This window comes from Mastigoproctus giganteus, chromosome 4 (assembly GCF_048544385.1).
Source record: "Mastigoproctus giganteus isolate SK-2022 chromosome 4, ASM4854438v1, whole genome shotgun sequence".
NCBI classification, from domain to species: domain Eukaryota; kingdom Metazoa; phylum Arthropoda; class Arachnida; order Uropygi; family Thelyphonidae; genus Mastigoproctus; species Mastigoproctus giganteus.
In genome coordinates, this window is record NC_143578.1 from 115,280,195 (window position 1) to 115,424,373 (window position 144,179).

General features: G+C 38.3%; 2 protein-coding genes across 3 annotated transcripts in view; one reads left to right on the top strand and one right to left on the bottom strand.

Moving 5' to 3' along the window:
- The first annotated feature begins 891 nt into the window (after positions 1 to 891).
- On the top strand, positions 892 to 93,631 carry ClpP (Caseinolytic protease proteolytic subunit). Of its 2 annotated transcripts, none has more exons than XM_090371740.1 (6): positions 892 to 1,538; positions 29,746 to 29,931; positions 41,883 to 41,979; positions 42,356 to 42,543; positions 63,773 to 63,878; positions 93,457 to 93,631. In XM_090371740.1, exons 1-6 carry the CDS (start codon positions 1,512 to 1,514, stop codon positions 93,585 to 93,587), a joined length of 735 nt encoding a protein of 244 aa, XP_090227866.1. In that variant the 5' UTR covers positions 892 to 1,511; the 3' UTR covers positions 93,588 to 93,631. The 2 variants fall into 2 exon arrangements, with proteins under 2 accessions (XP_090227866.1, XP_090227867.1); XM_090371741.1 differs by having other exon boundaries at positions 29,830 to 29,931.
- Positions 93,632 to 117,095: 23,464 nt separating this feature from the next.
- Positions 117,096 to 144,179, bottom strand: part of LOC150087008 (calcyphosin-like protein) — a 103,997-nt gene continuing 76,913 nt past the window's right edge. Inside the window, exon 5 of the mRNA XM_090372900.1 lies at positions 117,096 to 119,536. Within this exon, the coding sequence (XP_090229026.1) occupies positions 119,435 to 119,536 (102 nt within the window). The 3' untranslated portion in view covers positions 117,096 to 119,434. The remainder of the gene's footprint in view (positions 119,537 to 144,179) is intronic.

The following is a 144,179-nucleotide window of genomic DNA, read 5'->3' on the forward strand; positions in this document are numbered from 1 at the left end:
GAAATGAAAGTCGTAAAGTTAATTTTTGGCCACCCTGTATGTTCGTTTTTGTTGTCACCTTGTTCTATTATAAGCCGGTTTTGTAAACTAGCGGAATTTTTTTTTTAATTTCCTCTTTATGCAGTCTTACTACGCGGTACTAACTCACCTTTTTTTTCTTTCGTGGCATGTCTAAAATTAACTGGGCCTTTGTTGTTTTATTTAAATTAAAATCACAATATTCATGATTACCTGTTCAGGGGCTCACATCTGGTGAGTATGGTCTTGGCACACACACAAGAGGCCTAAGCTGGATATCATTATTCTTCTCTTTCTTGGTTGATTCCTTTCTTCTTCTCTCTCTCTCTCTCTCTCTCAGGGTAACTTGGGAATTTTTTTTTTTTTTTGGCTGGTGCAGCATAAGCCTCAGATTTCCTTGCACCATATGGCAATAATAATATAGCAAGCACAAAAACACTATACACACATCGCCCGAATTCGAGGGACATAGTGTCAAACAACATTAACTACAAAAATTGCATTTTTGTTTTGAGACAACTTTATATAAATAGCAATGCATATCATGTTTTTATTATTATTATTATTATGAGCCATATGGTGCAAGAAAGCCTGAGGCTTATGCTGCATCGGCCAAAAAAAAAAAAAACAAACAAACTTCCCTATTACCCTGATGTCATAGAAACGTGTTTCTCTAGTAGTTTACAAGTTAGCTTGGCCTACAAGCACATTTCCAGTAAACCAAGAAAATATCAAATGACTGTTTCTTGGTTAAATACAAAAACGTTTACTACAAAATGATATTGTAGTTAACGAACTTAACGTTGTCTGACATGAAATCCTCGAAATGCAAACTGCTATGTATTCGAGCATGTGCTGATGAAGCGATTGCCTGATTGGTCCCTTGAAAGTTATGAAGGGATGCAGTATGTATTCAGATTTAAGGATGCATGCAAGTTTGAATCGCCCTCTGAGATCACGTCATTTGGCGAAAATTAATTTTCACCCCTGCTCTCAGCCTGATGCGACATCATCTAGGGGCGCCATTTCGTCAGCTGGCCAGGAGTGTCGAAATAGCTTGGCACTGATCTCATGTGTCCTGTCAGTGGCGCCCTTCTGATACCGGCGCCCTTGGCATCTGCCCCAATGCCAAGGCGTTACTACGCTACTGTGGAGTGGTACCCAAAATCTAAATTTCTATCGACTGTACTTATTATTATTTATTATGATTTTACTAATTATCGAAAAAAGGCGCATAGCCACGAATTTGCCAAGGGCGAAAAAAACCTAGCTACGCTTCTGAATACAAGTCGGCCTAATAATCACAGTTTTAGTCACAGGTCGCACCTGATTCACTTGGGATTTCGGGACCCTATATTATAAGATTATCACAGAGTAGTAACATGTATGTTACTCGTCTGATGTATCTATGTGTATTTACTCTAATATAATATATCTTACTGCTCTGGGTTACCAGGATTTTTTATTGATTAGAGCAAGTTACTGTTATTCTGATGATGCGGTGTTTCAGTTTTTGTCAGGTAAAAATTCTATTCTTGTTTCATGGTGTCGCGGATACCAGTATATAAAAAGGGCAATTCGCAAATTGTTTGTTTTTTTATTTGTTATTTTTTATGAAATAAATATGTGAAATCAGACATTATCACAACACAACACGAGGTTTATGCACTTCTGTTGCGATTATAATATTGAAACGTTACAGTAGTGTTGATATCCTGGGTTTTATTTTCACGTAACGGCCTCTATGTTTTCTTTGGAACTGTTGAATGGGGCTTTTTACGGGGATGCCAAAGATGCAACGAACTCAGGCACCCGATTGAAACGGGTCCAGATATATATTTGTGGCCCATTAAATGCAAGGGCTCGGTATTCCTAATACTAATTCTTGTGTCACTTGAACTCTAGGACTAGCTATGCAATCAAATAGCCTGTTTCGCGCGCGCGCACACACACACAAAAAGTAAAAAGTAAAAAAGAAAAAATTCCACTCAAAAAAAAAAAGAAAGACCGATTTTACAATATTATTTCATATGTATATATACCGATATAATTAAAATTTAATTATATCAATAAAAATTCCATGATCACATAGTGTTCAATTATTTAATGGCATTAGGATGTCAAAGTACCCTTACCATAAGTAATCACATTACCTTTTGGGGGCTCACATCTAGTAAGTATGAGCTTTGCACACCCAGGGTTCTGAGCTGGATATCATCATTCTTCTCTTTTGTGATGATTCCTTTCTATTTTTGACTCCCTCTCAGGGTAACTCTGGAATTGTTTTTTGCTGGTGCAACATAAGCTTCAGGCTTCCTTGCACCATATGGTTAATAATAATAATAATATATGTGTGTGTGCGTACTAGTAATATATTATTACTTTACTAGAACTGAACTTATTGGTTGAAATTGAAACAATAGCCTCTTAAAAGTAGATATAGTTATATATTTATTTATTCAGTTTAATAGTTGGTTCCTGCCCCTGTACAGCAAAAGCTAGCAGGGCAGTGGGACAGTACATAAATATAATGCAAATAGGTATATACATAAAAATTTTATAACAGATACCTTAGGTAAGCCCATAAGGAAAGCAATACCACCACTTTGCTTATTGGAGGCTTGAAGTGGTGAAACCCATGTTTAGTCTCTAGAGCAAAGTTTCCGGCATCCCCCTCCCCCCATACTTCTCCTTCAACCCATGCCTTTTTAACCCAAGCACGGTACTAAGTACTATAGGTTCTAATACCTCTCGTGTTTGGGGTTCACATAAAAAAAAAAAAAGAAAAAAAAAAGAAAAAAAAAAAAAGGTAAGCCCATAAGGAAATGCAGAATGTTAATAAAAGTTGTTCATTTAAGATGCAACCAGAATTTCACCTCGTAATATTTATTATTACAGCAACCACATATGTAAAACACAATGAAATAATTACTTGAATACAGTTTGCAAAAGATGCCGGAAGTGCTATTGTTTTGCTGATTGCATTCACTCATTTCACCATATTTTATGCTACTTGACAAAGAGTTGTGTGATTTATTCTTTCAATAGCCTCTGAGATGTTCAATATCAGTTTTTCTATGTGAGGGTTACTGTTGTAAACAAGTACTTTGAGACAGGCCCATAGAAAGACATTGGGTGGAGATAGATCAGGCAACTTAGGGGGACCCATAAGCCCTGTCAAATCAATTGGAGACTGCGACAAACAGCCTCACATCTTCCAGTGCATTGTCATTTAGGATCATTTACCTGTGATTATGCTTTCAATCAAACACAGACCCTGTCTCTTCAGACTTTATAACAAGGTAGTAAATTGTGGTTTTGCTTGTCACCTCTACTTTTTGTGATGCTTGATGGAAAGCTTCTTGGCATAATGCATACAGTTTATTATCATAATAATGCTTCCCTACAAAAATTCTTTGGCAAGAGCAGCACCACCTTTTGTGATCAAAATTTGCATTTTTCTCCATGACCAACACACAAATTTTCCACACTCCTAAAAGCTCATTTCCTTAGAGTTATTTCTCACTGATTTAACTCAGTCAGCTCCCTCTACCAACAACCAATAAAATCCTGCATAAACATGTGGAAATGACAATTATGGGTTGCATTTTAAAATGAACACCTTGTATTAGCATATTATATTAAATTCTGTTCATACACAATAATACTGTATGTGTCAGTTTAAGAGCAATAGTGCGTAATATACAATTGTGCTTATATAAAAATTGTGTGTCAAATTATACATAAATCATTTTGTAATTATCTTCACATAATGTCCTCAATGTTTTCTTTGGGACTGTTGAATGGGGCGTTTTACAGGGATGCTAGAGATGCAACGAACTCAGGCACCCGATTGAAACGGGTCCAGACAGGATATTTGTGGCCCAGTAAATGCAAGGGCTCGATATCCCTAATACTAATTCTTGTGAACTGTAGGACTAGCTATGTAATCAAATATTCTCACTGTCTGTGTTACTCAGACAGTGATAATATCCCAGGGTGCAAATGTAATAAATGCAAGTTTATGCAGAAATTTTCTCAGAAATTTTAGTAGTTAATATATCAAATAGATAGTAGTAGTGGCAAATGATGCAAGAAAGCAGTGTATGTAGCATCAGACAAAAAAAAAACAAACACTATACACTTCACCCATCTATGCCCTCCAAGGATTTGTCTAGTTCTTCCTTGAATTAATTGAAACCACCCACTTCCACAACAGCAACAACACACAGATGGAAGACTTGCTTCCTCAACTTGAATTTGAGTCCCCTCATATGTATGTGTGTAGTCTCAGCAAGAAGAAGAATACCAATGAATTGATTAAATTTAGTTTAATCAATTCATTCAATGCCTTAAACACATCAGTCAGATCATTCCTGCAGGTGGACTCCAGATGCCACGATTTTCAGACTTAAAGCCTTTCTAGGTAAGGTCAACCTTTTGTTCCCATCACCAATCTGGTTGCCCTTCTCTGCACAAGTTCCTGCAGATCTACGTCCTTCCAGACCTGTATACAATAATCAAGATGCGCCAAACAATGGCCTTTACAATGGAATAATCACCTCCTTATCCCTGCCAACAAAGTTTCTATATGTCATTGACAAAACCCCATGAGCTAGCCTGGCTGCAATGTTCAGATAATTTCATAACTGACTGCACAATTACCCTCAGGTCTTTTTTGTTTTTGTTACGGTTGATAAGTTACTCTGGGATTACCGCTACCCATATGCAGTAATTTTCATTTATTAATGTTAAACTTCAACTGCCATTCTCAGCCCATCAATCTAATTTTCATAGGTCTTGTTACAGTTCCTCACTTTGATCACTGCCATTAACCACTCTGCCAACTTTTGTATCATCTGCAAGCTTAGACATTTCTATATAAAGAAATATAACCTTTTCAACAATTAAAAATAATTCAGCATTCAAAAATACAGTATAAGATGGGAAATAAATCAGAAATAAGTGAGAATAAATAAATTTTCTAACATTTAAGACAATTAATTTAATAATACATACATATTAAGAAACGGTTTTTATTTTCATACGTACATGATGTGCACAATATTACTTGATTAGACCGGGGTTCGAGCCCGTCACCACCAAATACGGAAGATGTGGGAAGGTCAGGGAATGACCACCGCATATTCCGGAGCAATATGGCTTTAGTTGCTAATGCTCCTAAAAACCAAACAACAACAACAACAAATAGGAATTTTGCTAGCAGGGAAAAGGAGGTGATTGTATATGGCAACGGTCAGGCCACGCCTTAAGTACTGTGTACAGGTCTGGAGGTCTCATTTTAGGAAGGATGTAGATTTACTTGAGCGTGTACAGAGAAGGGCAACAAGATTGGTGAGGGGAATGAAGGGATCCTTCTTACCAAGAGAGGCTTAAGTTCTGCAAATTGCAGTGGCTGGAGACTAGGCACCTGCGCGGTGATCTGATTGAGGTGTATAAGGCCTTGAATGGTTTGAGCACGCTGAATTCTGATGGGATCCTTCCACTTGTTCAGATTACGAACCTAAGGGGGCATAAATTCAAAATAAGGAAAGACAGTTGTAGAATAGATTGTGCGGAAATTTGCCTTTAGCCAGCGGGTGGTTAATTGCTGGAACAAACTTCCATCTGTCGTTGTGGAAGTTGATAGGTTGAATAAATTTAAGGAGGAACTGGACAGGATTTGGAGGGAATGGTGTGATTTTTTTTTTTTTTTTTTTTTTTTTTGTCTCATGCTGCATAAGCTCATACACTTGCTTTCTTGCATCACATGCCACTACTATTACTACTACAATATTACAACACTTAAGAATTATTTTGTAAAATATTTTTCTATCTTGTTTACATAGGATTTTAGTGTACATCGATCATTAAAAAAATGTTCGTATTTGTTTTTACGCTCAAATACGTGTAGGTTCAGGAACATTTTTCTTCACGCTGAAGGCCTCAACGAAGTTTCAAAAGCAGTCAACATTTCATGTTTAGGTTTATTTGTAAAAGAATAAGAGAAGTTTACCTCAATATGATACATAGAACATTTCCATATGATACTCTTCCAGAACTTAAAACCAAAACAATTAAAAAATCGAAAATCTTATATTAGAGTAAGAAATAATTAAAAATCATTTGAACACAATTAAAAATCAATATAATACAATTAAAAATTAAGTAAAAAATTTATTTAACAAAAAAATTGCAAAACGATTTTTTTTACTTTCTGAAGCTGACAATGCTTTTAGCTCTGGTTCATGCTATCAAATGTTTCGTTTTAATAACTTCATTGCTCTCATTTTCTTCCTCTTGTCATCGATATTGTCACTATTTTTTTTAAACTAGTCCGAATTTGAATGAATGAATGTTAATTTCATTAATCCAAATTAATTTGAATTTGAATGTTAATTTTTTTATTTGGATGTTTTTTTTTTTTATTTTTCTGAAATTGTCCCAAATGTCAGTCACTCAGATATTCAGCTACTGTGACTATGTAAATAGAAATAGGGGAAATTGATGGCAAGGAGTGGATGATTCCCTTCTGCAAAACAACAGATGGCGACTTGTTGGGGTATGGACATGTGTTTTTGTAAGGGGTGGCTCCTAGAACATCAGTTCAACTCTGCCTCGTATCTCTGTGAAGAACAGTATCACTACAAATGGGCCAGTTATGTATGCGACGTAGGTTTGTGTATATTATATGTGTGTTCTGTTGTTGTGTCTGGCCTCTTGGCTACCCAGAAGCATCAGGCACTTGAACAGATGATTCTGGGTACTTGTCCACACCACGCAAGGCGCCTCCGTAGCCAGGTGGGAAGGAGCAGCAGTGCGTAGCACACGCTTCTTGATTAGACCGAGGTTCGAGCTCGTCACCACCAAATACGGAGGATGCGGAAAGGTCAGGGAATGACCACCGCATATCCCGGAGCAATATGGCCTTAGTTGCTAATGCTCCTAAAAACCAAACTAACTGTCCATACCACGGGAAGGTGGGCCAGTCCCAATGGAACGTGTACTGTTTGAGTACGAGATTCTGACCCACCTGACATTGCTAGAAGGTGGGCCAGATTCCTCTAGGGAGCCCACTCCAGAGGGGGAAAAAATAAATTTTAATTTTCCCATGGTGCAAAATAAAATAAAATAAAACAATGTGATGCAAAAAAAATTAAATAAAATTAAAAAAAACTTGTTGGGGTAAAGAAAATCCACTCTCCTAAATGCGTAACAGTAGAAGGATGGCCAAAGCCTATTGTCCGAATATGGAATACGCTTTGATCTGCCCACTGCCTATGGATACATAGAAAGTAGTTGACCAGCTCGACTTCTCGGTATGTGGAACATACCGAGAAGTCAAGATAGTTAGATAGGTTTTACAGGTACCACTAAGTTGCAAATGGTAATCTCTTTAGCCTCTTAATTCATGCTTAGCAATAGCACTATAGCCTAATTTGCTTGAAGGCCAGGTAAACAGTGCATACCCAGTTAAGTCTCTCGTAATCCATTCGTTATATGGAAATTTTTATTCGTTCTACAGAAACTATTTTAAATGTAATTACCAAGGGGGGGGGGGAAACGCTATAAAGAAGTCCGTTAAACAGAGGTTCGACTGTACTTATGATTTTACCAATTACTAAAAAAGTTGTGTAGCCATGAATTTGCCAAGGGCACCAAAAACCTAGCTATGCCTCTGAGACAGGTCCTTAACAAATCCATGAAGTGACTGTAGTATTATTGCATTCCTTTCCAGATGGTCTTGCATTACTCCTTTGACCACTGATTATTTTCCCTGGAACAGATGTTAAACTGTAATTACTCATGTCACCTTTTGATCCACCTTTATGAATTGTGGATACATTTGCACATCTCAAGTCATTGGGTCCTCCTCTGAATCCAAGAATGCTCTCATAATTATAGCTAAGGTCATGTTTAACTACTTTGCTGCCTCTCTTAATATGATGGGATAGATCTCATCCACCATACTTGTCTTTTTTACGTTAAGCTTCAACAATTCCCCTTTTGCTTTCCTTTCAGTTATCACAAAGTCATTTAGCTGCCCATTGGAGTTTGCTAAACTTCTGGCAACCCATCCTCTAAAGAATTCCTCATGTGTGAATGTAGATGCAAAATACTTATTCAGTTTGTCAGCAACGTGAGCAGGGTCATCAACGGTTAACCCGTTGGCATCAAGTGGCTCAATGTGATTCAATTCCTTCCTTCCACTGTTAGTATAAGTATAGAATTATTTGCTTCTTTTCTTTGTATTCTTTGCAAGAGAGCCATAATCTGCACTAGCTTGCCTAACATCCTTTGTGACTTTATTGCAGACTAGTTTATATCTATCATAGGCTTATGTAACACCTGCTAATTTATATAGCACCTTTTTACAGCACCTTTAAGTTGTTTGGCAAGAAAAGTTGAGGAACATGTTGCAAGAATTTTTTGTGCTCTTGTACTCATTAATCCAAATTTTACTTTTGACCACAAAAATGAGATTATTATTATTATTAATATTAGCCATATGGTGCAAGGAAGCCTGAGGTTTATGCTGCACCAGCCAAAAAAAAAAAATTCTGAGTTACCCTATGTGTGTGTGTGTGTGAGAGAGAGAGAGAGAGAGAGAGAGAGAGAGAGAGAGAGAAGTAGAAGGAAATCGCCAAGAAAGAGAAGAATGATGATATCCAGCTGAGGACTCTGGGTGTGCCAAGTCCATACTCACCAGATGTGAGCCCCTGGGGTTAATGTTACAAAGGACTACTAAACAGTAATACTAATTGGCAAACTGAGACAAGCAAAACCATACACGTCAGTATGCATGAGCTGGCCTCCCCACATCCTACTGTACATGCCAGAAACACGAAAGTGATACTTGTGAATTGCTCTGTCAGTATTTACCATGCCAAACTAACGAAAGTGCAACATTCGTGAATCTGCATGGTGAGAGGTGTTTTTTTCACAGATAATTGAAAATGCATGTAACATTTTCAACCACTTGGCCTTGAAATATACATAACCATCTTTGGCAGGGTGTAATTGACTAAGAAACAACCAGGATGTAAGGATCCATGGTTATTATTAATATTAGCCATATGGTGCAAGGAAGGCTGAGGCTTATGCTGCACCAGTCAAAAAAAGTTCCCGAGTTACCCTGAGAGAGAGAGAGAGGGAGTAGTAGTAGTAGTGGCATGTGATGCAAGAAAGCAACTGTATGAGCTTATGCAGCATCAGCCAAAAAAAAAATAAATAAAAATAAAAAAATCACACCATTCCCTCCAAATGCCTCTCCAGTTCCTCCTTAAATTTATTTAACCTGTCAACTTCCACAACGACAGATGGAAGTTTGTTCCAGCAATTAACCACCCGCTGGCTAAAGGCAAATTTCCGCACATCTATTCTACATCTGTTTTTTCTTAATTTGAATTTATGCCCCCTTAGGTTCGTAATCTGAACAAGTGGAAGGATCTCATCAGAATTCAGTGTGCTCAACCCATTCAAGGCTTTATATACCTCAATCAGATCACCGTGCAGGTGCCTAGTCTCCAGCCACTGTAATTTGCAGAACTTAAGCCTCTCTTGGTAAGAGGATCCCTTCATTCCCCTCACCAATCTTGTTGCCCTTCTCTGTACACGCTCAAGTAAATCTACATCCTTCCTAAAATGAGGCCTCCAGACCTGTACGCAATACTCAAGGCGTGGCCTCACCATTGCCTTATACAGAGGGACAATCACCTCCTTCTCCCTGCTAGCAAAATTCCTATATATCATTGACAAAACCCCATGACCTGCCCTGGCAGCCTGTCTGCATTACTCAGAAAACTTCATATCTGACTGCACAATTACTCCCAGGTCTTTTTCATTTTCTACCACCTTAAGTGTAGTACCACACAGTTGGTACGTTTCTCTGGGGTTACTTCTACCCATATGCAGTTCTTTGCATTTGTCAAGGTTAAACTTCAGTTGCCACTTAGCCCATCTGCCCGAATTATCTAGATCCTGTTGCAGTAGCACACTGCCATTAGTGTCATTAACAACCCTGCCAACCTTTGTATCATCTGCAAACTTCGACATTAAGCCTGATATACCTTCATCAATATCATTGATAAATATACAAAACAACAGAGGACCTAACACCGAACCCTGTGGGACTCCACTAATAACATTAGTCCACGAAGAGCAGCACCCATTGATTACCACCCTCTGTCTTCTCCCACTTAACCATCCTTTTATCCATTGTAGCAACTCACCCGTAATACCATTCTTCTCCAATTTGTACAGTAGTCTTCCATGCGCAACAGTGTCAAAAACTTTCCTGAAATGCAAATATATGATATAAAAATTATTTTTTGCATCCAGTTCCTTTGTAACCACATCATAATATCCTATCAAATTTGTCAGACAAGACTTTCCCTTAACAAACCCATGCTGTGTCTGAATTATTGCTGCAGTCTTGTCTAGATGATCCTGCAATGCATCTTTAACCAGTGACTCCATTATTTTACCCAGAACAGAAGTTAAACTAACTGGTCTGTAATTACTCGTGTCACCCTTCGATCCCCCCTTTGTGAATTGGGGATATATTTGCACATCTCCAGTACGTGGGGACCTCCCCTGAATCCAAGGATGCTCTCATAATTATGGCTAAGGGTTTGCTTAGTTGCTTTGCCGCCTCCTTTAATATAATAGATCCTATCCACCCCAGGTGCTTTTCTTATGTTTAACTTCAACAGTTTCTTCTCCACTTTGCTTTCAGTTATTACAAAATCATTAAGTATCCTGCTACAATTTGATAACCTTCTGCCATTTTCAAACCTTAATAATTCCTCATGTGTGAATGTAGATGCAAAATACTCATTCAGTTTGTTTGCTATCTGAGCAGGATCTTCAACAGTTGAACCATCGATGTCAAATTGACCAATCAGATTCATCCCCTTCCTTTTAGAGTTATATAAGTAAAGAAATCCTTGCTGTTTTTCTTAGGCATCTTTTGCCAAGGATTTTTCATAATCTGCCTTCGCCTGCCTAACCTCCTTTGTGACCTGATTACAGACTAGCTTATGTCTGCCATAGGCTTCTGAGTCGCTTGATAATTTATATGCATCCCATGCATTTTTCTTCTCTGTTACAAGTCTCATTAGTTCATTAGATAACCATTTAGGCCTAAACCTTGAACAATATTTCTTAATAGGTATGAAACTTTTAGTAGCATCCACGATTAATTCCTCGAATGCTTCCCACTTAGAATTTACTGTTGGTAACATCGTCAGTTGATCCCACTGTACAGAATTTAAAAACTGTACAGTAGGATCAAAAGTCCACGAAGAGTCCACTGTACTCACCTTTACGGAAGCAAAAAACCCTTTCCTTTACCCCTGATGGTAATTAAATCTTTAAGTAAATCCCACTTCAGTAAACTGTGATCACTGCCACCTAGTGGTTCCTTTATCTGCAAATTCTTAATACACGCATGATCACTGCTGATAACCAGATCAAGAGTATTACTTTCTCTGGTTGCCTCTCGAACATGCTGCTGCAGAAAACAATCATCCAATAAATCCACAAAAGTCTGACTAGTGTGTGAGTGACCAACCCACAAGTTCCAGTCAATATCTGGGAAGTTAAAATCCCCCATTATAAGACATTCCGATTAACTAGCCCACTCTATTTCTCTGTACAATTGTTCATTGTACTCATTCGAGTCATTAGGCCTATAACACACTCCTACTCTTATTTTTGCTTTCGCAGTGCTTATGTCACACCAAACTGACTCAACAGTGCACTGTTCATCTATATCAACTGGATGCACTTCTTTTGATTTTATGTTTTTCTTAATTAACAGCATAACACCTCCTCCCTTTCTATCCTGTCTATCCTTTCTGTACACATTGTACTCCCCAAATTCCAGTTCAGCATTCCTTATATCTGTGTGACACCACGTCTCTGCTATCCCAACAATATCCGCCTTTGATGTCTTGACCAACGCTTCAAATTCATCAAATATATTTACTATACTTCTAGCATTGGTATACATGCAAGCATACATTCTCCTAGGTAGAAAGGAATCACCAAGTAAGAGAAGAATGATGATATCCAGCTCAGGACACTGGGTGTGCCAAGTCCATACTCACCAGATGTGTGTCCCTGGGGTGTTATTTTTCAAAGCCAATAGGGATCTGTGAGTAAAAAAGTTTGGGAAACAGTTTGCTATACCATTGCGGTAACAGTTTTAAATTAGTTATATCCTTAGCTAAAAACAAAAAAAAAAAAATGCCTGAGCTACTTATTTATCACAATCGAACCCTTCTATTCCATTGCACTACTAGTTATGTGTTACGATATTCCTGCCAAAACACCGATACAGTAGCAGTATGAATACTAAGTTATAAATTTCAAAATCACTAGCTAAATTTAAAATAAACTAATGAATATGACTGTCTATTAAACTATTTGTCAAACATGGTTTGATATGTAAATTAATCAAAAAGATAGTAAAAATTTATAAGAAACTTATCCATTCCTATGAGCTCAATTCTTCAACCGTTCCTGGTGACTGCACTGGTCAGAGATAGTTCTTAAATTTTCTTCATTGGAACAAAGGAATGTTACCAACTTCAAATTTTAAATGGAAAGCATTCAGGGAAGAAATTATAGAAGCTACTAAGCTTCTATCATTTCTTGTGGTAGAGGAAAAAAAATGCATGGGATGCTTATAAATTTACCGAGGCTTGACTTGATAAATATGAGGTACTGTTATTTATGAGGAAAGTTAGGACTGAATTTGAAAGTATCTGAGATTTTGCCAAGATATAATAGGAGGAAGTTCACGATGAGAGATTTGGTGCTGGAGTGATTGCAGAAGGCTCATGGGGCAATTTCTCAACATTACCAGAGCTCATTAACAGATGGTGCTGTTCTTATCGAGTTGGTATAGACTCGAATGGAAGAGGTATATTATTCATTTTTTTGCTTAGATATCGAGTAGAAGAGGTGTATTCGGGGCCGTGCAAATGTATTTGGGGGCCTGGATGCAAAAGGGGTTAGGGGACTAGTTTATTTATGTTGAGATAGATGGCTCCTTCGATTGGGGGGCCCTTAGATAGGAGGCCCTGGTACAGCACATCCAGTGCACCCCTATTTGCACAGCCCTGGATGTATTATTTTTTATTTATTTATTTATTTTTTTTTTTTTTATGTAAACCCCAAACATGAGAGGTATTAGAACCTATAGTACTTAGTACTGTGCTTGGGTTGGAGGTTGAGAAGATGAAAGAAGATATTTGTTGACTTGGACTTTAACTTCTGTAGACTATAATTTTCAGGAAATACGTATGAAGGAAGGTTGTTCCAGAAAACGGCAGTTGAATGAATAAACGAGGAAGATGAAAAGTTGGTTCTGCGAGTTTGAAGTTGTACAGTAATTGGATGTTGGCTGGTGGTGGCACATGTTCGGATTGTTTTGAAAGAGAGAGCAGGAATTATAGAAGCCAATTCAGAAGAACAGTGTCCATGGAAATATTTGTAGAACAGACACAGTATGTCTATGAGACATGGCGTGGAGAGACTCGGTTAGAGAGGAGTCATTAATTAACCTAACTGCCCTCTTCTGAACAGAATCGAGAAGCCTGAGAGAGGTTTTGGGGGCACCACCCCAGATGTGGGAACAATATTCCATGGTAGGGCAGATTTGCGATTTGTAAAGAGTGAACAGCTGTTTGGAAGAAAAGTAATGCTGAGAGCGAAAGAGAAAACCAAGTTTTTTAGATGCAGAGGAAGCAGTATTTGTAATATGCTTGTGCCAAGAGAGATTAGAAATCATGGTAATCCCCAAAAGAGATATATCATTTTGCCTAGAAATCGGAGTGTCACCAAAGATAAGCATAGGAACAGACGAATCCTTTTTGCGAGATATAAGACAAGACTGAGTTTTAGAAGGATTGAAATCAACTAAGTTGTTTTTGCCCCACTAGAGAATTACCTGGAGATTGGCATTTAAGTAATTGGTAGCAGATTTTTGAGAAGTTGAAGCTGATTGAGCAGGATAAGGTTTCTCAAAATGGAAAGTGGAATGCAATGTGCTATCATCGGCAAAACTATGGATTGGATTTCCAGTCAATGGAAGAAGGTCATTAATATACAAGAGGAAAAGAGTGGGGGAAATAACTGAACCTTGGGGGACACCGGCATTATTGGAGAAGTTAGAAGACAGAGAGCCATCTACCATCACCCTCAGTGAGCGATCAGAGAGAAAACTGGATAACCAATTACAAAAACAGTTGGCAAACCATAAGATGGAAGCTTGTTTAGAAGACCTCTATGCCAAACACTACCGAAAGCCTTTGAGATGTCAAGAGCAACTACTTGTGTTTCACCGAACTTTTCCATTGAATTAGTCCATAAATGGGTAACATAAGACAGAATATCACCAGTGGATCGACACTGACGCAATCCATACTGGCGATTGTGGATCAGATGGAAGGTTTTTAGGTAGTTTAAGAGTTGGCAGTTAATTGATTTTTCCATTACTTTAGAAAAAGTAAAAGTAATTGCAATTTGACGATAAAAAATGGGATGCTAGCAGGTCAGCTTTTTCCTTGGCTGAAGTGACAACAGAACAATCTGGTTTGGACAGAGGTGGGAGCAGAGATCGGCAAAAGTTGCGGCCAATAGTTTTGGCAAGAGACCAGAATGCTCGGCTACCATTAGGGCAAGAAGCAAGTTTTCTAGAAGAGGTGCAAGAATATTTGCTGGTCCTGCTGAGGTTATGTTAAGAGGGTCACAACACTATTAATTTAAGGGAATACGCAGACTAATAATTTAATGATTGCTGTAAGCAGAGGTATTATCAATTTTTGTATTTCTTCTGTTGTGACATGCAGTATCATGAAAAGTGGGAAGGAGAAGGATTACAAAGCCCCTGATGAGGGTCGCGCACATTGGAGTAGCACTTACATCTGATGCAAAAGAGTTTGTAAAAACAGAAATAGGTGCTTATTTACTTGTTTCTACACTAATGCTAGGAGTATAGTAAATAAATTTGATGAGTTTAAAGTATGATTAAATCATGAAATGCTGACATTATAGGTATTACAAAATCATGATGTTAATCTAATATTGAGGATACAGAATTTGAATATGGTGAGTATGATGTGGACAGACATGACAGGAGGTTAGGAAGGAGCAACACTTTTTTTGTGAAACATATAGACCAGTGTTTTTCGAACTGCAGGTTGTGGCCGGCATATGTGCATGTGTGTCTGATATACATCACAACCCAGTAAACACATGTGTGTGTACTAGGTTGTGATATAAAATGTATTTCTTATTGTTGGTAAGTTTTTGAAAATCACTGATCTAGTCTCTGAGATAGTACAATCAGCAGACACAAGTTGCCAGTGTAAAATGGAGTAAGTCTGGTATGACCTAAACTTTGGGAAAACAAAAATGAGAATTGTACTCTGTGACAGGCCAAATAATTGTGATGAGTATAATGATCACCTGTACAGATAAATAGAATCGGCCAGCAAATCTGAATTTCTGATTATGGGAGGTGGGGGATGTTATCAGTCTAGGAAAACTTTTGACATCTGATTAGATTTCAGTAAAACCTTTGATGCTGAGCCATGTGTATAATTATGGTATAAATTGGAACAATGTGCATAAGGGAGGAGTTAATTTTGTGGATAAAGGGATGGTTATGTGATCGCAAAATTTTCGTGTTGAGCCTCTTACAGTTTTTAATACTGTATTTATTATATGATATTGATACGTGTATTTCAAATTTGATTTCCAAGTTGGTTGGCGATTTAAAAAAAAAAAAAAGATGAGTACAGTGATTAATGATAGTAATCAGGATATGTTACTTCAATAGATCTAGATAAACCAAGCAGATCAGCTGTAAAATAGCATTTGAGGTTTAAGAGTGATAAATGCTAGATACTGCATATTGATAGCAGTAATCCTAGAATAATATACCATTTGGGTGGTACCAAACTTAAAATAGTGGAGTATAAAAAGTTTTAGGAATAATAGTACAGTCTGACATAAGATTGTCTCTGCAGTGCATACAAGCTGCTAGAAAATTTGATGGAGTTATTATTATTATTAAATTTAATGGAAAATAATGGAGTCAGGTTGAATAAATTTAAAGGAAAATAATGGAGTCAATAGTCAAAGAGGTAACGCAAAATCATCTCTAAAGTAATGCAGTCATTCTGCTATCACAGCACAGATTTGTTTGTTGGAGAATAAAAAAAGAATGGGGGGAAATAATTGTGCAGTCAGATATGAAGTTCTCTGAGTAGTACATACAGGCTGCCAGGAGAGCTCATGGAGCTTTGTCAGTGATATACAGGAATTTTGCTGGCAAGTGATTATATCTGTAAGGAGGTGATTATATCAGGTTGTATAAGGCAATGGTCAGGCAACATCTTGAGTGCTGCATACAAGTTTCCAAGCCTCATTTTAGCAAAGATGTAGAGCTGCTGGAACGGATATTAGCATTAGCATTAGTAGAGGCATATGATGCAAGAAAGCAAGCTTATATAGCATCAGCCAAAAAAAAAAAAAAAAAAACCCACTTCCACTTCACCTCTCTGTTCGTTCGAAATACCTGTCCAGCTGAGCCTTAAATTTATTTAGGCTATCAACTTCCACAACAAGGGATGGAAGCCGTTCCACCAACCAACTACCCGCTGGCTAAAGGCAAATTTCCACACATCTATCCTACATCTGTCTTTCCTCAATTTGAATTTATGCTCTCAGGTGATTATTCTGAGCAAGAGGAAGAATCCCATCAGCATTGAGCATGCTCAAACCATTCAAGGCTTTATACACCTCTATCAGATCACCTCGCCGGTGCCTAGTCTCCAGACACTGTAATTTGCAAAACTTAAGCCTTTCTTCTTAAGAGCAACCCTTTGTTCCATTCACTAATCTTGTTGCCTTTCACTGTACTCGTTCCAGCAGCTCTACATCCTTCTTGAAATGATACCTCCAGACCATCCAGATCCTGTTGCAGCAGCATAGCGTCAGTAGTGTCCTTAACAACCCTGCCAACCTTTTTATCATCTGCAAACTTGGACATTAAGCCTGATATACCTTCATCAATATCATTGATAAATATACAAAACAACAATGGGCCCAGCACCGAACCATGGGGAACTCCACTAATAACATTTGTCCACGAAGAGCAGTGTCCATTGATTACCACTCTGTCGTCTCTCACTCAACAATCCCTTTATTCAATGTAGCAAATTATCCTTAATGCTATACCTCTCCAATTAGTACAGCAGTCTTCCATGTGCAACAGTATCAAAAGCTTTCCTGAAATTCAAGTATATATCAAAATTATTTTTCGCATTCAGTTCCTTTGTGACCACATTATAGTATCCAATCAGATTGGTCAGACAAGACCTCCATTTAACAAACCCATGCTGTGTCTTAACTATTACTTACTGCAATCTTGTCTAGATGATCCTGTAATGATTCTTTTAACTAGTGATTCCATTATTTTCCTCCCTCGGAACACAAGTTAAACTAACAAGTCTATAGTTACTTGTGTCACCTTTTGAACTCCCTTTGTGAATTGGGGATAAATTTCCACACCTCCAGTCCATGGGGACCTCCTCTGGGTCCAAGGAAGCTCTTATAATTATGACTAAGGGTTTGCTTACTTCCTTTGCTGCCTCCTTTAATAAAATTGTATAGATCTCGTCCACCCCAAGTGCCTTTTTTATATTAACTTCAACAATTTCTCCTCCACTTTGCTTTCAGTTATTACAAAATCACTTAGCTCCCTGTTAGAATTTGATAAACTTCTGACACTCCCCTCATTGAATAACTCCTCATGTGTGAATGTAGATGCAAAATACTCATTCAGTTTATCAGCTACCTGAGCATGATCATCAACAGTCAACCCATCTATGTTAACTGGTTCAATCTGATTTATCCCTTCCCTTGTAGAATTTACATAAGTAAAAAACTCTTTGCTGTTTTTCTTTGCATCCCTTGCCAAAGATTTCTCGTAATGTGCCTTAACCTGCCTAACCTCCTTTGTGACTTTATTACAGACTAGCTTATATCTGCCATTGGCTTTTGTATCACCAGATACTTTATATGCATCACATACATTTTCATTCTCTGCCATAAGCCTCATTAATTCATCTGACATCCATTTAGGCCTAAACCTTGAACAGTATTTCTTAGTTGGAATGAAAAGACTAGAAGCCTCCAAAATTAAGTCCCCGAAGGCGTCTCATTTAGAATTGAAAGTTGGCAACATCATCAGTTGATCCCACCATACAGAATTTAAAAACCAATGTAGCAAATTACCCCTAATGCCATACCTCTCGTAAGCCATACATTTGATAAATTGAATTTATCAAATGTTATCCTGTAGAGAAAGAGAGGTCATAATCCCACTGTATAAGGCAATTGGAAGATTACATTTGGAATACTGTGTTCAAACATTAGCAGTAACAGAGGCATATGATGCAAGAAAGCAAGATGGGCCCAGCACTGAACCATGGGGAACTCCACTAATAACATTTGCTTATAATGAGACCCCACCCCTGTAGTCACCTTTACAAAAGCAAAAGCCCTTCCCTTCAGCCTTGATGGTAGTTTCATCTTTAAGTAATTTTCACATCAGTACATTGTGATCACCGTCAACCCAGTGGTTCCTTTATCTGCAAATTCTTAATGCATGAATAATCACTGCTGATAATCAGATCAAGAGTATTACTCATCTCTGGTTGCCTCTCGAACACGTTGCTGTACAGTCATCCAATAAATCCACAAAAGTCTTGCTAGTGTGCGAGTGACCAATCCACAAGTTCCAGTCAATATCTGGAAAGTTAAAATCTCCCATTATAAGACATTCTGATTTACTGGCCCACTCTGTTTCTCTGCACAATTGCTCATTATTCTCATCAGATTCATTAGGCCTATAACACACACCTACTCTCATTCTTCCTTTCCCTGCACTTATGTCACACCAAACAGACTCAACATTGCATTGTCCACCAACATCAATTCGATGCACTTCCTTAAATTTTATGTGTTTCTTAACTAACAGTATAACCCTTCCTGTCTTGTCTATCCTTTCTGTACACATTGTACTCCCCAAATTCAAATTCTGCACTGCTTATGTCTGTGTAACACAATGTCTCTGATATTCCAAAAATATCTGCCTTTGGTGTCTTGACTAGCACTTCAAGCTCATCGAATTTATTAACTGTACTCCTACCATTGGTGTACATGCAAGTATACATGCACCTGTTTCTACTTTTAGTTACCCTAACACAGCCCATGTATTTACTTGTTCCACTATGACTCCTAGCAGTCCTGGAAATCTCCATTGCCTTGCTTTCCAGGCTGCTGCTCATTCTAACAGAAGCAGTGAAAGAATCACTTTTGCCTCTGCCCGCTGCCACTGTTAACTTTTATTCTGTGTATCACCCGAAGCTAGCAGTTTTCTGATCCGTATAACACTGCCTCAATAGCTTCAGCAAATATTCTTGCACCCTTGTCTAGATGGTTCTGCATAACTTCTTTAATTAGTGATGCCATTACTTTTCCTGAAACAGAAGTTAAGCTAGCAGGTCTGTAATTACTCATCACCATTTGATCCCCCTTTGTGAATTAGAAATAAATTCACACATCTCTAACCATGGGGATCCTCCCATAAATCCAGAGATGTTCTTATAATTATGCATAAGGCTCACTTCCTTTGCTGTCTCCTTTAATATAATGGGATAGATCTCATCCACCCCAGGTACCTGTTTTATGTGTGAGTTGAGTTTCTCTTTCACCTTCCACTTAGTTATTACAAAATCATTTAGCTCCTTATTAGAGTTTGATAGACTTCTGGCATCCACCTCCCTAAAGAATTCCTCATGTTGATAGTTATGCAAAAGTTACATTTAGCCAGAGAGTAATTTCTTGTTGGAACAAACTCCATCTGAATATGTGCACATATTTCTGACAGTCACCTGATCAGTGGCCCCCTTTTTCTTATTTTTTGTGGAAAAGTTTTTTTTTAATATCAGTACTTCATTCTTTCTTAATGGATTGCAGTATGTAAATTTTTTTAAATAAAAAGTGCTTTGTTGTACAAAGCACCTTTTATTTAAAAAATTTACATACTGTAATGGAGAAATCTGTTAAGTTTTTTTTAAACAAAAGGTGTTTTTGAAAATTAATTCTGCCAAAAATTAAAAAAAATTATGTATATAATAGGGTTCCATATTCTTTTGTCCAGATTTGTTTTTTTTTATTGTTTTTTTTTAAAAATGTTTGCATTCAGACTTTTTACAAATTTGCAAAATATCTGGCCTTCTGCTATTTCAGTGATTGATTTACTGCTTAAACTTAAATGTGTCTAAATTGATGAAGTCTCTTCAGTTTATTTATTAATATAAGTTATTATTGTTATAGTGGTGCCCCTAGAATAAGATCTCTATGGTGGTATCACTCTTATGCTTCAGATAACCTGAATTAAATCTGTTTAATGTTACCTCCAGACTGACTTTTTACAAATTTGCAAAATATCTGACCTTTTGCTATTTCAGTGATTGGTTTACTGCTTAAACTTAAATGTGTCAAAATTGATAAAGTCTCTTCAGTTTATTTATTAATATGTTATTATTGTTATAGTGGTGTCCCTAGAATAAGATCTCTATGGTGGCATCACTCTTATGCTTCAGATAACCTGAATTAAATCTGTTTAATGTTTAAATGGAGAAGTTAATATGAATATTGTATAAAAAAATGAATATGTTTAATATTTTAAATTAATTTAATATTTTTTTCTTAGGTGCACAAAGATTTTTAGGCTTTAATTTTGTCAGTTTAGTTTTTACAATGCCCTATGAATTTTCATTTGGGTTGATATCTGGCAATTGAGGTGGCCATTCTAATATTCTGTTCTTTTTTGATTACTACATTCATTAGCATTAGTAGAGGCATACGATGCAAGAAAGCAAGCTTATGCAGCATCAGCCAAAAAAAAAAAAAAAACCCCTACCATTTCACCCCTCTGTTCGTTCCAAATGCCTGTCCAGCTCAGCCTTAAATTTATTTAGGCTATCAGTTTCCACAACAAAAGATGGAAGTCTGTTCCACCAATCAACTACCTGCTGGCTAAAGGCAAATTTCCACACAACTATTCTACAACTTTCTTCAATTTGAATCTGTGCCCTCCATTGATGAGTGTATTCCACATTAACATTGAAAAAATTCAATTCAGTTGCTGAAATATTTATTAGTAGTTTGAAATCAGTGAAGAATGTTTTTGAGGAATGCTTAACTCAACCATTCATTCCTCTGAAAATTAAATCCTTACTTGTAGAAAAATGTGTATGAAATGTGTTATATCAAGGTAATGTTGTGTAAAAAATTGTGATGAGGTTAAATCTCTGTTCAGTGATATTGCTTGGAGTATTTGGATAAGGGGATGAGACCTCTAGAAGAATTTGTTTCACATGGATAATCAACCTAAGTGAAATGCCAACAAGGAAGGATGTAGAAAAGTGTCCAGTATTTGATTGAAAAGAGATTCAGATAAATGATGTTAAATGTTTTGATCAATTAACAAGTTTGAAAAATTTTATAGAAATGGAAAGTAAAAATGAACAATTCAGCCAAATTTTTCGAAAGTGCAAAATGCCCAGATCATTATTTAGAATACTTAAAACTTTCACAATTTTTTTTTTCCCTTTTGCTATAACTGTTAATGCAAATATAGAAAGGGTCTTTTCATTAATGGGCAAAAGACAGAAACAAATTATGTATTGAATACTGTAAGGAAACATTGTTTTTACAGTATAACTGTAAAGAATTTCTTGCTATGATTTCTATACTTACTTACATTCTGACCTTGAAATTCTGTACTGGTTATCAGCAGTGATCATGTATTAAGAATTTGCAGATAAAGGAACCACTAGGTGCAGTGATCACAGTGTACTGATGTGGAATTTCCTTAAAGATATAATTACCATCAGGGGTAAAGGAAAGCGTTTTTGCTTCTAAAGGTGACTACAGTGGTCTCAGACAGTTTTTAAATTCTGTACAATGGTATCAACTGATGATGTTACCAACAGCAAATTCTAAGTGGGAAGCATTCAAGGCATTAATCGTGGAAACTACTAAAAGTTTCATACCTATTAAGAAATATTGTTCAAGTTTTAGGCCTAAATGGTTATCAAATGAACTAATGAGACTCGTGGCAGAGAAGAAAAATGCATGGGATGCATATAAATTATCAGGCGACACAGAAGCCTATGGCAGATATAAGCTAGTCTGTAATCAAATCACAAAGGAGGTTAGGCAGGTGCAGACTGGAGGAGAATGGCAAAGTATGCTAAAAAAAACAGCAAGGATTTCTTTATATATAAACTCTAAAAGGAAGGGGATGAATCCGATTGGTCCACTTGATATCGATGGTTCGACTGTTGATGATCCTGCTCAGATAGCAAACAAACTGAATGAGTATTTTGCCTCTACAGTCACACATGAGGAGTTATTAAGGTTTGAAATTACCACAAGGTTATCAAATTTTAGCAGGGTGCTTAATGATTTTGTAATAACTGAGAGCAAAGTGGAGGAGAAATTGTTGAAGTTAAACATAAGAGAGGCACCTGGGGTGGATGGGATCTATCCAGTTATATTAAAGAAGGCGGCAAAGGAAGTAAGCAAACTCTTAGCCATAATTATGAGAGCATCCTTGGACTCGGGCGGTCCCCACAGACTGGAGATGTGCAAATGTATCCCCAATTCACAAAGGGGGATCGAAGGGTGACACGAGTAATTACAGACCAGTTAGTTTAACTTCTGTTCCGGGTAAAATAATGGAATCACTGGTTAAAGATGCATTGCAGGATCATCTAGACAAGACTGCAGCAATAATTCAGACACAGCATGGGTTTGTTAAGGGAAAGTCTTGTCTGACAAATTTGATTGGATATTATGATGTGGTTACAAAGGAACTGGATGCAAAAAATAATTTTGATATCTTGTACTTGGATTTCAGGAAAGCTTTTGACACTGTTGCGCATGGAAGACTACTGTACAAATTGGAGCAGAATGGTATTAAAGGTAAGTTGCTACAATGGATAAAAGGGTGGTTGAGTGGGAGAAGACAGAGGATGGTAATCAGTGGGTGCTGCTCTTCGTGGACTAATTATTTATGGAGTCCCACATTGGGTCCACTGTTGTTTTGTATATTTATCAAAGATATTGATGAAGGTATATCAGGCTTAGTGTCAAAGTTCGCAGATGATACAAAGGTTGGCAGGGTTGTTAATGACAGTAATGGCAGTGTGCTACTGCAACAGGATTTAGAAAATTTTGGCAGATGGGCTAAGTGGCAACTGAAGTTTAACCTTGACAAATGCAAAGAACTGCATACGGGTAGAAGTAACCCCATAGAAATGTACCAACTGTGTGGTACTACACTTAAGGTGGTAGAAAATGAAAAAGACCTGGGAGTAATTGTGCAGTCAGATATGAAGTTTTCTGAGCAATGCAGACAGGCTGGTAGAGCAGGTCATGGTGTTTTGTCAATGATATATAGGAATTTTGCTAGCAGGGAAAAGGAAGTGATTGTCTCTCTATATAAGGCAATGGACAGGCCATGCCTTCAGTACTGTTTACATGTCTGGAAGCTTCATTTTAGGAAGGATGTAGGGTTGCTAGAACGAGTACAGAGAATGGCAACAAGATTGGTGAGGGGAACAAAGGGGTGCTCTTACGAAGACAGGCTTAAGTTCTGCAAATTGCAGCAGCTGGATACTAGGCATCTGCAAGGTGATCTGTTTGAGGTGTATAATGCCTTGAATGGGTTGAGCACGCTGAATTCTGATGGGATTCTTCCACTTGTTCAGATTACGAACCTAAGGGGGCATAAATTCAAATTAAGAAAAGACAGATGTAGAATAGATGTGCGGAAATTTGTGTTTAGCCAGTGGGTGGATAATTGCTGGAACAAACTTCCATCTGTTATTGTGGAAGTTGATAGGTTAAATAAATTTAAGGAGGAACTGGACAAACATTTAGAGGGAATTGTTTTGTAAATTATTTTATTTTTATTTTATTTATTTTTTATCTGATGCTGCATAAGCTCATACACTTGCTTTCTTGCATCACATGCCACTACTACTACTACCTACAATTTTTAAAACAAATTATGTCATTAGAAAGAACGTTTTATAAATTTAGAACTATTTGAATACAGTGTGTCCCCATATCCACTGATTCAGTATCCGTTGTTCACTTACCTGCAGTTAACCCTGGAAAAAAAAACAAAAAACTTTGCACTTACTACTCACGTGTCCAATGCGATGCTTCCCTTTATTTTTTACAATGTTTTTCGTATGATTTGGTCACCAACATTATAATGGTTCTCTAGAAATTTAACAGCGCACCGTTTTCAATAATTTCAAGTTTTTGCACAACTTTTGTGTTTACCTATCATTTTTGCGATTTCTAAACAAAAAAAAAAAAAAAAAAAATAGTTACTATAAAAAAAAAAAAAAAAAAAATTCCAATATCCCTGACATAAATAATGAAACAAAATTTGTCCTTTTGCGGTGCGATGGAACACAACAATTGACACAACGCACTAAATCAAATAATGGTAGGTATGAAGACAGCGGGGGTTGCAAGATAATAGGTACACTAAACTCCCAATGATGACTTATTATTATTATTATTATTATTATTATTAATGGCCATATGGTACAAGGAAGCCTGAGGCTTATGCTGCACCAGCCAAAAAAAAAAAAATTCCCAAGTTACCCCCTGAGAGAGAGAGAGAGAGAGAGAGAGAGAGAGAGAGAGAGAGAGAGAGAGAGAGAGAGAGAGAGAGAGAGAGAGAGAGAGAGAGAAGTAGAAAGGAATCACCAAGAAAGAGAAGAATGATGATATCCAGCTCAGGACCCTGGGTTTGCCAAGCCCATACTCACTAGATGTGAGCTGGTTCTTGTCGCTTATTTACGACTTACAAAATATTACAATAGCTGTTTATACATATTCTAGTTATTACTTGAATTTTATGATTTCTGGTTTATTTTTTTTTATTTAGAGTTTTGAAGTGTCCGAGTTAATCGGGAATCTGCTGTACTTCATAATTACTGCATTTAATGTTGGTAATGTCTTACTGTGTGTTTAATTTATCTATTAATCCCCAGGGGCTCACATCTGGTGAGTATGGGCTTGGCAAACCCCGAGTCCTGAGCTGGATATCATCATTCTTCTCTTTCTTGTTTCCTTGGTGATTCCCTTTTACTCTCTCTTTCTCTCTGTTTCTCTCTCGCTCTCTCTCTCTCTCTCTCTCTCTCTGAGTAATGCAGGAATTTTTTTTTTTTTTTTTTTTATTTTGGCTGGTGCAGCATAAGCCTCAGGCTTCCTTGCACCATGTGGACAATAATAGTAATTAAACTTTATTATGCCTATGTATGTACAAGAAAATCATGTTATATATGGGGTCAGCAGGTGTTCGCTTATATCTGCTGTTTCAGCCATCCACGGTAGGTCTTGGAACATATCCCCCACCGCAGATACGAGGGTCTTACTGTATACAAAAATATTATGCATTATTATGCATTGCATTTGTAATGTATTATATTAATAATTAATATTTAGTTTATCAGTGCTTCATCATTCTTTGTTGATATATCCGCTTTCTGTCCTTTTTTTTTTTTTTTTATTTTAACCTGATCCTTGGAAATGCCCCCTCTTTTTTAGTGATTTGGATATGGCAACCCTAGTATACAACTATTATTAAAAAATTAAAGAAACATGCTATATATATATATATATATATATATATATATTGATACTACTTTTTTCAGGTTTATTTAAAAATTTTTTTTTCAAATTTGGCTGTTGTGAAGTACACAAAATTTGAAAATTAAACATGTTGATTCCAACAAAGTAGCAAACATTTTGAATGAGTATTGCATTTCTGTTTGCCTCTTTTCTATCTGAAAACAATATTAAATCCTTCAAAAAACTTTCTGAGGTGAGACTGTAGATATTTACACAACTAGTAGGAGGGGAAAAAACTGTTTTTGAAAAAAATGAGTTTAGTGAAGTATAACAAAAAATTTGAATTGAGTATGTAATTAGAGCCCATGGAGTAGACATCTTGAGTTCATATTTTGTGTTCTCATCTGTCTTATGTGCATAGAATTTTATAGATATTTATTTAAGTAGCAGGAAGTAAAAACAAATACACAATTCAACATTTTCGTAAAAGTGTAAGCGCCAAATAGTTACAGAGACGATGGAACGTTATCTGACAGGTTTTTGCACACTTGCTCTACAAAAACTTAAAGACAAATAACTTCAGAAACTGTTGCAGTAAAAGTTTGACAGTATTACATTCTCTTGAATATTACTTCTCTTATTGCTTCTCTCACATGTTGTAAACAGTCATCCAATGAATCCAGAAAAGTTCTACTGTTGTTATTATCGGCAGTAGTAGTAGTAGTTAATGGCAAATGATGCAAAGAAACAAATATCAGCAAAAAAAAAAGGAAGAAACACTGCCCACTTCATCTGCTCATTCTCTCTAAAATATATATGTAATCCTTCTTTAAATTTATTCAAACCACCCATTTCCAGAATACCTGATAGCAGTTTTGATTGTCTGGCTGAATGGTTCTATAAATGGCAGTGTTCCACTGCCATTGAGATGTGATTGAGTTGTTTAAGGCCCTGAATAGATTAAGTAAGCTAAATGTTGATGGCATTCAATCTCTTTCTGAGGCTACATACAGAAGGGGACATAAATTGAAGTTGGAGGATGGTTGAATAGATGCACTTAAGTTTACGTTCAGTCAGCAGGTGGTTTATCGTTGGAACAAACTTCCATATGTTGTTGTGGATGTGGGTGGTTTGAATAAATTTAAGGAAGAACTAGACAGATTCTTAGAGGGTTATGGATATTTGTTTGTTTGTTATTTGGTTTTTAGGAGCATTAGCAACTAAGGCCATATTGCTCCGGGGATATGTTGGTGGTCATTCCCTGACCTTTCCTCATCCTCAGTATTTGGTGGGCACGGGCTCGAACCCCGGTCTAATTAAGAAGCGTGTGCTATGCACTGCTGCTAATGCCCACCTGGCTACAGAAGCGCCGGTTATGGATGGGTGAAGTGTGTAGGTTTTTTTCATAATTTGCCACTAGTAATACTAATATGGTTTTAATGTCTACTTTTGTTGGATCGCTTGCCACATTGGGATTAGCCAAAATGATAAGGCTGATACTGCAGCAAATCAGCAAACCCTACAAATAATTTGGCCTGTCAGCAGGGGAGGACTGGGAACTTTTTTTCTGTCGGGCTCTGGTACAGCCAACCCCTGCATATCAGCTCAACGACCAAATTATTTTCATTATAAATATTTATTGTATGGTCGATATGATGAAGAACAAAATATTTACATTAATAATTTATAAAATTATAATTAACCAAAATAAGTAATTGCACTAAATAAAAAAACTCTAAAATATGTTTTCATAGCTAAATCATGTTTTAACTTTTCTCATAGTATTTTACTTTTCTCATGGAATTTTAATGTGATATATGATAAAAAACACAAAATATGTAAGTATAAATAAATCAAAATACATTTGTGGAGTTAGCTCATACGTTTGCCTGTAAAGTGGCCCTAATGTACATCAGCCTAGCCGGGTGGGTAAAGTGCCTGCCTGGCAACCCAAAGGTCGCGGTTTCAATTCCCGCCTCGGGCTTGGATCAAAGTACTGCAAAAACCTTGGGAGGTGCATTATGGCCACAGAAGCCTATGCGCCAACAACTACCAAAAAAAAAAAAAAAAATCAGCCTGCTGGGCTTAACCCAGTGGACCTTATGGCCAATCAAATCCCATACAGACTACAGCAAATAATAAATAAAATATATTTCCAATGGCAAGGTTTGTGGCATGAGCAGTTACTAAACAAACTGTATCACATTAAGCCTGTGATAGAAACATGAAGTCCAGTCTGTGCTGAAATCGAAAAGAAGTGATCTGATTGAAGTGTATAAGGCCTTGAATGGGTTGAGCATGCTTCTGATGGGATTCTTCCACCTGTTCAGATTACGAACCTAAGGGGGCATAAATTCAAATTGAGGAAAGACAGATGTAGAATAGATGTGCGGAAATTTGCCTTTAGCCAGCTGGTGGTTAATTGCTGGAACAAACTTCCATCTGTTGTTGTGGAAGTTGATAGGTTAAATAAATTTAAGGAGGAACTGGACAAACATTTGGAGGGAATCGTTGTGTAAATTTTTTTTTTTTTTTTTGGCTAATGCTGAATAAGCTCATATGCTTGCTTTCTTGCATCATATGCCACTATTACTACTACTTCCACTGTTTTATTGTCTCCTGCTGGTCTTTAGGGCCAGCAGGAGACAATAGAACAGGAGACATTTGATGTATATACACAACATTACTGATGTGCATGAACTAGAACGGCATTCCGGTGTCCATTCCAAGCCCTGGATGCAAACATATTGTACTCTGCTCAGTCTCTGACTAACAGGTTCCTCCATGATGGGCGCCTCCATAGCCAGGTGGGAAGGAGCAGCAGTGCGTAGCACACGCTTCTTGTTTAAACCGGGGTTTGAGCCCATCACCACCAAATACGGAGGATGCGGAAAGGTCAGGGAATAACCACCGCATATCCCGGAGCAATATCGCCTTAGTTGCTAATGCTGCTTAAAAAAAAAAAACCAAACCAAACCTCCATGATGAGTTTAGTTTAATATGGTATTTTTTAAGGTAATGAATTCTTTCTCACCAGTTTTCATCCAAATCACAAGCATTCTTTTCATATTTATGGATCTTACCTGGGATGACTAGCTTACACCTTGAAAAGTTGCACTCTTCTTGGTGCAACCTTCCCAGTATTAGTGCAGATAATATTTGTTTAATGAGGGTGAATATGAAACAGACTAATGATAAAACTAACTAATTTCATGTTCGCCTCATGAAACAAACTAATTTTTTTGTTGTCGATTTCATAATCACCTAATTTGAATATAACGGACTATGAAAATAATCAGTTTTTCTGATTATGAGTTTTGATTATACCCATTACTAGATAATTCTCCAGAGCATCCACTTGTCATGCAAACATTATCCGAACATAAAAAATGCAAAGTAAAAAATGCAAAGCATTAACCAAAATACAATCATCATAAAGGATAAAAATATGAAATGAAAAAAAAAACTGAAAATAAAGGACCAAATTTTAAAAAAAAATTAATAAATTTATTAAAAAAAAGAAAAAAAAAGAAAAAGAAGAAAAGAAGTCATTATAAAGAATAAAGTTAAAAACATTCCAGTCAAGTTAGGATAGCAGAATGCATCCCTTTCTGTCTATTATTTATTATGGAAAATTCATGTGTTAGTAATAAAATTTCACTGTACATGAAATTGTTTAAAAACACAACTGTTGTGCTAGTTGGGGTTTGCATGTATTCTTATTGTTGTTATTATTATTATTATTATTATTTATTATTTTTTTTTTATCTGTAGATTTTGACACTATAATGATTTTGGACTTTATACTACAATAATTTAATACAGTATATGCAATCTGAAGTTCTAGAGAAACTAATCTTTAATGTTCTCATTTTCCTGACAGTATTCATTATAATCTATAATTCTTTTATATCATAATAAAAGGCACTGTTGTTCTTTGTAATTCAGTTTCTTACACATCCTTTATTTCTTTAGTTGGTTAAAAGAATTCAACTGTTTGGAGGAATTTTAGGACGATGCTCATCTAAATACTTCTCTGTTTCATCTTTTCAACTTCAGCCCCTCATTCCAATAGTTATAGAGCAAACAGGAAGAGGAGAAAGAGCATATGACATTTATTCTCGTCTTCTAAAAGAAAGGATTATTTGTGTCATGGGTCCTGTATGTTTTCTGTATATTTATCCTTTAGTTACCTTTATATAACTAAAATATTTAGTAAAGATATTATCATTTTTCAATAATATATCATTTAAACCAAAACCAGTTATAAATTAATCACATTGATTAGAAACAATAAAAAGGTAATGATTATGGATCTTCCTTATTTTAAAAACACTGCTGTGCAATTTGAATTGTCTAAACTCAAGCACAGATTCACAGTATACAGGGTTATAATAAAAGAATACCTGTAAATGCAGGTACATTTTTATTTTAAAATTAAAATGCTGTAATTTATTAAATAATTAAGCTGCAATAGTGATTGTCACAAAATGTCAAATAAGTCTTTCCTTTTTTTTATTTCAGTAAACTTCCTTAAGGAATAAGTCACAAGTTAGGATTAAATTTGAAAGTGTTTGCAATCCTGCCCAGACACAATAGGAGGGCTTACATGTTGTTATTATTATTATTAGCCATATGGTGCAAGGAAGCCTGAGGCTTATGCTGCACTAGCATAAGCCTCAGGCTTCAGAAAAAAAAAATTTTCTGAATTACCCAGAGAGAGAGAGAGAGAGAGAGAGAGAGAGAGAGAGAGAGAGAGAGAGAGAGAGAGAGAGAGAGGAATCACCAAGAAAAAGAAGGATGATATCCTGCTCAGGACCCTGGGTGTGCCAAGCGTACTCACCAGATGTAAGCCCCTGGGGTTGAATTTGAGAGCTTTGGCAATCAATTGTGTATATATTATGGCTCTGGAAAGTCTGTGCAAGGCTTGGGGGTAGAATTTTTCTCAGCATGGTCTGTGCTTGTTAACAGCAGACTGTTTTTACTGGGATGGGATACTTGAATAGAAGGACGTGCAAGAATATTTATATTGCTATACAGAGTGTTTCAAAAAAATGGTCAATAATTTAAAGGTGAAAAGTACAAAATAAAATAAGCAAAAAAGTCCCAGTGAACATCAGGCCACAAATGAACCGTTTTCGAGATAATGCACATTTTCTGTTAAGATCCGCTACTGACTATGGGAGCACTAGTTTAGCAAAAAGATGCGAATCCTTTGCTAAGGGTGGCTTTATTAAACATAAGATAATACATTTTTAATTTTTGGTTTCAACACCACAGGATTTTATAGATGTTACATGTTACAGGATGTTACAAAAGGTGTTCAAAATCTGTCATTGCATCTGTACGCAGCTTTGTAATCTTCTCTGCATTGAGTTGCGAATCCTCTCAGGCATTCCTGGGTCATTTCTGATTTGCTGAAAGGCTCCTCCAACCGGATGCTGCAATTCCTCAACTGTGTTAATGTCAGAAGTGTACACCAATCTTTTTACATAACCCCAGATACAAAAATCCATAGGATTTAAGTCTGGTGATCTGGGAGGCCATATTACAGGCCCACCTCTACCTATCCATACCATGTAGTTAGATACTGAATCACAACTCGAGAAAAATGTGGCGGTGCACTATCATGCATAAACTGCATGTTCTGGCGTTGTTGAAGTGGAACATTATCATCATCAAGACGGTCTGGAACTGAAGGTACAGCTCTCCTGTTAGCCTGTTTGGCTGAAAGTGTGGTTCTATTAGATGGTCACTGCAGTCCTGCCCAGACATTCAACGAGAAATGTTGCTGATGTCGTGAATTGCATTAGGATTTTCGTCGGACCAAACGTGACAGTTATGAAAATTAAAAATATCATCACGAGTAAACCCAACTTCTTCAGTGAACAAAATGTTGTTTAAAAATTAGGGATTCGGGACACCCAAATTATTGGCCATAGTTTTTGAAACACCCTGTATACTTTCTAGGAACAACTGACAAACTGGTTTAAGTTAAAGTTTATTTAAATAAATAAACAGATATATACATAAAATATTAAAACAGATATAAAATAAAAGCGTTAAAAGCGTAAAATATATAAGTAAAAAACAATAAAATAGAGTAGCTTTTGGGGCTAGGTGTCTCTTCATTAGCAGTCGGTGAATAGTGTACTGAGTATATATATATACATTGGGTAAAATAACAGAACAGATTGGGCATGATCATGAATCACAACTCCAGTACTTGTAATGCAGTATTACACATGCGTAAGGAACGCCAATGCTTATCGCACTGCAATATGGCAGACTCCATAATGGGGTGCATGTGCACTCCCTGTTACGATTCATAGTACTGTTACAACTGATTATGTGCAGTGCTTCAAGACACGAATACTGACAGTAGTCACGTGAATAGTCAACAGTTTCAATGTCTTGTTGGGGATCAAGGTTATGTTGCTCGACACAATAATGTTCAGCAATAGCGGAGCATTCGAAGTTAGCAGTACTGAGTGCCACCTCATGTTTTGAAACACGATCTTTTAACCTCCTGGCAATCTCACCAACATAGCACATAATGCAGTAAATGGAACCGCTCCATAAAAAAGGAGGAATAGGTGTTTTCACTCTGGAAATAATGGAATGCAGTTTCCTATCTGGGAGTTACATGCACTATATATGGTAAGAGTGTAAAATTCTGGTGAGATGCTCCGACGTGCCTGGATAATAAGGGATGTAGGCAATAGAGCTAAACTCTATCGTGAGGAGGATTTGATTGAGTGATAAAATTGTGAGCTTGCAGCTCACACCTATCCAGAACATCAGGGGGATCTCTGTTGTTGTGGGTGCCTCCGTAGCCAGGTGTGCAGGAGCAGCAGTGCGTAGCACATGCTTCTTGATTAGACCGTGGTTCGAGCCCGTGACCACCAATACGGAGGATGCGGAAAGGTCAGGGAATGACCACCACATATCCCCGGAGCAATATGGCCTTAGTTGCTAATGCTCCTAAAAACCAAATAACAAACAAACAAACTGTTGTTGTGAAAGTGGGTAGCTTGATTAAATTTAAGGGAGAACTAGGCAAATTATTGGACAGGTGACGTGGAAAATATTTTTATTTTATTTTATTTATTTATTTTTTTGGGCTACGAGGTTATTACCACATTGACCAAGATTTTTGCAGCTCCGGCGAACGCCAAGTTTTCATTTATATTTAGTTGTTTATTTAGCAAAAAACGTAGCACTGTATAGAAATCTGTTAGATTAGTATAGTATTATCAATTAATCAGTAAAATTTATTAATCTTATTAAAGTTCATTGTTAATTAAATTATACTTAATGGAATAATGACCCAGACTAGAGCAGCAAAGCAGCATTCACAGAATAGCCAGAGTGCTGTGGCTTGCAGGAGAACCGAAGGGGGTGATTCTCCAACGCATCACAGTCTAAAACAATGCGCAAAATGTGAAATGTTTGCACACCTGTGTGTGTGTGTGTGTGTGTGTGTGTGTGTGTGTGTGTGTGTGCGCGTGCGTGCGCGCGTGTGTGTGTGTGTGTGTGTGCGTGCTAGGTACAGACACCGAAGAAATTAGGTGCCAACTCAGTGTTCTAATGGGCGTCAATGAGAGTTTGAGGTGTAGGGTAAATGCCTTCGAAGAAATTAATATGAGGGGCCCATCAAGCTCTCATCTGCCCAACTCAACGCCAGAGCTCACTCCTGTGCATCAGGCAACATAGAGGCAATCTACAAGGCAATATGTGGTTCTAGAGGAACTAGTTATTTTCAGTGACACTATTGTCAGAGTCACTGGAACTGAAAGATGGGGAATATATTATGCAAAAAAGGATAGGTGGAATAGGACTAGTGTATGTCTGCCAGGGGCAGAAGTTGATGACGTGTTGTACACGTTGGCACTAATGACATTAATAGTAAGAGATCTGCAGATTTACTTAACATGTACAGGTCAATGCTGGAAAAACAGTTGAAGGTAAGGTTAAATTTGAAAGTGTCTACAATTCTACCCAGACACGATAGGAGGGAGTATATGGTAAGAGCCTTGTCAGTCAATTCAGATCTGGAGAGATTGTGCAAAGCTCATGGGTAGAATTTATATCAGCGTGGTCTGTGCTTGCTAACATGAGAGACTGCTTCTACTCGGATGGGACACACTTAAATAGAAAGGGTGCATGAATATTTGCTGATGCTATCGAGGCAGTGTTATGTGAGTCGGACAACTGCTAGATTGGGAGGATTCACAGACTGAAAGATTAACGGTTACCTGCAGGCTGAAGCGAAAGTGATTCTTGTACTGCTTTTATTGTAATGAGCAGCAGCCTAGAGAACAAGTTGCTGTGGACTTCAAGAGCTGCTGGGAGTAATTACGGAACAAGTAGATACATGGGCTGTGTTAGGGTAACTAAGAATAAGAACAAGTGATTGTATAGTTGCATGTACACTAATGGTAGAAGTATAGTAAATGAAATTGATGAATTTGAAGTGCTGATCGAGACATCAAAGGCAGATATTGTTGGGATATCAGAGACATGGTGTCACACAGATATAAACAGTGCAGAATTGGAATTTAGGGAGTACAATGTGCAGAAAGTACAGACAGGGTAGGAAGGGAGGGGGTTTATATATATATATATTTTTTATTTATTTATTTTTTTTATGTAAACCCCAAACACGAGAGGTATTAGAACCTATAGTACTTAGTACCGTGCTTGGGTTGGAGGTTGAGAAGACGAAAGAAGATATTTGATGACATTGGACTTGAACTTCTGTAGACTGTAATTTTCAGGAAATACGTATGAAGGAAGGTTGTTCCAGAAAACGGCAGTTGAATGAATAAACGAGGAAGATGAAAAGTTGGTTTTGTGAGTTTGGAGTTGGACAGTAAATGGATGTTGGCTGGTGGCGGCACGTGTTCGGACTGTTTTGAAAGAGAGAGCGGGAATTATAGAAGCCAATTCAGAAGAACAGTGCCCATGGAAGTATCTGTAGAAGAGGCATGCAGCAGAAACAGTATGTCTAGGAGACAGTGAGTGGAGAGACTCTATTAGAGATGAATCATTAATTAACCTAACTGCCCTCTTCTGAATGGAATCAAGAAGCCTGAGAGAGGTTTTGGGGGCACCACCCCAGATGTGCGAACAATATTTCATGGCAGGGCAGATTTGCGATTTATACAGAGTGAGCAGCTGTTTGGAAGAAAAGTAACGCCGAGAGCGAAAGAGAAAACCAAGTTTTTTAGATGCAGAAGAAGCAATATTTGTAATGTGCTTCTGCCAAGAGAGATTAGAAGTCAAGGTAATTCCCAAAAGAGAAATATCATTTTGCCTAGAAATCGGGGTATCACTAAAGATAAGCACAGGAGCAGAAGAATCCTTTTTGCGAGATATAAGACAAGACTGAGTTTTAGAAGGGTTGAAATCAACTAAATTGTCTTTGCCCCACTGGAGAATTACCTGAAGATCGGCATTTAAGGAATTGGTAGCAGATTTTCGAGAAGTTGAAGCTGATTGAGCAGCACAAGGTTTTTCAAAATGAAAAGTGGAATGCAATGTGCTATCATCGGCAAAACTATGGATAGCATTTCCAGTCAATGGAAGAAGGTCATTAATATACAAGAGGAAAATAGTGGGGGAAAGAACTGAACCTTGGGGGACACCGGCATTAGTGAAGTCCTTCTGACATCCTTTTGACAGAAGACCACAGGAGGCATTGAATGGAGTGTGTTGGGAATGGTGGGAGGTATTTTACCAAGATCATTAATACATGAGCTGGAAGAAAAATGAGATGCTAGCAGGTCAGCTTTATCCTTGGCTGAAGTGACAACAGAACCATCTGGTTTGGACAGAGGTGGGAGTAGAGATGGGCAAAAGTTGCGGTCAATAGCTTTGGCAAGAGACCAGAATGCTCGGCTACCATTAGGGCAAGAAGCAAGTTTTTTACTCTTAGCCTGTTCAAACTCTAGTTTGGACTGATTAATAACTGTTTTATAATTGTTGCGAGCATTGGTGTAGGCATAAAATGAAACTGAAGAATTAGAAACAAGCCAATTACGATATGCAACATTCTTCTATTGAACAGCCTTAACACATTTATTGGAAAACCAAGGTTTAGATAAAGGACGAGATTTCAAAGTGGAGTGTGGGATAAAGGATTCCATTCCTGCAAGAATAATTTCACTGACACGATCTGAGCAAACGTTGACATCAGAAGTTTTGAAACAGTAATCCGACCAAGGAAAAGAAGAAAAGAAGTCTCGCAGGTCATCCCATTTTGCATTCTTGTAATGCCAAACAACACGAGGTTGGGAATAGCCATGAGATAACGGTTCCATTGGAGAAGAGACAATCACCAAGTTGTGACCTGAAGTGCCTAAAGGACCTCTCACTTCGACCGTGTACTTAGAAGGGTTGTTTGTGAGAAAAAGATCAAGCATGTTGGCTGTATGATTAGGATTGTCCGGTATTCTTGTAGGTAAATGAACAATCTGAACAATCATTAGAAATTGCAAAAGCCTCAACATCTCGACCTGCTGGGTCGGTGTAACTAGAAAACAGAAGCCAGCTGGAGTTGTGAACATTAAAATCACCAAGGAAAATTACCTCACTGTTAGGAAAGTTGGACTGGAGAAAGTCAAGTTGCAAAGAGAGGAAGTCAAAGAGCTCCAAGTGATTAGTGGAGTTGGGAGAACGGTAGAGACAACAGATGAATTTGACAAAATGAGGTAGAGAGATTTTAAGCCAGAGAAGATCAAAGAGAGGAGATTCCAAATTGCCAAGTCTCTGACAGGGAATATCAGAATGGACATATGCTCAAGTACCACCTTTGAGGCGAAAGGAATTATACAGCGAATAATTTGGGCATCTGAGATGAGCAGTAGTTTAATCAACCGATAACTGAGATTCTGTCAGAAAAAGTACATGGGGTTTGGCAGACTGCAAGTGGAAATGGACATCGTTGAGATTAGAATTGAGACCACATATATTTGTGAAATGAATTAGGAAGTGCTTGGGAGGTTTAGATCTTTTCGCAGATAAGCTTGCCCTATTAGTTTGACAATTCATGGTGTATTCAATAGTAAGAAAAAGTGAGTGGGACATGGTGTATGAAGTAATGAAATTTTTGGATATGGCATACACATGGTAAGAATATACCCAGATCCTTGACATAACGTGGCCTCGACAATGCTCCCCGCATACACACTACTCGGACTCCCTCCAGTCACTATCTGGTAGAATAGAGGTAGCAAGATTATACACTAGCTGATCCGGAAGCCTCCTAGAGAGTTACCAATAGGTTCGGTCCGGTGTACTAACTAGCGGCCGGCCTGCGAACACCGTTTTAGAGCTGTATCCTCGAAACATAAGGAATATCGGATCTCGCCACGGCATTCATCATAACCTCAACAAAGTCATCAATCATACTGCATGATGGAAGAGATAGGGTTGACTGGAACTTAGCTCTAGAGACTAAACATGGGTTCCACCACTTCAAGCCTCCAATAAGCAAAGTGGTGGTATTTCACTGGTTGATGAGTCATTTACCACCTAGTACTGCCTGGTAACATAGAGGAGCGGCGTTCGTCCATGTGGTGTGGGCGCCAAACCTCGACCCCCGCTTACGTTGGTTCACACCTGGGTGGTCACCTACCATGTACTTGGGATTTGGCTGTCACAGACCGTCCGGACTTCGCCGAAATTGGGTCCACTTGACTTGAGTGTCACCCGAATATCAGTTCCATCAACGTTTTAGACTCCCAGGTAGCAAGTACAGCTTGTCGGGCATATCTGAGAGAATGTCTGTGATAACCTCAAGGACTAGAAATGCAATAGTTGTTTCTATATCAACATTACTGTAGGCCAACACATTCTCTATTATGCTCCATGCATTTTGGGCAGCTTTTTTAGATAGTAGTGTGTATGCTTCTTCACTTTTACAGTAAAAAAAATATTGTTTTCCTTGGTGCTCACAGCTCTTCTGGTGTTGGCATTGCTATGGTCGCAACTTCATCATCCACCTTCACAAACTCTTCAAATTCTTCAACAAAATCCATGTGTTCCTTCAAATTCCCCCATTCCTTAGTGTTGCTATCACATTCATCTGCTGGACCATGCTTTTTTATGATATTCTCTCCAATGCCATAATTTCTGAAGCAGTTGATTATTACACTTGAAGCAATACTGTCCCAAGAAATAATAAGATTACGAATAGTATCCAAGACATTCCAATTTGGCTGCAAATTGTTCCCTCCTGTGTTATAGATCAAGTCCCTTATCAGACAGATGGTGCCTCCGTAGCCAGGTTTGCAGGAGCGGCAGTGCGTAACACACGCTTCTTGATTAGACCGGGGTTTGAGCCCGTGACCACCAAATACGGAGAATGTGGAAAGGTCAGGGAATGACCATCACATATCCCCTGAGCAATATGGTCTTAGTTGCTAATGCTCCTAAAAACCAAATAACAACAACAACTCTTATCAGAAGGGCTCTATATGCTCTCTTGAGAATAAAAATAATGCCTTGATCAAGTGGCTTCATAAAACTGATGGTATTGGTAGATAAAAACAACAGCCACATATTTATCAAATGTGCTGTACAACGATCTAGAATCATAAAAATGTTCCTTTTTTTTTTTTTTTTTTGAAGCCATTCTTCTGTCTGCTTTTGAAGACCAAGACCGAAAAATTTTGACCGTAAGCCAAGCACTCTTATTGGGCTCATAATCACAGGGAAGTTGGTTAACATCTTGGCTTGGAAAACTTACCAATTACAAGTGGGCATAGTTTTGTACTGCCTTCTCAATTGCAGCATAATAGAATAGTGAGTCTTTTACTTAATTTTCCACCATGATAAGGCTCTCCTTGAACAGCAAATGTTTTGTTTGGCAGCAGATTATAAAATAAACCTGTCTTGTCAAGATTAAAAATGTCCTTTTCCTCATAGTTTCAAGAATGGACTATACAGAACACAACCAGTCTGTAGCCTTTTCTTTGTCGACTAATCCAGACTCGCCACAAAATTTTGCAAAACCAAGTTATTCCTGTCTTTAAAATCTTTGCAGCCAGCCACTGCTGCATTTAAAGTTACTAATTCCATGTTGCTTAGCTAGATAATTTGCTTTTTCTTGCAAAATTGGACCTAATATTGGCAAAATAGATGCAAGCATTTGTTGGTATCACTTGAAAGTTTTGCTTCAAGCTCCTTGTGTTTTGCACCATGAATTTGTTTCCTGTTTTTTATTACTGCTCCAGTGTCACACACTTCTTCAATGTCCATTTTGCTTCATTCCACCCTGTCAGCCTCTTGTATAATTTTAAGTGTAATTTCCAGTCATAATTCTGTCTGTTTACATTTTGTCACTATAACACTGCTAGGTGAGATTTAATATAAACAAACTTTAAATTAATTTAAAGACAAGTTCCAAAAAAAGACATTAGCTCAGATAAAATGGCACAAAAAAGTAGATTATACTGTACTGTTGTAAAAGACTCTTTGAACTGGTTTAACAATTGCAACTGACCTTAATCCCATGGAGAGCAAGGAAGTGCTCGTAAACAACTTAGAAAAACTGTTTTTATTCTTTTGTTATTTAACAGCTAATCCTTCAGAATGATATTTTTCAGAGTGCACTTATGTTGTAGCTACCAACATTGTAGCTACCATAAACTGGTTTTGTTTATACAAAAGTAAATTCTAACAAGTCAGTGCTATCCTTTGGGAAGCAGGAAACTTAGTGGCCAGAGGCAATAATAGGGGCAATAATCGAACAACAGTGCCAAGATTTGTATTAAACATACAAAATAACAGTATTTATTTTTCACAGGGTGAAAGCAAACTTTGTAATACATATTACCCAAATTTTGTAATAAATAAATGTATTTACATAGACAAGCCTATCCTTTTGCAGGGGAATGGTATGTTCTTCATATAAACGAGTACTTTGTATAATTCGTGTTTGTGTTAATGAGATTTTACTATATATGCACAGTGTGACAATTGGAAAATGAGACTGATGTTATGAGATAAATGCTGGTGCTGCCATCTACCAGAAGTAAACATAGAATGAAAGAATGATTGTTCCTTAAGCATCACAGTCAAGTCAGTGGAAATTGCTGCCATTTCATAACATAGTGTGAGCTGAATTGCACATCTCTCTCTCTCTCTCTCTCTCTCTCTCTCTCTCTCTCTCTCTCTCTCTCTCTCTCTCTCTCTCTCTCTCTCTCTCTCTCTCTCCCCCCCCCCCCCCCCCGTGTGTGTGTTGTGGAGGAACAATGGAACAAAGAGCAAACATTGTTTTGTGTTCGAACAAAAAAATTTCAAATAATAAAGCAAATATATGGAGAAAATTGTCTGTCTCGTGCATGTGTGTTTGAGTGGCCATAGAAGAGAATCACTGTAAATGTATGTTTCACCCATGGAATAGAATCACTGGAAGATGATGAACATTTGGACCCAACAAAATTGGTTCAAATGCCAGAGTTGATTGAAAATGTGTGGGAAATCATTACCAATGACTGATGTGCAATGCTCTGAATGATTTCTGAAGATCTGTTCATTAATAAGGAAACCATTTGAGAAATAATAACCCAGGATAAAAACTCATCTTCCTGAATTCAGTCTTTGTGGGAGATGTGATATGGTGTTTTCAGAATGGTCCCTCAGTAAAGTGACATTGTGGAGTGGAAGATTGCAAACTCTCCCAAAGACAAGTTCATCAAGAAAAGGTCAAAAATCAAAACCATGCTCATTGCTTTTTATGATAACACACAAAGAGTTCATGCTCAGTGGCCAATGTGTTACTGCTGCCTACTAGCTGGACATTTTGAAACATTTCTTGCAGAGAATCCATCATGTGTGACCTCAGTGTGGAGAAGACAGCAGTTGGTCCTTCTTGCATAACAACACACCAAGCCACAAGGCTCTTATTGTTCAGGAGTGTTTGGCTAGCAAAAAATTCTGTGTACTGTTGCACCAACCATATTCACCAGACTTAGCCCCATTCAACTTTTTTTTGTTCCTGAAGCTGAAGGCACCACTGAATCGTGTTATTTTGAAGACGTTGACACCATTCGAAGAGCCATGATGAGAATACTGAACAGTATACTGGTCATAGCCTTCCACCAGTTGCTTTTTTTTTGATCATTGCATGTAGTGTTTGGATGCGAGAGGAAGTTACTTTAAATAAACCAAGGTTAGTTTACTCACACTTGAGATCATTATTTTTTTCTGGCATCAGTTTCATTTTCCAGTTGCCGTTACATTGTACTCCCCAAATTCCAATTCTGCACTGCTTATATCTGTGCGACACCATGTCTCTGATATCCCAACAATATCTGCCTTTGATGTCTTGACCAGCACTTCAAATTCATCATTTTATTTACTATACTTCTATCATTAGTGTACATGCAAGTATACATGCACTTGTTCTTACTCTTAGTTACCCTAACACAGTCCATGTATTTAATTACTTGTTCCATGATAACTCCCATCAACTTTTGAAGTCCCCAGCAACTTTCTCTCTAGGCTGCTGCTCATTACAATAGAAGCAGTGCAAGAATCACTTTCACCTCTGCTTACGGCTACCATTAATCTTTTAGTCTGTGAATCCCCACAATCTAGCAGTTTTCCGACCCACCTAACACTGCCTCGATAGCATCAGCAAATATTCTTGCACCCTCTCTATTTAAGTGTATCCCATTCTTGAATACACTTGAATAGAAGCAGTCTCTCCTGTTAGCAAGCACAGACCACACAAAAAATTTCTACCCTGTGAGAAAGGCTCTTGAAAAGGCTCTCATCATATACTCCCTCCTATCGTGGCTGAGAAGAATTGCAGACACTTTCAATTTTAAACCTAACTCGCAACTTTTTTCCAGCATTGACCTGTACTTGTTAAAATTATATTGAGCTCTAAAATATCCTTTGTTAGGATATTTCTGTAAAATTAAAGAGCCTTTATATGCACACCTCTTTGCATATATTAATTTCCAAAGAAAATTAAAGATACAATCTTTATATTTAAAGTTTTTTTTTTTTTTTTTTCTCTTTGCTAAGAAAATTTAACATATTCAAAAGGTTATTTTTATTTTTGAAAAACAAGAAAAACATATTTTTATTTTTAGATTACAGATGAACTGTCCAGCCTTGTGGTAGCACAATTGTTATTCCTACAGTCTGAAAGTAATAAAAAGCCTGTTCATATGTATATTAATAGTCCAGGTGAGTATTTTCTCTAGTTTGATTTAACGGCATCTTTGTTATTTTAATGGACAGATTGTAGTAGAAGCTTTTTTTGCTTGGACTTCTAGTTGGCAGGTCTCACAGAGTTGTATGGCATTTCCTGAGGTATTCCTGGTTTTTCACCTTACAAAATGAAAACTACTCCATGAACACTTGCTTCTGTTGACATAGACATTGGAGCTAACTTTACTGTGTTTGCATTTGTAATAAAATAATTACCATTTACAATGAATACTTCAATCTATGTTTCTATAACAACTCAGGATGTAAATGTCTTCTAAAAATAACAAGACAGAATATTTTTATAAAAATATTTTAATGAGTAAATTTGTATTTACTTTGATTATTTTTTTAGGTGGTTCTGTGACTGCAGGATTAGGTATTTACGATACTATGCAGTATATTCTGCCACCTGTAGCAACTTGGTGTGTAGGCCAAGCGTGTAGTATGGCCAGCTTATTGCTTTGTGCTGGATCCCCTGGCATGAGGCATTCTCTCCCTAACTCTCGCATTATGATACATCAACCTTCAGGACATGCTGCAGTAAGTAAAATTCATGCTGATGATTACTTAAAAAATATGAGATCAATTTTCTTTGTTTTTTTGTATGTGTAAATTTTTTAATATGTAGACAATTGATACAACTACTCTCCCACACGTTTTGGCTATATTCCTCTAAAAATGTAACTAAAGAAATTTTATGTCAAAAAATATTCTCGGGAAGTTACACATCAGAGACTTATTTTGTCAGTCATTGAGTGCTGTTAGCCATTTTTTTAAATAATGAAAAAAATTTTAAAAGACATTATGTAGAATGGTATGCTGTTTACAATGTGTTCAGTAAGGCTTGATACCATGATAACAGAAATTGATGGTAATTGGTGTTTGAAGATGTTGCTATTTTCAAATGGCACAATCATTTCACAAAAGGGCAGGAATCTGTTGACTTTGGTCTTCACCAGTGCAAGTTTTCCAATCCAGGAATTGTGTAGACAAAATTAATAGCATTACATTAAATTAAAAGCAGAAATTTCAAAAATACATAATAGAAAATTTGGGAAATCACTTCCTCACAAATTTAAGTTCAGCCTTAATTTCAGTACTCGCAATATATCAAATAGCCCTTACCCTTTGTCACATGTTGTAGCTGTCTGTGGTCCAGCTGTACCTGCAATTTATAATGCATTAGCATTAGTAGAGGCACATCATTGCAAGAAAGCAAGCTTATGCAGCATCAGCCAAAAAAAAAAAGAAAACTCTCCCATTTCACCCCTCTGTTCGTTCCAAATACCTGTCCAGCCCAGTCTTAAATTTATATAGGCTATCAACTTCCACACCAAAGGATGGAAGTCTGTTCCACCAACCAACTATCTGCTGGCTAAAGGCAAACTTCTGCACATCTATTCTACTCCAGGGGCTCACATCTGGTGAGTATGGGCTTGGCAAACCCAGGGTCCTGAGCTGGATATCATCATTCTTTTCTTTCTTGGTGATTCCCTTCTACTTCTGACTCTCTCTCTCTCTCTCTCAGGGTAATGAGGGAAATTTTTTTTTTTTTTTTTTTAGCCATTGCAGCATAAGCCTCAGGCTTCCTTGTGGCTAATAATAATAATAATAAATCTGTCTTTCCTCAATTTGAATTTATGCCCTCTCAGGTGATTATTCTGAGCAAGAGGAAGAATCCCATGCATGATGAAACACACATTCCCTGGGCTTACTGTGTGAGCAAAAGTTATAGATGGTTGGCTATTAGACAATGGTTAGATCAATAGGAGAGGTTACACAAAAGGACCATATGAGAATAACTTCGCATTCTGATTTTTAACAGTATAATTCTAAATCTTGGTCAGAGATGGTGCTGGTGGTGTGTAGTCACAGTGAATCACCGATCATTAGCTTGGTATGCCTGTCATGATATCATATGTCATAGCTGATATTATTGACTTTTGGAAATTATAAAGCGTTTAGGGCTGAAGCCTCAAGCTATGGAAAAGTCTAGACTATGTATAGTGCAAAAGCATCAATAATACAAAGCCAAATCTGAATTAACAGAATGTTAGCAAAACGGCATCGTTTTAAGTTATATCTCATATTGTGAATACCTTCACAACGAGTTGCCATGATATTGCACTACTTCAAATAAGTAACGCTTCACCTGAGGAGAAGACTAATGTTACTTATTCTCAGATGGATACCACCACCCAGACGGCACCATTTGAAAAAAAGGTAAGGGATAAATGATTCTCAGTTATCCACACACTGCCCCTATTAGACCAAGAGAGCAATAAAGAGGTAGGAAAGTGATAGTAGGAGAGGTAGAAGAAGAAGATGCCATTGAAGAAGGAAAGGGGCAGTTATTACTTCAGCTCATTCACGTGATCTCATATTCCTCGAATGGGCAGCGCTTCGCTTCCCCAATGAGGGGGGTCTGTTGTTACCCATTCGAAGAGCCTCAGTGGCCATAAGGCCCCTCAGGTGGCGCCATTTCAGGGCTATTTGGCCCCTCTTCAGTGGGTGGGTGGGTACCCATTGCTTCTTAAAAAAAAAAAAAAAACCCATCTGGTCTCATTTGCACTCATTAAAATGATCTTATATCCCAATAGGATTAATCTCACTCAGGAACATTCCGTGGAGTGACTACCTGCTTCGCAAGCAGCCACCTGGAGTTGGCTTGCCCTACATGAATTCTCAAGTCCTCCACCTCTTTCATTCTTCCATCCTTATGCGGCTTTATTCTAAACGTAAGCTGCCGCATTGTCGGGAGAGGGACCATTTGCCTGCAGCCAGCTTGGTCCATATCCCTTCTAGCTTAAGCTAAGAAGATTACTACCCCTAATCCCTAGCTTTACCACCTGAGCTGCACGCACGCCTCATTGTCCACACTAGCTGGCATAGTGGTGTAGGGTAACACCACACACTACGTTTTAGGAATTTCTCGTCCCCCAGTTGAAGTAGTTCCAACACCAGAAATCTCCTAATTGCAGCATGCATGGATTGTATGGCATATTTGTATATCTCCATGCATGTTCCCTCTATTTTTCTCTTCCTAATCTTCCATGCTTGGTATTTTCCTTCATTTATTACAAACATCAAGATGTGTGTGTGTGTGTGTGTGTGTGTGGCTCTGGAGACAGGCTCCGGAAATTGCAAAAATAGCACCTGATCTCTTGTTAATCGCGGTACTTTCATGATTTTGTGGACCTTGTTCCAGATTCATTGTACAGCTGGATAGGAGAAAAACGCATGGTCTACTGTTTCCCGCGCCTTTCAATATTGACACTCAGTGTTTGAGTGTCCTCGGAACTTAGCCTTGTTTACTTCCACCGGCAAGTGCCCGTAAATCACCCTCCAGGCTAAGTCACTTCTTGACCTATACCTTTATATGTTTGTGAAGATTTTTAAACATTTGGGTTTCGTCTAAGCTGTACCATGCTCAGGGATTTGTACTGGTTGCATGTATAAGTCAAACAGTTTCCAGTAGATTTTTGAGACTTTTAGTTTTGTTCCCATGTCTAGACCTACTGCCGATAGTTGCTGGAGATATTTGATAATTAGTTTCTAGAAAGGTGGTATTATTTCTGCCACAGGTCCTGTATATTCTACTCCTAGCAGCTTTGTGAACCTTTGTGGTATTTTATTAGGGTGGAAGCTACATGCATGTCCCATAGGGCCGTTTGGACTTGTTTCATTATATACACCCACCGTAGCCACTTTAATACTTTAATTGTGGTATTTCATAACCACCGAGCGCCTTTCTACAATGCAATCTTTGTTTGCGTGACCTCTTGTTGTCTGTTGTTCCAGAAGAACTTAAATAGTCTCCTGTGCAACCTTTTTTGTGTGATATATTTAAAGGTGGTGATCGTCACAATATTCATCACCATTAGGATGAGAATCATCCATATGATTATTACTCTTCTAGAGAACAGCAGTAGGCCTAGGTTCCATTGGCCGATTTTCTCCTCCCAGGAGCTTAATAATTGTCGGGTTGTTATTTTTGGTCAGCTTGTGAAGGGCACTCCCAGAATGGTGATGGGCTCCGCAGAGAAGGAGAGACCCACTGATAACTGTAGTGGAGCATTCTTTCCCCATTGCTGACATTTTGTTTTATTAAGACATAGGCCACTTGACAGGCTAAAGTAACTGAACAAGTCCAGCGCACTCTGCAAGGAACTGCAGTCAGACATGGTTAGAATGACATCATCCGCATGGGCTATGTATTTGCAATCGGGATTCGATCCAGGGAGATGAACTCCTTTGATATTACTGGAGTTGTCTAATTTCCTGAGTATGGGCTCCAGTGCCATTGAAAAGAGAGCAGGGCTTAGTGGGCAGCCCTGTCTCACCCCCCTCCAGTTTTATTTTATCCGAGCTGTATCCATTGATTGCTAGAGTGGTAATAGCTCCTTTATATAAACTGATGATGGCTGCTCTTAACTGTGAGCCCACCTGTACAGTATACAACAGATTTTGAAGATAATTCTGAGACAGTTTATCAAAGGCTTTCTCTAGGTCAAGCACTGCTAGAACTATGCTGTAACCTTTCCACTGACAATATGGTTCCAGGTCCCTAAAGAAAACCAGATTTGCTCCCATGGCTCTGCCTGGCACCCCATATGTCTGGTTTCCTCCTATAATGGATCCTAAATGTCTTTTGAGGCGATTATTTGTCAGACAAGACTTTCCCTTAACAAATTCAGACACAGCATGGGTTTGTTAAGGGAAAGTCTTGTCTGACAAATTTGATAGGATATTATGATGTGGTTACAAAGGAACTGGATGCAAAAAATAATTTTGATATCATATATTTGGATTTCAGGAAAGCTTTTGACACTGTTGCGCACGGAAGACTATTGTACAAATTGGAGCAGAATGGTATTAAGGGTAAGTTGCTACAATGGATAAAAGGATGGTTAAGTGGGAGAAGACAGAGGGTGGCAATCAATAGGTGCTGCTCATCATGGACTAATGTTATTAGTGGAGTCCCACAGGGTTCGGTGTTATTAATATTAATATTTATCAATGATATTGATGAAGATATATCAGGCTTAATGTCGAAGTTTGCAGATGATACAAAGGTTGGCAGAGTTGTTAATGACAGTAATGGCAGTGTGCTACTGCAACAGGATCTAGATAATTTGGGCAGGGGGGCTAAGAAGTGGCAACTGAAGTTTAACCTTGACGAATGCAAAGTACTGCATATGGGTAGAAGTAACCCCAGAGAAACGTACCAACTGTGTGGTACTACACTTAAGGTGGTAGAAAATGAAAAAGACCTGGGAGTAATTGTGCAGTCAGATATGAAGTTTTCTGAGCAATGCAGACAGGCTGCCAGGGCAGGTCATGGGGTTTTGTCAATGATATATAGGAATTTTGCTAGCAGGGAGAAGGAGGTGATTGTCCCTCTGTATAAGGCAATGGTGAGGCCACTCCTTGAGTACTGCGTACAGGTCTGGAGGCCTCATTTTAGGAAGGATGTAGATTTACTTGAGGGTGTACAGAGAAGGGCAACAAGATTGGTGAGGGGAATGAAGGGATCCTCTTACCAAGAGCGGCTTAAGTTCTGCAAATTGCAGTGGCTGGAGACTAGGCACCTGCGCGGTGATCTGATTGAGGTGTATAAGGCCTTGAATGGGTTGAGCACGCTGAATTCTGATGGGATCCTTCCACTTGTTCAGATTACGAACCTAAGGGGGCATAAATTCAAATTAAGAAAAAACAGATGTAGAATAGATGTGCGGAAATTTGCCTTTAGCCAGCGGGTGGTTAATTGCTGGAACAAACTTCCATCTGTCGTTGTGGAAGTTGACAGGTTAAATAAATTTAAGGAGGAACTGGACAGGCATTTGGAGGGAATGGTGTGATTTTTTTTTTTTTTTTTTTTGGCTGATGCTGCATAAGCTCATACACTTGCTTTCTTGCATCACATGCCACTACTACTACTACTACTACTACTACTTTAGCATATAGTTTATAGTCTACATTTAGTAGTGAAATCTGCCTCCAGTCTCCCACTTCTTGACCCATTCTCCCTTGCTTTCTTAAGAATACCGTCTGAGCCTCCAGAAATCTTTCCGGAACTTGACCCACCATGAAAAAGTCAGAGAGAATTGTAGCCAAAATTGGCCCAACCTTTTCCCAAGCTTTCTTGTAGAGCTCTGTTGTTATTCCATCTAGGTCTGGTGCTTTGTCTGCTTTCATTTCTCCCAAGGCTGTGGAAACTTCCTTCAAAGAGATTGGCTGGTTGTGTTCCTGCTACTGAGCTGCAGAGAACCACAACATCTCCCAGCTAGTTGGCAGCGCTGGCTCTTGAAATGCTGCATACAACTTATATACTCCATTGAAGTATTCCATGATGTCTTTGGTGGTATCGTACTGACGTGATCCCACTTGGATCTGTTGTGTGGGGCTGTTGCTCATTTGCGTCCTGTTGTACTGATCGAAAATCAACCCTGCCCGCTTGTCGGCAAGCCTATATCGCAGTCGCATTTGGACTGCTTTATTCTCTGCCTGTGTTTCCAGATGTAGCTGTATTTCGTTTTGCACCTGCTGTACCCTTATTTCATCATGACAATAGTTTAACAATTGCCTCACTTCATACAAATGCCTTAGCACTTTTTTCCTTAGCTGATTTTTGGAATGCTGTTCTTACTGCCTGCTTAAAATTTGCCCACTTCTCCCATGTCCAGTGCTCAGACTGCACCAGCTCATGCATTAAACCTTCGACGTTATGCCACCCATCCTGCAAGAGAGCCGAGTTTAAATGACAAGTTCCTCTGTCCTAGTCTATTGTTGTGCCTAATAGGAGGTTCATTATTAACAATTACTTAGCAAGTATTTAGCGGAATTACTTAGCAAGTACAGGTCACTGTTGAAAAAAAGGCGTGAATTAGGGTTGAATTTGAAAGTGTCTGCAATTCTGCCCAGACACGATAGGAGGGAGTATATGATGAGAGCCTTGTCGATCAATTCGGCCCTGGAGGGATTGTGCAAGGCTCAAGGGGTAGAATTTTTTTCAGCCTGAACTGTACTTGTTAACAGGAGAGATTGCTTCTACAGGGATGGGATACACTTAAATAGAAAGGGTGCAAGAATTTTTGCTGATGCTGTCGAGGTAGTGTTAGGTGGGTCGGAAAACTGCTAGCTTGGGGGGGGGGAGACAAAGACTAATAGATTAACAGTAGCCACTGGCAGAGGTGAAAGAGATTCTTGCACTGCTTCTATTGGAATTAGCAGAAGCCTGAAAAACAAGATGCAGGATATTTCAGAGACTGCCGGGAGTCGTTGTGGTACAAATAAACACATGGGTTGTGTTAGGGTAGCTAAGAATAGAAATAGGTGCATGTATACTTGCGTGTACACCAATGCTAGAAGTTTAGTAAATAAATTTGATGAATTTGAGGTATTGCTCAAAACATCAAAGGCAGATATTGTTGGGATATCAGAGACGTCGTGTCACACAGATATAAGGAATGCAGAACTGGAATTTGGGGAATACAATGTCTACAGAAAGGATAGACAGGATAGGAAGGGAGGAGGGGTTATGCTATTAGTTAAGAAACACATAAAATCCAAGGAAGTGAAACCAGTCGACATCGCTGGACAGTGCAGTGTCGAGTCAGTTTGGTGTGACATAAGCATTGGGAGATCAAAATTGAGAGTAGGAGTGTGCTATAGGCCTAATGACTCTGATGAGTATAATAAGAAACTGTACAGAGAAATGGAGTGGGCCAGTAAATCAGAGAGTCTTATAATGGGGGATTTTAATTTCCGAGATATTGACTGGAATTTGTGGGTTGGTCACTCGCACACTAGCAAGGCTTTTGTGGATTTATTGGATGATTGTTTTCTACATCAGCATTTTCGGGAGGCAACTAGAGGGAGTAATACTCTTGATTTGATTATCAGTAATGATTCTTCATGCATTAAGAATCTGCAGATAAATGAACCACTAGGTGGCAGTGATCACAGTGTTCTGAAGTGGGAGTTACTCAAAGAAGTAACTACCATTAGGGGTAAAGGGAAGGGGTATTGCTTTCGTAAAGGTGACTATGATGGACTGAGACAGTATTTAAATTTTATACAGTGGGATCAACTGATGATGTTACCAAGAGCAAATTCAAAATGGGAAGCATTCAAAGAACTTATCTTGCAAGCTACTAGGCTTTACATACCAACTAAGAAATATTGTTCAAGGTTTAGGCCTAAATGGATGTCAGATGAACTAATGAGGCATATGGCAGAGAAGAAAAATGCATGGGATACATACAAATTAACACGTGACACAGAAGCCTATGATAGATACAAGTTGATCTGTAACCAAGTTACAAAGGAGGTTAGGCAGGCGAAGGCAGATTAAGAGAGATCCTTTGCAAGGGATGCAAAGAAAAACAGCAAAGAGTTCTTTACTTATGTAAACTCTAGAAGGAAGGGGATGAATCAGATTGGTCCACTTGATATCGATGAGTCAACTGTTGATGACCCTGCTCAGGTAGCTAACAAACTAAATGAATATTTTGCATCGACATTCACACATGAGGAGTTATTCAGCGAGGGGAATGCCAGAGGTGTATTCAACTCTAGCAGTAAGCTAGAGAATCTTGTAATAACTGAGAGTAAAGTGGAGGAGAAATTGTTGAAGATGAACACAAGAAAGGCACCTGGGGTGGATGGGTTCTATCCAGTCATATTAAAGGAGGCAGCAAAGGAAGTAAGCAAACCCTTAGCCATAATTATGAGAGCTTCCTTGGACTCAGGGGAGGTACCCATGGACTGGAGATGTGCAAATGTGATCCCAGTTCACAAGGGAGGATCAAAGGCTGACACAAGTAATTATAGACCTGTGAGTTTAACTTCTGTTCCCGGAAAATTAATGGAGGCACTGGTTAAAGAAGCACTGCAGGATCATCTAGACAAGACTTCAGTTATAGCTCGGACACAGCATGGTTTTGTTAAGTGGAAGTCTTGCCTGACCAATTTGATTGGATACTATGATGCAGTCACAAAAGAACTGGATGCAGGGAATAATTTTGATATTATATACTTGGATCTTAGAAAGGCTTTTGATACTGTTGCACATGGAAGACTGCTGCACAAATTGGAGCAGTGTGGCATTGGAGGCAAATTGCTGCTATGGATAAAGGGGTGGTTGAGGGGGAGAAGACAGAGAGTGGTAATCAATGGACACTGCTCATCGTGGACTAATGTTATTAGTGGAGTCCCTCAGGGTTCAGTATTGGGTCCTTTATTGTTCTCTGTATTTATAAATGATATTGATGATGGTATATCAAGCTTAATGTCCAAGTTTGCAGACGATACAAAGGTTGGCAGGGTTGTCAAGGACACTACTGACACTGTGCTGCTGCAACAGGATCTGGAAAGGTTGAGCAGATGGGTTGAGAGGTGGCAAATGAAGTTTAACATTGACAAATGTAAAGTACTACATATGGGAAACAGCAACCCCAGAGCAACGTATCAACTCTGTGGTACTACACTAACAGTGGTAGAGAATGAAAGGGACCTGGGGGTGGTTGTGCAGGCAGATATGAAGTTCTCTGAGCAGTGCAGACGGGCTGCAAGAGTAGCTCATGGTGTATTGTCAATGATATATAGGAATTTTTCTAGCAGGGATAAGGAGGTGATTATTCCCTTGTATAAGGCAATGGTCAGGCCACACCTAGAGTACTGTATACAGGCCTGGAGGCCTCATTTCAAGAAGGATGTAGAGCTGCTGGAACGAGTACAGAGAAGAGCAACAAGATTAGTGAATGGAACAAAGGGATGCTCTTACGAAGAAAGGCTTAAATTTTGCGAATTACAGTGTCTGGAGACTAGGCACCAGCGAGGAGATCTGATAGAGGTCTACAAAGCCTTGAATGGTTTGAGCATGCTCAATGCTGATGGGATTCTTCCTCTTGCTCAGAATAATCACCTGAGAGGGCATAAGTTCAAATTGAGGAAAGACAGATGTAGGATAGATGTGCGGAAATTTGCCTTTAGCCAGCGGGTGGTTGGTAGGTGGAACAGACTTCCATCCCTTGTCGTGGAAGTTGATAGCCTAAATAAGTTTAAGGCTCAGCTGGACAGGTATTTCGAACGAACAGAGGGGTGAAGTGGAAGTGGTTATTTTTTATTTTATTTTTTTTACTTTATTTTTTTTTGGCTGATGCTGCATAAGCTTGCTTTCTTGCATCAAATGCCTCTACTAATGCTAATGCTAATCTCTGTAGTACTTTACAAGTTAGCTTAGGCTGTAAATACATTTCCATTAAGCCAAGAAAACATCAAATGACTTTTTTGGTTAATTACAAAAACATCAACACAGTATTCCAAGTGTGGTCTAACAAAATCCTTATATAATGGGATTATGACATCCTTATCTCTACTAGCAAATGTTCAATAAATCATCGATAGGACACCATGGATTCTCCTTGCAACCTGTCTACAATACTCAGAGAGCCATGTCTGACCATATTGTAACTCCCAAGTCTCTTTCTTCCACTACTGACTTTAGTTCAATTCTACCAAGTGTATAAGTTATTTTGGGGTTACCTTGCACTTTACTGGATTAAAGCATAGCTGCCACTTTTCTGACCATCCCTGAAGTCTATCTAGGTCACTCTGAAGAAACTCTACTTGGTAGTGATCATTAACTACTCTACCAATCTTTATATCATCTGCAAATTTAGACATCACACCCTATATCCCTTCATCAGTGTCATTTAAGAAAATCAAAAACAACAGTGGTACCAATACTGATCCTTGGGGATCAGTATTGGTACCAGTGTGTTGAATTAATCCACAAGGCTTTCAGCATATAATTCCTCTTGTCGTGCCTGGGCAGAATTGCAGACATATAGACATTCCGACCTAACTCACAGCATTTCTTCAGCATGATCCTATATTTGTCTAACAAATTGTCAGTTCGTGTGTGCTTAATATCATTAATCTGAAAATCTGTTGGTGACATTAATTGTTGCTCCCGACAAACATACCCTGGTTCTAGTCCACTTATCCTTATTACAAAATATATTTTCCATTTCCCTGACAATGGAGTCTCCTAATAGAACTAAGTCCTTCTGAATCAGAGCAGTTTGCACTTGATTATTCTGCTCTGGGGCCCAAATCAGAAGTGCATCACTTGGTAGGTTACTAGAGCCTTGAGTCCCTGACAGAGCTCCCATTTACATTATTCTTTAGGGCAAGCACCTGTTTTCTCAGTGACTCAAATTCTTCTAGCAATGCACAAATTTTAACTTTAGATCAGTACACTCTGTACAACGGTGACAAAGCTATTAGAACATATAATACTTAGTGCTGCGCATGGGTTGAAAGTTGAGAAGACGAAAGAAGATACTTGTTGGTATTAGACTTGAATTTCTGTAGATTGTAAAATTATTAGGAAATATATTTGAAGTGATGTTCTTCCAGAAAATGGAAGATGAAGGAATAAATGAGGAAGAAGAAAAGTTGGTACTGTGAGTTTCAAGCTGGATAGTATGATGCTGACATGGCTGAAATGACTTGTGTGGAAAAGAGAGAGAGAGAGAGCAGGAATTATAAAGTCAGTTCAGAACAGTGCCCATTGAAGTATCTTTAGAAAAGGCATGCAGCAGAAATAGAATGTCTATCAGAGAGAGAGAGAGAGAAACTTTGTTAGAGATGGTTTATTAATTAACCTAACTGCCTGCTTTTATATAGAAGCTACACCGATGAGCCAAAACATTATTACCACCTACCTAATATGATGTTGTCCTCCACATGCAGCCAAAAAAGCTCGTACCTGGTGAGGCATGGATGCTACAAGATTTCTAAATGTGTCTTGTGGTATCTGGTACCAACACATAACCAGCAGATCCTTTAACTCCTGTAAGGTTCGTGGTTGAGACGTCGCAGGTCGGAGTTGCTGTTCCAACACAAACCACAGATGCTCAATGGGATTGATGTCTGGGGAATTTGGAGGCGAGAGCAACACCTGGAAGTCTTCCTGATGTTCTGTGAACCAGTCTCGAACAATCCAGGTGGTGTGGCATGTCGCATTATCCTGCTGAAAGGTGGCACTGCCAGAGGGGAAGACTGTTGCCATGAAAGGGCATACCTGGTCAGCAATGATGTTTAGGCAGGTGGTAGACATTAGAGTGCCTGGCACATGGATGACTGAATCCAGTGTATCCCAGCAGAACATTGCCCAAAGCATGACATCCCTGCCACCTGCTTGTTTTCATCTCGCAGTGCATCTAGGCACTGTCACTTCTCTAGGTAAATGATGCACACGTACCAAGCCATCCACATGATGCAACAGGAAACGTGATTCGTCGGACAAGACTACCTTGTTCCAATCACTCAAGGTCCAGATTCAATGCTTGTGTGCCTATCATAGGTGCTGTCGCCAGTGAACCATGGTTAGCATGGGCACTCAGAGCGGCCTGCGGCTACACAGCCCCATTTTCAGCAGGGTTCAATGTACTCTGTGTGTTGTAATGCATTACTCCCATCACCAGCATTCCAGTTACCGGCGAGTTGTGCCACAGTCTCCCTTCTGTTGCTAAATACCATCTGGGAGAGCCTTCAATCACCTCAAGCATCGATGAGCTGTGGTCATCCAACACCTTGCTGGCGGTTCGTGGGTTTCCCTCCTTGGACCACTTTCGGTAGGTACTAACCACAGCTGACAGTGAGCATCCCACCAGCTGTGCCATTTCGGATATGCTCTGACCCAGTCATCTGGCCGTTACAATTTGGCCTTTGTTAAACTCTCTTAAGTCCGCTGTTTTTCCATCTGAAGAGCAAGAGTAACACTGATGAATGGAGCTCAGTATCAGGTGTTTTTTATACAATGTCCCGACCCACACACATCCCATAGTTCACCTGCAGTAGCCTCAATTTGCATAATGACTTTCTGATCATAATGTTTTGGCTCATTGGTGTATAACCCTGATAGAAGTTTGGGGGCACTGCCACAGATGTAGGAACCACATTCCATGGTTGAGCAGATTTGCGATTTATACAGAGAGAGAAAACAACTGTTTGGAAAAAAAGTAATGCTGAGAGTGAAAGAGAAAACCCAGTTTCTAGATGCATAGGAAGCAATATTTGTAATGTGCTTATGTCAAGAGAGATTAGAAGTCAAGGTAATGCCTGAAAGAGATGTGATCTTGTTTAGAAATCTGAGTGTCATTGAAGATAAACATAGGAGCAGAAGAATCCTTTGTACGAGATATAAGACAGGACTGAGTTTTAGAAGGATTGAAATCAACTAAGTTATATTTATCCCACTGGAGAATTATTTCTAAGTAATTCTCCAGTGGGGCAAATATCCTACCAGTTCCTGCAGAATTGAATAAACTTGTAGTGTATATTTGAGAAGTTGAAGCTATTTGTGCAACACAAAGTTTCACAAACTGGAAGGTTTAATCCACTATGCTATCATCAGCAAAACAATGAATAGGATTTCTGGTCAATGGATGAAGGTCATTAATATCAGAGGAAAAGAGTGGGCAAAAGAACTGAGCCTTGGGGAATTGAAATCGAATAGCTGCAGAAGTTAGAAGACAGAGAGCCATCTACCATTACCCATAGTGAGCATTCAGAGAGAAAACTGGATATTCAATTACAAAAAACAGTTGGAAAAACCATGAGACAAAAACTTATTTAGAAGACCTTTCTGCCAAAGACGATCAAAGGCCTTTGAAATATCAAGAGCAACTGCTGGAGTTTCATCAAACTTTTACAATGAATTTGTCCCTAGATTGTTAACATGTGCTGGTATATCACCACTGGTTTGACACTGATGGAATCCATACTGCAATCATTGATCAGATGGAAGGTTTCTAGGTAGTTTAAGAGTTGGTGGTTAACAGATTTCTCCATTACTTTAGAAAAAATAGAAGTGCATTGGGACAGTAATTGGATTTGGAGGGATTTGTCATCGTTTTTAGGAACTGGCTGAATGTGAGCAAATTTCCAAGCAGAAAGGAAATCACCTGTGGAATAAGAAAGTGAAAAAAAGGCAAAACATAACAGGAGTAAGCTGAGGAGCACAGGTTTTGAGAACAAGTGGAGAAATTCCATCAGGACCTGGCATTTTCTTGACATCAAGACAGTTCAAAATTCTTCTGATATCCTTTTCATTGAAGACCTTTAGTCCTCTGTCAAAATGGAGTGTACAATACTCATTTTCTTCAATACATGAGTTAGAAGAAAAGTAGGATGATATTAGGTCAGCTTTATCTTTCGCTGAAGTGGCAATAGAACCATCCGGTTTTGACAGAGGTGTAAAAAGAGATGGGCAAAAGTTGTGAACAGTAGCTTTGGCAGTAGACCAGAATGGTTGACCACCATTTGGACAAGAAGCAAGTTTTCTACTCTTAACTTGTTCGAAATATAGTTTGGACTGATTAATGACTGCTTTACAATTGTTGAGAGCTCTGATGTAAGCTGAAAATGAACTTGGAGATTTGGATACAATCCAGTTGCAATATTCAACATTCTTATTTTGAACAGCCTTAGCACATTTATTGGAAATCCAAGGTTGAGATAAAGGACATGATTTTAAGTTGGAATGTGGAATAAAGAATTCTATCCATACAAGAATAATTCACTGACACGATCTGAGCTCTTCTGAGTTCAGATGATCAAATCTTCTGAGTTCACATCAGAAGATTTGAAACAGTAATCCGACCAAGGAATCCTTTTCCTTGGTCATTTTGCATTCTTGTAATGCCAAACATCAAGTGTTTGAGATTGGCCATGAGAGAATGAAGAGAACATCACGAAGTTGTGATCTGAGGTACCTAGAGGACCTCAACTGTGTACTTAAAACGGTTGTTTCTGTGAAAAAGATCAAGTGTTATTGGCTGTATGGCTAGCATTGTCTGGTATTCTGGTAGGTAAATGAATAATCCGTGCAAGGTCATTAGTAACTGTAAAAGCCTCGGCTTCACGACCACCTGGGTCCACGTGACTAGAAGGCAGATGCCAGCTGGAGTTGTGAACATTCAAATCACCAAGGAAGATTAACTGAACGTTAGGAAAGTTGGACCGGAAAAATTCAAAGTACTTTCTCTTGGAACTCTTTGACTGGAGGAAATTCAAGAGTTCCAAGTAATTAGTGGGGTTGGGAGAATGATAGAAGAAACTATTGAATTTGACAGAGAAGATTAAAAAGAGGAGATACCAAATTACTAGATCTCTGACAGGGAATATTACAGCAGACACATGCACAAATACCACCTTTGAAGCCAAAGGAATCGTACAGCGAATAATTAGGACAGCTGAGATAGAGTAGTGGTTGAAGCAACCAATAATTGAGTTTCTGTCAAAAAAAGTATGTGGCGTTTGTGAAAATGGACATCATTGAGATTGGAACTGAGACCGCACGTATTTGTGAAATGAACGAGGAAGTGTTTGAGAGGTTTAGATCTTTTTACATATAAGTTTGTTTTCTTAGTTTGACTATTCATGATGTGTTCAGTAGTAATAAAAGGTGGGAGGGTGTGTTATATGAAATAATGAAATTTTTGGATATGGTGTACACATGGCAAGAATATACCTAGCCACTTGACATAACATGGCCTTGACAATGCCACCCACACACACACACACTATTCGGACTCCCTTCAGTCAGTATCTTGGCAAAGTAGAGGCAGCAAGATTATACACTATCTGAAGCCTCCTAGAGAGTTATCAGTAGGTTCAGTCCAGTGGACTATATAATGGCCAGCTTGCAAACACCATTTTAGAGCTGTACCCTCAAAATGTAAGGAAGATTAGATCTTGCCTCGATGTTCATCATAATATCAAAAGACATCAGTTATACTGTGTGATGGAAGTGGAAGAAGATAGAGTGGTAATCAATGGGCACTGCTCTTCATGGACTAATATTGATGAAATCCCACAGGGGAACCCATTGTTGTTTTCAATATTTATTAATGATGATAACAAAGGTATATCAGACCTAATGTCTTTTTTTTTTTTTTTTTTTTTGTTGTTGCCGCATCGGCTGCTGTGGCCATAATGCACCTCCCAAAGTTTTTGCATTTTACTCTGATCCAAGCCTGAGGCGAGATTCGAACCTGCGACCTTTGGGTTGCCAGGCAGGCACTTTATCCACCTGGCTAGCCTGGTCGGTGTAAGTCTCCAGATGATACAAAGGTAGGCAGGTGGTTAATAACAGTGAACAAGGTGAGCTATTGCAATAAGAACTAAAAAAATTGAATTGATGGGCTGAGAAATCGCAATTGAAGTTTAACATTGACAAATGCAAAGTATTTGTCAGTGTTAATGATGGAAAAAAAAGATGATGCATTAATCCCAGAGTAACTTCTCAACTGTTTGGTACTATACTCAGGGTAGTGGAAAATGAAAAGGACTGGGGGTGGGCATGCCTCTGACTTGCTGCCAGTACAGCTCATGAGGGTTTTGTCAATGATATAGCAAAAATTTGTAGCAGGGCAGAGGAGATGATTATCCCTTTGTACTAGGCCATGGTTAGGCTACATCTTGAGTACTGCATACAGATCTGGAATCTTCACTTTAGGAAAGATGTATATCTGGAATGGGTGCAGAGAAGGGTAACCTCGTGAAGAGAACAAAACGATGTACACCTTTTGTTCCACTAGGTGCCTGCGGAGTGATCTGATTGAGATGTTTAAGATCTTCAATGGATTGAGAAAGCTGAATGTTAATAGAATTTTTCCTTTTGCTGAGACTACACACATGTGGGGGGGGGGGGGCAATTCAAGTTCAATAAGGATGGTTGCAGGTTAGATATGTGGAAGTTTCCTCTTCAACCACCAGCTGGTTGATTCACTTTAACATTTTTTTTTTTTTTTTTTTTTTTATATGAAAACCCCAAACACGAAAGGTATCAAAACCTATAGTACTTAGTACTGTGCATGTGTTGAAGGAGAAGTATGGGGGGAGGGGAGTGCCGGAAACTTTGCTCTAGAGACTAAACATGGGTTTCACCACTTCAAGCCTCCAATAAGCAAAGTGGTGGTATTTCACCAGTTGATGAAAGTCATCTACCACCTACAACATCCACTTTCACATCAACATCTATTCTGTTGATGTGGAAGTGGATGGTTTGAATAAATTCAAGAACTAGACAAATTCTTGGAAGATATGGATAGATGAAATGTGTAGTTTTTTTTGGCTGATGCCTTATTTTCTTGCATCATTTGTCACTTTTATTACTATATTGTAATTTTAGTTAGTGCTTTAAGTGACTTCCATTGTTATTAGTATTAGTAGTGGCAAATTATGCAAGAAAGCGAGCTTTTACAGCATTAGCAAAAAAAAAAAAAAAAAAAAAAACCTTCCCATTTCACCCATCCATTCACTCCAAATGCTTGTCTAGTTCTGTGGCGCCTCTGTAGCCAGGTGGGAAGGAGCAGCGGTGCGTAGCACACGCTTCTTGATTAGACCGGGGTTCGAGCCCGTCACCACCAAATACAGAGGATGTGGAAGGGTCGGGAATGACCACCGCATATCCCCGAGCAATATGGCCTTAGTTGCTAATGCTCCAAAAAACAAACAAACAAAGTCTAGTTCTGTCTTGAACTTATTTAAGTTGTTGACCGCTGCTACGACAGATGAAAATATGTTGCAACTATGAACCACCCACTGGCTAAGGGCAAATTTCCTCACATCTATTCTACAACTGTCTTTCCTCAATTTGAATTTTGAGTAAGAAGAAGAATCCCATCAGCAATGAGCTTTCTCAAACCATTCAGGGCCTTATACACCTCAATCAGATCACCTCACAGGTGATCTGATGATCTGACTGACATCTGGAGACTAGATTGCAGCATCTAGTCTCCAGATGCTGCAATTTGCAGAACTTAAACCTTTCTTGGTAACTGCAATCCTTTGTTCCATTCATCAATCTCGTTGCCCTTCTCTGTACTCGTTCCAGCAGCTCTACATCCTTCCTAAAATGTGGCCTCTAGACCTGTATGCAGTACTCAAGGTGTGGCCTAACCATTGCCTTATACAAGGGGGCAATCACCTCCTTATCCCTGCTGGCAAAATTCCTGTGTCATTGACAAGACATTATGAGGTAGTCTTGCAACGTGTCTGCACTGCTCAGAAAACTTCATATCTAGCTGCACAATTACCCAGCAGGTCTTTTTCATTCTTTACCACCCTTAGTGTAGTACCACACAGTCGATATGTTTCTCTGCGGTTACTGCTACCCATATGCAGTACTTTACATTTGTTAATGTTAAATTTGAGTTTCCACCTTTGAGCCCAAAGGCTTAACTTTTCTAGATCCTGTTGCAGTAGTGTACTGTCATTAACAACCCTGCCAACCTTCGTATTGTCTGCAAACTTGGATGTTAATCCTGATATACCTTCATCAATATCATTGATAAATATGTAAAGCAACAAGGGGTCCAACACCGAACCCTGGGAGACTCCACTGATAACATTAGTCTGCAAAGAGCAGTGTCCATTGATAACCACTCTGTCTACTCCCATTCAACCGTCCTCTTATCCATAGCAACAACTTTCCCTTAATGTCATACTGCTCTAATTTGTACAGTAGTCTTCCATTTTCCCAAAATCGAAGTATATGATATCAAAATTATTTTTTGCATCCAGTTCCTTTGTGACCACATCACAGTATCCAATGAAATTTGTCAGACAAGACTTCCCCTTAACAAATCCATGCTGTGTCTGAAGTATAACTGCAGTCTTGTATAGACTATCTTGAAATGCTTCTTTAATGAGCGACTCCATTAATTTTCCTGGAACAGAAGTTAAGCTCACAGGTCTATAATCACTTGTGTCAGCCTTTGATCCTCCTTTGTGAATTGGAGTCACATTTGCACATTTCCAGTCTATGGGTACCTCTCCTGAGTCCAAGGAAGCTCTCATAATTATGGCTAAGGGTTTGCTTACTTCCTTTGCTGCCTCCTTTAATATAACTGGATAGATCCCATCCACCCCGGGTGCCTTTCTTGTATTTATCTTCAACAGTTTCTCCTCCACTTTACTCTCAGTTATTTCAAGATTCTGTAGCTTATTGCTAGAGTTGAATACACCTCTGGCATTCCCCTCGCTGAATAACTCCTCATGTGTGAATGTCGATGCAAAATATTCATTTAGTTTGTTAGCTACCTGATCAGGATCATCAACATATTACACATACATCTAATACAGATTAGACAGGTAGAGATGGACATAGATGCAGGTGCTGCCATAGACATATATACATATATGTTTAAAAAACTTCTTTATAGCAAATTTTTTTAAATTCCCCTTGGTAATTACATTTTAAATAGTTTCCATAGAACCAAAAAACTTTTCGATATAACAAGTGGATTGCTAGAGACAACCAGGTATGCATTGTTCACACTTCTGGCCTTCAAGCGATTTAGGCAATTTCAGCTTTTTACAGAAAATTAATTGTATCATGAGTTTTAGAATTTTAAGGTGTTCTGTTTATGCTTTTAAATTTAGAGTTTGGCGTATTATGGCCTTAGTAGCTGATGTGCCATAAAACAACCTAAAAGAACCAACCCCCTGATAATTTATTATCATACCCTGTGTTTTTCTTCTCTGCCATTAAGCTCATCAGTTTATCTAACATTTTATCAGTATAAAATTCTTAATAGCCTCTACAATTATCTCTCTGTACTTTTTACCTTTACAATTTTTAACATAATTTATACTGAAATGAGTTTAAAAATTGATCAAGCCCACAAGCAAGCTTGTCAAAATGTAATGTTGTTCCTTTCTTTAAATCCTGCCAGCCAACTTTAACTTGCTTTAAAATTACTCCTCTCCAGCTTTTTAGCAAAATCTTCTGCTTTTGCCGTTATCATTGGCTCACTCAAAGGAATATTTTTGTAATATTCCTTTACCTGCTTAAACCACTTTAAGACACACTCATCAACTTCAGGAAGATTGGCCCCTCTGAGTCATTTCCTTTGTCCATTCTGTAAATTCCATGATTTCATTATCTTCTCTTTAGTTTTCAGATAAGTGGACAGCATGTTCAGTAGAATTCCATGTTCTTTAGTGATGTCAAACTTCTACCTCGTTAATCACTTCAACTTTTTTGGCGAATGTTAGGCTTGTATATGTATCACATTTAGTCATGTTTACCAGTAGCATATTCAACTCCAAAGTACAGTTAGCCCTCGTTTTGCACTGGTCTGATTTGCGCCAATCACTAACCACAATGCCATTTTTATTTTTATTTATTTATTTTTGCAATTTTTTTATAAATTGAAAGTTTTTAAAATCGTCAGACAAAATTTATCGGCATCATAACTGTGCTATGTATCGTGCACTGTTCACATGATTTAGAACACTCTGAGCCAATCAGCAATAAGCGCATTCATATCAGAGGCAAGAAAGATTCCCGCCCTCCAAGTAACCACTCGTGGATGCGGGTAGTAAAGGTCCATGCTGTGAAGCATTCAGTTGGTTGTTGTTTAAGCTATTTACACATGCTGGAAATTTATTGCGCTAACATTTTTTTATTAATTGTGCTATTAATAAATTAAATAATAATAATAGTGATAGCTGTGTGCAGTTTTTTCCAATCGTGTTATAAAGTTTTTAATTCAATAGAATAAAGACACGTCATGTCTGGTAAAAGTAGTTAATTGAATCATAATGCAATATTCAGAGGATAGAATCTAATGAAAGCCGCCCTAATGTTTGTGTAGGGCTTTGAATATGTCTCCATCAACTATTACTACAACTACGAAGAATGCTAATAAAATAAAATAATCAACACAAATTGGTAGGTAAAATTTTTGGTGCCCGGAACTTAATCCTGTGATTTCTGATTGATTCCATTATATAAAGAGTTCCATTTGTGCCGATTCCATTTGCGCCTGTCCACCCAGGAACCTAACCCTGACGTAAATCGAGGGCTACCTGTTATGACAATTACTAAAGCATAGATGCCATTAATGATCATTGTAACAATATTCTCCCAAACTGACTTGTGTTTATTCTAATGAATAAATGCAAATTCATTTTCTCATTTGTGTTTATTCTAAAGAAAAATTCATAATTAGGCAAATGAGAAGTATAGCGAAGCAAATTCATAATGTAAACTGCACAACCAACTTCAAATTACTCAACAACAAAAGCACCAAACTTCGAATTAAAGATAAATTTCTTACATTATATGGAATAGGAAGGTCAAGGGGCAGGAAAGTAATTCAAAATAACCAATATTTTGAATTATCTAAGCTCCACTATATTATAATCCATTTTGATAGTAAAATGCAGAAAATTGGATCTTTACTATGAAGAGACATATTCAATAAGTGCAAATTTCTTGAAGGTAGTAAAGAAGGCTAGCCCATATTTATTTAGTGTACTGAATACAAGGTTCAGCAAAACCTTGAACTGTAACCAGCCAGTATTAAGTATAGTTTGATGTGGTGTCACTTCAATAAACATATTAAAACTAACATTCATACGGTGTAGCATTCTTTTATTTTCACTTAACTTCTGATAATGTAATTAACAAATTTTAGAACATATAAGTGAAGTAAATATAATAAATATGTTAATTATGAAATAATTTCAGTATTTCATAATTAATTTACATAATTTTACCCACTTTACTAATAATAGTTTATTTAGAAGAAACATTCTGGCAGAAAGATGGATCTGTATTAAAAGTTTTATGAATCACAATTTTATGAAAACTTGGCAGATATGTATTTTATGTTGCAATTTTTATTCTAAAGTGGTCTCCTAGTTAGATTTTTTTTTTTTTTTTTTTTTTTTAATGCAGGGACAAGCAACAGATATACAAATTCATGCTGAAGAAATACTGTATTTAAAAAAGAAAATTAATTCACTTTATGCCAAACACACCATACAGCCACTTGAAAAAATCGGTAAGTAAAATTTTAAAAAATATGTATTTGTGCAATTTATATATGCTACTCTTCTGGACCCCTTCTCTAACTAGGCAAGAATTACCTTATAAATATATGATTATCTGATAAAATGTTAACTTTTCCACTCTGCCTGCTTCATACCTTAATTCACTGCAGATCATCAGGGCTGGCTCTCTGCATTGCATTTGTGTTCCCCCACACTTCACATGGCCAGTGCATGTTTTATTCTTTCTTAATTATAAATTATGAAAGAATGCAACATGTAAAAGTTATAATTTTATTTAATATATGATCATTAGTTTGTTTAGAAATTGTAAGTTTATTTACTTTGTAGTGTTTCTTCTTTATGTAGCTGACATGATATATTGTAAATAACAAAATTTAAAGTTATTAAAAATAGCTTTTAGATTGGAAAACATGACAGAAGATTTCTTTAACATCAGACTAAGCACAGTAATTAAAATGAAAACTAATAATATAAATAGTCCAGAAGATGTTGCAACTGAGATGCTCAAACTTATTGATGATGATAACAAAGGAAAGCTTACTGACCTATTCAATAAGGTATTCCAAACGGGGCATATTCCAGATGATTGGCTTAAATCAACCTTCATGATACTTCTTAAGAAAAGTAATCCTAAGTCTTGTGGCGACTTCTAGCTAATCAGTTTTGTGAGTCATGTGCTGAAAATGTTAATAAAGGTGATTTGAAATCGCATATTCATGAAATGTGAATGTATGGTTGGTGACACGCAATTTGGCTTCTGCAACGGCCTTGGAACTAGAGACGTACTTTTCTGCATGCAAGTGTTACTACAGAGATGCAGAGACTTAGGACAAGATATGTATATATATATATATATATGTTTCATTGTTTTTGAAAAAGCTTTTGACCGTGTACAACATGACAGCCTCATCAATATGCTACAACAAATTGGACTTGATGGTAAAGACATATGTATTATCAAGCACCTCTGTTGGAAACAGAAGGCAGTAGTCAGAGTGGTGGACACTAAGACCCAGGAGACTGAATCAGTAGATGGTTTAGGCAAGGCTCTATACTCTCACCACTACTGTTTAACATATACTCCGAATATATTTTCAGAGTAGCTATGGGAGCTGTGGAAAAAGGTATAAAAGTAAATGGCCACATAATAAATAACATTCGTTATGCAGACGACAGCATTAATAGCAGGCAACAACAAAGAACTGCAAGAAATATTAGAACGAGTAAATAAAGCATGCAAAGATCAGGGTTTGCACATCACACAGAAAACAAAATTAATGATTGTGATTAAGACTGGAGTTGAATGCCATTTAAAACAAATCTTGTTTTAAATGGCAAGAACATTGAAAGAATAAAAAGATTCAAATACCTCGGCTGCCAGCTGAATGAAAATTTAGACCCTGATAAAGAGATTAAGATCAGAATTGAGATTGCAAGATCTGGATTCATGAAATATAGATCGCTGGTTTTAGGAAAAAAAGTCTTGCATTGGCAACACCCATGAAGTTTGTAAGGTGCTATGTGTGGCCACTACTTCTATATGGAGTTGAAACTTGGACACTCGGGCTTAAGCGGTGAAGAGAGTGGAGTCCTTTGAGATGTGGGTATATAGAAGAATGCTGAAGATCCCCTGGACTAAGCGGATGACAAATGAACAAGTGTTACAAATAATAGGACATAATCGGCAAATGATGAACATCGTGAAAAGACAAAAGGTAAAATACTTGGGACACATCATGAGAGGAAGGAAGTAAGAGTTGTTGCAGGTGGTCCTGGAGGAAGGATGGAGGGGAAGAGAGGATTGGCTGATGAAAAACCTCATGGATGGATAACATCAAGAGATGGGTGGGACTGGGATTCAAAGAACTTGTCAGATGGGCTGAAGATAGAAAAGAGTTCAAAAAAGTGATTGCCGACCTCTGAACTCAGAGATGGCACCAAAAGAAGAAGAATAAAATAAATAATGGTTGTATAAATAAAACTAAAGAAGAATAAAAGCAATAAAATTGATAGATAAAATCATTAAGACCAAAGTAAAATGGCAAAAACTTTCAAGCCCTTTATCAGCTTGGAATATAGTAGCTTCTTTAGCTAAATTAGCTCCTATGTGCCTGTGCTTTAACTAAACTATTGGCCATCCAAATTGTAAAAATAACAAGAATTGCATGACTGAAACAGGAGCTGTACAGGTAGTAAGTGCTCTACGAGTCACGAAATCATTGCTTTTATAGCCTGTGGCACAAAATAACAAAAAAACAAACTAGTTTTCCAAGTGCACTTTGATAAATTTTAATAAGTGTGTAAGTCTATATTATAAATTGTAGTGTAGAATATTTTTTGCCTTAATAATGGTTAATACAAGATCACATCAACAATACTACAGCACAGGATCGCATGACTCAGGCAGGAATTAGCTATAGGTAATATCTCTACAGTTCGTGAGTTCATTGCTTTTATAGTGTATTACATGCATTACAGGTCACTCCTGCAGAAAATCCTTGTTCAACTGTTGATTCCTAACTGTTGGATGAACTAGATCCTCTGAAGAAATGAATTGATGTATTAGGGAGAAATAAAACTGCAGACTGACTCGTCGGGAACTCAAGTATCTAGTAATTGCCAGCAAAGCACTCCTGATTTGCACCGCAGGAGAGAATGGTCAAGTGTGAATTATTCTGGTTCAGAATATCGAGTGGCCACATTTATTAAAGTCCCCCCACACTTCTGAAACCCCCCAAGTGCAAAAGGTATTAGTATTTAGTACTGTGCATGGGTTGTAGGTTGAGAGGACAAAAGATACTTATTGACATTAGAATTGAATTTCTGAAGATTGTAATTTTCAGGAAATACGTGTAAAACAAGGTTGTTCCAGAAAACAGAAATAGAAGGGATAAATGAGCAAAAGTTAGTTCTGTGAGTTTGGAGTGGAACTGTGAATGGATGCTGACTGGTTGCAGCACGTGTTCATACTGGTTTGGAAGAGAGTGGGGAATAATGGATGCCAATTTGGTGGAACAGTGCCCATGAAAGGATATATAGAAAAGGCATGTAGCAGAAACTGAACTATGAGAAAGAGAGTGGAGAGACAGATCATTAATTAATCGATTTCTCTCTTTTGGTTGGAGTCTAGAAACTTGAGAGAGGTTTTGTGGCACTATTCTAGATGTGGGAACAGTATTCCACGATATGGCAGATTTTAGATTTCTACAGAGTGAGTAGCTGTTCAGAAGGAAATTGACACTGAGAACAAAAAAGAAAACCCTTCCTCTGCATCCAAAAAACTGAGGAGTTTTTTGGATGCAGAGGAAGCAATATTTCTGATGAGCTTATGTTAAGAGAGATTAGAAGTTGGAATATTCCTGATAGAGATATGCGATCTTGTCTGAGAATCTGAGTGTAATCAAAGAGTACTCTATCCTGCAAGAAATAAGACAGGACTGAGATTTAGAGGGATTAAAGTTAACTAAGTTTTCTTTACCCCCCCCCCCCCCCCGAAGAATTACCCAGAGATTGGCATTTAAGGACTTGAAGTTAAGAAGATGAAGTTGTTCGTACAGGACAAGGTTTTACAAATTCCAAAGTGGAATGAAGTGTGCTATTACCAGCAAAACTATGGGTATCCAGTAAGCAGATAAAGGTACAAGAGGAAAGCAGAAAGCAAAAGCCTGAATCTTGGGAATGCCAGCATTAGTCTTTGAGGTTGTCACAGACATTCTCTCAGATATGCCAGACAAACTGTACTTGCTACCTAGGAGTCTAAAATATTGATGGAACTGATATTCGGGTGACACTCAAGTCAAATGGACCCAATTTTGGCGAACTCCGGACGGTCTGTGACAGCAAAATCCTCTGCTTGCACCTTCACGATGGTGGGATTGTTAGTAATCCTGGGTATAACCCTCATGCACAAGCACACTGTGGGTGACCACCCAGGTGTGAACCAATAAACAAGAGGCGCCTCCGTAGCCAGGTGGGAAGGAGCAGCAGTGCGTAGCACACGCTTCTTGATTAGACCGGGGTTCGAGCCCGTCACCACCAAATACGGAGGATGCGGAAAGGTCAGGGAATGACCACCGCATATTCCCGGAGCAATATGGCCTTAGTTGCTAATGCTCCTAAAAACCAAATAACAAACTAACAAACAAACCAATAAACAAGAGTCGAGGTGTGGTGTCCACACTACATGGAGAAATGCCACCCCTCTGTGTTACCAGTCAATACTAGATGGTAGATGACTCTCATCAACCGGTGCAATACCACCACTTTGCTTATTGGAGGCTTGAAGTGGTGGAACCCATGTTTAGTCTCCAGAGATAAGTTCCGGTCAACCCTTCCCCATCTCTTCCATCATGCAGTATGACTGATGACTTTTGATGTTATGATTCACATTATAGCGAGATCCAATCTTCCTTACATTTTGAGGGTACAGTTCTAAAACAGTGTTTGTAGGCCGGCAGCTAGTTAGTACACCAGACCGAACCTATTGATAGCTCTTTAGGAGGCTTCCAGATCAGCTAGTGTATAATCTTGCTACCTCTATTCTGCCAGATACTGACTGGAGGGAGTCCGAGTAGTGTGTATGCGGAGGGCATTGTCGAGGCCACGTTATGTCAAGGATCTGGGTATATTCTTACCATGTGTACCATATATCCAAAAATTTCATTACTTCATACACCATGCCCCCCCACTTTTTCTTACTATTGAATACACCATGAATTGCCAAACTAATAGAGTAAGCTTATCTCCGAAAAGATCTAAACCTCCCAAACACTTCCTAGTTCTTTTCACAAATATATGTGGTCTCAATTCTAATCTCAACGATGTCCATATCCACTTGCATTCTGCCAAACCTCATGTACTTTTTCTGACAGAATCTCAGTTATCGGTTGATTCAACTACTGCTCATCTCAGCTGCCCAAATTATTCGCTGTATGATACCTTTCGCCTCAAAGGTGGTACTTTTGCATAAGTCTATTCCGATATTCCCTGTCAGATACTTGGAAATTTGGTATCTCCTCTTTTCGATCTTCTCTGGCTTAAAATTTCTCTGCCTCATTCTGAGAAATTCATTGGTTGTCTCTACCATTCTCCCAACTCGACTAATCACTTGGAGCTCTTCAACTTCCTCTCTTTGCAACTTGACTTTCTCAGACTTTCCTAAAAACAGTGAGGTAATTTTCCTTGGTGATTTTAATGTTCACAACTCCAGCTGGCTTCCATTTTCTAGTCACACCGACCCAGCTGGTCAAGATGCTGAGGCTTTTGCAATTACTAATGACCTTTTTTTTTTTTTTTTTTATGAAAACCCCAAACACGAAAGGTATCAAAACCTATAGTACTTAGTACCATGCATGGATTGAAGGAGAAGTATGAGGGGAGGGGGATGCCGGAAATTTTGCTCTAGAGACTAAACATGGGTTTCACCACTTGCACAGATTGTTCATTTACCTACAAGAATACCGGACAAACCTAACCATACAGCCAACATGCTTGTTGATCTCTTTCTGACAAACAACCCTACTAAGAACAAAGACAAAGTGAGTGGTCCTTTAGGCACCTCAGGTCATAACTTGGTGATTGTCTCTTCTCCAGTGTAGCCTTTATCTCATGGCTATTCCCAGCCTCGTGTTGTTTGGCCTTACAAGAATGCAAAATGGGATGACCTGCAAGATTTATTTTCTTCTGTTCCTTTGTTGGACTACTGCTGCAAAACTTCTGATGTCAACATTTGGCTCAGATCTCGTCAGTGAAATTATTCTTGTAGGAATGGAATCCTTTATCCCACACTCCACTTTAAAATCTCGTCCTTTATCCAAACCTTGGTTTTCCAATAAATGTGCTAAGGCCATTCAGGAGAAGAATGTTGCATATCGTAATTGGCTTGTTTTCAGTTCTTCAGTTCCATTTTCTGTCTACACCAAAGCTTGCAACAATTGTAAAGCAGTTATTAATCAGTCCAAACTAGATTTTGAACAGGCTAAGAGTAGAAAACTTGCTTCTTGGACTAATGGTAGCTGAGCATTCTGGTCTCTTGCCAAAGCTGTTGGCCGCAACTTTTGCCCATCTCTGCTCCCACCTCTGTCCAAACTAGATGGTTCTGTTGTCACTTCAGCCGAGGATAAAGCTGACCTGCTAGCATCCCATTTTTCTTCCAACTCATGTTAATGATCTTGGTAAAACACCTCCCACCATTCCCAACAACACGCTCCCTTCAATGCCTCCTGTGGTCTTCCGCCAAAAGGATGTCAAAACACCTCCTGTGGTCTTCCGCCAAAAGGATGTCAGAAGGATTTTGACGAATCTTGATGCTAAGAAAGCTCCAGGTCCCAATAGTATTTCTCCACTTGTTCTTAAAACCTGTGCTCCTGAACTTACTCCTATTCTTTGCCGCCTTTTTTCACTTTCCTATTCCAAAGGTGTTTTTCTTTCTGCTTGAAAATTTGCTCATATCCAGCCAGTTCCTAAAAAGGGGTGACAAATCCAATTATCTTCCCATTGCAATTATTCTACTCTTTCTAAAGTAATGGAGAAATCAATTAACCGCCAATTCTTAAACTACCTATAAACCTTCCATCTGATCAACTGTCACCAGTATGGATTCCATCAGTGTCGATCCATGATATTCTTGCTTATGTTACCCATTTATGGACAAATTCAATGACAAAAGTCGGTGAAACAGAAGGAGGTGCTCTAGATATCTCAAAGGCTTTCGATCATGTTTGGCATAAAGGCCTTCTAAACAAGCTTCCATCTTAGTAACGAATGGGCCTGGAGTACTGGGGTCCGTAGTTTAATATACACGTAAGTTAGTTATAAACCAGTTATACAAATATATTAACAAAAAATCAGTAGCTTTCGGGACGCGTGTCCCTTTGTCAACTGACAAATTAAATACAAAATTAATACAATACAACGAGCTGAGTGAGTCACATTAATCATGCGTCATTGTTGTTGCGCGGATGTGTGCTGCTTTACGTATGCCTTTCTGGCGATTTAATGCCTTTGGATTGTTTACTGTGTTGAGTGACTCTAGCCATAGGCGGTGGCGAGAGTGCCGTGAGTGGTCTACTATTTCAAAGTCGCGTTTGGGGTCAAGATCATGGTTGGTGGCCCAGAAATGTTCCACGACTGCGGACTGGTCAGTTTCGGCAAGCTGGATTGCTCTGTCGTGTTCCGTGAGGCGATCCTGGAGATGCCTTGATGTTTCTCCTATGTAGCAACTGTTACAGTCTCTACAGGTGATGCGATATACCACATTGCTGCGTAAGACAGGTGTGACAGGGGTCTTCATGCTGGAGACAAGTGAACGTAGGTTCCTGCAGGGTAATTGCACACATTTGATGTTGTAACTTCTAAGGACCTTCGAGATCCGTCCTGACACGCCTGGATAATAGGGAATGTAGGCGGACGATGTACCGACTTGGTTCGGTGGTCTTGGGTTGGATGTGAGTTCTTCTGCCTGTAATAGGCATCTGCTTAGTACATGGGATGGATAACCACATTTGGTTAGGTCCGCCTTCACATGGGAGATCTCGTTACGCCTAATTGTGTCGGTGCTGGAATGGCTCCAAGCCCTGGAGAATAGGGTGCGGGCAGTGCTATTGAGATGGCTTGGTGCGTGGCCGGACCTGTAGTTAGTGAATTGACCACACCACATGGGTTTGCGGTATACTGAGGTCTCTAGATGTGGGCCTACGCGATGCACCAGGACGTCCAGGAACGGGAGCGTACCGTTCACCTCTGATTCTATGGTAAACTTGATGAAATTAGATAGGGAGTTGAGGTATTCCAGCAGTGCAGTTTCAGAACCACGTGGTATTACGGTAAAAATATCGTCAACGTATCTACACCATGTTGTAATAGGTGTAGGTGGGTTCTGGTGTATCTGCTCCTCCAGATCTTCCATGGCGATGTTAGCTACTACAGAACTGACAGGAGCACCCATAGCAGTGCCATGTACCTGCTGGTAGAGTGAATCCTCAAAAGTGAAGATGCTGCTTGATAAGCATAGGTTGAGGGGCGGTACAGATGTCATCAGTGGATAGTGATGTCCTGGATTGCAGGCCTAAGTCGTTCTCGAGGAGCCTTCTGGCGCAGTGCACGGCCTGTTGGACGGGAATTGAAGTGAATAAAGAAACCACATCAAATGATGCCATGACTGTTGTCAGGGATTGAAAGGTCCTTAATGAGGTGGATGAATTCACTGCTATTTTTAACGGTGTGCGATGTATTACCTATAAGAGGTGAGAGGAGGCGCGCGATATGTTTGGACAGTTCATACGTTGGGGCACTGCAGCACGACACTATAGGTCTGAGGGGAATACCCGGTTTGTGGATCTTTGGTAATCTATAGAATTGTGGTAGTTGGCAGCCAGTAGCACGTAGAAGATGCTGAGTTGTGGTCGAGATCTTCTTATCTTTAAACCATGTGTGGACGAGTTTATTGACATGTGTCTCTAGACGTTTCAAGACCTTAATGGGTGGATCAGATAGAGGTTCATATACGTTTGGGTCTAGTAGGGTCAGGGCTTTCTCTCGGTAGGTTGATCGGTCCAACACAACGGTCCGGCGCCCTTTATCCGCAGGAAGTACGATGATGGAGTTGTCTTTTCTTATAGATGATAGGGTGGCACGCTGACGATGGTTAAGGTTTGAGTAAGTTTTTCGAGTGCTGCGGAGGATTGCGGCAGTCCTGAAATGGATCTCGTTGACAGTTTCTTCGGGAAGGTTGGTAATACTGGCTTCTATACCCATAGCGAGCTGTGTGAATGGAGGTTTGGATGGTATAATGGTGAATTTCATGCCGTTGGATAAAACATTCAGCTGCTCGTTGGATAGTTGTTTGCTGCTTAGATTCAAGACGAAGGAAGTTGTGTCATTTGAACGTGTGCTCGCCTTTAAGGAGTTAGCTTCTATGCTTAAGTTTATGAATTTGCGCTGTTGGCGTAAACGGTAGGTATCAGAGATCTGATTAGCCCGATGGCAGATGGTATGTATAAGGTTCGTAAATACGATAGGCGAGACCTTACCTTGTAGATGTTGTAACAGTCTGGACTTGTATTGTATTAATTTTGTATTTAATTTGTCAGTTGACAAAGGGACACGCGTCCCGAAAGCTACTGATTTTTTGTTAATATATTTGTATAACTGGTTTATAACTAACTTACGTGTATATTAAGCTTCCATCTTATGGTTTGCCAACTGTTTTTTTGTAATTGGTTATCCAGTTTTCTCTCTGATTGCTCACTGAGTGTGATGGTAGATGGCTCTCTGTCTTCTGACTTCTCCACTATGCTGGTGTCCCCCAAGGTTCAGTTCTTTCCCCCACTCTTTTCCTCTTGTATATTAATAACCTTCTTCCATTGACTGGCAATCCTATCCATAGCTTTGCTGATGATAGCACATTGCATTCCACTTTCCATTTTGAGAAATTGCCCTGCTCTATTAGCTTCAACTAAGTTGAAGCTAAATTTAGTCTTGCCTTATATCTCTCGAAAAGCATTCTTCTGCTCCTATGCTTATCTTTAGTGACACTCCAATTTCTAGACAAGTTGATATATCTCTTTTGGGGATTACCCTGACTTCTAATCTCTCTTGGCACAAGCACATTACAAATATTGCTTCCTCTGCAGCATCTAAAAAACTTGGTTTTCTTTTTCGCTCTCAGCATTACATTTCTTCCAAACAGATGTTCACTGTGTACAAATCGCAAATCCGCCCTACCATGGAATGTTGTTCCCACATCTGGAGCGATGCCCCCAAAACCTCTCTCAGGCTTGTAGATTCCATTCAGAAGAGGGCTGTTAGGTTAATTAATGACTTCTCTCTAACAGAGTCTCTCTCCACTCTCTGTCTCATATACATACTGTTTCTGCTGCATGCCTTTTCTACAGATACTTCCATGGGCACTGTTCTTCTGAATTGGCTTCTATAATTCCCGCTCTCTCTCTCTTTCAAAACAGTCCGAACACATGCTGCCACCAGCCAACATCCATTTACTGTCCAACTTCGAACTCACAGAACTAACTTTTCATCTTCCTCATTTATTCATTCAACTGCCTTTTTCTGGAACAACCTTCCTTCATACGTGTTTCCTGAGAATTACAGTCTACAGAAGTTCAAGTCTAATATCAACAAATATCTTCTTTCGTCTTCTCAACCTTCAACCCAAGCAGTACTAAGTACTCGAGATTCTAATACCTCTCATGTTTGGGGTTTTCATAAAAAAAAAAAAAAAAAAAATGTGAAAAGTTATAAGACAGGGAGCCACCTGCCATTGCTCACAGTGTGTGGACAGAGAGAAAACTGGATACCAGTTGGAAAGAGCAGTCAGCCATCTATAAGATGAGCGCTTGTTTAGAAGACCTTTATGCCAAAATGTGATCAAAAGTTTTAGAGAGGTCAAAAGCAAATACTTGGGTTTCACCAAACTCAAGAGCTGTATGTAGCACAATTTACAGCAGTTATGTTTTTTTGGGAATGTGGAAGAGACAAAACAAAGTTCCAAAAAAGTGATTCACACCAGGGAAAAGTTGTGCTGCAAAATGCAAACAGTTTGAATGTGAAAATTGTTCATACTGCACTCATGCATAAATATGGAATGGAATACATGCATGCTGCAGATGAGGATACCATATTGTTAGGAGCATATTGGCTCACCTTACCAAAGCATGATGGTTGTGAAGCTTTGCTATCGCAATGAAAGCAATGCAACAGCAGCAGCGATTTGGGATTACAGGCATTGCATGCATCAACAAAGGAATCTGGCACCACATGTCAGAAAAATGTTTGATTGATTTGAGAAGTCTAAAAGCAAGGAAGAGAAATGTAAGCCCCTCGACCAAGAACAGGTTGAGGATATTGCTGCTGCAGTTTTGGATTGATCTGTAAACAGTAGTTTATTGACATCAGAAGGCAAAACTAATACATATGTGGCAGCTAATGGTACTTGGTATCCTATATGCTACAGTATGGAAGGTGTGGTTTTTTAAGATAGAAAACCTCCACTGTGACCAACAGTTGCAAATAGGTGGATGCCAAAACAACTGATATTTGCTCTTGAATTTGTTGCAAAAATCTAGATAGGCAACTAGTGGACATAGAACATGCTTTGTGTGAGCCTTATCTCCCCAAAGCACAGAACATGCTATGGGGGAAATAGGGCTCACTTCCACGTGAATACACAAAACTGCAGGATTTCGGCCACAAAGCCATTCTCTCCCCTGCACAGGGAAACCCCTTACATGTACTCAATATCACTGTATGGTATAGTTTCAAGGCTTCCTCCATTGTCCATTCTTTTTTGAAGAATACTTTGCTGTTCAGTTGTGTTTCCACAACTGCAGCAGTGTGGATGCCAGTAAACAAGTTTTATGCAAGATTCCTCTTCATCAGGAGCATCTCTGCATATCGGCCACATAGAACTTCTGCATCATCATTTTACTACTGAAAAGGTAATTACCTACTCATTTCTCACAGTTTCAATCACTAGGTCTCCCTCTTACGTCTTTTGACCCTGGTGCTACCTATCAGACCTGAAGAATAGCATCACATGACATTTTAGAAACATTACCCTTCATTATATTATGTTCTTTGTAAAATAATAAGAGGAGTTTACTTCAATATAGTTCGTAGAACACTTCCGTATGATACTCTCCAGAAATTAAAACGAAAAGTGTTCTACGAACTATATTGAAGTAAACTCCTCTTATTATTTTACAAATATTAATATCAACGTAGAACGTATTAAGTATTACAGCTCTGATTCATACTATTTATATTATGTTCTGCAGGCGACTATGCCATTACTTGGTTTGAGATTTTGTCAGCCCACAATGCTGATGTCATCAAGGCACATGATGAATACTGATTGATGAATGTAATATCACCACTCAGAGTAGGAGGTGATGCACGATGGTCATGTGCTGCTGTCACATCAAGCAATAAAATGGCAACGTTTCACACCAGTTTTAATTTTAATGACATATACTTCATTTTCAATACATTTTCAAAAAATATATTTTTTTATAAAAAAAAAAATTTTTTTTTTCCCCCAAACACAAGAGGTATTAGAACCTATAGTACTTAGTACCGTGCTTGGGTTGGAGGTTGAGAAGATGAAAGAAGATATTTGTTAACATTGGACTTGAACTTCTGTAGACTGTAATTTTCAGGAAATATGTATGAAGGAAGGTTGTACCAGAAAACGGCAGTTTAATGAATAAGCGAGGAAGATGAAAAGTTGGCTCTGTGAGTTTGAAGTTTGACAGTAAATGGATATTGGCTGGTGGTGGCACGTGTTTGGACTGCTTTGAAAGAGAGAGCGGGAATTATAGAAGCCAATTCAGAAGAACAGTGCCCATGGAAGTATCTGTACAAGAGGCATGCAGCAGAAACAGTACGTCTATTAGACAGCGAGTGGAGAGACTTTGTTAGAGATGAATCATTAATTAACCTAACTGCCCTCTTCTGAATGGAATCAAGAAGCCTGAGAGAGGTTTTGGGGGCACCACCCCAGATGTGTGAACAATAATCCATGGCAGGGCGGATTTGCGATTTATATAGAGTGAGCAGATGTTTGGAAGAAAAGTAACGCCGAGAGCGAAAGAGAAAACCAAGTTTTTTAGATGCAGAGGAAGCAATATTTGTAATGTGCTTGTGCCAAGAGAGATTAGAAGTCAGGGTAATCCTCAAAAGAGATATATCATTTTGCCTAGAAATCGGAGTGTCACTAAAGATAAGTATAGTAGCGGAAGAATGCTTTTTGCGAGATATAAGACAAGACTGAGTTTTAGAAGGGTTGAAATCAACTAAGTTGTCTTCACCCCACTGGAGAATTACCTGAAGATTGGTATTTAAGGAATTGGTAGCAGATTTTCGAGAAGTTGAAGCTGATTGAGCAGGGCAAGGTTTCTCAAAATGGAAAGTGGAATGCAATGTGCTATCATCGGCAAAACTATGGATAGGATTTCCAGTCAATGGAAGAAGGTCATTAATATACAAGAGGAAAAGAGTGGGGGAAAGAACTGAACCTTCGGGGACACTGGCATTAGTGGAGAAGTTAGAAGACAGAGACCCATCTACCATCACCCTCAGTGAGCGATCAGAGAGAAAACTGGATAACCAATTACTAAAACAGTTGGCAAACCATAAGATGGAAGCTTGTTTAGAAGACACTTATGCCAAACATGATCAAAAGCCTTTGAGATGTCAAGAGCAACTACATGTGTTTTACCGAACCTTTCCATTGAATTAGTCCATAAAGGGGTAACATAAGCCAGAATATCACCAGTGGATCGGCACTAACGGAATCCATACTGGTGATCGTTGATCAGACTGAAGGTTTCTAGGTAGTTTACGATTTGGCGGTTAATTTATTTCGCCATTACTTTAGAGAGAGTAGAAGTAATTGGATGGTAGGGATTTGTCACCCTTTTTAGGAACTGGCTGGATATGAGCAAATTTCAAAGCAGAAGGAAAAACACCTTTGGAATAAGAAAGTGAAAAAAGGCCGCAAAGAAAAGGAGTAAGTTCAGGAGCATAAGTTTTGAGAACAAGTGGAGAAATACCATTGGGTCCTGGAGCTTTCTTAGCATCAAGATTCGTCAAAATCCTTCTGACATCCTTTTGACGGAAGACCACAAGAGGCATTGAATGGAGCGTGTTGGGAATGGTGGGAGGTGTTTTACCAAGATCATTAATACATGAGTTGGAAGAAAAATGGGATGTAAGAAGGTCAGCTTTATCCTTGGCTGAAGTGACAACAGGACCATCTAGTTTGGAAAGAGGTGGGAGCAGAGATGGGCAAAAGTTGCGGCCAGAATACTCGGGTACCATTAGAGCAAGGACCAAGTTTTCTACTCTTAGCCTGTTCAAACTCTAGTTTGGACTGATTAATAACTGCTTTACAATTGTTGCGAGCTTTGGTGTAGGCAGAAAATGAAACTGAAGAATTAGAAACAAGCCAATTACGATATGCAATATACTTCTCTTGAACAGCCTTAGCACATTTATTGGAAAACCAAGGTTTAGATAAAGGACAAGATTTTAAAGTGGAGTGTCTGATAAAGGATTCCATTCCTGCAAGAATAATTTCACTGACACGATCTGAGCAAACGCTGACATCAGAAGTTTTGAAATGGTAATCCGACCAAGGAAAAGAAGAAAAGAAATCTCGCAGGTCATCCCATTTTGCATTCTAGTAATGCCAAACAACACGAGGTTGGGAATAGGCATGAGATAAAGGCTCCATTGGAGAAGAGACAATCACTAAGTTGTGATCTGAAGTGCCTAAAGGACCTCTCACTTCGACCGTGTACTTAGAAGGGTTGTTTGTAAGAAAAAGATCAAGCGTCATGGCTGTATGATTAGGATTGTCTGGTATTCTTCTAGGTAAATGAACAATCTGTGCAAGGTCATTAGTAATTGCAAAAGCCTCAGCATCTCGACTAGCTTGGTCAGTGTGACTAGAAAACGGAAGCCAGCTGGAGTTGTGAACATTAAAATCACCAAGGAAAATTACCTCACTGTTAGGAAAGTTGAACTGGAGAAAGTCAAGTTGCAAAGAGAGGAAGTCAAAGAGCTCCAAGTGATTAGTGGAGTTGGGAGAATGGTAGAGACAACAGATGAATTTGACACAATGAGGTAGAGAGATTTTAAGCCAGAGAAGATCAAGGAGAGGAGATTCCAAATTGCCAAGTCTCTGACAGGGAATAACAGAACGGACATATGCACAAGTACCACCTTTGAGGCGAAAGGAATCGTACAACGAATAATTTGGGCATCTGAGATGAGCAGTAGTTGAACCAACCGATAACTGAGATTCTGTCAGAAAAAGTACATGGGGGTTGGCAGACTGCAAATGGAAATGGACATCGTTGAGATCACGTATATTTATGAAACGAATTAGGAAGTGCTTGGGAGGTTTAGATTTTTTCGTAGATAAGCTTGCTCTATTAGTTTGACAATTTATGGTGTATTCAATAGTAAGGAAAAGTGGGTGGGACATGCTGTATGAAGTAATGAAATTTTTGGATATGGGTTACACATGGTAAGAATATACCCAGATCCTTGACATAACGTGGCCTCGACAATGCTCCTCGCATACACACTACTTGGACTCTCTCCAATCACTATCTGGCAGGATTATACACTAGCTGATCCAGAAGCCTCCTAGAGAGTTATCAATAGGTTTGGTCCAGTGTATACTAACTAGCAGTCAGCCTGCGAACACCGTTTTAGAGCTGTACCCTCGAAATGTAAGGAAAGTTGGATCTTGCCACGATGTTCATCATAACCTCAAAGGTCATCAATCATACTGCATGATGGAAGAGATAGGGGTGGCTTGACCGGAACTTATCTCTGGAGACTAAACATGGGTTCCACCACTTGAAGCCTCCAATAAGCAAAGTGGTGGTATTGCACTGGTTGATGAGAGTCATCTACCACCTAGTACTGCCTGGTAACATAGAGGGACGACATTCCTCCATGTGGTGTGGGCACCACACACCTCGACCCCTGCTTACATTGTTCACACCTGGGTGGTCACCCACCATATACTTGTGCATGGAGGTGATACCCAGGATTACTAACAGTCCCACCATCATGCAAGCAGAGGATTTGTCTGTCATAGACCGTCCGGAGTTCGCCGAAATTGGGTCCACTTGACTTGAGTGTCACCTGAATATCAGTTCCATCAGCGTTTTAGACTCCCAGGTAGCAAGCACAGCTTGTTTGGCATATCTGAGAGAATGTCTGCGACAACCTCAAGGACCAAGCAAAATTTTTCCCCAGGTGGTGATTTCTCAAACAAATTTTGTTGTTTCATAATTCTCATCTGCATCCTCCAGAGAACCTACTTGCATCTCCTTCATTAGATTGCATTCCATGCCTCTTAATAAGGATACTTTTTTACCACATGGTATTTTTATTTTTAATTCTGCACAAACACAGACTATTTGCTAGAAAGCCTTATAGATTAACTCAAGACTTGAGGGATTCTGCAAGGAGGAATTTATCAGGCTAGCCTGCTTTGTTAGGTAAATTGGAACCTATTTGAGTTATGGAATACCTTTCAACAAAGAGGGTACAATTTCCTAATGTCAGTGAGCAGGACTTAAGCGTTCATGGAAACTGCTGGTTAGGATAACAGGTTTAATAAATCATGACTAGTCAAGCTAATAGAACAAACTTATCTGCAAAAAGATATAAAATTGACCCCAGGGGCTCACATCTGGTGAGTATGGGCTTGGCACACCCAGGGTCTTGAGCTGGATGTCATCGTTCTTCTGTTTCTTGGTGATTCCTTTCTACTTCTCTCTCTCAGAGTAACTCGGGAATGTTTTTTTTTTTGGCTGGTGCAGCATAAGCCTCAGGCTTCCTTGCACCATATGGTTAATAATAATAATAATAATAATAATAATAACTTCCCAAACATTTCCTCATTTCACAAATATATGTGGTTTCAGTTCCAATCTCAATGATGTCCATTTCCACTTACTTTTTCTGACAGAATCTCAATTATTGGTTGATTCAACCACTGTTCATCTCATGGTTCTAATGATAATTAAAAGGAATTGTACAGCAAATAATTATTTGCTGTACAATTCCTTTTAATGTTCACAACTCCAGCTGGCTTTCTTTTCTAGTCACATGGACCCAGTTGGTCATGAAGCCAAGGCTTTTGCAATTACTAATGACTGTGCACAGATTGTTCATTTACCTTCCGGAATACTAGACAGTTGTAATGAAATCTCTTGATCTTTTTCTCACGAACAGCCCTTCCAATTATGTGGTTTGGATAAATAGTCCTCTAGGCATTAAATTACATCACAACTTGGTGAGGCGCCTCCGTGGGCAGGAGCAGCAGTGCATAGCACACGTTTCTTGATTAGATTGGGGTTTGAGCCCGTGACCACCAAATATGGAGGATGCGGAAAGGTCAGGGAATGACCATCGCATATCCTCAGAGCAATATGGCCTTAGTTGCTAATGCTCCTAAAAACCAACAACAATAATAACTTGGTGATGGTCTCTTCTCCAGTGGAGCCTTTCTTTCATGACCATTCTTGGCCTCTTGTTTGGCATTACACTGATAAAAATTGGGATGATCTGTTAGATTTCTTTTTCCTAGTGAGATTACTATTTTAAATCTTGTGATATCAATGTTTGCTCAGATTGTGCCAGTGAAATTATTCTTGTAGGGATAAAATCCTTCATTCCACACTCCATCTTAAAACCTTTTCCTTTATCTGAACCTTGGTTTTCCCAAGGCCATTCAAGATAAGAATATTGTATATCACAATTGACTTGCATCCAAATCTCCAGGTTAATTTTCTACCTACACCAATGCTCACAACAATTGTAAAGCAGTAATTAAGCAGTCCAAACTAGATTTTGAACAGGCTAAGAAAACATGCTTCCTGTCCAAATGGTAGTTCAGCATTCTGGTCTCTTGCCAATGCTATTGGCTGCAACTTTGCCTATCTTTACTACACCTTTATTAAAAGCCAATGGTTCTGTTGCCACCTTTGTTAAAGATAAAGCCAACCCACTAGCTTCCTACTTTTCTTCTAACTCTTGTATTTATGATCTTGGTAAACCACTCCTATCATTCCCATTCATTGTCTTCTGTGGTCTTCTGTCAAAAGGATGTCAAAGAATTTTGAACATTCTTGATGCCAAGAAAGCATCAGGTCCTGATGGTACTTTTCCACTTGTTCTCAAAATTTGTGCTTTTGAACTTATTCCTGTTCTGTGTTGCCTTTTTACACTTTCTTATTCCACTGGTGTTTTTCCTTCGGTTTGGAAATTTTCTCACATCAGCCAGTTCCTAAAAAGGGTGACAAATCCCTCCCATTCAATTATATTGTCCCATTGCACTTACTTCTACTCTTTCTAAAGTAATAGAGAAATCCATTAACTGCAAACTCCTAAAGTAGCTAGAAACTTTCCATCTGATCAATGATCATCAGTATGGATTCCTTCAGTGTCAAACTACTAGTGATATGTTACCGTATGTTACCCATCTGTGGAAGAGTTTGGTGAAAGGCAGTTACTGTTTCATTTCAAAAGCTTTTGATTGTTTGGCATAAAGGTCTTCTAAATAAGCTTTCATCTTATGGTCTACCAACTGTTTATTTGTAATTCGATATCCAGTTTTCTCTCTTACCCTTACTGCAGGTGGTAGTGGTGGTGGTAGATGACACTATCTTTTAAGTTTCCACTAACTAGTGTTCCCTGAGGTTCAGTTCTTTTTCCCATTCTTTTTCTCTTCTATATTAAGGTACTCTTTTCCTCTTGTATCTTAATGTACAAGAGGAAAAGAGTGGGAGAAACCTTCCATTTGTTGGAAATCCCATCCATAATTTTACTGTGATAACACATTGTATTTCACCTTCCAGTTTGAGAAACCTTGCCTGCACAAATAGCTTAACTTCTTGAATATCCACTACCTATTCCTTAATTGGCTATATCCAGGTAATTCTCCAGTTGAGCAAAGATAATTTAGTTAATTTCAATCCTTTTAAAACTCAGCCCTGTCTTATATCTCGTAAAAAGAATTCTGCTCCTATGTTTATCTTCGACAACACTCAGACTTATAGACAGGATCGCTTATTTCTAAGGGATTACTCTGACTAGAACATCAAATATTGCTTCCTTTACATCTAATAAACTGGGTTTTCTCTTTGTTTTTCAGAATTACTTTTTTCACAAATAGCTGCTCACTCTGTACAGATCACAAAATCGCCTACCATGAAATATTGTTCCTACATCTGGGATCTTGTCCCCAAAACCACTGGCATCTAGATTCCATTCAAAAGAGAGAAGCTAGGTTAATTAATGACCCATATCTTATAAAGTCGCTACATTCTCTGTTCTCATAGATGTTCTGTATCTACTGTATGCCTTTTCTACAGATACTTCCAGCACTGTTCGTCTGATTTGGCTTCTATAATTCTCTCTCTCTCTCTCTCTCTCTCTCTCTCTCTCTCTCTCTCTCTTCCAAACCTGTCTGAACATGTACCACAACCACTCAGCATCCGTTTTCTCTCCAATTTCAAACTTGCAGAATTGATTTTTCTTCTTTTTCATTTATCCCGTCATCTTTCATTTTTTGGAACAACCTCCCTTCATATGTATTTCCTGAAAATTACAATTTACAAAAATTGATGTCTAATGTCAACTTCTTTTTATCTTCTTCAACCAAAATTATCTTCTTTCAACCTTGAACCCACATGTTGTTGTTGTTATTTGGTTTTTAGGAGCATTAGCAACTAAGGCCATATTGCTCCGGGGATATGTGGTGGTCATTCTCTGACCTTTCTGCATCCTCCGTATTTGGTGGTCGCAGGCTCGAACCCCGATCTAATCAAGAAGGGTGTGCTACGCACTGCTGCTCCTGCCCACCTGGCTACGGAGACACCCTTGAATCCGCATACGTGATACTAAGTACTATAAATCCTAATACTGTTCATGTTTGGGGGTTTCATAAAAAAAAAAAAAAAGTAAGGCGATTTACACCAATGAGCCAAAACATTATGACCGGCAAGTCATTATGCAAATCGAAGCAATTGCAGGTGAACTATGGCACGTGCGCAGGTCAGGACACAGTATAAAAAACACCCGATACTGAGCTCCGTTAATCAGTGTTACTCTTGTTCTTCAGATGGGAAAGGCAGCGGACTTAAGCGAGTTTGACAAAGGCCAAATTGTAATGGCCAGGCGACTGGGTCAGAGCATATCCGAAACGGCATGGCTGGTGGGGTGCTCAGCTGTGGTTAGTACCTACCAAAAGTGGTCCGAGGAGAGGAAACCCATGAACCACCGGCGAGGTGTTGGACGATTACGGCTCATTGATGCTCGAGGTGAGCAAAGGCTCTCCTGGATGTTACGTGGCAACAGAAGGGAGACTGTTGCACAACTCGCCAGTAATTGGAATCCCGGTGATGGGACTAATGTGTCACAACACACAGTACATCGAACCCTGCTGAAAATGGGGCTGCGTAACGGCAGGCCACTCCGAGTGCCTGTGCTAACCATGGTTCACCAGCGACAGCGTCTACAATGGGCACGTGAACATTGAAACTGGAACAAGGTCATCTGGTCCAGTGAATCATGTTTGCTATTCCACCATGTGGACGGCCAGGTATGTGTGCATAGTTTACCTGGGGAAGTGATGGTGCCTGGATGCACCGTGGGACGAAAACAAGCCAGTGGCAGCAGTGTCATGTTTTGGATGATGTTCTGCTGAGATACCCTGGGTCCAGTCATCTATGTGCCGGGCACTTTGACGTCTACCACCTACCAAAGCACCATTCCTGACCAGGTACACCTTTTCATGGCAACGGTCTCCCACTCTGGCGGTGCTGTCTTACAGCAGGATAATGCACCATGCCACACTGCCTGGATTGTTCTAGACTGGTTCGCAGAACATGAGGAAGACTTGTAGGTTTGCCCTGGCCTCCCAGTTTGCCAGATATCAATCGCATCGAGCATCTCTGGTTTGTTTTGGAACAGCAACTCCAATCTGTGGCATCTCAACCACGAACCTTATAGGAGTTAAAGGATATGCTGGTTACGTGTTGGTACCAGATACCACAAGACTCGTTAAGAAATCTTGTATCCGTGCCTTTGGTACTAGCTGTTGTGGCTGCACGTGGAGGACCAACATCATATTAGGTAGGTGGTCATAATGTTTTGGCTCATCAGTGTACTTCAAATAAGGCAAAATGTGGTTAAGGAAAATATTTTCTTACTCATCTTTCTCAAAATTAATCCCAAGGGATTGAGTACACTTGTTACTAACTTTGGAAAGACTTGTTCTGCCTTCCATCTCCGTAGCCAGGTGGGCAGGAGCAGCAGTGCATAGCACACGCTTCTTGATTAGACTGGGGTTTGAGCCTGTGACCACCAAATACGGAGGATGCGGAAAGGGCAGAGAATGACCACCACATATCCCCGGAGCAGTATGGCCTTAGTTGCTAATGCTCCTAAAAAAAAAAAAAAAAAAAAAAACCAAACCAAACTTGTTCTGCCTTCATATTTGTGATTGTCATAAACACTATCAAAACAGAATTCTTTCACTCTCAATTTCAATATCAAATCCCAGTAATAATTCTGTTTAGGAAACCAGGTTTACTATCAGTTTTTTGAATAAAATCTTTGCAAGCATCCAATTGTCAGAGTTTTTCCTCATTACACAAACAGTGTGGAACAAATTTGTGCAGATTTCTTTTTACCGAGTCTTCAGTAATTATGGGCTGTATAGATTCCTTATTCACATTTAACTCACTTTTCCTTCTTAATGTTAATTTGTGGTCACTTGCTGGTAAACCACACACTTTGTCCACCAGTTGAAGTGCAGATCGTTTTTGGTCATCTACTTCCGAGGGTCGTCTGCTACATCCTCTGCCCTCTCTAAAATGCTTAAACCTATGAAAATGTTTGTTTTCAGGATATAGCCTCATCCCCATAAGCTGTTCATAACATTTTATGTTTTTGATGTGTACTTTTACCCATCTTTACACAAAACTTGGTGTTGGTTCATTGTTCCATTCTTTGGTATCTAATGGGGATGCTAGAGTCACAATGTGCAAAGAATGATCCTACAAAAAACAACTTAAAGCCAACTGGTTTTGGTTGGTGGGACTGCCAAGGTCACACTTCACACTACTTAAGAGATGGTCCATCTCTTAGATTGATACTTGCATTTTAATATATACTGTATATATATATATATATATATATATAGGTGTGTATATATATACAGTTGATTCTGGTTATTTGGGACACATCGGGACTAGTGCATTTTGGCCCGATTAAGTGGCTGCCCCAGTTATGCGAAGTTTCACGTAAATAGTTAAAAATACAGCTTTACAATTGATTGTCAGTACGATCAAATCACATTATGATGGACTCACCATAGTAAAGTACCATTCACTATACGATATGTAGTAAGCACCGGTCATTGTGATCACATTTGTGAATTAAAGTTTAATTCTATTAAACAGCGATTCTAATTAGCAAAAAAAAATAGGAGGAATATTGTCCACAGGTTATAAAAGTAAAGATATACTTATTGAATACATATTTAGACTTTATTACGTTACCAATTAAAAAATTAAGTGATACATGAAAATCGGAAGACTATTTTCCGGTTAGCAAAATAAAAATAAATTTACGCTTACATGCATAGCTTAATTAATATGTACTGTAATATGTACATACTAACTAGTTGACATTTCTGTTCACTGACATTTGTGGGTGGGGATTAAAATTTAAAAAAGTAAAAAAGATAAGCAATCAGTAAAAAAGAACACGGCACACACACACAAATCGCAAGTAACACGATACTCGCAAGTGAGAACTGAGTAACAAGTTAAGAAGTGTAAAAAATAGGAATGAAGAGCAGATTCTGAAAATTAATTTTTTTATATGATTGAAGCACTAACAGAAAAGCCCAATAAACAGGGGATTGCTAATTGTTTTATGGTTGTGACCTCCAGAAATCCGACTGAACCACGTGGTATGGTCGGAGACAATCGTAGGGTAATCTCAGGTGCTGTGGTCTCCTGCCACAATTAAACAGCATGTTATCCCAATTAAGCAAAGTAAACCCTGGCTATTTTCTCGATTGGGTTCTGTTCTTTAAGATTTGTCCAAAATAAACAACTGCCCCGATTAACTGGTGGCCCAAGTAACCAGAATCCACTGTATGTATATATACACCGGGTGGTTACAAAATAAGTTTCCCTTTTCAGGAGCGCTGCGAAAATTGATGGATATGTCATTTAAGGTATGGGGAAGCGATTTGTAGAAGGAAAAAAATTAGTTCCGATTTCTGCCACCAGGGGAAAACGGCGCTGGACATATGCAAAAGTTGTCATTTACTTCAAGACATGCTGCTTGTGCAAATGACATCCTGCTAAATAAAAGGCAGAAAGGCCACTGTCAATAACCATTATGGCTCTTACAAAAAAAGAAATGTGCTCTTTTAGTAAAACTGTTCTACCAGAATAATAGTAATGCTATTGCAGCACTATGTGAATATCGGAAACTTAAAGGTTTGCGTAAATGACCTCTGATGTCGGTGGGGCTTCAAAAACTAATAAAGAAATTTGAAGCGACCGCCCATTGATTTAGGTGTAATTCCAGGCAGGGGACGACCACATATCGGAACAGAGGTAGTGCATGAAATAGCAGTTGCAATGGTCAGAATGCGAAACACTACCAGTCAGTAGCGCCAGAGGTATGTCAAGAGACTTGAACCTTCCTTGGTCTACTGTACGTAAAGTGCTAAGAATAATTTTATGCTGGTTCCCGTACAAGATTCACGTGCAAGAACTGAAGTCTTGTGATCAGCACCAACAAATAGATTTGCTCTACGATTTCTGGCTCGTATGGAACTTGATAAGTAGGCTCGAATGATATGATTTGGTCTGATGAGGCACATTTCGTTCTTCATGGGACTGTAAATACACAATACTGCCGAATATGGGGAACTTCTCGTCCATCTGCTGTGCATGAAAGACCACTACAAAGTCTATACGTTGCAGTATGGTGTGGATTCACAGACCATTTTTCTTTGAAGTGTCTACACCTCATGGCCCTGTAAGGTGTATGGTAACTAATGCATGGTACTGCACTCTTCTAAGAGATCACATTATTCCCCCTTTGCAAGAAAAGGAAAGTAGTATTCTTGCAAGATGGTGCCTCTCTCCACTTTGGTCGACAAGTGAAAGAACTGCTCCGTCAACATTCGGATATGATCGCATCACATCATTTCTAGAGACTTTCTACAGTTCTGACAAGCCCAATCACCAGATCTCAATCCCTGCGATTTCTGGCTATGGAGATACCTGAAAAACAGAGTTTACTGTGGTGGCATACAGACGCTTGTCGATTTGAAAGCCAACATCCCCAATGAGATGCTACGTGAAACTGTCACATGCAGTTCTCCGTTTTCAGAATGTCATCTCAAGTGAAGGAAAGCACATAGAACAATATCTGTAAATTTCTAAGCTCTGATATTAAAATCTAATCCTAAGTATTCCTCTCATGTTTGCAGTGCCAATTTCTCCCATGGTGGTAGAAATTTGAACTATTTTTTTTTTTTTTCTTCTACAAATCGCTGTTTTGTTTTGTAGTGTTTAAGTATATATATATAGTCAAACTTCCCTATAACGAATTCGATAAATCCAGCGGAAAAATTCGTTATAGAGAAATTTCGTTATACAGAGAATATCTTTTTTATTAGAAATTGTTATTTAATTAGAAAATGAAAATGAATCTACATTTATTTTTAATGTATTTTATTTCAAAAACACTTATTTAAATTACGTTTACACAATTTTCGGCAGTATCACAAATTAAAAAAATCTGTAATTTTCATTTGCACAGTACAATTAAAAAATGTCCAATTCTCAAAGAAAACCTCACATTTGTTCAGAGCATTAAAAACATTATCAGGAACATTTTCACAAAACTGTAGACACATACGAACCATTTTAAAAGCGTGAATCATTTTTTCGCGAGTCGGCTTTTCTACGGGTTGTTCTGATGCATCTTCAGCGTCATCGTTAATTTTTTCGTGATCATGGTCGCGTCTAACCCTGTTCAGCAGTATTTCATCTTCATTTGGATGCTCTGTTGTAGTCAGATCTTGATCTACATAAACATAACTATCCAGTGTTATTTCATTTTCGATGTTTCCGGACGATTCTAATAATGTCCAAAGGTTTTTCAGTTGTGAAAGGGGCAATTCATCTTGTTCGACTTCTGTATTCAATGCAAATCCCGCTTTCGAAAAACAATTTTGAATAGTGTATTCAGTGACATCGTTTGTCCAAACTTTTGCCAGTTCAGAGATGCAATCTCTAAGGTTAATTGTAACCTCCAAGTTTCTATTTTCTGATAACACATTGACAATTTTCATTATTATTCTCTTTCGATAATGAAATTATTAAATTTTTAATAATGCCCTGGTCCATTGACTGGAGTTTTGACGTCACGTTTGGTGGTAAAAACAACAACTTCACACTTTTAAGTTTGGCAGAAATACTGGCAGGATGTGCTGGACAGTTGTCAGTTACCAACACGATTTTCTTTTTCTTTTGTTATAAGCTTGTCTAGTTTTAATATCCAGTCTTCAGAGGTATCACTTGTCATCCATGTTTTTTTATTAAAGGTGTAGTCAACTTCCAAAGATTTTATGCCTCTAAAACATCGTGGGTTTTTTGATTTTCCGATGACTAAAAGTCTTAATTTTTCACTTCCTGTCATATTTGCTCCAACTAGCACAGTGATTCTTTCTTTGCTTTGTTTTCTGCCAAAGCATTTATCATCCTTAAAAGTAAGTGTTCTATTCGGTAAACATTTAAAGAATAAACCCATTTTGTCAGCATTAAAAACATCCTTAGGTTCATATTCTTCCAAAATCTTCTTTAAGGTATTGTTTCTCCAACTGTTGCAATCTTCTTTGCTTACATTAACACTTTCTCCACAAATAACCTTTTCCACAATTCTGTGGTGCTTCTTAAATTTATCTAGCCACCCAGTGTTCGCATTAAATTCTGTATGTCCAAGGGACTGTGCAAATTTCAGAGCTTGTTGCTTAATTATTGGACCCTATATTGGTATATTCTTTTCACGTATCATTTGCACCCATTTTAGAACAGCTTTATCAACATTTTCGTATATACACAACTTATATAGTATCGGTGTAAATACACCATAGTTAACCCATATATTTGAACTACGTATGTAGCGTAGAGGGCATCTCAATTGTATCTCATAATGTGGTTATATATATACAACAACTTAATACACAACTTAATTCGCTTATTGTCTGCTCCTCCTTCAATTGTATTTAAAATTGACTCTCGATTTTTTAAAATCGTAGATAAGCTGCTTGCAGGTAAGCCATATTTCTCCACAACATCTTATTTCTTAAAACCCTGGTCAATATCATGAAGAATCTTTACTTTACCATTAATACTTAAACACTTTCTCTTCGACATTGTTTCCGCAACTTTAAAAATTACTGCAGCTCTTGCTGATACATACACCGCAAACTTCACTGTGCTGGCCATATAGTGAATTGTTAGTACCGCCTACTCAATGATGTTCGCTTGCTAATTAAACAGTATCATGTGACCTTTCCTATCAGTCACTTTGAAGAAATATATGACTTTGTGAATTTCTTTATTCTGCTTTCATTCATATATACACACGAAAGAAAATTTATGGTTAATGTATGCTGTATGTTACTTTTAAGGGAAAAAAAAAAAATACAAGAGCATATAACCTATGTGATTGATGACAAATTGTTCTAAAAGAACGAAATAAAAAAAAAATAAAAAATTCATGAAAACCATCTACTGGAAGTCCAGTTAGATGAGAACGGACATATCATATATGATATGTCCGTTCACAGGAAGGTCACATGGTACGGTTGAGGTGAGAAGCAAATGTCACTCAGTAGGCATTACTAAAATCTGGCTATGGTAGCATTCTATGTATTGCAGCTGCAGCACGCTAAAGGTTTACCGCAGCGAATTTTGTTTTCCCCTTAGCCAACATCAATTTACAAATCTACCCTATTTATTGTAAAGTTTATGACCACTTTTAAGAAAACCCATTTGGTTTTATAACTGTAATAAAAATGAAACAAAGACCCTCCTACGGGCGTCAATGGCCACAAGTATTCACTAAAAGGATGATTAATTCCAGATGCTAATGCACAATTCGGAGGGAAGGGGGCCATATATTTGAGCAGCTGTTTAGCAGTAAATGCTTGAAAATCTTCAAAAATGCTTTTACTAATTTTTTTAAAAATTCGTTATAGAGAGACTAACACTTCGCTATATGGGGTTAATTTTACATGTAATTTTGTTTCAAGGTGCAATGTTTTGCGAAAAAATTCGTTAAATAGAGAAGTTCCACTATATATATATATATATATATATACAGTGGAATTATCTGTTTTATATATATATATATATATATATATATATAACAGATAATTCATATAAAAATAATACATAAGCCAGTAGCATGGCAAAACTGTAGAGCAAAAGTTAACATAAAAATTAAATCAACAGGGAGGGGAAAGTAAAGGTAACAAGACTGAAACTGTGGCCGAATAGTCCCCAAATAATTTAGAGTTCAATTAAATCCAAATTATATAATTGGATTTAATTATATAATTTAATTAAATCGAAATTAGCGGTACCGCCCTTGTAAGGTACCAGTTCCGAGAGACGTGAAATATCACCAAAAAGGGACTAAAACGAACTACTAAAAGAAAACAAAGTAACAAAATAATAGACTGACCATTATGCCCCATATCAACAGAGGACCACGAGGCCAATAATGGTCATGGAATCGCTGCATTTCAATCGCTAGACCAATCATCACAAAGGAGAACAGATCCGTTGGAAGTCTTAAATTTTCTTGATATTGACAAATTTTTCCTCCATTGGGAGTCATTATTACAGGCAGGCAGGCAGACAGATAGATAGATAGACAAATGTGGTGAAGAAATTGGGTGCTTTATGCATATATACAGTAATACCCCGAAGTTACGCGATAGGTGGGTCCGACGAAAGTTGCGTAAGTCGAATTCGCGTAAGTCGGGGTACAACTTTGCATATAAATACATATAAATTTTGCTTAATTGGGACCAAGGACTAACAAAAACACTAGTTTAGAAGAAAAATATTAATAAAATTGCAGTTATTTATACATATTAATACAAAATATGTATTAAAAAAACAAATGACTTACGTTAAAAAGTTATTTCGATGTCGATGGCTTCATAAAATCTAACAAATTCGTCTGACGACACAGCGCATTCTTTTTTTCACGCAGAATTTCTTCGTAGCAAGCTAATAATTTTTTTATTCCTTGCTTTGTAGCTATAACGCGTTCTTCGTTGGAGTCTGTTTTCTAAAATTTTTAAGCCCTTTACAATTGAGACCTTTTCAATTTTCAACCTGTCAAGTTTGCAATTGTCATGTGCTTTTCGCCGTTGCTTCATTTAGGCCTGTAGCACGTGCAATATCACATGGTCTTTCATTTCGCTCAAAGCGTTTCACAATTTCATATTTTTTCTCTATCGACAGAGGCGGACTGGCCATAAGCCTTACCGGGGAAACCCCGGTGGGCCAGTGTGATTTTGGCCATAAACCGTAGTATGAGGCCACTACAAATTTTCCCGGGTAAGAAGTTTTGACCAGTCCGCCTCTGTTTATCGATAATTGCTTTTCTTTTTCTCTCTGAATCTGCAGTGTCTTCACCAGGACGCTTCCTTTTCACACCTTTTAATTAAGTATTTTACTCATTTTTAGGGAATAAAGCACAATTACAAAACGAGGAGGCACGCTTGATACGCATAAACAAAGCTGCATGCATGCATGTAGCAACTGAATAAACAACACCATAAAGGCAGAGATACACTATTAACACCTCACATTTCTAGGGGTTACTACCATAAAACAATAAAAATCCAGTTGCGTTTCTGCTAGTGAAATCTGTTATAAACTGGTAGTAAACTCGATCTAATTGCATTTGCGATTATACCGATAGCTGGAATTATGTTGGTTTTTACGTTATTATGGTGAAATGTGTTTCCCCTTCACTGATATAAAAAAACATAAAAGCAGCAAAGTTGAATTTTGTTCATCTTTCGCTCTCATTCTCCGCCGTCGCACCGTATATCGATAACATATGAAAAACGACCTTGAAGATAGTGGGCGGCAGCGTTGCCAAACGAAAAAATCAAGAACCGCGTAACTCCGAGTTCGCGTAAGTCGGGGTAGCGTAAGTCGGGGTATTACTGTACTAAAAAAAAGGAATAAAATTATGGTGAGTGTATACTCTTAAAGTGGCAGAGATATCGATGTTTTACTTTCCTGAAGACAATCATTGTCAAACTCTTTAAAGCATCTAAATAGACACGAAAGGAATGCTTCAAAAATGATGAAATACATGCTTTTTACACACCTGGGTTCTTAAATCAGCCACTCTCCATCTTCTAAATATCAGGTGTCATGATCTCAGTCCCTGGACTGGCACTCTGTGATCTCAGAGACTGATATGCTAATTAATAAATAATACAATAAAATTCAACTAATGTCCGAATGTGAGCAGATGCAGGACTGCCTTGCAGACAAGGTGATTATATGCTAATGACATCAAGTTGGGAATAGTTTTTTAAAGGACTTTTAAAATTTTTCTTAAACTGTTTTGATGACTTGTGCAGTTGTAAAAATTCTTTCAAGTTAAAGTGGCAGGTATATTACAGAGTTGCATTTTTTAAACAAATTAACAAAACATTTTTTTAACACATTCTTAGTGATTCTGAGAAGTATCATTAAGAATACAGTTCATCCACATCTCTTTAGGGATATCTGTATTAGGCAAGTGAGCTTAGGTAGAAAGGTAATAATAAGTTAATTAAGAGAATTAACTTTGTTGAGTATTGGTAATCCTCACTAGAGGATTATCAGTTCTAAACAAAACACTGCTGTATACTGAATTTTTTATTCAAATTTTTATTTTTTATAGAGGAAAACATGGAGCGAGACCGTTTTCTGAACCCTGAACAAGCTAAAGAATATGGTCTTATTGATGTTGTTTTAGCTCATCCTCCTACCATAAGTGATTATGAAGAGATCAGAAAATCAAGTTCTATATAGTTTTTTTAAATAATGCTTCTTTTCAGCATTTTTTGAAAAATACAGTCACATGATAGAAATTTTTTTTATATGTACTAACATTTCCTATTTAATATATATTAAACTTGTGTTAAAGTGGAAAGAGTGCTTTTGTGTTTTAAATGACTATTTCCGTGATTTTTCCCTCAATAAACTTTCAGATATACTAAAGCATTTCATTGCAGTTTTGCTGGAATCATGGTTTTATGTACTCTTTAAAGCAATGATTTTGACTCTGGATAGGGATTTACTGTTTACTCAAATAATATATTTATAATTCAGGTTTATTTATAAATTAAAATAAATAAAATATTAATATAAATACATTATTCACTGTGAAACAGTGTCATGGTACTATTTTGAAAAAAAAAAAAAAAAGCTATTTTTTTTACCATCAAACATATAATAAATAAAACTTGGTGAGGAATTGAATTAACCATGTTAAACCTGTGGTTAACATATGGTTAGTTCAATTAAACTGTTGAAGATAAAAATGTGATTTTCTGTACCTTCCTGAATATAGACAAATTTTTGCTTGGTATAGGTTTCTTTTTTTTTTTTTTTGTTTGTTTTCTCAAAGTTGTAGCATGAGAGTGGCCCAAGCGAAGTAGGGAAAATTCTCCCAACTGATCTAACAATTATCGGTTTTCACGGTCATAAATTGCCATATTTTTGAAAGGTTCGTCTATTATTTTTGAATAAACACAAAGGGAATGTTCATTCAGGATATGGAGTTAGCAACATGCATAATATTCAAATTTTGTGTGCTTTGTGGCATGCTAAATATGAAATTTTGAAATATTTGAAAATGTAAGTGAATAATAGTGTCTAATTACATATATGAAAAAGGCTCTTTAAGCATGGGTGATGCATCTCAATCGTTTCTATTACCCGGTTAATGCATGCATCGTTTTATTATATCTCATGCATTATATGCATGCATCGTTTTATTATATCTCATGCATTATATGCATGCATCGTTTTATTATATCTCATATTGTGAATAATTTCATGAGTTGTCTAGGTATTGCACTACTTCAAATAAGTAGAGAAGACTATTGTTACTTATTCTCAGATGGGCACCACCACCCAGACAGCACCGTTACAAACCTGGTTGGCTTCATCATCGGTGGGTGGGCAGGTACCCTGTTGCAATAGTGACAACCCAGTTATGAAGTATAATTATACAATATGAGAGATGCTTGATGGTGTGCATGGTTTAATCTAAATATATTTCTTGACGAAATGTCAAAAAGCATGAAAAAGGCTGTTTAAGCATGGGTAATGCATCTCCATCATTTCTACTACCCAGGTAGTACGCATGCATCATTTTATTATCATCATTTCTACTATTGGGTAGTAAAACGATGGAGATGCATTACCCATGGTAATTACATCTTTAAGTAAATCCCACATCAGTACACTGTGATCACTGCCACCTAGTCGTTCCTTTATCTGTAAATTCTTAATGCATGAATAATCACTGCTGATAATCAGATCAAGAGTGTTACTCCCTCTTGTTGCCTCTCTAACATTCTGCTATAGAAAACAATCATCCAATAAATCCACAAAAGTCTTGCTAGTGTGCGAATGACCAACCCACAAGTTCCAGTTTATATCTGGGAAGTTAAAATCCCCCATTATAAAACATTCTGATTTACTGGCCCACTATTTCTCTTTATAATTGTTCATTGTACTCATCAGAGTCGTTAGGCCTATAACAGACTCCTACCCTCATTTTTGCTTTCCCAGTGCTTATGTCACACCAAACTGACTCAACATTGCACTGTCCATCTATGTTAACTGGATGCACTTCCTTAGGAGCTAAAAGAAAACCCTGGAGGACAACAACAGAGATGGACACATGAAATTCACGAGTTTGTGGGTCGTAAATGGATGGGCATTGCACAAAATAGAAGGAACTGGAAAGTTGCTTGGGAGGCCTTCATCCTGCAGTGGATTGAAAACAGCTAATGATGATTAATAGTATAGAATAAAAAAGTTTTTAATTTTCTGTGTTTGTGTGACCATTAAGTGTTTGAAATTTCAGACACTTAATGGTCTTTTAAATTAAAAAATGGAAGAGACTAAGACTGATGCTTCTGTTTTGTATCTAATATGTTTGGGTTTTTTTTTTTTTTTTTTCAAATAAAAGGTGTAAAACAGATTGTCTTAAATTTTTTTTATTTATTTTTTATTTATAAAGTTACATACAATTAAGCATAAAAAAATGTATATAGATCTATAGTGTTACAACTGCGTTGGGATACGAGTGTTGAGAACGAGAGTAGCCTTGTGCAGGCGAAGTTTTTTACTGCTCCTGGAATAGAGAAGTTTTTTCTGTTTTATTAGCTTAAATTGACATATTAACTTATTTTCTAGAGTAGCTTTATATTCCTAGTTACGATACTTAGTTTAAAGTTTACCTTAGATAGAGATTTTGTAGGTATTACTTAGTATCGGTAAGGGTATCAAATCCACGTGTTACAAGTTGCAGCTCCACTGAACGAGAAGTTTTATAGCCATATTTAGCCATTTTATTGACAAATTGTTATATCAAATTATTTTCTATAAGTAGCTTATAGACCTAGTCAGGATCTTTAATTTATTCTGAATTGAGACAGCGAGATTTGGAAGTTAATTAATACTTAAGTGTCCGTAGATTTACTGTTCGTAACTTGACGCCATTGTTATACGATAACATTATATCCCGAACTAGATAGCATAAATTTAATATAGTATAGTATATAATATTGTCAATCAATCAGTAAAATCTATTAATCTTGTTAGACGTAACAATTAATTAATACATAACTTGATATGGAAGTTATATAAACAGAAATCGTAGATTTCTGTTTATATACTGAAATACGCTATATATATTTTTCAATACTGAAAAATATATATAGCGTTATAACTGTGTTGGGATACAAGTTTAGGGTTATAATTTTGTACGGAAATTGATATTAAATCGAAATCATGACTCAGACCAGAGCAGCAAAGCAAAAGGCTCAAGCTAATGGGAGTGCTGTGGCTCAGAGGAGAACTGAGGCGGGGGGGGGGAGTTGCCCTCTGAATCACGGCCTTTTAAAAAGCACTGCTTGCATGATGTTTGTGGAGCAATCGGGTACGGGACATAATATTGCTATGAGGGATGTCTTTGTGTGTGTGTGTGTGTGTGCGCGATGTAAGGAGTGTAGGGAAATCAGGCGACAACTCAGCGTTGTTATGGGCCTATATGAGAGCTTGAAGGACAGGGTGGATGCCCTCGAAGGATCTAAATTGAGGGGCCCATCAAGCTCTCAGCTGCCCACATCAACACCAGAGCTTGCACTTGGTCATCACAAAACACAGCGGCAACCCCCAAGGCAGAATGCGCTGGTTCCACAGGAACTAGTAGTTGTTGGTGACTCAGCTGCCCAACTCAATGCCAGAGCTCACTCCTGGGCATCAGGCAACACTGCAGCAATCTCCAAGGCAGAATGTGCTGGTCCCAAAGGAACTAGTTATTGTTGGTGACTATTGTCAGGGAGACGGGGAATATATTGTGTAAAAAGAATAGATGGAACAGGACCAGGGTATGTCTGCCAGGGGCAAAAGTTGACGTTGTAAAGCATATATCATCTTTTAAGGGCACAAAAGGTGATATTGTTGTACATGTTGGCACCAATGGCATTGAGTAGGAGATCTGCAGATTTACTTAACAAGTACAGGTCAATGTTGCAAAAAAGTCACGAGTCAGGGTTAAATTTGAAAGTGTCTGCAATTCTGCCCAGACATGATAGGAGGGAATACATGATGAGAGCCTTGTCAATCAATTCAGCCCTGGAAAGAGTGTGCAAGGCTCAAGGGGTAGAATTTTTTTTCAGCGTGGTCTGTGCTTGTTAACAGGAGAGACTGCTTCTACAGGAATGGGATACACTTAAATAGAAACGGTGCAAGAATATTTGCTGATGCTATCGAGGCAGTGTTAGGTTGGTCGGATAACTGCTAGCTTTGGGGGATTCACAGACTAAAAGATTAAAAGTAGCCGCAGGCAGAGGTGAAGGTGATTCTTGCACAACTTCTATTAGAATATGTAGCGACCTGGAGCAAGGGGTGCTGGAGGTTTCAGGGACTGATGACAGTGATCATGAAATAGGTGGATATATGGGATGTGTTAGGGTAACTAAGAATAAGAATAGGTGCATGTATACCAGTGCTAGAAGTATAGTAAATAAATTTGATGAATTTGAAGTGCTGGTCAAGACATCAAACGCGGATATTGTTGGGATAGCAGAGACGTGGTGTCACACAGTTATAAGGAATGCAGAACTGGAATTTGGGGAGTACAATGTGTACATAAAGGATAGGAAGGGAGGAGGTGTTATGCCGTTAATTAAGAAAAACATAAAATCAAAAGAAGTGCATCCAGTTGATATAGATGAACAGTGCACTGTTGAGTCAGTTTGGTGTGACATAAGCACTGCGAAAGCAAAAATAAGAGTAAGAGTGCGTTATAGGCCTAATGACTCAATGAGTACAATGAACAATTGTACAGAGAAATAGAGGGCTAGTAAATCAGAATGTCTTATAATGGGGGATTTTAACTTCCGAGGCATTGACTGAAACTTGTGGGTTGGTCACTCACACACTTGTAAGGTTTTGTGGATTTATTAGATGATTGTTTTCTGCAGCAGCATGTTCGAGAGGCAACCAGAGAAAGTAATACTCTTGATCTGGTTATCAGCAGTGATCATTCGTGTATTAAGAATTTGCAGATAAAGTAACCATCAGGTGGCAGTGATCACAGTGTACTGATGTGGGATTTACTTAAAGATATAATTACCATCAAGGGTAAAGGAAAGAGTTTTTGCTTCCATAAAGGTGAGTACATTGGTCTCAGACAGTTTTTAAATTCTGTACAGTGGGATCAACTGACGATGTTACTAACAATAAATTCCTTGAACGCTTCCCACTTCTAAGTGGGAAGCATTCAAGGAATTACTTGTGGATGATACTAAAAGTTTCATACCTATTAAGAAATATTATGTTCAAGGTTGAACAAATGAACTAATGAGACTCGTGATAGAGAAGAAAAATGCATTGGATGCATATAAATTATCAAGCGACTCAGAAGCCTATGGCAGATATATAAGCTAGTCTGTAATCAGGTCACAACGGAGGTTAGACAGGTGAAGGCAGATTACGAGAAATCTTTGGCAAAAGATGCTAAGAAAAACAGCAAGGATTTCTTTACTTATATAAACTCTAAAAGAAGGGGATGAATCTGATTGGTTCCACTGTTGATGATCCTGCTCAGAGAGCAAACAAAGTGAATGAGTATTTTGCATGTACATTTACACATGAGGAGTTATTAAGGTTTGAAAATGGCAGAAGGTTATCAAATTGAGCAGGGTGCTGAATGATTTTGTAATAACTGAGAGCAAAGTGGAGAAGAAATTGTTGAAGTTAAACATAAGAAAGGCACATAAGAAAGGTGGATGGGATCTATCCAGTTATACTTAAGGAGGGGGCACCTAAGGAAGCAACTAAGTAAACCCTTAGCCATAATTATGAGAGCATCCTTGGACTCAGGGGAGGTCCCCACGGACTGGAGATGTGCAAATGTATCCCCAATTCAAAAAGGGGGTCGAAGGGTGACACGAGTAATTACAGACTAGTTAGTTTAATTCTGTTCCGGGTAAAATAATGGAGTCACTGGTTAAAGATGCATTGCGGGATCATCTAGACAAGACTGCAGCAATAATTCAGACACAGCATGGGTTTGTTAAGGGAAAGTCTTGTCTGACAAATTTCATAGGATATTATGATATGGTTACAAAGGAACTGGATGCAAAAAATAATTTTGATATCATATATTTGGATTTCAGGAAAGCTTTTCACACTGTTGCGCATGGAAGACTATTGTACAAATTGGAGCAGAATGGTATTAAGGGTAAGTGGCTACAATGGATTAAAGGATGGTTGAGTGGGAGAAGACAGAGGGTGGTAATTAATGGGTGGTGCTCGTCGTGGACTAATGTTATTAGTGGAGACCCACAGGGTTCGGTGTTGGGTCCTCTGTTGTTTTGTATATTTATCAATGATATTGATGGTTTATCAGGCTTAGTGCCGAAGTTTGAAGATGATACAAAGGTTGGCAGGGTTGTTAATGACAGTAATGGCAGTGTGCTACTGCAACAGAATCTAGATAATTTGGGCAAATGGGCTGAGAAGTGGCAACTGAAGTTTAACCTTGAAAAATGCAAAGTACTGCATATGGGTAGAAGAAACCCCTGAGAAACGTACCAACTGTATGGTACTACACTTAAGGTGGTAGAAAATGAAAAAGACCTGGGAGTAATTGTGCAGTCAGATATGAAGTTTTCTTAGCAATGCAGACAGGCTGCCAGGCCATGTCATGGGGCTTTGTCTATGATATATAGGAATTTTGCTAGCAGAGAAAAGGAGGTGATTGTCCCTCTGTATAAGACAATGGTCAGGCGACGCCTTGAGTACTGTGTACAGGTCTGGAGGCCTCATTTTAGGAAGGATGTAGATTTCCTTGAGCGTGTACAGAGAAGGGCAACAAGATTGGTGAGGAGAATGAAGGAATCCTCTTAGTAAGAGAAGCTTAAGTTCTGCAAATTGCAGCAGCTGGAGATTAGGCACCTGCACTTTGATCTGATTGAGGTGTATAAGGCCTTGAATGGGTTGAGCATGCTGAATTCTGATGGGATCCTTCCACTTGTTCAGATTACGAACCTAAGGGGGATAAATTCAAATTAAGAAAAGACAGATGCAGAATAGATGTGCGGAAATTTGCCTTTAGCCAGTGGGTGGTTAATTTCTCTAACAAACTTCCATCTGTCGTGGAAGTTGATAGGTTAAATAAATTTAAGGAGGAACTGGACAAGCATTTGGAGGGAATGGTGTGTTTTTTTTTTTTTTGGCTGATGCATAAGCTCATACACCTGCTTTCTTGCATCACATGCCACTACTACTGCTACTATTGTCAGGGGAACGGGGAACATGCTTTGTAAAAAGGATAAATGGAACAGGACCAGTGTATGCTTGCCAGGGGCAAAGGTTGATGACGTTGTAGAGCAGATATCATCTTTTAAGGGCACAAAAGGTAATATAGTTGTACACATTGGCACTAATGATATTAAGAGTAGGAGCCCGGCAGAATTACTTAACAAGTACAGGTCACAGTTGAAAAAAACCCGTGAATTAGGGTTGAATTTGAAAGTTTCTGCAATTCTGCCTAGACACGATAGGAGCGAGTAAATGATGAGAACCTTGTTGATCAATTTGGGCCCTGGAAAGATTTTCCAAGGCTCAAGGGGTAGAATTTTTTTCAGCCTGGTCTGTACTAGTTCACAGGAGAGACTGCTTCTACAGGGGATCTGATACACTTAAATAGAAAGGATACAAGAATATTTGCTTATGCTATCGAGACAGTATTAGGTGGGTCGGAAAACTGCTAGCTTCGGAGGATACAAGGACTAATAGATTAACAGTAGCCACTGGCAGAGGTGAAAGTGATTCTTGCACTGCTTCTATTGGAATGAGCAGAAGCCTGGAAAACAAGATGCAGGATATTCAAGGGACTGCTGGGAGTCATTGTGGTACAAGTAAACACATGGGTTGTGTTAGGGTAGCTAAGAATAGGAACAGGTGCATGTATACTTGCGTGGACACAAATGCTAGGAGTTTGGTAGATGAATTTGAGGTATTGCACAAAACATGAAAGTCAGATATTGTTGGGATATGAGAGACGTGGTGTCACACAGATATAAGGAAGGCAGAACTGGAATTTGTGGGTTGGTTGCTCATACACTAGCCAGGCTTTTGTAGATTTATTGGATGATTGTTTTCTGCATCAGCATGTTCGGGAGGCAACTAGGGAATGCAGAAATGGAATTTGGGGAGTACAATGTGTACAGAAAGGTTAGACAGGATAGGAAGGGAGGAGGGGTTATGCTATTAGTTAAGAAACACATAAAATCCAAGGAAGTGAAGCCAGTTGACATTGCTGGACAGTATAGTGTCGTGTCAGTTTGGTGTGACATAAGCATTGGGAGATCAAAATTGAGAGTAAGAGTGTGCTTTAGGCCTAATGACTCTGATGAGTATAATAAGAAACTGTACAGGGAATAGAGTGGGCCAGTAAATCAGGAAATTAAAATCCCCCATGTTATAATGGAGGATTTTAATTTCCCAGATATTGACTGGAATTTGTGGATTGGTCGCTCATACACTAGCCAGGCTTTTGTAGATTTTTTGGATGATTGTTTTCTACATCAGCACGTGCGGGAGGCAACTAGAGGGAGTAATACTCTTGATCTGATTATCAGTAGTGATCTTCATGCATTAAGAATCTGCAGATAAAGGAACCACTAGGTGGCAGTGATCACAGTGTGCTGAAGTGGGATTTACTCAAAGAGGTAACTACCATCGGGGTAAAGGGAAGGGTTTTTTCTTTTGTAAAGGCAACTACGATGGTCCGAGACAGTATTTAAATTCTATATAGTGGGACCAACTGATGATGTTACCAACAGCAAATTCAAAATGGGAAGCATTCAAAGAACTTATCTTGGAAGCTACTAGGCTTTACATACCAACTAAGAAATATTGTTCAAGGTTTAGGCCTAAATGTATGTCAGATGAACTAATTAGCATTAGCATTAGTAGAGGCATTTGATGCAAGAAAGCAAGCTTATGCAGCATTAGCCAAAAAAAAAAAAAAAAAAAAAACTCACTTCCACTTCACCCCTCTGTTCGTTCAAAATACCTGTCCAGCTGAGCCTTAAACCTATTTAGGCTATCAACCTCCACCACAAGGGATGGAAGTCTGTTCCACCAACCAACCACCCGCTGGCTAAAGGCAAATTTCCGCACGTCTATCCTACATCTGTCTTTCCTTAATTTGAATTTATGCCCTCTCAGGTGATTTTTCTGAGCTAGAGGAAGAATCCCATCAGCATTGAGCATGCTTAAACCATTCAAGGCTTTATACACCTCTATCAGATCACCTCGCTGGTGCCTAGTCTCCAGACACTGTAATTTGCAAAACTTAAGCCTTTCTTCGTAAGAGCACCCCTTTGTTCCATTCACTAATCTTGTTGCCCTTCTCTGTACTCGTTCCAGCAGCTCTACATCCTTCTTGAAATGAGGCCTCCAGACCTGTATACAGTACTCTAGGTGTGGCCTGACCATCGCCTTATACAATGGAATAATCACCTCCTTATCCCTGCTGGAAAAATTCCTGTATATCATTGACAATACTCCATGAGCTACTCTTGCAGCCCGTCTGCACTGCTCAGAGAACTTCATATCTGCCTGCACAACCACTGTCAGTGTAGTACCACAGAGTTGATACGTTGCTCTGGGGTTGCTGTTTCCCATGTGTAGTACTTTACATTTGTCAATGTTAAACTTCATTTGCCACCTCTCAGCCCATCTGCTCAACCTATCCAGATCCTGTTGCAGCAGCATAGTGTCAGTAGTGTCCTTGACAACCCTGCCAACCTTTGTATCGTCTACAAACTTGGACATTAAGCCCGATATACCATCATCAATATCATTTATAAATACAGAAAACAATAATGGACCCAACACTGAGCCCTGAGGGACTCCACTAATAACATCAGTCCACGATGAGCAGTGTCCATTGATTACCACTCTCTGTCTTCTCCCTCTCAACCACCCCTTTATTCATAGCAGCAATTTGCCTCCAATGTCACACTGCTCCAATTTGTGTAGCAGTCTTCCATGTGCAACAGTATCAAAAGCCTTTCTAAGATCCAAGTATATAATATCAAAGTTATTCCCTGCATCCAGTTCTATTGTGACTGCATCATAGTATCCAATCAAGTTGGTCAGGCAAGACTTACCCTTAACAAAACCATGCTGTGTCTGAGCTATAACTGAAGTCTTGTCTAAATGATCCTGCAGTGCTTCTTTAACCAGTGCCTCCATTAATTTTCCTGGAACAGAAGTTAAGCTCACAGGTCTATAATTACTTGTGTCAGCCTTTGATCCTCCTTTGTGAATTGGGGTCACATTTGCACATTTCCAGTCTATGGGTACCTCCCCTGAGTCCAAGGAAGCTCTCATAATTATGGCTAAGGGTTTGCTTACTACCTTTGCTGCCTCCTTTAATATAACTGGATAGATCCCATCCATCCCGGGTGCCTTTCTTGTGTTTATCTTCAACAGTTTCTCCTCCACTTTACTCCCAGTTATTTCAAGATTCTGTAGCTTACTGCTAGAGTTGAATACACCTCTGACATTCCCCTCGCTGAATAACTCCTCATGTGTGAATGTCGATGCAAAATATTCATTTAGTTTGTTGGCTACCTGAGCAGGATCATCAACAGTTGACCCATCAATATCAAGTGGACCAATCTGATTCATCCCCTTCCTTCTAGAGTTTACATAATTAAAGAACTCTTTGCTGTTTTTCTTTGCATCGCTTGCCAAGGATTTCTCGTAATCTGCCTTCGCCTGCCTAACCTCCTTTGTAACTTGGTTGCATATCAACTTGTATCTATCATAGGCTTCTGTGTCATGTGTTAATTTGTATGTATCCCATGCATTTTTCTTCTCTGCCATATGCCTCATTAGTTCATCTGACATCCATTTTGGCCTAAACCTTGAACAATATTTCTTAGTTGGTATGTAAAGCCTAGTAGCTTCCAAGATGAGTTCTTTGAATGCTTCCCATTTTGAATTTGCTGTTGGTAACATCATCAGTTGGTCCCACTGTATAGAATTTAAATACTGTCTCAGTCCATCGTAGTCGCCTTTACGGAAGCAATAACCCTTCCCTTTACCCCTAATGGTAGTTACCTCTTTGAGTAAATCCTACTTCAGCACACTGTGATCACTGCCACCTAGTGGTTCATTTATCTGCAGATTCTTAATGCATGAAGAATCACTGCTGATAATCAAATCAAGAGTATTACTCCCTCTAGTTGCCTCCCGAACATGCTGATGTAGAAAACAATCATCCAATAAATCCACAAAAGCCCTGCTAGTGTGTGAGTAACCAGCCCCCAAATTCCAGTCAATATCTGGGAAATTAAAATCTCCCATTATAAGACTCTCTGATTTACTGGCCCACTCTATTTCCCTGTACAGTTCCTTATTATACTCATCAGAGTCATTAGGCCTATAGCACACTCCTACTCTCAATTTTGATCTCCCAATGTTTATGTCACACCAAACTGGCTCAACACTGCACTGTCCAGCGATGTCGACTGGCTACACTTCCTTGGTTTTTATGTGTTTCTTAACTAATAGCATAACTCCTCCCCCCTTCCTATCCTGTCTATCCTTTCTGTAGACGTTGTACTGACCAAATTGCAGTTCGGCATCCCTTATATCTGTGTGACACACGTCTCTGATATCCCAACAATATCTGCCTTCGATGTTTTTAGCAATACCTCAAATTCATCTAATTTATTTACTAAACTCCTAGCATTGGTGTACATGCAAGTATACCTGCACCTGTTTCTATTCTTAGCTACCCTAACACAACCCATGTGTTTACTTGTACCGCAATGGCTCCCAGTAGTCTCTGAAATACCATGCACCTTGTTTTTCAGGCTTCTGCTCATTCTCATAGAAGCAGTGCAAGAATCTCTTTCACCTCTGCCGGTGGCTACTGTTAATCTATTAGTCCTTGTATCCCCCCAAGCTAGCAGTTTTCCGACCCACCTAACACTGCCTCGATAGCATCAGCAAATATTCTTGCACCCTTTCTATTTAAGTGTATTCCATCCCTGTAGAAGCAATCTCTCCTGTTAACAAGTACAGTCCAGGCTGAAAAAAATTCTACCCCTTGAGCCTTGCACAATCTTTCCAGGGCCGAATTGATCGACAAGGCTCTCATCATATACTCCCTCCTATCGTGTCTGGGCAGAATTGCAGACACTTTCAACTTCAACCCTAATTCTCGGCTTTTGTTCAACAGTGACCTGTACTTGTTAAATACAAGTACTTGACCTGTACTTGTAATGAGACATATGACAGAGAAGAAAAATGCACGGGACATATATAAATTAATGGGTGACATGGAAGATTATGATAGATATAAGCTGGTCTGTAACCAAGTCACAAAGCAGATTAGGCAGGGAAAGGCAGATTATGAGGAAATCCTTGGTAAAAGATGCAAAGAAAAACAGAAGAGTTCTTTACTTATGTAAACTCTAGAAGGAAAGGGATGAATCAGATTGGTCCACTGGATATTGATGGTTCAATTTTGAGGATCCTGCTCAGGTGTCTAACAAATTAAATGAGTATTTTGCATCTACATTCACACATGAGGAATTATTCAGGGAGGGGAATGCCAGGGGTGAAGTAAACTCTTGCAGTGATCTAGATGATTTTGTAATAACTGAGTGGGAAAGTGGAGGAGAAATTGTTGAGGATAAACATAAAAAAGGCACCTGGGGTGGATGGGATCTATCCAGTTATATTAAAGGAGGCAGCAAAGGAAGTAAGCCAAACCCTTAGCCATAATTATGACAGCTTCTTTGGACTCAGGGGAGGTACCCATAGACTGGAGATGTGCAAATGTGACCCCAATTCACAAAGGAGAATCAAAGGCTGACACAAGTAATTATAGACCTGTGAGTTTAACTTCTGTTCCAGGAAAATTAATGGAGTTACTGGTTAAAGAAGCACTGCAGGATCATCTAGACAAGACTTCAATTATAGCTAAGCATGGTTTTGTTAACGGAAAGCCTTGCCTTACCAATTTGATTGGATACTATGATGCAGTCACAAAAGAACTGGATGCAGGGAATAACTTTGATATTATATATTTGGATCTTAGAAAGGCTATTGATACTGTTGCACATGGAAGACTGCTGCACAAATTGGAGCAGTGTAGCATTGGAGGCAAATTGCTGCTATGGATAAAGGGATGGTTGAGGGGGAGAAGGCAGAGTGGTAATCAATGGACACTGCTCATCGTGGACTAATGTTATTAGTGGAGTCCCTCAGGGTTCAGTGTTGGGTCCATTATTGTTTTCTGTGTTTATAAATGATATTGATGATGGTATATCTACGTTAATGTCCAAGTTTGCAGACGATACAAAGGTTGGCAGGATTGTTAAGGACACTACTGATGCTATGCTGCTGCAAAAGGATCTGGAAAGGTTGAGCAGATTGGCTGAGAGGTGGCAAATGAAGTTTAACATTGACAAATGTAAAGTACTACACATGGGAAACAGCAACCCCAGAGCAACGTATCAACTCTGTGGTACTATACTGACAGTGGTAGAGAATGAAAAGGACCTGAGGTTAATTGTACAGGTAGATATGAAGTTCACTGAGCAGTGCAGACGGGCTGCAAGAGTAGCTCATGGTGTCTTGTCAATGATATACAGGAATTTTTCTAGCAGGGATAAGGAGGTGATTATTCCTTTGTATAAGGCAATGGTCAGGCCACACCTTGAATAGTGTATACGGTGTGGAGGCCTTATTTCAAGAAGGATGTAGAGCAGTTGGAACGAGTACAGAGAAGGGCAAGAAAATTAATGAATGGAACAAAGGGTTGCTCTTACGAAGAAAGGTGTAAAAATGCTCTAATTTCTATCCATTTCACTCGCTTTTAAGAAGCATTTATTCCTCTAAGTGCCCTATACTTTTTCTGCTGCTTGTATAACTAAAGTAACGTCAGTCCATCGGAATTAGTTCTGCTTCACTTTCGTTTTCGCATGTGCAACCAGCACTGCCCCAGGGGTGCGGTCGTTGAAACATTATACCTCAGTTGAGTGTCCAGTCAGTTAGTGACGTTAGGTCCTCCTGCCGATAGCAGGCAGCGAACATGTAATAGCCCTAAGAACGACGTAGGGAGATCACGACTTTTGTCAGAGAAAGGTGAGTAAGCAGAAAAACAGACATGATTTCTTAAGCAATCAAGTCTGATAAACATTGACTGTCAGTTTAATATTCCATACGTAAAAGTGTATCAATTTACGTTCGATGCCCGCGATTGTAAAACAAAAGAAAAACTGCCCTACACAAATATGAGATTTCCCTTCTACATATAACATCATTTTTAGTCGTGTCGAATCCCAAAAGTTGACAGTTCCCAAGTGTAATTCTTTGCCCCACATAATTAACCCATGAAATCAGAACAGGTCATGGGAAACTTAGGAAGGGGGGGGGGATGCAGGATTCGGAGTTGTGAGGAGTTTTTGGGTAGATTTTGAAGATTTCGGGGTTGTAAGGGCTTGTTTGGATAGATTTTGGAGTGTTCAGAGTGGTGAGAAGAGATTTGGAAGTCGCTGGTTAGATTCAAGAGTTTACGGAGTTTGAAGAGATTTTCTAGAGCCAAGTGTAGAGCAGAGACTTGAAGAGCGCCAGACAAAGAAACCCGAGGAAGACCGCAGATCTTGTCAGTTGAGCAGATATCCCCAAAACCGTACTTATGGAGGGAAGAGTCAAAGCCAGAAGTGTTGAAGAAGAACACTTTTTTTTAGAACAAACCAAACCCGACTACTCAAAGTTAATCCTACTCTCCCACCTCCTTTAATTTATCCATACCCACTGACCTCTCTTCTCATACACATTCTGACAATTGTTTATTTACTTTTAGTTATTAGAATTTAACCGGTAATGAGACTTAATGACCTAGTTGTCAAAAATACTAATTATAACTGTAAAGTTGACATATAACCTTAATCTAACAGTAGAACAGTTGTATGGTATGACCGACTCCAGCCATTGTGAATACTCGTGATAGTAATGGTGGAAGTGCCAACAAGAAGAACACTGTAAAATTGTAATACTAGTAGCAGCAAGATTATACCTGCTATTCAGTTAGTTTCCAAGCAATCAATTGCCAATTATGCTAAAACGTTGACCGGTTCTTTTGTAACTATTTGTATGATTAATATGTGTAATAAACCTCGTTTTGGTGGTCATATTGCCTGGTGACAATTCTCTGCTACGCATAGCTCACTGAGTACATCATTGATTATGAACCCTAGTTAAGTGGCGCTCAAAGATCCAATTACAAAGAAAGATTTTTGAGTGAAATCATAACGCAATCTTCGATGCTGAGCTTGCTCTCAGTGTCAATCTGAGTGAATCTTGAGGGCACAAGATTTTTTGTCCTAATCCAAACTACTGGACTATCATATGAAACCCAGGTTTTCTGGATACACATATTAGCATGCGTTCTTACCGGCAGTTGTATAATTCCCAGAGCTTCAATTGACGGCAAGATTGAACCAGCAGCAAATGGGTAAGCGCACACGCTATAACAGAAAGAGCCTGCAGAACAAAAGCTTAAGTTTTTGCAAATTACAGTGTCTTGGGACTAGGCATCGGCGAGGTGATCTGATAGGGGTGTATAAAGCCTTGAATGGTTTCAGTATGCTCAATGCCGATGGGATTCTTCCTCTTTGCTCAGAATAATCACCTGGGAGGAAATAATTCAGATTGAGGAAAGACAGATGTAGGATAGATGTGCAGAAATTTGCCTTTAGCCAGCATGTAGTTGGTTGGTTGGTTGGTTGGTGGAACAGACTTCCATCCCTTGTTGTGGAAGTTGATAGCCTAAATAAATTTAAGGCTCAGCTGGACAGGTATTTTGAACGAACGGAGGGGTGAAATTGAAGTGGTTTTTTTTTTTTTTTTTTTTTTTGGCTGATGCTGCATAAGCTTGCTTTCTTGCATCATATGCCTTAGCACTGCAATCCATTAAGAAAAGAAGAAATATTGGCATTGTTCAAACAGAATTAAAAATAATAATAAATATTTTGCAAAATTTAAAAATAAAATGGTACTTGTCGGGTGCCCTGGCAAAAATTTTCTACAAATGGGACTGCCACAACTGGCAAGTTATGTTTAATACTGTAATTGATATTTGAACTTCAGCAGTTAATTAAAAAAAAATAAATAAAAGAAAACATTTTAGATAATCTCCAACTTACTGTATCTACTTATCAGCTCATACTGTGGATTGCAATAGAGATTTTTTTATTAATTTTTTAGCTTTATGCATTATTAAAGTAAAATATCCTAAAATAAATTTATTGGTGTTCCTTTTTTTTTTTAATTGCAAACTCAGCAAGCACTTATTTATCACCCAAATCCATTTTTATAAAATCATAATGCAACTATGAATAGATTTTTTCATCAAAATTTATTATTTTTTTCTCTAGTTCTTCGCCGACCGGGCTAGCCAGGTGGGTAAAGTGCCTGCCTGGCAACCCAAAGGTCGCGGGTTCGAATCCTGCCTCGGGCTTGGATCACAATATAATGCAAAAAACTTTGGGAGGCGCATTATGGCCACAGAAGCCGATGCGCCAACAACTAACAACAAAAAAAGTTCTTTATCTTTGCCTTCTTCCCATGTTTATATGGGGTCAGTATTTCCATCCTTAATTCTTTTCCTCCATTCCTCCCTAACATGGGCTTCCTCTCTCCTCCTCTTTTAAATCCTCTGCCACCTTGTCCTTCCATCTCAGCTTAGGTCTCCCCCTCTTCCCTATCACCTCCAACTTTTTGCACCTCTTCCCCACATACTCCTCACTTCTTCATTCCACATGTCCAAGCCAACTCAACCTAGATTCCTGCATTTTTTTACTCAGAGGCCCACCTTAACCGTACTGCTCATGTAGTAATTTCTTATCCTGTCCTTCCTTGTCACACCACACATCCATCTTAGCATCCTCATCTCCGTCACTTCCATCTTCTCCTGGGCCTTGTAATCGCCCATCTCTCAGCACCGTACATCAATGCAGGTCTAACCACAGTTTTATACAATCTTCCTTTCATTCTGCAATTTACTTTATCACACAGCACCCCACTCATCTTTCTCCAGTTCAACCATCAACATTGCACTCTATGCTGTATTTCTGCATTCAATCCTCCATCACTCTCAATAGTCAATCCAAGATACTTAAATTTCAAAACTGATGGTTTTATAGAACTCTCATCTTCTCTATTCAGTGCCATATATTCTGTCTTTGTTCTGCTTATCCTCATGCCTCTCTCTCTTCCATCGCTTTCCTCCATTCCTCCAATTTCTTCTCTACCTTTCCTAGGGATGGTTCACACAGTACGATATCGTCCACAAACAGTATACTCCATGGTGCTCTATTCTTCACGTCTCACACCCACACATCCATTACCAGATCAAACAGATATGGGCTGAGAGCTGATCCTTGGTGCAGTCCAGCTACTACAGAGAACCCCTCAGTCATACCTACATTACTCTTAACCTGAGTCACCCCTCCTCACTCATACATTTCTCTAGTTAATACCACTAAATGCATTATAAAAATTAAATGTTAATTGTAAAAAATTTATAACCAAGTGATTGCTTTTACAAAGTGACCCAGTTTTAGAAATTATTAAAATTAGCATTAGTAGAGGCATATGATGCAAGGAAGCAAGCTTATACAACATCAGGCAAAAAAAAACTTACCATTTCACCCATCCATTTTCTCCAAATGCTTGTCTACTTCTGCCTTGAATTTATTTAAGCTGTCAACTTCCACAACAACAGATGGAATTTTGTTCCATCAATCAATCACACACTAAAGGCAAACTTCCGTACATCTATTCTACAACTGTCTTTCAATTTCAATTTATGTCCCCTCAGGCAATTAATCTGGGCAAGAGGCAGAATCCCATCAGCTTGCTCAAACCATTCAAGGCCTTATACACCTCAATCAGATCACCTCATGTCTAGTCTCCAGACACTGTAATCTGAATAACTTAAGCCTTTCTTCATAAGAGCAACCATTGTTCCATTCACTAATCTTGCTGCCCTTCTCTGTACTTGTTCCAGCAGCTCTACATCCTTCCTAAAATGAGACCTCCAGACCTGTATACAATGCTCAAGGTGTGGCATGACCATTGCATTATATAAGGGAATAATCACCTCCTTATCCTTGCTAGAAAAATTCCTGTATATCACTGACAAGACACCATGAGCTACTCTTGCAGACCATCTGCACTGCTCAGAAAACCTCATATCTGACTGCACAGTCACCCTGAGGTCCTTTTCATTCTCTACCACCTTGAGTGTAGTACTACACAGTTGATATGTTACTCTGAGGTTACTGCTACCCATATGCAGTAACCCCAGAGTAACTATACCTTACACTTGTCAATTTTAAACTTCAGTTGCCACCTCTCAGCCCATCTGCTCAACTTTCAAGTTTCTAGATCCTGTTGCAGTAGAGTACTGTCATTAGCAATGCTGCCAACCTTCATATTGTCTGAAAACTTAGATATTAACCCTGATATACTTTCATCAATATCATTAATAAAACCAGAAAACAACAATGGACCCAACACTAAACCCTGGGGGACTCCACTAATAACATTAGTCTACAAAGAATAGTGTCCGTTGATTACCACTCTCTGTCTTCTCCCACGCAACCATTCCTTTGTCCATAGCAGAATTTTGCCCTTAATGGCATACTGCTCAAATTTGTACAGCAGTGTTCGATGTGCAAGAGTATCAAAGGCTTTCCTAAGATCCAAGTATATGATATCAAAATTTTATTTTTTTCATCCAGTTCCTTTGTGACATCATATTATTCAATCAAATTGGTCAGACAAGACTTCCCCTTAACAAACCCATGCTGTGTCTGAACTATAACCGAAGTGTTGTCTAGATTATCCTGCAGTGCCTTCATTAATTTCCCCAGAACAGAAGTTAAACTAACAGGTCTATAATTATGTGTCGCCCTTTGATCCTCCTTTGTAAATTAGGGTCACATTTGTACATCTCCAGTCCATGGGTACCGCCCCTGAGTCCAAGGAAGCTCTCATAATTATGGGTAGGGTTTGCTTACTTCCTTTGCCACCTCCTTTAATATGAGTGGATAGATCCCATTCATCTCAAGTGCCTTTTTTATGTTTATCTTCAACAATTTGCCCTCCACTTTGCTCTCAGTTATTAAAATATCATTTAACTCACTACCATAGTTTAATACACCTCTGGCATTGCCCTCCCTGAATAACTCTTCATGTGTAAATGTAGACTAAAAATACTCATTGTTTGTTAGCTACCTGAGCAGGATCAACAGTTGAACCTTCAATATCAAGTGGACCAATCTGATTCATCCCCTTCCTTCTACTTTTTACATAACTAAAGAACTCTTTGCTGTTTTTCTTTGCATCCTTTGCCAAAGATTTCGTGTAATCTCCCTTTGCCTGCCTAACCTCCTTTGTGACTTGGTTACAGACCAACTTATATCTTCCATAGGCTTCTGTGTCACCTGTTAATTCCCATGCTTTTTCTTTTCTGCCACATGTCTCATTAGTTCATCTAACATCCATTTAGGCCAAAACCTTGAACAATATTTTTTTTGGTATGAAAAGCCTAGTAGATTCCAAGATTAATTCTTTGAATGCATCCCATTTTGAATTTGCTGTTAACATCATCAGTTGGTCCCATCGTATAAAATTTAAAGTGTTTCAGACCTCCATAGACACCTTTACTAAAGAAAAAAACTTTTCCCTTTACTCCTGATGGTAGTTACCTCTTTGAGTAAATCCCACTTCAGCACACTGTGATCACTGCCACCTAGTGGATCCTTTATCTGCAGATTATTAATGTATGAAGAATCGCTACTGATAATCAAATCAAGAGTATTACTCCCAATGGTTGCCTCCCGAACATGCTGCTGTAGAAAACAATCATCCAATAAATCCAAAAAAGCCTTGCTAGTGTGCGATTGACCAACCCACATGCTCCAGTCAATATCTGGGAAATTAAAATCCCCCCATTATAAAACAATCTGATTTACTGGCCCAGTCTATTTCTCTGTACAGCTGTTCTTTATCCTCATCAGAGTTATTAGGCAATAGCACACTCCTACTCTCAATTTTGCTTTCCCAGTGCTTATGTTACACCAAACTGACTCAACACTGCACTGTCCACTCATGTCAACTGGATGCACTCCCTTAGATTTATGTTTCTTAACTAATAGCATACCCCTCCTCCCATCCTGTACACGTGCTCCCCAATTTGTTATTCTGTGTTCCTTATATCTGTGTGACACTATGTCTCTGATATCCCAATAATATCTGCCTTTGATGTCTTGACCAGCACCTCAAATTCATTTTCTACTCTCCTAGCATTGGTGTACATGTAGGCATACATGCACCCGTTCTTATTCTTAGCTACTCTAATGCAGCCCATGTATTTACTTGTTCCGCAATGACTTCCAGCAGTCTCTGAAATCCTGGCACCTTGTTTTCCAGGTTGCTGCTCATTCCAATAGAAACAGTGCAAGAATCACTATCATTTCTGCCTGTGGCTGCTGTTAATCTATTAGTCTGTGTACCCACCCACCCACAAGCTAGCTGTTTTCTGACCCACCTAATACTGCCTAGATAGCATCAGCAATAACCCCTCGTGCTATCCCTGTAGAAGCAGTCTCTCTTGTTAACAAGCACAGACCATGGTGGGAAAAATTCTACCCCATGAGCCTTGCACAATCTCTCCAGGGCCAAATTGATTGACAAGGCCATCATTATATACTCTCTCTCCTATCATGTCTGGGCAGAATTGAGACACCTTCAAATTCAACTCTAACTCGAAGCTTTTTTTCAACATTGACCTGTACTTGCTAAGTAATTCTGCCGTTTTCCTACTTTTAATATCGGTTAATACAACAATATCACCTTTTGTGCCATTAAAAGATGATATCTGCTCTACAATGTCAGCAACTTTTGCCCCTGGTCCTGTTCCACCTGTCTTTTTTGCACAATATATTGCCCGTTTCCCTGACAATAGGGTCACCGACAATAACTAGTTCCTGTGGACCAGTGCACTCTGCCTTGGGGATTGCCGCTGTGTTTCCCGATGTTCAAGTGCAAGCTCTGGCGTTGATGTGGGCAGCTGAAAACTTGATGGGCCCCTCAATTTAAGTCCTTTGAGGGCATCTACCCTGTCCTTCAAGCTCTCATAAAGGTCCACAACAACGCTGAGTTGGTGCCTCATTTCCTCACACTCCTTACATCGAATACACACAGAGACCTTGGCAATATCATGTCTCTTTCCTGATTGCTCCACAAACATCAAACAAACAAAATTTGGACATCAGAACAGAATAGGCAAGTGCATATTGCTCTGGTTCAAGGGTATTTAGTTTTATGGGTGTAGAAACATCTTCAATACCCAGCTGATGTTGTTGATTCTACTGTAATGGAAATGGGCAACATTTTTTGTAATAAGGATAAGCAGACTAGAACTATGTTATATCTTCTGAGAGCAACAACTGATGATGTTACCAACAGATAGTATGATTTTTATTTTATTTTTTCTGTTTATACTACAGCACGACAACCAAGTCAGTAGAGTTTACAATAAATCATCAATACAAATATTTATCATATTTAGTAGTCACTCAAGGAACGCGTGCTATGCACTCTCGCTCCTGATCACTCGGCTACGTCAAGCCTATTTTAAGTGGGATAAAGAGAGCATTATTATTCATGTGGGGAGGACTGCTAAGCAATACCATGAACTAGATAATGTTTGTGCTTGCAATTATGCCCAGGAACAATAACAGGAACTATACTGAAGTGCTATACTAAGCCTCTAGGGACTCTGCAAGGCTTTTAGGGAGAAATTTTTATCAACATAGCTTGCACTTCTAGATAGAAGGAATCTATTTTGCAGAGATGGAGTAAATTTGAATAAAGGTGGTGCAAGGGTTTTTGTCAATATCATTGATGATTCCTTAAAGATCTGATGAAACTGCTAGTTTGGGAAGGGGGTACAGGGTTAATAAAGATATGCTGAAATATTGCAAGAAATACTGTTTGTTGCCTCAACAGCTGATATTGGCAAGATATGCTGAGGGCAGAGATGTGTCAAAATAATGGGACACTAATGCTAGACAAACAAGCTTAAATACCTTCAAGGGATATGCCAGGGTAGTAAACTATAAACCAACATTTAGCCTTAACTGTGTGTACAGTAATGTCATCAGTTAAATAAGTGAATTCAAACTTCTGGTTAGGACAACTAATGCTGACAACAGAACTAATGGAAATGTGGTATCACTCAGAAATGGTGATAAGTTTCCCTATGGTATCTTGTTCATCCTTCCTATATACACTGATAAGTATAGGTATTTAGGAAGGATGAACAAGATAGAGGGGGTGGTGGGTCATACTTATGAAAAGCAGCTTTTGTCAGCTGGATTATTCAAGAAATCTTAGTTGCTGATGAATTATCTATTTTGCATCAATTTTTATGGACAAAAAGAGACCCTTCATAGTGATAACAGGCTGTTCACGTGAGGGAGACCAGTATTAAATTAGCGATATTAAAATTATAGATGATTGCTTATTAGAAAAACTTTCAAGCCTAAAGGCAAGTTGTGGAGCTGAAGGTGTACACCCAGTAATTTTGAAGGGTGTGGCATGAACTGTTAAGGTTAATTATGAGGGCATCACTGGACTTAGGTAAAATTTAATTTAGGGGAAGTACCAATGTATTTGCCAATACATAAAGGTGGTTCTATAAGCGAAGTAAGTAAATACTGGCTGGTCAGTTTTCAGTGACAAAGAGAATCATAGAAGCAATGATCAAAGACTACAATATGGGGACATTTAGGTAAAAATGGGTTTCTGTAGAATATATAACATGGTTTTGTTTAAGCCAAAATCATGTTTAACTAATCTAATTACCTTTTGACATATACTCATACACTAGATGGAGGAAATAATTTTGACATTGTTTATTTGGATTTTGGCAAACATTTATCTCAGTCCCAGATGATATTTGGGACTGAGATAAATTAGACAGGTTACTGTATAAGACTGAGACACTGAAATTCACAGGTAAGTGTATAACATTGATTCCACTTTTTCTGAAAGTTTCCTGTTGTTATTATTATTATTTTTTTATTTTTAGCTTGTTTTGGCCCAAAAATCTCACATTTTATTTACACTTACTTGAACTCCATATTTTCAAAAATCAGCTATGTCTTCTTAAACATCAAGTCATATTTTGTTTGGTTACTCAAGGGTTTTTAAATTAAGCAGCTTTACTGGTAATAAATTGTTGTGGGGTTTAACAGAAATGAGAAGCCTGCAACTCACTAATGGCTCATGATATTTGGCACTTAAGAAGAAATCAGTCTTAAATTTATTTGTGGTAAAAATGAATTTTTACTTCTATGAAAATTTCCTTATCAACGTTAAGATGTGTCCAAATTATAAGTATTTGTAAAATTTTATTTTAAATGTAACCTGTGGAGAGAACATACCCATATCCAACTAACTGTCATACAAAAAAACATTATGCTCATATTCAACATTCAGAAAAGAAATTTTTGTGAATCAATCATTTTATCAGTTTATTACATAGAAATAATTTTTTTTCTCAATTTTGTATTTACATTACATGTAAAGTTGGAATTTATAAAATGGCAAACATTTTTAATGATAAATCTTTCAATTACTTAATAAATCAATAATGTAGACAAAATTTGCAAAGTATTAATACCACATATACAAATAATGCAAGAATAGCACAAACTCTAAAAAATGCAATGGATGCATTCACTAACTCACTCTGTGTCCACATTGTTTATTGAAGACATCTGAATCATCCAAAAAAATAGCATACATGGTCACTGTAATATGAAAAATCAAATGAGCTAATGCACCTGCTCATAATGCCTTCTGTGTATTGAATTCTATCCAAGAATAAAAGACCCAGGTTCCCTGCTGTTCATATCCTAAAATATTAGCTCTCTGTAGTTTAAAATTCATGATTAGAATTTATTAAACTCAAAAGGGAGGAGACAATGACATTTTGGTGATCCAAAAAAAATCAAAAGACATTAAAAGAAATAACAAAACAAGGATTCCAAAATTGCTTAACATGGTAGACTATTTTCCAAAAGTACTATTTTGAAGGTGACATCCTGGAACAGCCAGTAAGCAAAACCAGTTTTATTTTTTATTATTAAAGTCTGAAAACGTTTTGATAACACCTCATATACTATACTTAGATTTCTGAAGAGGTTCACATAAAAGATTTCTATACAAGAACAGCGTGGCATTAGGCAAGTTGCTGCCGTGGATAAAGGGATGGTTGAGCAGAAGAAGGGGGGGAGAGAGAGAGAGAGAGAGAGAGAGAGAGAGAGAGAGAGAGAGAGAGAGAGAGAGAGGGGTTATTGATGGATACTTCTTTTCTTGAAATACTGTTATTTGTGGAGTTCCCTACAGTTCAGTGCTGGGCCCAGTGTTGTTTTCTATATTTATTAATGAAGAGATATCAAGCTTGATGTCTAAATTAGCAGATGATATGAAAGGATTAGCAGTGTGGTTAATGAGGGTAATCAGGTTATGCTACTGAAACAAGATCTAGACAAATTAAGCAGGTGGGCCAAGAAGTGGCAAATGCACGGTACTTCACATGGGAAGCAGTAATCCCAGATTAATGTACCAACCATATGGTACCACATAGTGGAGAACAAAAAAGACTGAGCTAATTGTGCAGTCAGATGTAAAGTTCTCTGAGCAGTACAGACAGTCTGCCAGGCCAACTCATGGGTTTTGTAAATGATATACAGGAATTTTGCCAGCAGGGATAAGGAGGTGATTACTCAATATATAAGGCAATAGTTGGGCCACACCTTGAGTGGAAATGATGTGGATCTGTTGCAATATTAGCGAGGGAAATAAAAGGGTGCTGTTTATCAGGAAAGGCTTCAGTTTTGCAAATTACAGCATCTGGAAACTAGGCACCTGCAAGATCTGACTGAGGTGTTTAAGATTTTGAATGCAATCCAGTGCTAATGGAATCCTTTGTCTTGCCCAGACTACACATGAGAGAGCATATATTCAAATTGAAGAAGGATGATTGTAGGACAGATGTGCCGAAATTTGCTTTGAGCCAGATTGGGAAATGATTACTAAACAAACTTTCATCTGGTGTTGTGGAGAGGGGATAATTGCTCCCTAATATCATTTGCTCATACTAGTATTGTATGAAGTGAAATAATATAAAATAAACTAACTAAATAAACATACTGATATTAAATAATAAAGTAGAAAAAATGAACAGAATAATTATCTGGAGTAGATAACAAAATGGTTACTGTCCTAGGCATGAGTGCAGATCTGGAAAGAAAAACTTTATTTCCAAAAAAAAAAAAGGAAATGAAATCCAAATTAGAAGCTAAAATAGCACATTTGGAAATAAAATATAAAGTGCATCTCTCGGAATGGATGGTTATATGAACAACAGTAATACCCACTTTGTCAGAAAGACTATTCCCAATCTTTCAATAGTTACTCTCCACTCTTAAGCTAATCAGTAACAGCTGGTTCATGGAACAAAGCTGCTGCTTAAAGACTTGATGCCATTTTTCACTACTGAAGAGCAATAGTAACATTATACTATATTATGCACGTGATTACAGTTAGCAAAAGCTTAAAATGCCAAAGTTCGTGAAAGAGAAAATTATAATATGCATAAATAGCATAGTTCATTCTATGTGATGCCATCTAAACAATACATAAATATAACGTTATAATGTGGGATATTTTTAAAATGGAGTCCCACTGATCCAATCAATCATTACAGACTCTTCTTAGTCAACCATTTATGTCCAACTCTGATTCCATTGTATTAATAAAGAGTCCTGGGAATAAATTAATGTGCAGGTGTATTTATACACCTGCACATTAGTTTGGTACACCTGCACAAGCAAAGTCAAGGACAAGCTGAATGTAAAAATACTCCCACACCTGGAAAGGAGTTAAGCTACCAGAACTATTATTAAAGTAATCCAAGTCACATTGAAAACTTTTTTTTTTTTTTTTTTAAATCATAGTTTCCAAGCTTGTTTCATCATTGTAACAAAGTACTCATCGGAGTCAACTGAGGCACTTACACCAGCATAATAGTTGATGAATTCTTGTTTTGTAATCTGAAAGGGAAAAATAATCTACATATAATTCTTGTATATAAAATTATAAAATTGTAAGCTTATTGCCTAATAAATATGTATATACTCCATATATGTACTGGAAAAACAAGAAACTTCTGGGGTTTTTTTTTTTTTTTTTTTTATTAGTTGCATCAGCACCTTAAGCCATCTCTCTATGTATGTACAGTGGTGGGCAAAAAAACTAAAAAAAAGTAACATTTGTAGTGAAATGCATAAGATATTGTTTGATTACAGTCATTTTATTTGTCACAAAGCAAAGGTATTGTGTCAGATAATGCTTCTGTTGCATCAGACAGTAATTGCAAGGTGTTGCATCAGCCGTTTCTATAAATACGGCATTTAAAGGGTATACATGCTCATTAATATCCTGTTTTGTGGAGGTGTAAGCATGGCTCCATATGTTCAGTTGAAAGTGTAGGAATGGACAGAAAGCCATTTCTGTCCCAGGAATGGCTTTCTATACATGCTATCGCTGATAAAATAGGCTGCCACCAGTCAACAGTATCCCAGGTGCTGAAATTAAAGTGCGAAACCGGTGATGTGAAGAGAAGACCTGGATCAGGCCGTAAGAGAGTGACTACGCCTTCCCAAGATTGATATTTGAAATGGCTATGCCTTTGTAATCGCCATGCTAGTGCTCCTGATCTAAAACTGGACTTTGAGATGGCCGCTGGTGTTGAAACAAGTGCACAAACTATGCAAAGACTGCTTTCAGAATGTGGTCCGCATGCCTATCAGCCCAAGAAGAAGTCTTTGTTGACCCAAAAAATGAGGAAGAAGCGACTTGCTTGGGCTAAAATGCATATTTCAGGACAAAAGAGCAGTGGGACACCGTCATCTTTTCTGACGAATCAAAATTCAACTTGCATGGCTCGGATGGGAATTGATATGTCAGAAGACGAAAATCAGAAGATACCATCCTGACTGCATAACACAGACTGTAAAGTTTCCTGCCGGTCAGATGATCTGGGGATGCATAACAAGCAAAAGGGTGGGGCAAATTAAGTTTATTAACAGAATGGTGAATGCAGAAACCTACACTGCTATCTTGGAGGAGTGCCTGAAACCCCGTTATTAGGGATCACGCAGACGTCCAAAACTGCATTTTTCAACAGGACTCAGCACCTTGCCACACGGCACTTCCGTAGCCAGGTGGGCAGGAGCAGTGCATAGCACATGCTTCTTGATTAGACTGGGGTTCGAGCCCATGACAACCAAATACGGAGAATGCGGAAAGGTCAGGGAATGACCACCGCATATCCACGGAGCAATATGGCCTTAGTTGCTAATGCTCCTAAAAACCAAATAACAAACCTTGCCACACAGCAAAATTGGTAAGTTTATGCTATTTAGATGAGTGTCTTCTTGTCTCACAGGCTTAAAACATACACCAATGTTTTCCCTCGTTTTCCTCCCTTAAAGTACAGTCATACCTCAGAAATGCTGGCATTACAGTGTTGGACTGACCCAGCAACAGTTCAGATTTGAATCCTATTGAAAATTGCTGGTACATAATGTCATCTAAAATTGCTCAGAAGCCAACAAGTAAGATTCTGCTTCAGGAGAGCATTGTAAGGTTGTGGTACCACGAAACTGGGCAACCATATATCCAGAAGTTAATTAACTCTATGCCAGATCATTGCAAGGCAGGAAAGCATTGTAAGGGTGTAGTACCACAAAATTGGGCAACCGTATATCCAGAAGTTGATTAACTCTATGCCAGGTCATTGCAAGGCTGTAATTGCAGCTTGGACTTATTTTGCTGATTTACAGTACATAATACTATTACGTTAACTTGTCATTTCAGTTTGTACACATAAATGCAATAAAATGTATGTTTGGTTGTCACAATTGCCATTTGCATGATTTCTCATATTTCCATTAATTATGCATTTTACCCTTTGGGAAGATATTTATGTCTATTAGATATATCAGGTGGTCTTTTCATTGGATTCCCCATTCACAGAGATATATATCCCATCTAACAAATGCATTTCGAACATTTCTGCAACTCACAACGCAGCACAAAACGCATTATTTGCAAAATTCACAAGTGATGCGTTTTTTTTGTCCACCACTGTCCATGGATTGATTAGCATGTTGTGTGGACTAAAAAATCCAGAATAACTTGTGAGAAAAAATCCTACATTCACTACTTCAGATCAGCTAGCTGCAGCCCCGACTGAAAAGGAAGGCCCTAAGAATTCCTCCAGCTTCCAATGCGTGGGATTCTAATGCAGACCTCTCCAAATAAGCAACAAGCAGTAAAACCATTATACTGTAGGAGAAGAAAGAAGAGGTAGGATAATACTGCCAGGATTATATGCAGCAACAAATATTCTGGCAGATTAATTTATAAAAAAAAAATAATAATAAAAAAACCTTAATGTATTCCTTGTAACTTATGATTCAAACTTGATAAAAATAAGCACAAAGAAGGAATTTATTACCGTTCAATCTATAATACCGTCCATTAGTTTAACAGAAGAACAAATACACACACTGACCTACTATTAATTTTTGGATAATAATCTTTACTTACAGAAAAATTGTGTGCTGAAATCTTTAGCCATTATTACAGCCTCTAGTCTCTGTGGAACATTCTCCACCAGTTTTTTGTAAATGTCCTCCAGTATTTTCTGCTATTTGGCCCCTCTGAAGTAGTGACCAGTTCAGCTCTATTTTTTGCTGATACAGGTATGGACTTTCTCTGACATGCTGCCACAATGTAGGTGGTGCATTATTGTCCAGAATGTGTAGTAGACCAAAGTATTTGTGTTTTTTCCAAAAACAACCAGTGGTTCCAGGCCAAACTTCACTGTTGGGAAGAAAGCTACCAGCAGGTAGCTTTCTCTGGGCATCTGCCAAAACCAACCACAATTGTCAAGCCATGTGCCATAAGCTATAGACCAATGGAAAGCACAGCTTTCCATTGGTCCATCTCAAGAATGGAAAGCCTTACACCAAACATTAGTCGAGGTGATTGGTGGTGGCTTGTAGATAGCTGCATTACCATAGTAACCCATATTATGCAGTGTCCTGTGCACTCTTCTGACATATTCCATTCATCTCACTGTGGGGCTGTGCATGCTGCAAGAATGCTGATTTGCATTCCAAACAGATGATTATTTGCAGAGCTCTCCTGTCAGCTCTGGAGGTTTTCTGGGTTGTTTTGCGATGGTTTCAGCACTAGTCCACTTCCACATTATATCACCAATCATCAACCTAGGGATCTTCAGTGCTACCGAAATCCCATGTATAGGATTGAATAGTCTGATTGCTTAGGTGGCATACTATTATAATTCCAGGCGAGTAGTCGTAATTCTGTCAATTGCTGGGACTTGCATGCATCTTGGAGATCATACTAATGTCTCCTTGAAGACCGAGCATATTTATAGTTGTGTCTGATATGTGGTTCTTGGGTTGACCAACTATCAACAGGGATGTCTGGATATTAATGGTAAGGTAGTGTGTACTTATATACAGGAACAGCCCCTATTTACGTAATACTCGACTTATGGAAATTAGACTTTACGTAAGTTTTTGCCGGCCGGTGCAAACTTAAAAAATTCGTGGAAACGTATTCTGCATCCCGCAGGAATACATGGAGGTATCATAAAAATATCATAATGTGAAACCAAAACACTTTTTTTTCCTTTTTTTTTTTTTTTTTTTTTTGTAATTCGTTCCAAGTCCTTGGAAGTTGAACATTTCGCTATATTACTAAGCTATTTATCTCTCTAAAATTTATAATGGAAATTGCACTACCCTTTCATCGTTATCATATGTTCCCGTTATAAGAATCAATTTTGAATGCCTTTGTGATATTTTTCTAAAGCACGTTTCTGGAGGTCACGACCATAAAACAAAAACAATTGCACTTTCCGGTTTCATTGGGCTTTTCTGTTAGTGCATCTAATTATAAACTGGTAATAAACTCGATCTTATTGCATTTGTGATAATACTGATAATTACAATTGCGTGGGTTTTTATGCTTTTATGGTGAAATGTGTTCCCCTTCACTGAAACCTTCAATCCTATAAAACACAAATTTTCGGAAACTTCTCTTCATTCCTATTTATGTATTACAATGATGAAGGGAAAGCAGCCAACGAAAAGTGCAAGTGGTGGTAGCAGCCAGGAAACGAAACAAAATTGATTTAGAAATGAAGATGATTAAGCAGAACAAAGTTTGTAATCTATTGCAAGGGAATTATGTCTTGCTGCTTCAACAGTGAATACTATTTTAAAGGACAGTGCATGTCTAAAAGAACATGTCAAAGGATCAACGCACTTAAGATCAAAAGTGATCGCAAAACAGCGTTCAGGTGATATATCGAAGATGGAACAGCTGTTAATAATATGGATGCAAAATCAGATTTAGAAGCGAGTGCCCCTGAGTCTAATGCCCATTCAACAAAAGCAACAAGTATTTATAAAGATATTAAGGATAAGTATGGCGAACTCCAACCCAAGTTCGTGGCAAGCAACGGGTGGTTTAATAGGTTCAAGCATCGCGCTGGCTTCCAAAATATTAAAGTATGCGGAAAAGTCACCATGCTGATTCTGTAGCTGCAGAGAAATTTTGTAATGTGTTGGAAAAAATTATTGATGAAGGCGGCTATTCGACGCAGCAAATTTTTAATGTTGACGAAACTGCTCTGCATTGGAAAAAAATTCTTGCTTGGGGGTAATGCAGCAGGAGATTACAGATTAAAACCACTGCCTGTGTACCATTCTGGAAATCCTCGTGCATTTAAGGGAATCAATAAAGCCACTCTACCCGTGCAATTCCGATCAAACCAGAGAGAGCATGGATAACAATATTTCTCTTTGAGGATTGGTTTAAATGCTGCTTCATTCCCGAGGTTGAAAAATATTGTAAAGACAACAACGTTCCTTTCACGATTTTGTTTCTATTAGATGATGCTCCTGGACATCCTCGCATCTAGATGATTTCAATTCGAATGTGAGAGTCATATTTCTACCACCAAACGCGACTTCACTCATCCAACCTATGGATCAGGTTGTTATTTTGAATTTAAAAGCATATTATTTACGTTCGACATTTGCTCAGGCATTGTCTGCAGTAGACAATGAGAAAAATTTTAAGTTAAAAGAGACTTTTGGAAATCTTACAATATTTACCACTCCATTATTAATAAGACCTGGGCGGAAATTACTAAAAGTTGTTTAAATGGCGCATGGAAGAAAATATGCCCATGGCATATAAAAGGCTACGAAGGATTTGAAAAAGATGAATCATATGAAGAGGTTACAGATAAGATTGTAAAGGTTGCAGAGTTACTTCAGTTGGAGGTTGATGCCAAAGACATGGTGGAGTTAATAGAGGAAGAAGAGAAGAGAAGGAATTATCTAACGAAGAACTTGCTGACTTGCAGGCAGCGAAAATGAAAGAAGAAAATGCTGACGAAGCTCAAGATGAACCAATGAGGAGCCGAGATGCTTCATCGCCAGAGAGATAGCAATGGCATGATTTGAGAAGATGAATCCTGACAGCGAATGATTCTTAAAAGTTAACAGAGGAGTGAATGATATGCTTGCTTGCTAGAAAGAAATCTACGATGAAAAAAAAAAAAAAAAAAAAAAAAAGCCACCGTCCACTCATCCATTAATATGATCTTTTGTAAGGTTGAGCAGCCGACCCCTTCTAAATCTCCACAGCCCTCAACCTCTGCAGCGCCGTACTTATCAGCTGAGGAAGTCAATTCTGGCAACGATGCTCGAGAGGTAAAACTTACAGGCGCCTGTCTCCTCACTTTTTTTGTAATTTTATAATTTTGAAAATTTTTTTAAATTGCACGCTTTTGTAATTTTTCGTGTGCACGAGATAAAAAATTTAATAAATACAATAAATAATTCTATTTACGTGTTCGTCGAACATTTCTTTTTTGATTCAATCAATTCAGCGAGTGCTGCACAAGCATGGGGGAAATTCCCCGACTTACGTAGCGTTCTACAGAACGCAATCCTTACGTAAGTCGGGGAGTTCCTGTACACTGAGCAATCTAATGTGTACTGATCATCTACTCTAATACCATGTGCATGGATAACAACCGCTATTTGCCTAGGTTGTGTCCATATGCTTCACTTCCCATTCCAAAACATCCCACAGGTGTTCAACTGGATTGAGATCAGGTGAATTTGGAAGCTAATCAAAGTGGGTGGTATCTTCACTGTATTCCTCCAACCAACTACTTGTGCACAGTCCAAGCCTAATGACATGACATATTGTCTTGGAAGATTCTATTTCAAGGGGTCCTAGTTCTTGCCAGCAAAACATGCCCCATATTAAGCAACTACTACCACCTGCATTGATAGTCGGCACCATGCTCAATGGGTCCATGTACTCATGTTGCTTGCACCACACACACCATTGCCGTGTTGCACCAGGTATTTGGACTCATCCCACCTGCACACTCATTTCCAGTCCTCCATATCCAACCAGTGATTCATCCTTGTGTTGACACCACAATGCATGCGATCAGTGATGATCAGCAATGAGGAGGTGTCTCTTGGGTCATCTGCTGTGGAATTCCATATGTCAGAATGTGAGGCACATCATTTGAAATATTGTTCTTGCATTCCTGCTGTTGAGCCCGTACAATATGCTGCACCCTTTGCTTCCAAGAGGCATCCACCATGCATAATCCTTCACAGTTCTGTCGGTGGGAGGTGGTTTGACCCATTCGACACTATTCTTTGTACACCTTAATCACTGTGAGCCATAAGTAACCAACAAGACATACCTTTCCGATATGGAAGTACTCTATGCATAAGTTCTCACGATCGTGCCCTTTTGAAACTCTGACGATCGTGCCCTTTTGAAACTCTGTGATATCTTTATTACATCCCATAGCTGTTACTTTATCACTTAGACTTGCATGACCAGATGCAAATTGCCACTGTTTTGTTTGTTTTTTTTTTTTTTTGGAGCATTAGCAACTGAGGCCATATTGCTTCGGGGATATGCGGTGGTCATTCCCTGATCTTTCCGCATCCTCCATATTTGGTGGTCAAGGGCTCGAACCCCGGTCTAATCAAGAAGCATGTGCTACGCACTGCCGCTCCTGCCCACCTGGCTACGGAGGCGCCACCAGATGCAAATTGTCACTGCTCTAGCATACAAAGCTGTTTGACTTATTATACTGTGAACTTTGCAGCATAGTCCATTACATATGGGGGTGATGACTGAGTGCGTATATATAAATATACATACAAGTATATATACATAGTGTGCCAACAGCCTTGTTTTCCAATAATTATAATTGATTTAATTATCATCCTAGATTGTAGAGATATGTATCATTGACCTTTGTTTCATAAATGTGGTAAATTCCTGTTGCAGCATTTTTGAAGGAACTAGCCCCAAAGGGTGCTATATGAACCCCCCTTTTTGGAGGCTATTTTTCATTACTATTTTAGTTCATAACATTGATATTTTAGTATTTTTTGCAGTTTACAAACACAGAAAAGATACTGATTACTGTACCATCAAGGAAAGCAGATGAGGAATATTAAATTTAAGTAGCATTGAGGACAGCATGTTGATTGTGGATAAAACAATGATTAGCTAGATGCTGCATTCTAAAGTGCAGCCTATCTACCTTCAAAGATTCGAGTTAAATATGAAATAAACCAACACCAAGAGTAATTCCTACACTATAAGTGTTGGAATTACTTAAAAAAGAACCCCTTTTTTGACATCCTACTATTATTTGTTTGGCACACTATTATCATTTGTTTTTTATAAGTATTTTGGTAGATAACATTGATATTTTAGCTTTATTGTAATTAAAAAAAACATGGTTATATCTACTCAACTATTACGAAAAAGAAAACCTAATTACCATGAAACAAGTAAATGCTACAACTGCAGCTTTCTTCTCAAAAAGGTGCAATTTCACTACCTGTATAATAGAATACCTTATTATTTAAAAAAAAAAAAAAAAAAAGAAAGAAACGAAAGCAATGTACATCCTCAACAATGCAAGCGTACAACTCCCCACCCAAGAAGTACACTCCACAACAACTGAAGAATTTTATAGTTAAATTTTATTTGAACATTGGAGTGTTTTAGTATACAGGTAGGATATTGCACCTTTATGAGAAGTTATCCTAATTATAATATTTAAATGTTTTCTTTTTCATAGTAGTCTTAGTCTGATTTTTAGTTGTTTTTTTTTTTTATCTATAAAGAATTAAAATTTTTAAAAAGATTATACTAAATTAAATCAAACATCTTATATTAATATTACAGTATAAATACGATAAATTTAGTATTAACATATAATAATAATGCCATCATTCATGTAATGTATTGATGCTATGTTGAACACTGAGAGTTGAGGGGAGCATGTATACATGAACAGCTAGATACCAAGTTCTAAAGAATAGCCTATTTACCCACAAAGATTTGGGTTAAATATGAAATAAATGACTGCATCAGGAATGATTAGCTTTAGCAAAGGCACATAAATGCAAGAAAGCAAGCTTATATAGCATCACCCAAAAAAAAAAAAAAACTCCTTCTCATTTCACCCATCCACTCGCTCTAAATCTTTGTCTAGTTCTGCCTTGAACCTATTTAAGCTATCAACTTATACAGTGACAGATGGAAGTTTGATCCAGCAATCGTTAAAGGCAAACATCCGCACATCTATCCTAACAACTGTCTTTCCTCAATTTGAATTTATGCCCTCCCAGGCGATAATCCTGAGCAAAAGGAAGAATCCCATCAACATTGAGCATGCTCAGACCATTCAAGGCTTTACACATCTCAATCAGTTCACCTAGGCGCCTCCGTAGCCAGGTGGGAAGGAGCAACAGTGCGTAGCACACGCTTCTTGATTAGACCGGGGTTCGAGCCCGTCACCACCAAATACGGAAAGGTCAGGGAATGACCACCGCATATTCCCGGAGCAATATGGCCTTAGTTGCTAATGCTCCTAAAAACCAAAACAACAAACAACAGTTCACCTAGCAGGAGCCTAGGCTCCAGACACTGTAATTTTCAAAACTTAAGCCTTTCTTCGTAAGAGCAACCCTTTGTTCCATTCACTAATCTTGTTGCCCTTCTCTGTACTCGTTCCAGCAGCTTTACATCCTTCTTAAAATGAGGCCTCCAGACTTGTATACAGTACTCAAGGTGTGGCCTGACCATTCCCTTATACAAAGAGATAATCACTTCTTTATCCCTGCTAGAAAAATTTCTCTATATCACTGACAAGACACCATGAGCTACTCTTGCAGACCATCTCCACTGCTCAGAAAACTTTATACCTGCCTGCACAATTGCCCCCAGTCCTTTTTATTCTCTACCACTGTCAGTGTAGTACCACACAGTTGATATGTTACTCTGGGGTTACTGATTCCCATATGCAGTACTTTACATTTGTTAATGTTAAACTTCAGCTGCCACCTCTCAGCGCATTTGTGCAACTTTTTCAGATCCTGTTGCAGCAGTGTACCGTCATTAGTGTCAATAACAACCCTGATGACTTTCATATTGTCTGCAAACTTGAACATTAAGCTTGATATACCATCATCAGTATCATTAATAAATACAGAAAACAACAATGGACTCAACACTGAACCCTGGGGGACTCCACTAATAACATTAGTCCACAAAGAGCAGTGTCCATTGATTACTACTCTCCGTCTTCTCCCAATCAACTCAATTTATGCATAGCAGCAATTTGCCTCCAATGCCACACTACTCCAATTTGTGCAGCAGTCTTCCATGTGCAACAGTATTAAAAGCCTTTTTAAGATCCAAATATATGATATCAAAATTATTCTTTGCATCCAGTTCCTTTGTGACTACATCATAGTATCCAATCAAATTGGTCAGACAAGACTTCCCCTTAACAAACCCATGCTGTGTCCAAATTTTAACTGAAGCCTTGTCTAGATGACACTTCAGTGCTTCTTTAACCAGTGCCTCCATTATTTTCCCTGGAAGAGAAGTTAAAGCAACAGGTATGTAATTACTTGTGTTGCCCTTTGATCCTCCTTTGTGAATTGGTCACATTTTCACTTCAACAGTCCATGAGTACCTACCCTGATTCAAACGAAGCTCTCATAATTATGGCTAAGGGTTTGCTTACTTCCTTTGCCACCTCCTTTAATCTAAATGGATAGATTCCATCCAATCCAGGTGCCTTTCTTATGTTTGTTTCTTATCTTCAACAAATTCTACTCCACTTTGCTCTCAGTTATTACAAAATCATCTAGCTCACTGCCAGAGTTTAATTCACCTCTGGCATTCCTCTCCCTGAAAAACTCCTCATGTGTGAATGTAGATGCAAAATACTCATTTAGTTTGTTAGCTACCTGAGCAGGATCATCAATAGTTGAACCATCGATATCAAGTGGACCAATGTGATTCATCCCCTTCCTTCTAGAGTTTACATAAGTAAAGAACTCTTTGCTATTTTTCTTTGCATCCTTTGCCAAGTATTTCTTGTAATCTGCCTTTGCTTGTTTAACCACCTTTGTAATTTGGTTACAGACCACATTATATCTCTCATAGGCTTCCATGTCACCTGTTAATTTAAAAGTATCCCATGCATTTTTCTTTTCTGCCACATGTCTCATTAGTTCATCTGGCATCCATTTAGGCCTAAACCTTAAATAATATTTCTTAGTTGCCTAGTAAAAAGCTTAGTAGTTTCCAAGATTAATTCTTTGAATGCTTCCCATTTTGAATTTGCTGTTGTTAACATCATCAGTTGGTACCACCGTATAGAATTTAAATACTGTCTCAGACCCCATAGTCACCTTTATGTAAGAAAAATCCTTCCCTTTACCCCTGATGGTAGTTACCTCTTTGATAAATCTCACTTCAGCACACTGTGATCACTGCCACCTAGTGTTTCCTTTATCTGCAGATTCTTAATGCATGAAGAATCACTATTGATAATCACTGTATTACTCCCAGTGGTTGCCTCCGAACATGCTGCTGTAGAAAACAATCATCCAATAAATCCACAAAAGCCTTGCAAGTGTGTGAGTGACCAACCCACAAATTCCAAGAAATATCTGGGAAATTAAAATCCCCCATTATAAGACTCTCTGATGTACTGGTCCACTCTGTTTCTCTGTACAGTTGTTTATTATACTCATCAGAGCCATTTACGGCTATAACGCTCTGCTACTCTCAATTTTGCTTTCCCAGTGCTTACGTCACATCAAACTGACTCAACACTGCACTGACCAGCCATGTCAAATGGCTGTACTTCCTTGGATTTTATGTGTTTCTTAACTAATAGTATAACCCTTCCTCCCTTGTCTACCCTTCCTGTACATATTGTACTCCCCAAATTCCAATTCTGCATTCCTTATATCTGTGTGACACCAAGTCTTTGATATCCCAATATCTGCCTTTGATGTTTTGATCAACACCTCAAATTCAGCAAATTTATTTACCAAACTCCTAGCATTGGTGTATATGCAAATATAAACATGCTCTGTTCCTATTCTTAGCTACCCTAACACAGCCCATGCATTTACTTGTTCCGCAATGTCTCCCAGCAGTCTCTGAAATACTCTGCACCTTGTTTTCCAGGTTGCTGCTCATTCCAATAGAGGCAGTGCAAGGATGACTTTCACCTCTGCCAGCAGTTATTGTTAAATCTATTAGTCCATGTATTCCCCCCCCCAAGCTAGCAGTTTTCTGACCCACCTAATACTACCTCAATAGCATCAGCAAATATTCTTACACCCTTTCTATTTAAGTGTATCCCATTCCTGTAGAAGCAGTCTCTATTGGTAGCAAGCACAGACGAGGCTGAGAAAAATTCTACCCCTTGAGCCTTGCACAATCTCTCCAGGTCTCAATTGATTGACAAGGCTCTCATCATATACTACCTCCTATCCTGTGTGGGCAGAATTGCAGACGCTTTCAAACAGAACCCTAACTCACAGCTTTTTTTTAACATTGACCTGTACTTGATAAGTAATTCTGCTGTTCTCCTACTCTTAATATCATTCGTGCCAATGTATAAACAAAAGCACCTTTTGAGCCCTTAAAAGCGCTTATCTGCTCTACGTCATCAACCTTTGCCCCTGGCAGACATACCGTGGCCCTGTTCCACCTATCAACTATTCCTAGAGGTTAGCCTCTATCATCCTTTTTCCAAAGCCAAGAGGAAGGAGGGTTATATCTAGGTTTTTCTTTCCTGAGACTGGGAAAAAGTGATACATGCAGACAACCATTTATTTTATTTTAAATGGGAATGCTATAGCTGTTACAAAATTCGTGGCACTTCAAAGGATTATGAAGAAAAGAGCTTTAAAATCAGGATAGCACTATAAGTGTAGGGCTGTTATAATGGGAGTTTGTATTCCTTTATTGCTGCAGAAATAATAATAATATCATTATTATAATATTATAACAGGAGAGACTGCTTCTACAGGAATGGGATACACTTAAATAAAAAGGGTGCAAGAATATTTGCTGATGCTATCGAGGCAGTGTTAGGTGGGTCGGAAAACTGCTAGCTTGGGGGATACAAGGACTAATAGATTAATAGTAGCCACTGGCAGAAGTGAAAATAATTCTTGCACTGCTTCTATTGGAATGAGCAGCAGCCTGAAACACAAGATGCAGGATATTTCAGAGACTGCTGGGAGTCATTGCGGTACAAGTAAACACATGGGTTGTGTTAGGGTAGCTAAGAATAGGAACAGGTGCATGAATACTTGCGTGTACACCAATGCTAGGAGTTTTGGTAAATAAATTTGATGAATTTAAGGTATTGCTCAAAGCATCAAAGGCGGATATTGTTGGGATATCAGAGACGTGGTGTCACACAGATATAAGGAATGCAGAACTGGAATTTGGAGAGTACAACGTCTACAGAAAGTATAGACAGGACAGGAAGGGAGGAGGGGTTATGCTATTAGTTAAGAAACACATAAAATCCAAGGAAGTGAAGCCAGTTGACATCACTGGTCAGTGCAGTGTCAAGTCAGTTTGGTGTGACATAAGCATTGGGAGATCAAAATTGAGAGTAGGAGTGTGCTATAGGCCTAATGACTCTGATGAGTATAATAAGAAACTGTACAGGGAAATAGAGTGGGCCAGTAAATCAGAGAGTCTTATAATGGGGGATTTTAATTTCCCAGATATTGACCGGAATTTGTGGGTTGGTCACTCACACACTAGCAAGGCTTTTGTGGATTTATTGGATGATTGTTTTCTACATCAGCATGTTCGGGAGGCAACTAGAGGGAGTAATACTCTTGATTTGATTATCAGTAGTGATTCTTCATGCATTAAGAATCTGCAGATAAAGGAACCACTAGGTGGCAGTGATCACAGTGTGCTGAAGTGGGATTTACTCAAAGAGGTAACTACCATCAGGGGTAAAGGGAAGGGTTATAGCTTTCGTAAAGGCGACTACAATGGGCTGAGACAGTATTTAAATTCTATACAGTGGGACGAACTGATGATGTTACCAACACCAAATTCAAAATGGGAAGCATTCAAAGAACTTATCTTGCAAGCTACTAGGCATTACATACCAACTAAAAAATACTATTCAAGGTTTAGGCCTAAATGGATGTCAGATGAACTAATGAGACATATGGCAGAGAAGAAAAATGCATGGGATACATATAAATTAATGGGTGACATGGAAGCCCATGATAGATATAAGCTGGTCTGTAACCAAGTCACAAAGGAGATTAGGCAGGCAAAGGCAGATTATGAGAAATCCTTGGCAAAGGATGCAAAGAAAAACAGAAAAGAGTTCTTTACCTATGTAAACTCTAGAAGGAAAGGGATGAATCAGATTGGTCCACTGGATATTGATGGTCCAACAGTTGAGGATCCTGCTCAGGTGGCTCACAAACTAAACGAGTATTTTGCATCTACATTCACACATGAGGAGTTATTCTGGAAGGGGAATGCCAGAGGTGAAGTAAACTCTGGCAGTGAGCTAGATGATTTTGTAATAACTGAGAGGGAAGTGGAGGAGAAATTGTTGAGGATAAACATAAAAAATGCAATAGGGGTGGATGGGACCTATCCAGTTATATTAAAGGAGGCAGAAAGGAAGTAAGCAAACCCTTAGTCATAATTATGAAAGAATCTTTGGACCCAGGGGAGATACCCATAGACTGGAGATGTGCAAATGTGACCTCAATTCACAAAGGAGGATCAAAGGCTGACACAAGTAATTATAGACCTGTGAGTTTAACTTCTGTTGCAGGAAAATTAATGGAGGCACTGGTTAAAGAAGCACTGCAGGATCGTCTAGACAGACTTCAGTTATAGCTTGGACACAGCATGGTTTTGTAAAGGGAAAGTCTTGCCTCACCAATTTAATTGGATACTATGATGTAGTCACAAAAGAACTGGATGCAGGAAATAACTTTGATATTATATATTTGGATCTTAGAAAGGCTTTTGATACTGTTGCACATGGAAGACTGCTGCACAAATTGGAGCAGTGTAGCATTGGAGGCAGATTGCTGCTATGGATAAAGGGTTGAGGGGGAGAAGACAGAGAGTAGTAATCAATGGACACTGCTCATCGTGGACTAATGTATTAGTGGAGTCCCTCAGGGTTCAGTGTTGGGTCTATTATTGTTTTCTGTATTTATAAATGATATTGATGATGGTATATCAAGCTTAATGTCCAAGTTTGCAGACGATACGAAGGTTGGCAGGGTTGTCAAGGACACTACTGCAACAGGATCTGGAACGGTTGAGCAGATGGGCTGAGAGGTGGCAAATGAAGTTTAACATTGACAAATGTAAAGTACTACATATGGGAAACAGCAACCCCAGAGCAACGTATCAACTCTGTGGTACTACACTGACAGTGGAAGAGAATGAAAAGGACTTGGGAGCAGAGGTGGGACCATTAACTTTGGGGGTCCCTGGACTAACACTGTTTGGGGGCTTACCCAATGAACCCAAATTTGGGTTAGTTGTGGGGACTCATTCGCTATTTTGTCGAAAAACTGGTTTTTTTATCCTTTTTTTAAATAGGAAAAATTATAGGCAACAGACATTGAAGAACTTTTTTTATTTTATTTGATGCACTTGGATATACAAACTTTTATATACAGTTATAATGAAAAAAGGTTTTGTATACATAACAAACGTCAAACATAAATAAAAAAATAAAATGTATTAGATATTACTTTTAGTAACAAAAATAAAAACGTAACAACAAATTCTCAGGTCAAGAATAAAGACTAAGGAAAAAAAAAACAAAAATAATACTTATTCTTAAAAATAAAATAAATAAAACATTCTAGGAGTTATATAATGTAAGTATTTTTAATACATTAAAGACATTTAAAGAGTAACTCTTCTGCATTTTTTTGCTGCAAATTCTTTTATTTGATCATCACATTGTAATTCTTTGGTTAAATCACAGTTTATGGAAAGAATTGATAAATAATTTAATCTTTCATTCGTCATTGTTGTCCTATATTTGTTTTCTATATAGGACACAGTGTGCTGAAGTGGGAGTTACTGAAAGAGGTAACTACCATTAGGGGTAAAGGGAAGGGTTATTGCTTCCGTAAAGGCGACTATTAACCCCAGGGGCTCACATCTGGTGAGTATGGGCTTGGCATACCCAGGGTCCTGAGCTGGATATCATCATTCTTCTCTTTCTAGGTGATTCCCTACTTTTCTGTCTCTCTCTTTCTCTCTCTCTCAGGGTAACTTGGGAATTTTTTTTTTTTTTTTTTTCCTGGTGCAGCATAAGCCTCAGGCTTCCTTGCACCATATGGGTATTAATAATAATAATAATAATAATAATGATGGACTGAGACAGTATTTAAATTCTATACAGTGGGACCAACTGATGATGTTACCAACAGCAAATTCAAAATGGAAAGCATTCAAAGAACTTATCTTGGAAGCTACTAGGCTTTACATACCAACTAAGAAATATTGTTCAAGGTTTAGGCCAAAATGGATGTCAGATGAACTAATGAGGCATATGGCAGAGAAGAAAAATGCATGGGATACTTACAAATTAACACATGACACAGAAGCCTATGATAGATACAAGTTGATATGCAACCAAGTTACAAAGGAGGTTAGGCAGGCGAAGGCAGATTACGAGAAATCCTTGGCAAGGGATGCAAAGAAAAACAGCAAAGAGTTCTTTACTTATGTAAACTCTAGAAGGAAGGGGATGAATCAGATTGGTCCACTTGATATTGATGGGTCAACTGTTGATGATCCTGCTCAGGAAGCTAACAAACTAATTGAATATTTTGCATCGACATTCACACATGAGGAGTTATTCAGCAAGGGGAATGCCAGAGGTGTATTGAACTCTAGCAGTCAGCTACAGAATCTTGAAATAACTGGGAGTAAAGTGGAGGAGAAACTGTTGAAGATAAACACAAGAAAGGCACCCGGGGTGAATGGGATCTATCCAGTTATATTAAAGGAGGCAGCAAAGGAAGTAAGCAAACCCTTAGCCATAATTATGAGAGCTTCCTTGGACTCAGGGGAGGTACCCATAGACTGGAAATGTGCAAATGTGACCCCAATTCACAAAGGAGGATCAAAGGCTGACACAAGTAATTATAGACCTGTGAGCTTAACTTCTGTTCCAGGAAAATTAATGGAGGCACTGGTTAAAGAAGCACTGCAGGATCATTTAGACAAGACTTCAGTTATAACTCAGACACAGCATGGTTTTGTTGAGGGGAAGTCTTGCCTGACCAACTTGATTGGATACTATGATGCAGTCACAAAAGAACTGAATGCAGGGAATAACTTTGATATTATATACTTGGATCTTAGAAAGGCTTTTGATACTGTTGCACATGGAAGACTGCTACACAAATTGGAGCAGTGTGACATTGGAGGCAAATTGCTGCTATGGATAAAGGGGTGGTTGAGGGGGAGAAGACAGAGAGTGGTAATCAATGGACACTGCTCATCGTGGACTAATGTTATTAGTGGAGTCCCTCAGGGCTCAGTGTTGGGTCCATTATTGTTTTCTGTATTTATAAATGATATTGATGATGGTATATCAAGCTTAATGTCCAAGTTTGCAGATGATACAAAGGTTGGCAGGGTTGTCAAGGACACTACTGACACTATGCTGCTGCTGCGGCAGGATCTGGAAAGGTTGAGCAGATGGGCTGAGAGGTGGCAAATGAAGTTTAACATTGACAAATGTAAAGTACTACACATGGGAAACAGCAACCCCAGAGCAACGTATCAACTCTGTGGTACTACACTGACAGTGGTAGAGAATGAAAGGGACTTGGGGGTGATTGTGCAGGCAGATATGAAGTTCTCTGAGCAGTGCAGACGGGCTGCAAGAGTAGCTCATGGAGTATTGTCAATGATATACAGGAATTTTTCCAGCAGGGATAAGGAGGTGATTATTCCATTGTATAAGGCAATGGTCAGGCCACACCTAGAGTACTGTATACAGGTCTGGAGGCCTCATTTCAAGAAGGATGTAGAGCTGCTGGAAGGAGTACAGAGAAGGGCAACAAGATTAGTGAATGGAACAAAGGGGTGCTCTTACGAAGAAAGGCTTAAGTTTTGCAAATTACAGTGTCTGGAGACTAGGCACCAGCGAGGTGATCTGATAGAGGTGTATAAAGCCTTGAATGGTTTAAGCATGCTCAATGCTGATGGGATTCTTCCTCTAGCTCAGAAAAATCACCTGAGAGGGCATAAATTCAAATTGAGGAAAGACAGATGTAGGATAGACGTGCGGAAATTTGCCTTTAGCCAGCGGGTGGTTGGTTGGTGGAACAGACTGCCATCCCTTGTGGTGGAGGTTGATAGCCTAAATAAGTTTAAGGCTCAGCTGGACAGGTATTTTGAACGAACAGAGGGGTGAAGTGGAAGTGGGTTTTTTTTTTTTTTTTTTTGGCTGATGCTGCATAAGCTTGCTTTCTTGCATCAAATGCCTCTACTAATGCTAATGCTAATGCTAAACATCCTGGAGAAGGATCGCTCCACCTCACAGCTTGTGATTGGAAATGCCAAAAAATTTTTTAAGATTGTATAGCAATTCAGAAAAACATCGACAAGTTTCTTTTCATAAATTAGCTTGAATATATCACCGCATGAGTATGAGTCTGGCTTAGTCTGTAAGTAGGTTTTAAATGAATGCATTCATTGACTAAATGTTCGTCTATGTCATCCGAATAATAATCAGCAACATTACATGCACTTTCCAAGTCAATATTTTCGATATTAATGTCTTACAAATCCATTAAAAATTTGAATCTTTTGCTAAATTCCCCATAGACATGGCCTCTTCTGTATAAATCCATAATCAACTTGCCGACCGGGCTAGCCGGGTGGGTAAAGTGCCTGCCTGGCAACCCATAGGTCGCGGGTTCGAATCCCACCTCGGGCTTGGATCAAAGTACTGCAAAAACCTTGGGAGGTGCATTATGGCCACATAAGCCGACGTGCCAACAACTAGCAAAAAAAAAAAAAAAAATCAACTTATCTAATGCAACGTTTAGCGTATCCCGTTTAAATTTTTCTTCACCATTAGATTTATTCGAAAATTTTGAAGTAATACGTCTCTTTTTTAAATCAGTGTATTCTTTTCCACACTAGTACTTAATTTTTTGGCTGTCTCCTCGTATTCGTTTAGTTTCTGATCTGATTGTTCTCATATGTTGCTCACGAACGCTTCTAATGACGTAATTAATTTCTCACCTTCACATAGGTCTAAGCCTGGGGGCTGCACTTTTTTGTTAACTAAATTGAATCTCTCTAAAATTTCTTCCCAAGAACAGTTAAAATCGCAGTTTCAAGTTTCGCCAAATTATTATATAAATTCTGTGCCTCTCTTTGAAAATCAAGTTTCTCATCCATATTGTCACTAAACGTTTTTAATATGTTCATAATATCACTGTAACTATTCTTTAAAGCTCTAACAGCATCATAGTGACAAGATCATCTAGTCTGGCTTAAACTTTTTATTGAAAATTTTATTTTTGTTTCACGAGTTAGAAGCTTCCACCTATGGGTAGTTGCAGAAAAGAAAATATATATTTGTTACACTACTCCAAAAAAGTTCACAATTTGAGTTGCAACTAGATTTAGGGAATGCGCAGCACACGGCACATAATCAGCATATTTATTTTTTTGTTTGAGATGTGCTTGCACACCATTGTATCGGCCGGACATATTTGCAGTGTTGTCAAAAGACTGTCTGTCCTCTACAATTATCCAGTGGCAGTCCATTTTTTTTCTAGAAATTCTTGTAAGGAATTGAATAAAGATAAGCCACTGTGACTACTAATTTTGATGAAAGATACACATCTTTCATACACTTTTCCCTCAAAACAATATCGTACTATAATAGCTAGTTGGTCATTGTGGGACAAATCTGGTGTCGAGTCCATCACAATTGAGTAGTACTTTGCATCGTGGCTATTTATTTCAGCTATAATTCTTTTTATTACTTGTTTTCCCATAATCTCTATTATTTGTTCATAAATTGTTTTTGATAAGTATGAAGTGAAAGGCTTTGGTCACAGTTCTTGTTAGATATGTTCGTGCATGAATGGATCGAACTCTGCTAGTAATTCCAGAGCCCCCATAAAATTACCATTGTGTGGAGAGCCAAATATTTCCTCGTGACCTCTGAATGCTAAGCCCCTTACACTTAAATATTTCACCACTGCAATAACATGTTTTAGGACATTGTGGTAATATTCTGTATCCTTTCTTAGTTGCTCCTGGAACTGCTTATCAATAACAGACTTATTTTCTTTACGTGTTAACCATACTAACAATGATATCTTATGTTCATTAGAATTTTCGTGACTTTCTAAACAAGGTCCTATATGTTTCCAGTCAGAGAATCCGGTTGTGTATTGAGAATGGACTTTAGAGAAAAGTTTGCAGACTAGACAAAAAACACTTCCCATACTGGTAGAATAGCACAACCAAGATCTTTCCAGTAATTGACCATTTTTAATTTCTTTTCATAAAGTACTTATTTGAAAATGATCTGTTTTGTTCTTTGTAATTCCTTATTGAAACTGGATATATATTTTTTGCATCTTTATTTTGGAAATAAGTCATTTCATGTGAGAGACAGTGATTAATAAAATTATCATTTAACTGTGTAGGCCACAAACCTATGTCAACATATTTAGCAAGCAACTCTGCATTTTCTAAAGCCTCTTCTGCCTCTTTATCACTATCTTCTTGCAAAACAGCAACAGAGACTTCAGAGAACTGGTCGTCATCTAGGTCTTGTATATTTTTGTCTGGTACTGAATGTCCGTCAACATCAACATTGTTTTTAGAGGTTCTCGGTTGTGATTCTAGTTTTAGTAATTATTCGTTATTGTTATATACATTTTGTTGTTTTTTTCTGTTTCTCTTCTGTTAAGTTATTCTCTCTTTCACTTATTACTGCATCTATATCTAGATTCTCATTTTTATTTTCCAATACAAAAAATTTTGAAATTTTGGCACATTTACTTCTTTCTTTTTCTCTATTTAATTGTATTTTTTGTTTTTCAGCTCCACTTTTATATTTTCTACCAGACATTTTTTAAGTATTTATTTAATCTGAAAAGAAATTAAAAAAAACCTAAAAAAAACAATCCACCACCATTTAGGTTAGTTGTTGTGGGGGGGTATTTTTTTTGTTATTTTTTATTATATTATTTTTATTATTTACTTAAAAATTTTCTTATTAACTATCTAAAAATTTGCAATTCGCTGAACACCCTATTGACCTCTTTATCACCCCACCTATGCAAATCTGACTACAATTTTCAGAAAATACCAATTTCTAGGGTGTGTAAAGCGGTTGTTAGCAGAACATTAAAGCCACACATTTTGTTTACAAAATTTAACAAACTGTTAATGAGCATACAACATTTACATAAATACAGCATTTACATAAAAGAAACAAATTACATATAAGCTTCCTAATTTCATATATATATGTAAACCATGCTACAATACACTACTCTCTCTCTCTCTTCTCAGTTATTCTCAATATGAGAATTATTAACATCAGTTTGTATCAGTTGTATTTTACATAAAATTGACTCCACAATGATTACTCAATCATTCTCTTACCTTACCAATTTTTTTTCTTTCTTTCTCTTACATCAATAATATTTACTTCAGCTCCTATTACTCATTTAGAATCTTTGTTTTAGCCTCTCACACATAAAACGTATTACGTCTGGTACTGTCTTATCTCAATAAAATTCCTTATAGGTCACCCATTCTGCCTTAATTAATATCCTAGCCACCCTAGTTATCACCTTAGTCATCCGTCTTTACTCATGAGGTTTATCTATTAATAAAATTAATTTCTCTTTGCACCTCATCTGATATGTTACCTTGTTTGGCACTTGGCCTAATCTCCGATTCATGGGCTTTCACGCACATGCGTGAAGACAAATAATCCCTATTTAAGTGTCATACTCACCCCTATTCAGTAATTTGCATTCCTGTGATCACGACATACGGTTGAAATCGAAAAGCGTTGTCAGCTTCAGGAAGGAAAATCGTTTTGCAATTTTTTTCGTTAAATTCTTTTAATTAATTTTCTTATTTTTAATTGCCTTAAATTGATTTTTAATTGTGTTAAATTAGGAGTTTTTATTTGTTACTCTAATGTAAGTTTTTCCATTTTTCTGTTTTAATTTATGGAGAGTATCATACGGAAGTGTTCTACTACTATATTGAGGTAAACTTCTCTTATTATTTTAGGAAGTAGGAAGTGTTCTACTACTATATTGAGGTAAACTTCTCTTATTATTTTACAACATTGAAAAATGCAAGGTACTACATATGGGTAGCAGTAATCCCAGAGTAACTTAACTGTGTGGTATCATCAACTGTGTACTCAAGGTAGTGGAAAATGAAAGACTTGGGGGTAATTGTGCAGTCAGATATGAAATTCTCTGAGCGATGCAGACATACTGCCAGGAAAGCTGGGGTTTTGTTAATAATATACAGAAACTTTGCCAGCAGGGATAAGGAGGTGATTATCCCTTTGTACACGACTATGGTTACTCTGCATCTTGAGTATTATATACAGGTCTGGAGGCCTCACTTTATAGGAAGGATGTATATCTGCTGGAATGGGTGCAGAGAAGGGTAACCAGATTGGTGAAAAGAACAAAATACTGCTCTTCTTAGAAAGGCTTTAATTTTGCAAATTGCAGCTTCTGGAGACTAGACACTGGCGGGGTGATCTGATTGAGGAGTTTAAGGTCTTGAATGGATTGAGTAAGCCGAATATGAATGGCATTCTTCCTCTTGCTGAGACTACACATATGAGGGGCCATAAATTTAAGTTGAGAAAGGATTAAATTAAATATCTTTATTGCAGGCAGTGATTGGTTACATGATTGCCTGATGCAATAATACCCACAACAGCGACAATGCTAGGGGTTTAACATTAAATAACTAATACAAGAAAAATTACTTAAAACATATATTAGGACATAAAACATATAATTACATATTTTACATATAAAATTAATATTAACATGTGAAATGAAAAGACGATGGCAGTCACTCGGCTGAAGATGAAAGCTGGTCCCTGATGATGCGTCTTCTGTACGATTTGTCCTCTATGAACTTTTTGTAGTCTACATCTATCTCCTGGACGTTGTGGAGCATCTCCATGGGCAGGAATCTATCCCCTATTCTGAGCCTCCACGCCACAGACTGCAGAGATGGAAGGGCTCTTAAGGGTTTCGGGGGGGGGGGGGGATCCTCCAATTGCACATCTGACAAAACTTTGGCGTATTGACTTCACCCACTATCATTTTAATTGACACAAGCAAGCGGAGGGCAAATATCCGTTTGGAGACTTTTCGGTAATTTAGAAGTTAGGTTATATCTGAAGTATGTATGAGTGGTGGCAGTTTATGCTTGAAGACGACCCGCCGACTCATCAGATGCAATGGTTTTTAGCGTAGTTTTCGTTGCCGACGCCCAGATTTCTGACCCGTAGGTGATGGCTGGCTACAGAAACCGGTACATGTATTGGAGCGTGTACTCAGGTTCTGTGACATGAAGGAGGTGTTGTTTGGCAAGCCATCTTGCTCTGCAGACCTTGTTGTGAATGTCTGCAACATGGTGTTTGAAACTGAGTTTAGAGTCGAATATAACGTCGAGATCTTTGTGCTTGATGACTGAGTTGATGGGGGTTCTGTGGATTTCCAGGTTTAGTTGCGTTGGGTTTGATTTGAGGGAAAATACCATTTGTGCAGATTTTTTTTGTATTTATCTTAAGAGAAAACTGTGCCAAGTATATAATCAGATTCTTAAGGCTGTTGATAATGGTTTCAGGATGGTTGTAGGACAGATGTGCAGAAATTTGCCTTCGGGGTGATTGATTGTTGGAACAGGCTTCCATCTGTTGTTGTGGAAGTGGATGGTTTGAATAAATTCAAGGAAGAACTACACAAATTCTTGGAGGGTATGGATGGGTGAAGTATGTAGTTGGGTTTTTTTTTTTTTTTTTGGCTGATGCTACATAAACTTGCTTTCTTGCATCATTTTCCACTACTACTACTAGTCGCTTTCCTTATAATGTTAACATAAGCAAAGATATCTTTTACTTTTCTTTTTATTCTTAGTCAAAGACTTCTTGTAATCTTCCTTAGCATGCTTAATTCCTTTAATAACTTTATTACACACAAGTTCATAGTTACCACAGGCTTGTGTCCCCTTCATAATTTATAATCATTCCATTCATTTTTCTTCTCTGCTATGAACCTCAGTTTATCTGATATTCACTTAAATCTAAACATTGAACAGTATCTCTTAGTTGATATAAAAAGCTTAGTAACTTCTACAACTTCTTCCCATGTGCAGACATCAATTGGCAGGGGCTTTCCTATGCACCCCTTGCACCCTCAAGACGGCCTACCCCTGTCAGTTGGTCCAATGAAAATAATTTAAGAACATGCTAAGACCACTCCCATCACAATTGAAAAATTAAAATATTTCCCATTATCACAACAGTAGTTATAACTTTAAATTAATTCTGTATCAACATAACATAATCACTAACATTTAATGAAAATATCGCAGTATGTCCTTTAGAATGTGGTTCTTTTAGTGCATGGATGTTCAGCCATTATTGGTTGTGGAAAAAACATAAAATATCAAAGATTGTGGGCCACAAAAGTAGTTAATTATGCATTTTTCAAAATATAATTTAGTTTTTGTTCACCAAAGTTTATCTTTACGGTTTAATTTTTTGTAAATAATAATTAAATAAAATTCAGCACTAATTGATACTAATAATAGTCTTATTAGTTGGTTGTAATACTACTGTTAAATATTAAGGAAAATACATAAAATATCATAATAAAGAAATACAGAAACAGTGAACATACTAAAAATGGATATTTTCAAAAGTCAATGTGAAACTACATGCTAGTTTTTTAAGCTTGGAGGAAAAGAGGGGCATAAATCTTAGGGCTATCTATATGGCCATGAACTGCACAATATGAAAAAATGGGCTTCATGAAACTCACAGATTGGATACCCCTGCTTTGGTGGTGTTCTGAATTTTCTTAATACATGAAGAGTCACTGTTGATATGAGATCCAGAGTATTGCTTTTTCTTGT

Excerpts from the sequence above, each read along its gene's own strand:
- ClpP (XM_090371740.1), top strand. The coding sequence starts at position 1,512 with ATGATGCGGTGTTTCAGTTTTTGTCAG. Across the intron at positions 1,539-29,745 it reads GGTGTTTCAGTTTTTGTCAG|TTGGTTAAAAGAATTCAACT; the intron begins GTAAAAATTCTA and ends TTATTTCTTTAG. Across the intron at positions 29,932-41,882 it reads TTATTTGTGTCATGGGTCCT|ATTACAGATGAACTGTCCAG; the intron begins GTATGTTTTCTG and ends TTTTATTTTTAG.